The sequence below is a fragment of the Bombina bombina genome, chromosome 12 (assembly GCF_027579735.1).
Source record: "Bombina bombina isolate aBomBom1 chromosome 12, aBomBom1.pri, whole genome shotgun sequence".
In the NCBI taxonomy this organism is placed as follows: Eukaryota; Metazoa; Chordata; class Amphibia; order Anura; family Bombinatoridae; genus Bombina; species Bombina bombina.
The window spans coordinates 41,910,466-42,054,644 of NC_069510.1; the positions used below are offsets into that span (position 1 = coordinate 41,910,466).

General features: G+C 40.9%; 2 protein-coding genes, 1 long non-coding RNA gene and 2 other non-coding genes across 7 annotated transcripts in view; 4 read left to right on the plus strand and 1 right to left on the minus strand.

Moving 5' to 3' along the window:
- Window positions 1-11,240: 11,240 nt before the first annotated feature.
- Window positions 11,241-11,312, plus strand: TRNAE-UUC (transfer RNA glutamic acid (anticodon UUC)). Its single transcript has one exon. It is a non-coding gene; the product is annotated as a tRNA-Glu (tRNA).
- Window positions 11,313-12,526: 1,214 nt separating this feature from the next.
- On the plus strand, window positions 12,527-12,598 carry TRNAE-UUC (transfer RNA glutamic acid (anticodon UUC)). Its single transcript has one exon. It is a non-coding gene; the product is annotated as a tRNA-Glu (tRNA).
- Window positions 12,599-21,772: 9,174 nt separating this feature from the next.
- Window positions 21,773-25,977, minus strand: CCDC115 (coiled-coil domain containing 115). 3 transcript variants are annotated; one of them, XM_053695911.1, is made up of 6 exons: window positions 25,922-25,977; window positions 24,827-25,016; window positions 24,611-24,714; window positions 23,170-23,270; window positions 22,909-23,076; window positions 21,773-22,318 (listed from the first exon to the last, which is right to left on the minus strand). In XM_053695911.1, exons 2-6 carry the CDS (start codon window positions 24,959-24,961, stop codon window positions 22,206-22,208), a joined length of 621 nt encoding a protein of 206 aa, XP_053551886.1. In that variant the 5' UTR covers window positions 24,962-25,016; window positions 25,922-25,977; the 3' UTR covers window positions 21,773-22,205. The 3 variants fall into 3 exon arrangements, with proteins under 3 accessions (XP_053551886.1, XP_053551887.1, XP_053551888.1); XM_053695912.1 differs by having other exon boundaries at window positions 25,848-25,927; XM_053695913.1 differs by lacking the exon at window positions 25,922-25,977 and adding an exon at window positions 25,746-25,767.
- Window positions 25,978-26,050: 73 nt separating this feature from the next.
- On the plus strand, window positions 26,051-77,721 carry IMP4 (IMP U3 small nucleolar ribonucleoprotein 4). The gene is made up of 9 exons (XM_053695359.1): window positions 26,051-26,178; window positions 46,559-46,667; window positions 46,746-46,829; window positions 72,509-72,618; window positions 74,984-75,116; window positions 75,201-75,355; window positions 75,467-75,561; window positions 77,412-77,485; window positions 77,564-77,721. The coding sequence occupies exons 1-9, from the start codon at window positions 26,176-26,178 to the stop codon at window positions 77,674-77,676; spliced, it is 876 nt and encodes a 291-aa protein (XP_053551334.1). The 5' UTR covers window positions 26,051-26,175; the 3' UTR covers window positions 77,677-77,721.
- Window positions 77,722-136,631: 58,910 nt separating this feature from the next.
- The window catches only part of LOC128642819 (uncharacterized), a 9,372-nt gene continuing 1,824 nt past the window's right edge, over window positions 136,632-144,179 (plus strand). Inside the window, exon 1 of the long non-coding RNA XR_008399716.1 lies at window positions 136,632-136,883. This is a non-coding gene — a long non-coding RNA (uncharacterized LOC128642819). The remainder of the gene's footprint in view (window positions 136,884-144,179) is intronic.

The window sequence follows — 144,179 nt, forward strand, 5'->3', positions numbered from 1 at the left end:
TCATCTTTCAGCCTTTCTTACCTTGGCCATGTCTCTGAGTATTGTACACCTTGTGCTTTTGGGCACTCCAGTGATGTTGCAGCTCTGAAATATGGCCAAACTGGTGGCAAGTGGTATCTTGGCAGCTGCACGCTTGACTTTTCTCAGTTCATGGGCAGTTATTTTGCACCTTGGTTTTTCCACACGCTTCTTGCGACCCTGTTGACTATTTTGAATGAAATGCTTGATTGTTCGATGATCACGCTTCAGAAGCTTTGCAATTTTAAGAGTGCTGCATCCCTCTGCAAGATATCTCACTATTTTTGACTTTTCTGAGCCTGTCAAGTCCTTCTTTTGACCCATTTTGCCAAAGGAAAGGAAGTTGCCTAATAATTATGCACACCTGATATAGGGTGTTGATGTCATTAGACCACACCCCTTCTCATTACAGAGATGCACATCACCTAATATGCTTAATTGGTAGTAGGCTTTCAAGCCTATACAGCTTGGAGTAAGACAACATGCATAAAGAGGATGATGTGGTCAAAATACTCATTTGCCTAATAATTCTGCACTCCCTGTATATATATATATATATATAAAACTGTTGGTACCCATATGCGCCTGTGGAAGCGCAAATTTCTTGCAATAACAGTCTCTTTTTGTCGCTGAGTCTTTGAAAAATTAGTTAAAAGAAGAAAGTACTGCATCACATGATGTAAAACCATGTATTATAATGGTGTTCGCCTCAGTCTGTATGGCGAAATATAAAACACACAATTGAAGCTGAAATTTCAGTTCTCTGTCGGCGCAAAGCAATGATGAATTCCAAACAAGTCGTATTTCTATGTCTACATCTAAAATTAGGTCTGTAAGCAATGTGTATTAGCACTGTCGGGAGCTCGCCCGTGCACCAAGGCAAACAGATTTCTTTCAGATTTTCGCAATTAAAGGCGCACAGTAGTTTACTGAATATGGGGATCAGTGCGTATGCGTTATTTTGAGCGTGATTATAGGAGAATGACTTTGATAAATCTAGCCCCAAGTCTTCCAAATCCTTTTATCAGTTACTCCCATATGGTCTAGTGGTTAGGATTCCTGGTTTTCGCCTGGGTTTGACTCCCGGTATGGAAAGCAAGTTTTAATTTTCACTAGTTTTTAGAAGCAACATAAGATCCATTAAGATATTTGCACAATTCATGAACTGAATCCTGGTCTGGGAGATAAAAGCTCACTGGCTAATAAGCAAAAAAAATAAAAATAAAAAATCCCACAGCTGTATTGGTGGACAGGGATAGATCTTACTTGCATAAACAGTGTTTCTTTCATGTAATTAGCAAGAGTCCATGAGCTAGTGACGTATGGGATATAAATTCCTACCAGGAGGGGCAAAGTTTCCCAAACCTCAAAATGCCTATAAATACACCCCTCACCACACCCACAATTCAGTTTTACAAACTTTGCCTCCTATGGAGGTGGTGAAGTAAGTTTGTGCTAGATTCTACGTTGATATGCGCTCCGCAGCAAGTTGGAGCCCGGTTTTCCTCTCAGCATGCAGTGAATGTCAGAGGGATGTGAGGAGAGTATTGCCTATTTGAATTCAATGATCTCCTTCTACGGGGTCTATTTTATAGGTTCTCTGTTATCGGTCGTAGAGATTCATCTCTTACCTCCCTTTTCAGATCGACGATATACTCTTATATATACCATTACCTCTGCTGATTCTCGTTTCAGTACTGGTTTGGCTTTCTACAAACATGTAGATGAGTGTCCTGGGGTAAGTAAAATCTTATTTTCTGTGACACTCTAAGCTATGGTTGGGCACTTTGTTTATAAAGTTCTAAATATATGTATTCAAACATTTATTTGCCTTGACTCAGAATGTTCAACATTCCTTATTTTCAGACAGTCAGTTTCATATTTGGGATAATGCATTTGATTCAATAATTTTTTTTTTCTTACCTTAAAAAATTTGACTCTTTTTTTCCCTGTGGGCTGTTAGGCTCGCGGGGGCTGAAAATGCTTCATTTTATTGCGTCATTCTTGGAGCAGACTTTTTTGGCGCAAAAAAATCTTTTCCGTTTCCGGCGTCATACGTGTCGCCGGAAGTTGCGTCATTTTTTGACGTTCTTTTGCGCCAAAAATGTCGGCGTTACGGATGTGGCGTCATTTTTGGTGCCAAAAGCATTTAGGCGCCAAATAATGTGGGCGTCTTATTTGGCGCTAAAAAATTTGGGCGTCGCTTTTGTCTCCACATTATTTAAGTCTCATTTTTCATTGCTTCTGGTTGCTAGAAGCTTGTTCTTTGGCATTTTTTCCCATTCCTGAAACTGTCATTTAAGGAATTTGATCAATTTTGCTTTATATGTTGTTTTTTCTCTTACATATTGCAAGATGTCTCACGTTGCATCTGAGTCAGAAGATACTTCAGGAAAATCGCTGTCTAGTGCTGGAACTACCAAAGCTAAGTGTATCTGCTGTAAACTTTTGGTAGCTATTCCTCCGGCTGTTGTTTGTATTAATTGTCATGACAAACTTGTTAATGCAGATAATATTTCCTTTAGTAATGTACCATTGCCTGTTGCAGTTCCTTCAACATCTAAGGTGCAGAATGTTCCTGATAACATAAGAGATTTTGTTTCTGAATCCATCAAGAAGGCTATGTCTGTTATTTCTCCTTCTAGTAAACATAAAAAATCTTTTAAAACTTCTCTCCCTACAGATGAATTTTTAAATGAACATCATCATTCTGATTCTGATGACTCTTCTGGTTCAGAGGATTCTGTCTCAGAGATTGATGCTGATAAATCTTCATATTTATTTAAAATGGAATTTATTCGTTCTTTACTTAAAGAAGTACTAATTGCTTTAGAAATAGAGGATTCTGGTCCTCTTGATACTAATTCTAAACGTTTAGATAAGGTATTTAAATCTCCTGTGGTTATTCCAGAAGTTTTTCCTGTTCCTAATGCTATTTCTGAAGTAATTTCCAAAGAATGGGATAAATTGGGTAATTCATTTACTCCTTCTAAACGTTTTAAGCAATTATATCCTGTGCCGTCTGACAGATTAGAATTTTGGGACAAAATCCCTAGAGTTGATGGGGCTATTTCTACCCTTGCTAAACGTACTACTATTCCTACGTCAGATGGTACTTCGTTTAAGGATCCTTTAGATAGGAAAATTGAATCCTTTCTAAGAAAAGCTTATCTGTGTTCAGGTAATCTTCTTAGACCTGCTATATCATTGGCTGATGTTGCTGCAGCTTCAACTTTTTGGTTGGAAACTTTAGCGCAACAAGTAACAGATCATGATTCTCATAATATTATTATTCTTCTTCAGCATGCTAATAATTTTATCTGTGATGCCATTTTTGATATTATCAGAGTTGATGTCAGGTTTATGTCTCTAGCTATTTTAGCTAGAAGAGCTTTATGGCTTAAGACTTGGAATGCTGATATGGCTTCTAAATCAACTCTACTTTCCATTTCTTTCCAGGGTAACAAATTATTTGGTTCTCAGTTGGATTCTATTATCTCAACTGTTACTGGTGGGAAAGGAACTTTTTTACCACAGGATAAAAAATCTAAGGGTAAAAACAGGGCTAATAATCGTTTTCGTTCCTTTCGTTTCAACAAAGAACAAAAGCCTGATCCTTCATCCTCAGGAGCAGTTTCAGTTTGGAAACCATCTCCAGTCTGGAATAAATCCAAGCCTTCTAGAAAGGCAAAGCCTGCTTCTAAGTCCACATGAAGGTGCGGCCCTCATTCCAGCTCAGCTGGTAGGGGGCAGGTTACGTTTTTTCAAAGAAATTTGGATCAATTCTGTTCACAATCTTTGGATTCAGAACATTGATTCAGAAGGGTACAGAATTGGTTTCAAGATGAGACCTCCTGCAAAGAGATTTTTTCTTTCCCGTGTCCCAGTAAATCCAGTGAAAGCTCAAGCATTTCTGAATTGTGTTTCAGATCTAGAATTGGCTGGAGTAATTATGCCAGTTCCAGTTTCGGAACAGGGGATGGGGTTTTATTCCAATCTCTTCATTGTACCAAAGAAGGAGAATTCCTTCAGACCAGTTCTGGATCTAAAAATATTGAATCGTTATGTAAGGATACCAACATTCAAAATGGTAACTATAAGGACTATCCTGCCTTTTGTTCAGCAAGGGCATTATATGTCCACAATAGATTTACAGGATGCATATCTGCATATTCCGATTCATCCAGATCATTATCAGTTCCTGAGATTCTCTTTTCTGGACAAGCATTACCAGTTTGTGGCTCTGCCGTTTGGCCTAGCTACAGCTCCAAGAATTTTTACAAAGGTTCTCGGTGCCCTTCTGTCTGTAATCAGAGAACAGGGTATTGTGGTATTTCCTTATTTGGACGATATCTTGGTACTTGCTCAGTCTTTACATTTAGCAGAATCTCATACGAATCGACTTGTATTGTTTCTTCAAGATCATGGTTGGAGGACCAATTTACCAAAAAGTTCATTGATTCCTCAGACAAGGGTAACCTTTCTGGGTTTCCAGATAGATTCAGTGTCCATGACTCTGTCTTTAACAGACAAGAGACGTCTAAAATTGATTTCAGCTTGTCGAAACCTTCAGTCACAATCATTCCCTTCGGTAGCCTTATGCATGGAAATTCTAGGTCTTATGACTGCTGCATCGGACGCGATCCCCTTTGCTCGTTTTCACATGCGACCTCTTCAGCTCTGTATGCTGAATCAATGGTGCAAGGATTACACAAAGATATCTCAATTAATATCTTTAAAACCGATTGTACGACACTCTCTAACGTGGTGGACAGATCACCATCGTTTAATTCAGGGGGCTTCTTTTGTGCTTCCGACCTGGACTGTAATTTCAACAGATGCAAGTCTCACAGGTTGGGGAGCTGTGTGGGGATCTCTGACGGCACAAGGAGTTTGGGAATCTCAGGAGGTGAGATTACCGATCAATATTTTGGAACTCCGTGCAATTTTCAGAGCTCTTCAGTTTTGGCCTCTTCTGAAGAGAGAATCGTTCATTTGTTTTCAGACAGACAATGTCACAACTGTGGCATACATCAATCATCAAGGAGGGACTCACAGTCCTCTGGCTATGAAAGAAGTATCTTGAATTTTGGTTTGGGCGGAATCCAGCTCCTGTCTAATCTCTGCGGTTCATATCCCAGGTATAGACAATTGGGAAGCGGATTATCTCAGTCGCCAAAAGTTGCATCCGGGCGAATGGTCTCTTCACCCAGAGGTATTTCTTCAGATTGTTCAAATGTGGGAACTTCCAGAAATAGATCTGATGGCGTCTCATCTAAACAAGAAACTTCCCAGGTATCTGTCCAGATCCCGGGATCCTCAGGCAGTGGATGCATTATCACTTCCTTGGAAGTATCATCCTGCCTATATCTTTCCGCCTCTAGTTCTTCTTCCAAGAGTAATCTCCAAGATTCTGAAGGAATGCTCGTTTGTTCTGCTGGTAGCTCCGGCATGGCCTCACAGGTTTTGGTATGCGGATCTTGTCCGGATGGCCTCTTGCCAACCGTGGACTCTTCCGTTAAGACCAGACCTTCTGTCGCAAGGTCCTTTTTTCCATCAGGATCTGAAATCCTTAAATTTAAAGGTATGGAGATTGAACGCTTGATTCTTGGTCAAAGAGGTTTCTCTGACTCTGTGATTAATACTATGTTACAGGCGCGTAAATCTGTATCTAGAGAGATATATTATAGAGTCTGGAAGACTTATATTTCTTGGTGTCTTTCTCATCATTTTTTTTTGGCATTCTTTTAGAATACCGAGAATTTTACAGTTTCTTCAGGATGGTTTAGATAAAGGTTTGTCCGCAAGTTCCTTGAAAGGTCAAATCTCTGCTCTTTCTGTTCTTTTTCACAGAAAGATTGCTATTCTTCCTGATATTCATTGTTTTGTACAAGCTTTGGTTCGTATAAAACCTGTCATTAAGTCAATTTCTCCTCCTTGGAGTTTGAATTTGGTTCTGGGGGCTCTTCAAGCTCCTCCGTTTGAACCTATGCATTCATTGGACATTAAATTACTTTCTTGGAAAGTTTTGTTCCTTTTGGCAATCTCTTCTGCCAGAAGAGTTTCTGAATTATCTGCTCTTTCTTGTGAGTCTCCTTTTCTGATTTTTCATCAGGATAAGGCGGTGTTGCGAACTTCTTTTGAATTTTTACCTAAAGTTGTGAATTCCAACAACATTAGTAGAGAAATTGTGGTTCCTTCATTATGTCCTAATCCTAAGAATTCTAAGGAGAAATCGTTGCATTCTTTGGATGTTGTTAGAGCTTTGAAATATTATGTTGAAGCTACTAAGTCTTTCCGAAAGACTTCTAGTTTATTTGTTATCTTTTCCGGTTCTAGAAAAGGCCAGAAAGCTTCTGCCATTTCTTTGGCATCTTGGTTGAAATCTTTAATTCATCTTGCCTATGTTGAGTCGGGTAAAACTCCGCCTCAGAGGATTACAGCTCATTCTACTAGGTCAGTTTCTACTTCCTGGGCGTTTAGGAATGAAGCTTCGATTGATCAAATTTGCAAAGCAGCAACTTGGTCCTCTTTGCATACTTTTACTAAATTCTACCATTTTGATGTATTTTCTTCTTCTGAAGCAGTTTTTGGTAGAAAAGTACTTCAGGCAGCGGTTTCAGTTTGAATCTTCTGTTTATGTTTTTCATTAAACTTTATTTTGGGTGTGGATTATTTTCAGCAGGAATTGGCTGTCTTTATTTTATCCCTCCCTCTCTAGTGACTCTTGTGTGGAAAGATCCACATCTTGGGTAATCATTATCCCATACGTCACTAGCTCATGGACTCTTGCTAATTACATGAAAGAAAACATAATTTATGTAAGAACTTACCTGATAAATTCATTTCTTTCATATTAGCAAGAGTCCATGAGGCCCGCCCTTTTTTTGTGGTGGTTATGATTTTTGTATAAAGCACAATTATTCCAATTCCTTATTTTGTATGCTTTCGCACTTTTTTATCACCCCACTTCTTGGCTATTCGTTAAACTGAATTGTGGGTGTGGTGAGGGGGTGTATTTATAGGCATTTTGAGGTTTGGGAAACTTTGCCCCTCCTGGTAGGAATGTATATCCCATACGTCACTAGCTCATGGACTCTTGCTAATATGAAAGAAATGAATTTATCAGGTAAGTTCTTACATAAATTATGTTTTTTATTAGTTTTGTTTCTCAGTATAGGTATTTGGCATAATAAATAAATACAGACGTGCTCTTAAGTTCCACAAAGTGGTGCTGTGACATTTTCTCCATGCCAAGTATGGTCTAGCGGTTAGGGTTCCTGGTTTTCACCCAGGCCTCCCTGGTTTGACTCCCGGTATGGGAAGCAAGTTTTAATTTCTTTTTAATGACACGATGAGTCCATGGATCATCTTAATTACTATTGGGGAATACCACTCCTGCCCTGCAGGAGGCGGCAAAGAGCACCACAGCAAAGCTGTTAAATATAATTTCCCTCCCAACCCAGTCATTCTATTGACCTACGTTAAGTGCAAGGAGGTGCTAAATTAGGTGTTTGGAGACTTCCGTTGAGAAGGACCTTCTAATTAAGGGCCTTTCTTTCATCCAATTCTAGTTTCTGTGATGCTGACTGTTTGGAGATTGAACTCTTAATTTTATCCAAGCGGGGCTTTTCAGAATCGGTCATAGAGACCATGATTCAGGCCCGTAAACCTTTAACTAGAAGGATTTACCATAAGATAGGGCGTAAATATCTTTAATGGTGTGAAATCAAGGGCTACTCCTGGAGTAGAGTTAGGATTCCTAGCGTTTTGTCCTTTCTCCAAGAGGATTTGGAGAAAGGATTATCGACAAGTTCCCTAAAGGGTTAAATTTCTGCCTTATCTATTTTGTTACAAAACGTCTGGCAGATGTTCCAGATGTGCAATCCTTTTGTCAGGCCTTGATCAGGATCAGGTCGGTGTCCAAGCCAGTTACTCCTACATGGAGTCTTAATTTGGTTTTCAAAGTTCTTAAGGGGCTCCTTTGGAGCCTAGGCATTCCTTAGATATTAAGTTGTTATCTTGGAAAGTTTTATTTCTTGTTGCTATTTCTTCTGCTTGCAGAGTAGTAGAGCTCTTGGCATTGCAGTGCGATTCCATTACCTTATATTTCATTCAGATAAGGTAGTTTTACGTACAATATTAAGATTTCTTCCTAAAGTTGTTTCTGATCGAGACATTTATTAGGAAATTGTTGTTCCTTCCTTGTGTCTACAATTTGGACGTGGTCCGTGCCTTAATATTTTTTCTGCAGGCGACTTTGTTGTTTTCTCTGGAAAACGTAAGGGACAGAAAGTTACGGCTACTTCCCTTTCTTTTGGCTGAAGAGTATCATACGTTTTGCATATGAGATTGCTGGACAGCAGCCTCCAGACAGAGTTATGGCTCACTCCACGAGGGTTGTTGTTTTCCTCATGGGCATTCAAGAATGAAGCTTCTGTGGAACAGATTTGCAAAGCTGCAACCTGGTCCTCTCTTCACACTTTTTCAAAATCTACAAATTTGACACTTTTGCATCGGCTGAGGCCGCTTTTGGGAGAAAGGTTCTTCAAGCAGTGGTGCCTTCCGTTTAGGTTCCCTGTCTTGTCCCTCCCGCATCATCTGTGTACTCTAGCTTGGGTATTGATTCCCAATAGTAATTAGATGATCTGTGGACTCATCGTGTCATTAAAACGAAAAGAAAATGTATGCTTACCTGATAAATGTATTTCTTTTTTGACACAATGAGTCCACAGCCGCCCTGTTTTTCAAAGACAGGTTGTTGGTTATTATAAACTTCAGACACCTCTGCACCTTGTTACTTCCTTTCTCTCCTTTACTTCAGTCGAATGACTGGGTTGGGAGGAAAGGGAGGTGATATTTAACTGCTTTGCTGTGGTGCTTTTTGCCGCCTCCTGCAGGACAGGAGTGGTATTCCCCAATAGTAATTAAGATGATCCGTGGACTCATTGTGTCAAAAAAGAAATACATTTATCAGGTAAGCATAAATTTTCTTTTTCAATAGTTTCTTGAAGCAACATAAGATCCATTAAAGTGAATGTAAATTTTGATGCTAAAGTGTCCGGTTTTTAAAAATTTGATTAAAAACAGGGGCACTTTAATTCATCAAAATTTACATTTCACTCATCTTGGCAAAAAAAACTTACCTTTTAAACTTGACAGCCGCTCCAGCTTCCTCCGCCCGTCGCAAAGCCTCTTCCTGGGTCTAAAATGAGGAATCCGGCTTCCTCCCATCACGGCGTTGAATCAGACACGTGATTGGAGGATGACCTATCCATCATTTCTGACCTCAGAAATTGCTTGCAACAACCGGGAGGAAGCTGGAGCGGTTGTTAAGTTTTAAAGATAAGTATTTTTTCCCAACACGAGTGAAATGTCAAATTTTTAAAAACCGGACACTTTAGCATCAAAATTTACATTCACTTTAATTGATATTTGCACAATCCATTAACTGAATCCTGATCTGTGAGATAGAAGCTCACTGGTTGGTGAGCAAAGGTGGGGCTGTGACAATTTCATCACACCAAGGGCTCTATTTATCAAGCTAGGGCAGACAGGGGCGTACATATGGTGCAACAGTATTGTAAAGTGTATGCAACATTATTAAGGTTTAAAGCCTGAAACGTCGTCATTTGTTTTATTTGGAGGTGATGTTTTAATAAACAGAAGTAATTTTGAGATACTGGAGTGCTGCCATTCTTTTACTGGTTGGATTATCTGCATGGACTTTTGTGTGAGGTCCTGAATGGCGTTTGCACTCGCTGGATGCACAAGTGCTGCATACACTTTACCTTAAAAGGTAAGCAATCCGCTGTCGGAATTCAGCATTAAACACGAGCGCTATTTTGCGCTCACGTGCAATGCCGCCCTCTGCCCACAAATCACCCACAAGCAGGAGCTGTCAATCTTTCCAGATGGACGAGGCCAGGGAGATTGAAATTCTCCACCTAAGAGGTGGAGAAGCGATTGGGAAGGTCTGATAACCGCTGCTTAAAACAATACTGACTGCAGGTTCTCTTGTGAGAACCTGAAGTTGTAGTAAGGCGAACGGCTTGATAAATCGAGCCCCAAGTCTTCCAAATCCTTTTATCAGTTACTCCCATATGGTCTAGCGCAGTGATGGTGAACCGTGGCACTTCAGATGTTCCAGAACTACATTTCCCATGATGCTCAACTGGAGTTCAGAGTGCCTAAGCATCTTGGAAAATGTACTGTAGTTTTAAAACATCTGGAGTGCCAAGGTTCGTCATCACTGGTCTAGCGGTTAGGATTCCTGGTTTTCGCCCGGGTTCGACTCCCGGTATGTGAAGCAAATTTAAATTTTCAATAATTTCTAGAAGCAACATGAGATCCATTAAGACTGATGACCGCTGCTTGATAAATACTGACTGCAGGTTCTCTTGTAAGAACCTGCAGTCATAGGGGGCGAGCGGCCTAATAAATCGAGCCCCAAGTCTTCCAAATCTTTTATCAGTTACTTCCATATGGTCTAGTGGTTAGGATTACTGTTTTTTATCCAGGCGGCCCGGGTTCAACTCCCAGTATGGGAAGCAAATTTTAATTTTCAATAATTTTTAGAAGCAACATGAGATCAATTAAGATATTTGCGCAATTCATGAACTGAATCCTGGTCTGTGAAATAGAAGCTCACTGGCTGATAAGCAAAATAAATAAATAAATCCCACAGCTGTATTGGTGGACAGGGATACATCTAACTTGCATAAATAGTGTTTTTATTAGTTTTGTTTCTCAGTATAGGGATAAACATTTGACGAAATAAATAATAGATGAAGATAGACGTGCTCTTAAGTTCCACAAGGTGGGGCTGTCACAATTTCTCCACACCAAGGGCTCAATTTATCAAGCTAGGGCAGACAAGGGCGTACATATGATGCCCCAGCTCGCCTCTGGAGGTCAGTAATCTGCTACTGAAATTCAGCATTGGACACAAGTGCTATTTTTCGCTCGTGCGCAATGCTGCCCCCTGCCCGCAGACAGAAAATCACACGCAGGAAAGAACTGTCAATCTTTCCGGTCGGACGAGACCGGGAAGATTTAAATTCTCCACCTAAGAGATGGAGAAGAGATTAGGAAGCAGCCGTCTGATGACTGCTGCTTTATAAATACTGACTGCAGGTTCTCTTGTGAGAACCTGTAGTTGTTGCAAGGTGAACGGCTTGGTATATCGAGCCCCAATTCTTCCAAATGCTTTTTTTAGTTACTCCCATATGGTCTAGCGGTTAGGATTCCTGGTTTTCACCCAGGCGGCCCGGGTTCGACTCCCGGTATGGGAAGCAAGTTTTTATTTTCAATAGTTTCTTGAAGAAACATAAAATCCATTAAGATATTTGCACAATTCATGAACTGAATCCTGGTGAATAAATTCAACAGCTGTATTGGTGGACAGGGATACATCTTACTTGCATAAACAGTGTTTTTATTAGATTTGTTTCTTAGTAAAAGGAAAGGTATTTGGTGAAATAAATAATAAATGAAGGCAGACATACTCTGGGCAGGAGCTGTCAATCTCCCTGGACGGACAAGACCGGGAGGATTGAAATTCTCCACCTAAGAGGTGGAGAAGAGATTAGGAAGGTCTGATGACCGCTGCTTGATAAATACTGACTGCAGGTTCTCTTGTAAGAACCTGCAGTCGTAGGGGGCGAACGACTTGATAAATCGAGACCCAAGTCTTCCAAATCTTTTATCAGTTACTCCCATATGGTCTAAGAAGTGGAGAAGCGATTGGGAAGGTCTGATAACCGCTGCTTAAAACAATACTGACTGCAGGTTCTCTTGTGAGAACCTGTAGTTGTAGCAAGGCAAACGACTTGATAAATGGAGCCCCCAAGTCTTCCAAATCCTTTTATCAGTTACTCCCATATGGTCTAGCGCAGTGATGGCGAACCTTGGCACTCCAGATGTTTCAGAACTACATTTCCCATGATGCTCGACTGAAGTTCAGAGTGCCTAAGCATCTTGGGAAATGTAGTTTTAAAACATCTGGAGTGCCAAGGTTTGCCATCACTTGTTTCTCAGTATAGGGATAAACATTTGGCGAAATAAATAGTAAATGAAGACAGACGTGCTCTTAAGTTCCACAAGGTGGGGCTGTCACAATTTCTCCACACCAAGGGCTCAATTTATCAAGCTAGGGCAGACAAGGGCGTACATATGACGCCCCAGCTCGCCTCTGGCGGTCAGTAATCTGCTACTGAAATTCAGCATTGGACACAAGTGCTATTTTTCGCTCGTGCGCAATGCTGCCCCCTGCCCGCAGACAGCAAATCACACGCAGACAAGAACTGTCAATCTTTCCAGTCGGACGAGACCGGGAAGATTTAAATTCTCCACCTAAGAGATGGAGAAGAAATTAGGAAGCAGCCGTCTGATGACCGTTGCTTGATAAATACTGACTGCAGGTTCTCTTGTGAGAACCTGTAGTTGTTGCAAGGTGAACGGCTTAATATAGAGAGCCCCAATTCTTCCAAATGCTTTTGTCAGTTACTCCCATATGGTCTAGCGGTTAGGATTCCTGGTTTTCACCCAGGCGGCCCGGGTTCGACTCCCGGTATGGGAAGCAAGTTTTTATTTTCAATAGTTTCTTGAAGAAACATAAGATCCATTAAGATATTTGCACAATTCATGAACTAAATCCTGGTGAATAAATTCAACAGCTGTATTGGTGGACATGGATACATCTTACTTGCATAAACAGTGTTTTTATTCGATTTGTTTCTTAAAAGGATAGGTATTTGGTGAAATAAATAGTAAATGAAGACAGACATACTCTTAAGTTGTTCCACAAGGTGGTGCTGTGACATTTTCTCCACACCAGGTCTTCCATATTGTTTGTTTAGTTACTCCCATATGGTCTAGCGATTAGGATTCCTGGTTTTCACTCAGGCGGCCCGGGTTTGACTCCAGGTAAAGGAAGCAAATTTTGATTTTCAATCGTTTCTTGAAACAACATAAGATCCATTAAGATATTTGCACAATCCTTGTCTGTGAGATAGAAACTCACTGGCTGATGAGCAAAGGTGGGGCTGTGACAAATTCTCTACACCAAGGGCTCGATTTATCAAGTTAGGATGGACAGGGGCATACATATGCCGCCCCAGCTCACCTCTGGCGGTCAGCAATCCGCTGCCGGAATTCAGCATTGGACACGAGCACTATTTTGCGCTCTTGTGCAATGCCACTCCCTGCTCGCACACAGCAAATTACACGCGGGCAGGAGTGGTCAATCTCCCTGGACTGCCAAGACCGGGAAGATTTAAATTCTCCACCTAAGAGGTGGAGAAGAGATTAGGAAGGTCTGATGACCGCTGCTTGATAAATACTGACTGCAGGTTCTCTTGTAAGAACCTGCAGTCATAGGGGGGCGAGCGGCCTGATAAATCGAGGCCCAAGTCTTCCAAAATCTTTTATCAGTTACTTCCATATGGTCTAGTGGTTAGGATAACTGTTTTTTATCCAGGCGGCCAGGGTTCAACTCCCAGTATGGGAAGCAAATTTTAATTTCTCCAACATAGGTGTGTCCGGTCCACGGCGTCATCCTTACTTGTGGGATATTCTCTTCCCCAACAGGAAATGGCAAAGAGCCCAGCAAAGCTGGTCACATGATCCCTCCTAGGCTCCGCCTTCCCCAGTCATTCTCTTTGCCGTTGTACAGGCAACATCTCCACGGAGATGGCTTAGAGTTTTTTGGTGTTTAACTGTAGTTTTTATTATTCAATCAAGAGTTTGTTATTTTAAAATAGTGCTGGTATGTACTATTTACTCTGAAACAGAAAGGTGATGAAGATTTCTGTTTGTGAGAGGAAAATGATTTTAGCAACCGTTACTAAAATCGATGGCTGTTTCCACACAGGACTGTTGAGAGGAATTAACTTCAGTTGGGGGAAACAGTGAGCAGACTTTTGCTGCTTGAGGTATGACACATTTCTAACAAGACGATGCAATGCTGGAAGCTGTCATTTTCCCTATGGGATCCGGTAAGCCATTTTTATTACATAAGAAAAAAAGGGCTTCACAAGGGCTTTTAAGACTGTAGACATTTTCTGGGCTAAAACGATTGATATATAAACATATTTTATACTTCATAGCTTTGAGGAATTATTTTATTCTTGGGAATTATGTAAAATAACCGGCAGGCACTGTATTGGACACCTTATCCTCTAGGGGCTTTCCCTAATCATAGGCAGAGCCTCATTTTCGCGCCTCTATTGCGCACTTGTTTTTAGGAAGCATGACATGCAGATGCATGTGTGAGGAGCTCTGATACACAGAAAAGACTTTCTGAAGGCGTCATTTGGTATCGTATTCCCCTTTGGGCTTGGTTGGGTCTCAGCAAAGCAGATACCAGGGACTGTAAAGGGGTTAAATATAAAAACGGCTCCGGTTCCGTTATTTTAAGAGTTAAAGCTTTCAAATTTAGTGTGCAATACTTTTAAGGCTTTAAGACACTGTGGTGAAATTTTGGTGAATTTTGAACAATTCCTTCATACTTTTTCACATTTGCAGTAATAAAGTGTGTTCAGTTTAAAATTTAAAGTGACAGTAACGGTTTTATTTTAAAACGTTTTTTGTACTTTGTTATCAAGTTTATGCCTGTTTAACATGTCTGAACTACCAGATAGACTGTGTTCTGTATGTGGGGAAGCCAAGGTTCCTTCTCATTTAAATAGATGTGATTTATGTGACACAAAATTTAGAGAAAATGATGCCCAAGATGATTCCTCAAGTGAGGGGAGTAAGCATGGTACTGCATCATCCCCTCCTTCGTCTACACCAGTCTTGCCCACACAGGAGGCCCCTAGTACATCTAGTGCGCCAATACTCCTTACTATGCAACAATTAACGGCTGTAATGGATAATTCTATCAAAAACATTTTAGCCAAAATGCCCACTTATCAGCGAAAGCGCGACTGCTCTGTTTTAGAAAATACTGAAGAGCATGAGGACGCTGATGATATTGGTTCTGAAGTGCCCCTACACCAGTCTGAGGGGGCCAGGGAGGTTTTGTCTGAGGGAGAAATTTCAGATTCAGGGAAAATTTCTCAACAAGCTGAACCTGATGTGATTACATTTAAATTTAAATTGGAACATCTCCGCGCCCTGCTTAAGGAGGTGTTATCTACTCTGGATGATTGTGAGAATTTGGTCATTCCAGAGAAATTATGTAGAATGGACAAGTTCCTAGAGGTCCCGGGGCCCCCCGAAGCTTTTCCTATACCCAAGCGGGTGGCGGACATTGTAAATAAAGAATGGGAAAGGCCCGGCATACCTTTCGTCCCTCCCCCTATATTTAAGAAATTGTTTCCTATGGTCGACCCCAGAAAGGACTTATGGCAGACAGTCCCCAAGGTCGAGGGGGCGGTTTCTACTCTAAACAAACGCACCACTATACCCATAGAAGATAGTTGTGCTTTCAAAGATCCTATGGATAAAAAATTAGAGGGTTTGCTTAAAAAGATGTTTGTTCAGCAAGGTTACCTTCTACAACCAATTTCATGCATTGTTCCTGTCACTACAGCAGCGTGTTTCTGGTTCGATGAACTAGAAAAGGCGCTCAATAAAGATTCTTCTTATGAGGAGATTTTGGACAGAATTCATGCTCTCAAATTGGCTAACTCTTTCACCCTAGACGCCACTTTGCAATTGGCTAGATTAGCGGCGAAAAATTCTGGGTTTGCTATTGTGGCGCGCAGAGCACTTTGGCTAAAATCTTGGTCAGCGAATGCGTCTTCCAAGAACAAATTGCTTAACATTCCTTTCAAGGGGAAAACGCTGTTTGGCCCTGACTTGAAAGAGATTATTTCTGATATCACTGGGGGCAAGGGCCACGCCCTTCCTCAGGATAGGTCTTTCAAGGCCAAAAATAAACCTAATTTTCGTCTCTTTCGCAGAAACGGACCAGCCCCAAGTGCTACGTCCTCTAAGCAAGAGGGTAATACTTCTCAAGCCAAGCCAGCCTGGAGGCCAATGCAAGGCTGGAACAAAGGAAAGCAGGCCAAGAAACCTGCCACTGCTACCAAGACAGCATGAGATGTTGGCCCCCGATCCGGGACCGGATCTGGTGGGGGGCAGACTCTCTCTCTTCACTCAGGCTTGGGCAAGAGATGTTCTGGATCCTTGGGCGCTAGAAATAGTCTCCCAAGGTTATCTTCTGGAATTCAAGGGGCTTCCCCCAAGGGGGAGGTTCCACAGGTCTCAATTGTCTTCAGACCACATAAAAAAACAGGCATTCTTACATTGTGTAGAAGACCTGTTAAAAATGGGAGTGATTCATCCTGTTCCATTAGGAGAACAAGGGATGGGGTTCTACTCCAATCTGTTCGTAGTTCCCAAAAAAGAGGGAACATTCAGACCAATCTTAGATCTCAAGATCCTAAACAAGTTTCTCAAGGTTCCATCGTTCAAAATGGAAACCATTCGAACAATTCTTCCTTCCATCCAGGAAGGTCAATTCATGACCACGGTGGATTTAAAGGATGCGTATCTACATATTCCTATCCACAAGGAACATCATCGGTTCCTAAGGTTCGCATTCCTGGACAAGCATTACCAGTTTGTGGCACTTCCGTTCGGATTAGCCACTGCTCCAAGAATTTTCACAAAGGTACTAGGGTCCCTTCTAGCGGTGCTAAGACCAAGGGGCATTGCAGTAGTACCTTACTTGGACGACATTCTGATTCAAGCGTCGTCCCTTCCACAAGCAAAGGCTCACACGGACATTGTCCTGGCCTTTCTCAGATCTCACGGGTGGAAAGTGAACGTAGAAAAAAGTTCTCTATCTCCGTCAACAAGGGTTCCCTTCTTGGGAACAATAATAGACTCCTTAGAAATGAGGATTTTTCTGACAGAGGCCAGAAAATCAAAACTTCTAAACTCTTGTCAAGTACTTCATTCTGTTCCTCTTCCTTCCATAGCGCAGTGCATGGAAGTAATAGGTTTGATGGTAGCGGCAATGGACATAGTTCCTTTTGCGCGAATTCATCTAAGACCATTACAAGTGGAATGGGGATTATACAGACTTGTCTCCGACGATACAAGTAGATCAGAGGACCAGAGATTCACTCCGTTGGGGGCTGTCCCTGGACAACCTGTCACAGGGGATGAGCTTCCGCAGACCAGAGTGGGTCATTGTCACGACCGACGCCAGTCTGGTGGGCTGGGGGCGCGGTCTGGGACCCCTGAAAGCTCAGGGTCTTTGGTCTCGGGAAGAATCTCTTCTCCCGATAAATATTCTGGAACTGAGAGCGATATTCAATGCTCTCAAGGCTTGGCCTCAGCTAGCAAAGGCCAAATTCATACGGTTTCAATCAGACAACATGACGACTGTTGCGTACATCAACCATCAGGGGGGAACAAGGAGTTCCCTGGCGATGGAAGAAGTGACCAAAATCATTCAATGGGCGGAGACTCACTCCTGCCACTTGTCTGCAATCCACATCCCAGGAGTGGAAAATTGGGAAGCGGATTTTCTGAGTCGTCAGACATTTCATCCGGGGGAGTGGGAACTCCATCCGGAAATCTTTGCCCAAATTACTCAGTTGTGGGGCATTCCAGACATGGATCTGATGGCCTCTCGTCAGAACTTCAAGGTTCCTTGCTACGGGTCCAGATCCAGGGATCCCAAGGCGACTCTAGTAGATGCACTAGTAGCACCTTGGACCTTCAAACTAGCTTATGTATTCCCGCCGTTTCCTCTCATCCCCAGGCTGGTAGCCAGGATCAATCAGGAGAGGGCATCGGTGATCTTGATAGCTCCTGCGTGGCCACGCAGGACTTGGTATGCAGACCTGGTGAATATGTCATCGGCTCCACCATGGAAGCTACCTTTGAGACGGGACCTTCTTGTTCAAGGTCCGTTCGAACATCCGAATCTGGTCTCACTCCAACTGACTGCCTGGAGATTGAACGCTTGATCTTATCAAAGCGAGGGTTCTCAGATTCTGTCATTGATACTCTTGTTCAGGCCAGAAAGCCTGTAACTAGAAAAATCTACCACAAAATATGGAAAAAATATATCTGTTGGTGTGAATCTAAAGGATTCCCTTGGGACAAGATAAAAATTCCTAAGATTCTATCCTTTCTTCAAGAAGGTTTGGAGAAAGGATTATCTGCAAGTTCTTTGAAGGGACAGATTTCTGCCTTATCTGTGTTACTTCACAAAAAGCTGGCAGCTGTGCCAGATGTTCAAGCCTTTGTTCAGGCTCTGGTTAGAATCAAGCCTGTTTACAAACCTTTGACTCCTCCTTGGAGTCTCAATTTAGTTCTTTCAGTTCTTCAGGGGGTTCCGTTTGAACCCTTACATTCCGTTGATATTAAGTTATTATCTTGGAAAGTTTTGTTTTTGGTTGCAATTTCTTCTGCTAGAAGAGTTTCAGAATTATCTGCTCTGCAGTGTTCTCCTCCTTATCTGGTGTTCCATGCAGATAAGGTGGTTTTGCGTACTAAACCTGTTTTTCTTCCGAAAGTTGTTTCTAACAAAAACATTAACCAGGAGATAGTCGTGCCTTCTTTGTGTCCGAATCCAGTTTCAAAGAAGGAACGTTTGTTGCACAATTTGGATGTAGTTCGTGCTTTAAAATTCTATTTAGATGCTACAAAGGATTTTAGACAAACATCTTCCTTGTTTGTTGTTTATTCTGGTAAAAGGAGAGGTCAAAAAGCAACTTCTACCTCTCTCTCCTTTTGGCTTAAAAGCATCATCAGATTGGCTTACGAGACTGCCGGACGGCAGCCTCCTGAAAGAATCACAGCTCATTCCACTAGGGCTGTGGCTTCCACATGGGCCTTCAAGAACGAGGCTTCTGTTGATCAGATATGTAAGGCAGCGACTTGGTCTTCACTGCACACTTTTACTAAATTTTACAAATTTGATACTTTTGCTTCTTCTGAGGCTATTTTTGGGAGAAAGGTTTTGCAAGCCGTGGTGCCTTCCATCTAGGTGACCTGATTTGCTCCCTCCCTTCATCCGTGTCCTAAAGCTTTGGTATTGGTTCCCACAAGTAAGGATGACGCCGTGGACCGGACACACCTATGTTGGAGAAAACAGAATTTATGTTTACCTGATAAATTACTTTCTCCAACGGTGTGTCCGGTCCACGGCCCGCCCTGGTTTTTTAATCAGGTCTGATAATTTATTTTCTTTAACTACAGTCACCACGGTATCATATGATTTCTCCTATGCAAATATTCCTCCTTTACGTCGGTCGAATGACTGGGGAAGGCGGAGCCTAGGAGGGATCATGTGACCAGCTTTGCTGGGCTCTTTGCCATTTCCTGTTGGGGAAGAGAATATCCCACAAGTAAGGATGACGCCGTGGACCGGACACACCGTTGGAGAAAGTAATTTATCAGGTAAACATAAATTCTGTTTTTCATTAATTTTCAATAATTTTTAGAAGCAACATGAGATCAATTAAGATATTTGCGCAATTCATGAACTGAATCCTGTTCTGTGAGATAGAAGCTCACTGGCTGATAAGCAAAATAAATAAATAAATAAATCCCACAGCTGTAATGGTGGACAGGGATACATCTTACTTGCATAAATAGTGTTTATTTTCTTCTGTGGACTCACCATATCCGGAAAGAAATACATTTATCAGGTAAGCATAAATTATGTTTTTCACTTATGTTTAGACTGTTATTTATTGTTAACTTGACATAACCCCTCTTTTAACTCAGAGCGACTCTTGTCCGCTGATTACCCCACCTACAACCACTACTAAGGTCCAAAAGTGGCCATACAAATGCCAATTTCCCTCGCCATTTCTCATTAGACTTCTGAGGTCTAAAAGTGACCCCCCCAAGTAAAGTAGGGAATCTTTACTAGTATATGAAAAAAGAGGTTTCGTTTCTAGATACTTGTATTATATAACCATTATCATATACTACCACTTATATGTAACACTAGTTCATGATATATAATGTTTTCTAAGTCCAAAAGTGACTAAAAAGAAGCTCAAATTCATTATGTTCAGTATACCTACTATTGTTCTGACTATTGCTTTCTTGTGCAGTAATTATTTACATGTAACACTCATATGTGGTAGCTCTGCTCACAGTGTTGCATTTAATCGCAATATCATATGTGTACATTGATGGTTGTTAAGTATTTGCTGTTATTGTTTCCAATAACCTCAATAAAAGAAAGAAAGATGGTACCATATATACTACATTCCTCATCATGCAGTAAAGAGTTTATTTTCATCTTCTTTTTTCTAAATGAAAGAAGCACGTTAATTGCATATAATTGATATCAATGGATCATCTATCTATGTTTTATGTGTTTATTATTCTCTGTTTGTAAGATTGCCAACTATTACATTCCAGAACACATAAAAGAAATATCTGATTCCTTTTTTTTATATTCACTTCATTAATATATCTGATACAAGCTTGTGAAATCAAGTGAAACACATGATTTCTATCTTTGCTCATGTAAAAGATTAATAATATGTGTGCTACAGTTGGGATACATAGGAAACAACTCCATGCCTCCTGGGGTACTTGCTACAAAAAGGTTGAGAAACACTCTATCTGAACCATGAAAGAAAAACAATTGGTTTAAGTATGCCTTTAAGGGTTGATTGTAACTTTGTAAGGCCAGACATTTTTTTTTCTGGAGCCTGATGTTGAGCAATTAAACAATTTTTGAGGCTGGAACGAACCTTTTTCTTTCTTCAGTAACATTTAAAGTGGCTTATCCAAGATTTCTTGCCATTGATACCATAAATGTGAACTGTTTTCCAACACCGAATGATGATAAATATAAGTGCCGCACTTATGAATAGAACAGTCTCTTTGCCAAAGGCAATTCAAATTCCTTTACAGGTGAGTAAAATGTTAAAGCTGCCAACCCAACTGGCCACCTATTTTTTCATCTTAACACATTTAGTGACAGGTAGTTTTGGAAAAAAATTAGTACATTAAAATAAAATATATTTGCTCGATTGTCCGGTAGATATTTTGCCAGAGATTTATTTCTAATGAAATGCTACATTGGTAAGTTACTGACAATGCTTCTGTTTTGTTAGTGGATGTTTAGATTTAATTTCAACTGAGCGCTGAATATTGTGTTGCAATATCTTAATGTCAAGTGAACCCTTGAAACAAAAAGATGAAAATAGATGACACAGAAAAGAAAGAAATGGACAGACAAGATGAAAAAGAAAAAGGTGCGAGATACAGTTAAAGGAACAGTCTTCACTAAAATTGTTATTGTCTAAAATGATAGACAACGCCTTTACTGCCCATTCCCCAGTTTTGCACAACCAACATTGTTAGATTAATATACTTTATAACATTTAAACCTCTAAATTTCTGTCTGTTTATAAGCCACTACAGACAGCGTCTTATTACATGCTTTTTTTATTAGCTTTTCACAACAGGAGACTGCTAGTTCGTGTGGGCCATATAGATACCATTGTGCTCTCTCCCGGAGTTGTGCAGGACACAGCACTAATTGGCTAAAATGTAAGTCAATAGATAATAAATAGCCATGTGATAAGGGGGCAGTCTGCAGAGACTTAGATACAAGGTAATCATAGAGGTCAAAAGTATATTAATAGAACCGTCTTGGTTGTGCAAAACTGGGGGATGGGTAATAAAGGGATTGTCTTTATTTTTAAAAGAGAGCTGGATGAAAAGAAAGGTTGTTTGATGTATGACAGCTCAAAAACATGTTATGCTGTGTATTGTATACCAGGGCTTTTACAAAGAAATGTAATGTTGCAAGTTTTTACTTTCCTTTTTTTATTTAATGCACAAACACATACACACCACAAGCTTGTAATTTTATGCTGTAACTCGCCCAGCAGATTTCATTGTTTTGTATTATACATGCCCTGTATTTGATTCCCAGATGTTGTTGCTGATGGGAATACTACAACTATTCAGTGAGAATGATTTGATTCAAATTTCAGTTTATATTTTGAAATAACCCGTGTTCTCTTCTCCAGCTTGGTTCCTTCTCCACCAACAACAGGAGTTGTCCATATCAGCCAATGAACATCAGTAGGCAGTGCACCACGAATACGGATGTATTCATTTCAATATTAAACATCCTTGTCGTTACATTATTTCTGGCAAAGAATATACATATTTCTTATAACATGGAAAATGATTTAGTATAATGTCCATTTAACACTTCCTGAGCATTTTGCAGGTAGTCAACTCTTCAAGGCTGAAAGCTGATGCTTCTCAGAGAGTAAAGAGCGGTATTTACGCTGTGTCTCCTCAATATTGCTTTGTAAGGAAGCCAATTCAGCTGCTAACAAGATACCTGGGAGAAAGGAAATACAGATGGTAAATCAAAGGGAAAGTCTACACCAGATTTTTTTTTATTGTTTAAAAAGATAGATAATCCCTGTATTACCCATTCTCCAGTTTTGCATAACCAACACAGTTATATTAATATATGTTTTACCTCTGTGATTACCTTGTATCTAAGCCTCTGCAGACTGCCCCTTATTTAAGTTCTTTTGACAGACTTGCATTATAGCCAATCAGTGCTGACCCCTAGCTAACCTTACATGGGTGAGCACAATGTTACCGATATGGCACACATGAACTAACACCCTCTAGCTGTGACAAACTGTAAAATGCCCTGAGCTAAGAGGCGGCCTTCAAGGGCTTAGAAATTAGCATATGAGCCTACCTAGGTTTAGCTTTCAACAAAGAATACCAAGAGAACAAAGCAAATTTGATGATAAAAGTAAATTGGAAAGTTGTTTAAAATGACATGACCTATCTGAATAATTAAAGTTTAATTTTGACTTTAGTGTCCCTTTAATGATATCACATTTGTTTGCACACTGCTATAGAGGAGGATAACTGCTGTCTACGGCATGAGAGTGACATATGCAGTTTTACCTTCAGAGAAGCTGGTCTGTGCCTGTCGTAAGCTTTGTGGCACCAATATTCCAAACCAATGCAGTGGGTTTTCGGATGGAGTTGAACCCTGACGCTCACTTTCACAGTCTTTTTCACCAGTTTCGGGGAGTTTTGGAGTCTCGGTGGCACCTTTCCTGCGCCTCAGCCCTGACAAGATTACAAAAAAAAAGTGCACAATATAGACAAGATGGAAATGTAATTGGTAATATAAATTAATAGAGACATATTCATGTAACACACCCTGTTCTGCAGCTCCTATCTCCTCCACTTCCGGAGGGCTGTCTTTCTTTTTTAGGTCCATACGAGTCACATCAAATCTAGTGTTCCCGTCCTCAGAAGTGCTAGCTCCCAAAGAACACAAGAGTGGTTAGCACCCAGTGTAACAGCAGCAAGACAACTAAACAACAGGTTAAAGGGACAGTCTACAATAGAATTTTTATGGTTTTAAAATTTAGATAATCCCTTTATTACCCTTTCTAAAGTTTTGCATAACCAACACGGTTATATTAATTTACTTTTTACCTCTGTGATTACCTTGTATCTAAGCCTCTGCAGACAGCCCCCTGATCACATGACTATTTATTATCTATTGACTTGCATTTAGTGCTGTGTTGTGCTTAATCTTAAATAACTTCTCGGGCATGAACAAAATGGTATCTGTATGGCTCACAAACTATCAGTCTCCTGTTGTGAAAAGCAAATACAAAAGCATGTGATTAAGAGGCTGTCAATAGAGCCTTTGAAACAGGCAGAAATGTTATAAAGTATATTAATTTAACAATGTTGGTTGTGCAAAGCTAGGGAATAGGTAGTAAAGGCGTTATCTATCTTTTTAAACAATAACAATTTTATTGTAGACTGTCCCTTTAAACTAACAATGTTATCCAAAGCTCACTATTTAGGCTTTATTTGTATTTGCAGAATTAAGTTAGAAAACACAAAAAGCAAGATATGAACAACATATGATTTGCAAATGGCATTAACAATTAAATTAAAGCATTTAAGTATTACTCATTTATCTCCCTTAAAAGAACAAACAAATATATTTATAAATATATACGAAAATATTTTTTGCCTAATATATTTCAACACAGTTATACTACGCAATTTAATAAAATGTTAAACTCATTTTTAAATATTTTTTATACTGTGAGAAACAGTATTGGTGCTTCAGAGATGAATTACGTCATATTCATTCATTCTTTGTTCCCTTGGTATCCTTTGTCGAAAAGCATACCTAGGTAGGTTCAGGAGCAGAAATGCACAACTGGGAGCAAGCTGATGATTGGTGGCAGCACATATATGCCTCTTGTCTTTGGGTCACCTGATGTGATCATCTACCTCCCAGTAGATCATTACTGCTCTTTTAATAAAGGATACCAAGAGAATGAAGCAATGTTCACAACAGAAATAGAAAAGTTGTTTAAAACTAAATGTTCTCTCTGAATCTAGAATGGAAAATGTTGGGTTTCATGTCCCTTTACTCCCACAAATAGATAAACACAAAGTAATATAAAGATTTCCTGTTCTGACAAATCACAGCATTTTATTTCTGATTTAGAATGTCCCTTTAATAATAATATTTATTATAAGACATAATGAGCTCTATCAACAAAATAAACCGATATGAGTCTAAAGAAATTAACATCGCCGTTGGCAGAGCGAGCAACATAGAACATACCTGTCCTGGATAAAAACAGATGGCGTCATGTCTGGTTTATATTGCAGAGGAGACACAAACTTAGTCCCCATGGAATAGCGAGACTGGATAAGAGAGAACCATCCCTAGAGGGAACATAGATGGAAAACGTTTGGCAAATAGATTTTACCTCTGGAATAACAGTTAAACCAAGTTTCTGCAAATTAAAAGGGTTTTTCCCCCTGTCTGAAAACTAACCTTCTCAATCAGCTTGTTCAGGGTATTCCGCTTGTCATCAAGGATCTCCAAATCTGTCATAAGTTGCAGAATAAGCTCATCCAGGTTCTCACAAACTTCAGTGAGTTTTTCCCCCGGATCGGTTGACTGTGCCATTGTGTAGTCAGCTGGTTAACCTCCGCAGAGAAGCCAAGTGTTCTGTTTGATATGACTGAAATAGAAAAGGATTCTTTTAATTGCTGTTGTACTGGACACATTATTATATGTTATTTCTAAACAGCACTTCTCTCCCTAAATCATTATGTCGTTCTTATTATCCTTCTTTACCACTTGCCTTGCTTAGGTACCTCAATTCATTTTCTTGTCTCTCTCCCTTTCCAATTTACTTCTATTATCTAATTTGCTTCATTCTCTTGATATCATGTTGAAAATCATATTTAAATAGGCTCAGTATCTGCTGATAGGTGTCTGCAGGCAGATGCCTTGTGTGATTGGCTCACCCATGTGCATTTCTATTTCTTCAACAAAGGATAACTAAAAAATGAAGCAAATTGAATAATAGTAACTTGGAATGTTGTTTAAAAATGTCATTCTATCTGAATAATGAAAAAAAAAATGTTTCTTTTTGTTAAGTGTGTTCCTGTCTTTTAATATATCTCTGTCATGCTAGTTTCTGCTGTACCCCTCTCTGTTCCTCTGGGCATTCTCCTCCTGTCTCTCCATAGCCCTATTATGTTCTTCTGTCTCTCAGATCATCCTCCTATATCTAACTTGTTATTTTCCTTCTGGTCGTTACCCTGTCTCTTTATCTCTTTGGTCGTTTTTTCTCTTGTATCTGATCTATGTTGTTATATTATTATACTCCTATATATATCTGCCTGCCCCTTTTCTCAGGTCCTTCTCCTCTTGTCTCTAATCTAATTCCCTATGGTCATTTTACCCAATACTTTCTCTTTTTATTTTCCATTCTGCTTTTGTTATTTTCTTCTTATCTTTCTCATTGCCACTCTGGTCATTCTCTTTTCTTTAGATGTCCCCCTACCAATATGCCTCTCTCTGTCTCTAGTTACACCCCAGCATGACAGCTATCATCGGCCTCTGACATTTCTTATTCACCTTTCAGTATTGATTCTATTCTTCCTTAGCAGTCATATGACCTCTGCAACCCGGAAGTCTTAGTTTTAATAACACTAGCACTTCCGGGTGTTTGGTGACGTATCCGAGTCCACATTGGTTAGTCTGTTGCAGCCAATCACAGAAGCCGCGTTTGGAAAGTCAGAGGACTCCACGTGAGTTGTCAGGAAAAGAGCGAGAACGATTTAAGCGGATCAGTGAAACATACCGAGCGTGGGAAAGTACCTGCCGCTGCTATGGTGAGAATAATACACACGGGGAGATGAGAGCTTCAGTGCCATGAGCATAGAGAGAGTTATAGGAGAGCCTCAGTGCTCTGAGCATAGAGAGAGTTATAGGAGAGTATCTGTAAACATAGGGATACAGGAGAGCCTCAGTGCCCTGAGCCTATAGAGAGATACAGGAGAGCATCAGTGCCCTGAGCCTATAGAGAGATACAGGAGAGCCTCAGTGCCCTGAGCCTATAGAGAGATACAGGAGAGCCTCAGTGCCCTGAGCCTATAGCGAGATACAGGAGAGCCTCAGTGCCCTGAGCCTATAGCGAGATACAGGAGAGCCTCAGTGCCCTGAGCCTATAGCGAGATACAGGAGAGCCTCAGTGCCCTGAGCCTATAGCGAGATACAGGAGAGCCTCAGTGCCCTGAGCCTATAGCGAGATACAGGAGAGCCTCAGTGCCCTGAGCCTATAGCGAGATACAGGAGAGCCTCAGTGCCCTGATCCTATAGAGAGATGCAGGAGAGCCTCAGTGCCCTGAGCCTATAGCGAGATGCAGGAGAGCCTCAGTGCCCTGAGCCTATAGAGAGATACAGGAGAGCATCAGTGCCCTGAGCCTATAGCGAGATACAGGAGAGCATCAGTGCCCTGAGCCTATAGAGAGATACAGGAGAGCATCAGTGCCCTGAGCCTATAGCGAGATGCAGGAGAGCCTCAGTGCCCTGAGCCTATAGAGAGATACAGGAGAGCATCAGTGCCCTGAGCCTATAGCGAGATACAGGAGAGCATCAGTGCCCTGAGCCTATAGAGAGATACAGGAGAGCATCAGTGCCCTGAGCCTATAGAGAGATACAGGAGCGCATCAGTGCCCTGAGCCTATAGAGAGATACAGGAGAGCCTCAGTGCCCTGAGCCTATAGAGAGATACAGGAGAGCCTCAGTTCCCTGAGCCTATAGAGAGATACAGGAGAGCCTCAGTGCCCTGAGCCTATAGAGAGATACAGGAGAGCCTCAGTGCCCTGAGCCTATAGCGAGATACAGGAGAGCCTCAGTGCCCTGAGCCTATAGCGAGATACAGGAGAGCATCAGTGCCCTGAGCCTATAGAGAGATACAGGAGCGCATCAGTGCCCTGAGCCTATAGAGAGATACAGGAGAGCATCAGTGCCCTGAGCCTATAGAGAGATACAGGAGAGCATCAGTGCCCTGAGCCTATAGCGAGATACAGGAGAGCATCAGTGCCCTGAGCCTATAGCGAGATACAGGAGCGCATCAGTGCCCTGAGCCTATAGAGAGATACAGGAGAGCCTCAGTGCCCTGAGCCTATAGAGAGATACAGGAGAGCATCAGTGCCCTGAGCCTATAGCGAGATACAGGAGAGCATCAGTGCCCTGAGCCTATAGAGAGATACAGGAGAGCATCAGTGCCCTGAGCCTATAGCGAGATACAGGAGACCATCAGTGCCCTGAGCCTAGAGAGAGATACAGGAGAGCCTCAGTACCCTAAGCCTATAGAGAGATACAGGAGAGCCTCAGTACCCTAAGCCTAAAGAGAGATACAGGAGAGCCTCAGTACCCTAAGCCTAAAGAGAGATACAGGAGAGCCTCAGTACCCTAAGCCTAGAGAGAGGTACAGGAGAGCATCAGTACCCTAAGCCTAGAGAGAGGTACAGGAGAGCCTCAGTAGCCTAAGCCTAGAGAGAGGTACAGGAGAGCCTCAGTACCCTAAGCCTAGAGAGAGGTACAGGAGAGCATCAGTACCCTAAGCCTAGAGAGAGGTACAGGAGAGCCTCAGTAGCCTAAGCCTAGAGAGAGATAATAATATAATAAATAGTATTTATATAGCGCCTTTCTCCCAGTGGGACTCAAAGCGCTTTTTCAGCGCTCGCTCTCGGAATTCACCAAATCGGCAGCGGTTGTTATACAGGATAGCCCCAGTGCCCTAAGCCTAGAGAGAGATACAGGAGAGCCCCAGTGCCCTAAACCTAGACAGAGATACAGGAGAGCCTCAGTGCCCTGAGCCTAGAGAGAGATACAGGAGAGCCTCAGTGCCCTGAGCCTAGAGAGAGAGATACAGGAGAGCCTCAGTGCCCTAAGCCTAGAGAGAGAGATACAGGAGAGCCTCAGTGCCCTAAGCCTAGAGAGAGAGATACAGGAGAGCCTCAGTGCCCTAAGCCTAGAGAGAGAGATACAGGAGAGCCTCAGTGCCCTAAGCCTAAAGAGAGATACAGGAGAGCCTCAGTGCTCTAAGCCTAGAGAGATACAGGAGAGCCTCAGTGCCCTAAGCCTATAGAGAGATACAGGAGAGCCTCAGTACCCTAAGCCTAAAGAGAGATACAGGAGAGCTTCAGTGCCCTAAGCCTAGAGAGAGATACAGGTGAGCATCAGTGCCCTGAGCTTAGAGAGAGATACAGTAGAGCCTCAGTACCCTAAGCCTAGAGAGAGATCCAGGAGAGCCTCAGTACCCTAAGCCCAGAGAGAGATACCGGAGAGCTTCAGTGCCCTAAGCCTAGAGAGATACAGGAGAGCTTCAGTGCCATGAGCATAGAGAGAGATACAGGAGAGCAGCAGTGCCCTGAGCTTAGAGAGAGATACAGGAGAGCCTCAGTACCCTAAGCCTAAAGAGAGATACAGGAGAGCCTCAGTATCCTAAGCCTAGAGAGAGATACAGGAGAGCTTCAGTGCCCTGAGCCTAGAGTGAGATACAGGAGAGCCTTAGCCTAGAGAAAGATATAGGAGAGCCTCAGTACCCTAAGCCTAAAGAGAGATACAGGAGAGCCTCACTGCCCTTAGCCTAGAGAGAGATACAGACATGTAGGAGAGTCACTACTGTAATTGTATAGAATGAGATACAGGAGAGCCTCTGTGCCGTGAGATACAGGAGAGCCTCTGTGCCGTGAGATACAGGAGAGCCTCTGTGCCGTGAGATACAGGAGAGCCTCTGTGCCGTGAGATACAGGAGAGCCTCTGTGCCGTGAGATACAGGAGAGCCTCTGTGCCGTGAGATACAGGAGAGCCTCTGTGCCGTGAGATACAGGAGAGCCTCTGTGCCGTGAGATACAGGAGAGCCTCTGTGCCGTGAGATACAGGAGAGCCTCTGTGCCGTGAGATACAGGAGAGCCTCTGTGCCGTGAGATACAGGAGAGCCTCTGTGCCGTGAGATACAGGAGAGCCTCTGTGCCGTGAGATACAGGAGAGCCTCGTTGCCGTGAGATACAGTCTGTATGAGGAAAGAGATACAAATCTCACTGTCTATCCATTCACACCATAAAATAGGGCTCAGCAGATACTGGGCTCAAAAATATTCAAACCACTGTCCCTGGCACCCAACAAATGCCCCTAAAGCTTTTTCCTGGATGAGAGAAGTGGCAGTCAAGCAAGGTGCCAATTCCCTTACATTTGTGCTGTGAGCTACACCTATCAGTTGTCAGGTGCTGTGTATGTGCACAAAGCTCATTGGGTTCCCCTTCCTGCCCTCCCGTTCTGTTCCTCACAGGCAGGCAGTGCATGCACACTGGTGACAGGCTAGGGCTCTGGATGCCGGTAGTGGAAAACTAAGGGTTTAACCACAGTTTTAGTAACAACAAAGGGATACGGAGGTCAAAATTTAAATGTGCATGGATGCATTTTAATTAGAATCAATTTTACAATATTTTTCCATTGGCAAAAAATGCATCTAGTAAAAGTTATTAGTTTGTTTTTTTTGTGGCATACACATATATGCTGGGAGGGCCCATGCATCAGTTTTCAAGCTCAGGGAGCTTATGGGGGTGTGTTGTATCTGTGAAGGCTTAAAGGGACAGTATACACTCATTTTCATATAACTGCATGTAATAGACACTACTATAAAGAATAATATTCACTGATACTCATATAAAAATCCAGTATAAAACAGTTTAAAAACTTACTTAGAAGCTCCCAGTTTAGCTCTGTTAAAAATGTAGCTAGAACATCAACTTTAAAGGGACATGAAACCCACATTTTTTTTCTTTCATGATTCAGATAGATCATGCAATTTTAAACAACTTTCTAATTTACTTCTATTATCTATTTTGCTTCATTCTCTTGATATCCTTTGCTGAAAAGCATATCTAGATAGACTCATTAGCTGCTGATTGGTGGTTTCACATAGATACCGAGTGTGATTGGCTCACCCATGTTAATTGCTATTTTTTCTGCAAAGGATATCTAAAGAATGAAGCAAATTAGATAATAGAATTAAATTGGAATGTTTAAAATTGTATTCTCTACTTGAGTCGTGAAAGAAAAAATTTGGGTTTAGTGTCCCTTTACGTGGGAGATAACAAACTCCCCCCTCCCCCTTCTTTTGCATATGAAAAGACCCTTTACACAAACAGGAGCAAGCTGGAGTAGGTATACATCAGTATTCTCCTAAAACTTTGGGGCTTGGTTAGAAGTCTTAAAATCAGAGCAATGTTATTTAAAAATAAGCAAAACTATACTTTTTTTTTTTTAAACCTGTATGGGCTATATAAATGGCTTATCTACAAAACATTTATGCAAAGAAAAATAGAGTATCTAATGTCCCTTTAATTTGTGTCTTACAACCAACCAACCACTCACTCTCTGAGAAGGTGAGGTGTTTGAATGCTGGTGCACAGGCCCTCACAGCATATGTGCGTATACACCTGCAAAACAGCAATAACTTTTACTAGTAGCATTATTGCTAATGTTATTGGTTATTTGTAGAGCGCCAACAGATTCCGCAGCTCTATAAACAAATGCGGATTACAATAAAACACTTATAGGGATCAAATGGGTAGAGGGCCCTTCCAAGAGTTGCACTGTTGTAGTCAGCTCTTAAGAAGGTGATCAACAAACAGCTGGACTCTTAGGCTTACATGCTAGGGGGGTTCAGGGGATAGCGATGGAGGAGAGGAACTGGTATAAAGAACGGTTAGCGTAGGTTGTATGCGTCCCTGAACAGTAGAGTCTTTAGGGAGCGCTTGAAGCTTTTAAAACTAGAAGAGAGTCTTGTGGAGCGAGGCAGAGAGTTCCACAAGATGGGAGCCAGTCTGGAGAAGTCCTGTAAACGGGAGTGTGAAGAGGAGAGATAATATAAGTATATTGCACATTTCAATTTTGTCCTTTCTATCCCTTTTTAAAGGGACATGAAACCCAGAATTATTCTTTCATGATTCAGACAGAACATTGTTTTTTTTATTGAAGTTCACAGATTTGTACAAGGCAAATAAATACCAATATAGAGAATTTACAACTGGTGTACTTGATATTTTGAGCATTACAGAGGCAGTAAACCTATTAACATGCGAACACCAGGATGAAAACAAAATCTTGACAATTATGTTTAACAGCAAAGAAAAAAAAGAACTAAACCTGTTTCCCTCTTTTTTTCAGAACATTGTTTTAAACAACTTTTCAATTCACTTCTATTTTCACATTTGCTTCATTCATTGGTTATCTTTTGTTGAAGGAGCAGGAATGCGCTACTGGACGCTGAACACATTGGGTGAACCAATCACAAGAGATCTATATGTGCAGCCACTATTCAACAGCTAGCTCCCAGTATTTCACTCATGCTCCTAAGCTTATCTTAGGTATGCTTTCCAACAAAGGATACCAAGAGAGAGAATCAAATTTGATAGTAGAAGTAAATTGGAAAGCTATTTAAAATCACATGCTCTGTCTATCTGAACCATAAAAGTTTAATTTTAAAGTTACTGTCCCTTTAAATCACAGTTGTTATGCTTGTTTTGTGTGTGTACTTTCATCCACACAACCACCATCTGAGATAGACACATCTCTACCTAAGGAGAGGTAAATGAGACTCATAGGCAGATGTGCATAATAAAAAGACAATGCAATAGCACTTACACTCAATTTTAAATGAGCAGTAGATTTTTATTTTCTAACAAATTTCAAATTTTTTCTTTATAATGCCCTTCCCCCTTTATCATGTGACATCCATCAACCAATCACAGACTTGTATACGTATACACTGAACTCTTGCACATGCTCAGTAGTACCTGGTGCCTAAGTAAATGTGGATATTAAAAGACAGTAGAATTTGATAATGGAAGTAAATTTTAAAGTCTTTTAAAATGTGTGTGCTCCTTTAGGAATGATGAAAGTTTCATTTTGACTTTAGTGTCCCTTTTAATATGGTCTAAGGCTGCAACTAACGATTATTTTCATAATCGATTAATCGGACGATTATTTTTTTCGATTAATCGGATACGAAAAGAATAAATAATTGTTTCCTATATTTTAAATAAAATCCACATACTGATTGTTACAAATATATCCAAAATGTACAAAAGATAGGGAAAAAAGCGCCCAAAAGTCCAGTATAAAAGAAACAATTTATCGGGACAAAAGGTAAAAACAAATAATGTGTCCTAGAAAGAACAACATTAAAATTTCCATGTTGTGTTGCAGGTGCACACAGCAGACATGTTTCGTGCTGCAAACAGCACTTGTTGACTGCTCACCTGTGCACGTGCAAAGCCCTGCCTTATAATCACTAACTCCCTTAAAGGACCAGTCAACACATTAGATTTGCATAATCAACAAATGCAAGATAACAAGACAATACAATAGCACTTAGTCTGAACTTCAAATGAGTAGTAGATTTTTTTATAACAAATTTCAAAATTATGTATATTTCCACTTAGGGATGCACCGAAATTTCGGCCACCGAAATTTTCGGCCGAAAATGGGCCTATCCCATTTCGGCCGAAAGAGGGGAAAATCGGCCGAAAATTGCATCTTCTATGTAAAAGTAAATTAACCCTTATGCCCCACGAAATCATCCCCTGGCAGACAGATATTTATCCCCCAAAGTGTCCTCCCCCGTGCCTCACCGACCGCTATAACCAGTTGCAAGCTGATCCTAAATTTAGCCCCGTGTGGCTGGGTTATTTCCAGGCCATATTCAAATGAACTACATGCCCCAGAATGCCTCGCGGTTAGAGGGGGTGCGGCACTGTGGGCTGGGCTGTTCACTCCCTGTCTTGAAGCAGAGCAGAGCGGCATGAGAAGGAACTTGCAGTGTCAGGTGACTTTTATGATACTTGCCTGTAGAGCCGTATAGTTACTTGTGGATCCTCCGGTCAGTGAGTGTGTGAAAGGCTAATACGTATATTTACCCGTATCTGGCTCCCTGTCTAACTGTGATTTTATTTGAAAAAGCAGCTCATTGAGTCCTGCAGGATGAGCTGCTTTTTCAAATAAAGTCACGATTAGACAGGGAGCCAGATAAGGGTAAATATATGTATGAGCCTTTCACACATTCACTGACAGGACGATCCGTTACAAGTAACTATATGGCTCTGCAGGCAAGTGTCATAAATTTCACCTGACACGGCAAGATTAGGAGACTTCTGTGTAAACAGAGCGGGCTGCAGCGTGGTGTCATTACAAGCAGCTGTCCCCTCCTCCTCCTTAGAACTGCATAACGAGCTGTTTGCCAGATAAGAGTGAATATAAACATGTAGGAGCCGTTTGCACACTGACAGAACTGTAATTGTTTGGGCTACAATCCACAAGCAGTACACTTGTAATACCATCTCCTGCATTCCTCTGTGTGCCTCAGTCCCATGTCTTAATTCTTAACCCCATGCTGCCTGCTGATTTAGGATTGTGTCAAAATGTTCAAAAGTATGTGTATAATATATATATATATATATATATATATATATATATATATACTGTGTGTATATATATATATACTGTGTGTGTGTGTATATATATATATATATATATATATATATATTATATATATATATATATAATATATATATATTATATATATATATATATATATATATATATTATATATATATATTATATATATATATAATAAAAAGTCTTATATTAATAATAACATTATAGAAAAAAAACTTTTAAAATAATTTGGTGGAAAAAGTCATTTTCGGTTTCGGTTTCGGTTTTCGGCCAAGGGCATCCTGCATTTTCGGTTTCGGTTTCGGTCTAGAATTTTCATTTCGGTGCATCCCTATTTCCACTCCCCTTGTACCATGTGATAGCAATCAGCCAATCACAAATGCATATACGTATAGTCTGTGAATTCTTGCACATGCTCAGTAGGATCTGGTGACTCAAAAATTGTAAATATAAAAGACTGCACATTTTTTTTAATGGAAGTAAATTGGAAAGTTGGTTAAAATTACATGCTGTATCTGAATCATGAAAATTTAATTTAACCTGAGTGTCCCTTTAAAGGGATATATACATTTTACAACAATGGATTATTTAAGTCTACTCTATGTTTAAACAAAATCAATAGAAAAGCATTAGGAATGTCATTGTAAACCTAGCAAATGAATTAAACTCTATAGGAATATGTTATATTTAATGTATCAATAAAAATAATAAATAGTGGATTTGATTGACTTGCATGATTGCTGATTAGACTATATTATAAATAGAAATAACTATTAAACATTCAATAATAGTAGAATGATGCACTTAATTAATAGAAAGCTAGGTTCAAGATTTCTTAAAGTTATTTTTAGATTTTTATAATCCTTATAGTGTTTGATATAAAGGAGTATACAAAGAATTTATTGAGAGATGCCCTAAAAGAACTATATACTATCAGACAAATAAGTCAAGATCTCGCCTTTTGTTAATTCCTAGGGCAGGGGTGTCAAACTCAAATTCATCGTGGGCCGCATCAGCAGTTTGGTCACCCTCAAAGGGCCGGTTGTATCTGTAGGACTATGTGTCCACTCTTTATTATCATAAATTGTCACTGCATTCAATTATTACTGTTTTTTGTAATAATGTAAGTAATAACTAGCTCTGAAAGCAGAAACATAGTCAGAATAATGGCAAGTAGATATTCAAATGTACAATTATTGTACAATTTATTGAAAAATGATTTTTGGTAACAGACAGTAATTTTTTTTTTTTTTAAACATACAAATATTGCCAAACACTGTTTATTACACATATGGCAAACACAAGGCATTAACTTTTTTTTAACTTTTCTGACTAGATGGCTGACATCGTTTTCCTGTAGTTTCATTGTAGTTTATGGTCCCTATACCACTGTAAAGTGACACGGAAGTGGTCAGTATATCCAAAGTTTACCGCTCAGACTTTTAAGCAGAATAATAAGCAGACCCCCCATCCCCCTCCACATACATCATATGTACTTACAGTACAGGAGAGAAGGGTTCAGGCAGCCGTTGGATCTGTCACATCACAGGATGGCATGCGCTCAATATAAAAACAAGTGGAGGTTTCCTGAATGCATGTAAAGTGGAGGTTTCCTGTGTAGAACGTCCGGCGCCGCTAGAGGGCTGGCTTGTAGGCTGCCGCGCATGCGCTGAAGAGGCGGCTTTCTTGTGTCAAAAAAAAAAAAAAAGCGATAATAAAAGGTGAAGGCTGGCAGCCGGCGGCGGCTACATGGGCCACATGACGAGGTCTGGTGGGCCGGATTCGGCCCGCGGGCCTTGTGTTTGACACCCGTGTCCTAGGGGATAACAGGTTTGTAGGGTAAAAATCCAAAAGACTTCTCTTTTGTCTAAATGGATTTCTCTATTTCCTCCTCTATTTGATAAAGGAATGAAATCAATGCCTTGAACCGTAAGCGCATTGATATATCTGAATTATGAAGCTCTCTAAAATGCCTAGCTATAGGCGTATCTGATTCCTCGTCTTCAATACTTCTAAAATGTTCTAAGAATCTTTCTTTTAGAGGCCTTTTGGTTTTACCTGTATATTGTTTTAAGCACAATTTGCATGTAAGAAGATATACAACGTGTGTGGTGGCACAATTGATGTTAAAATTGATTTTATATTGATTATTAGTTATGGATGAAGTTATAGTATCCCCTTCAGTGACAAAATTGCATGTCCTGCAAATTGGTCTTCTACATTTGAAAAAAGCCTTTTTTTCTTTTTTGTTGTAGCCAGTTTTTACTATTTTTTGACTTGATATCCGAAGGAGATAAGTAATTTGAAAGGGTCTTACCTTTTTTGGATATGAAATTACAGCCCTCTTTCATAATATCCTTTAGTACAGGATCTGAATACAGTATTGGAATAGATTCCCTCACTATATTACAAATTTTGTTGTACTCTAGGCTATAATTGGTAATGAATTTCGGTCTCTTGTCTGCTGTTTTTTGGCCATTTACAGTTTTGTTATACAGTAGTAGTTTGTCCCTGGGGATACCATCCACAGTGCGTTTCGCTTTAAGAAGTACCTCTTCTGTGTAGCCTCTATCTTTTAATCTTTGTAATACTAAATTAGCTTCTTGTTGGTAATCTCTCTCTCTGGAGCAGTTCCTCTTTATTCTTATTAATTCCCCTTTGGGAATAGCCTTAACCACGTGTCTTGGATGACAAGAGTCATATTTTAAAATGGTGTTGCCTGCTGTAGGCTTCCTAAATAGAGTTGTATAATTAGTATTCTGCTCTTCATCTACAAAAATTGTAAGGTCAAGAAAGTTAATACTAATTGGACTATGCTCACTGGTAAAAATGATACCACACTTGTTAGTATTTAGATAGTCAACAAATTTGTCTGCTTGTATTGAGTCTCCTTCAAAGATAAACAGAAGATCATTAATGTAGCGAAAAAAGGCAATAATTTGTTGTTTGAAGGGATTAACATCTCCAAAGACGTGGGACAACTCCCACCAACCCATGAATAGGTTGGCATAGGAGGGGGCAAACATAGCCCCCATAGCTGTCCCACGCCTTTGGAGAAAAAAATCCCCTCCAAACTTGAAAAAATTGTGAGTTAACAAATATTCTATAGCATATGTCAAAAAGTAGTTGGTAGCTGAATCATAATTGCTGTAGTTTTCAAGGAAAAATTCAATAGCTGTTATACCTAGCCCATGTTGTATAGAGGTATATAGGGATGATACATCCACAGAAATTAATCTATAAGTAGATTTCCATTGAATATTAAGTTTTCTTAGCAATGCAGAGGTGTCCTTCCTGTATGTAACTAGGTACATTTTTGACTATAGGCTGTAGGAAGGAATCAATGAGTTCAGAAAGTGGTTCATTGAGAGAATTGATGCCCGCTATTATCTGCCTTCCGGGAGGAGATTTTAGGCTTTTATGGACTTAATAGTGAAATATGGGCACAACAGGAAAGGTAACCGTCAGTGCTTCTTGTACAGTATCATTGATAATATTGTTGTATCTAGCATATTTCACTATTTCCACAAGTTCCCTGTTGAATTTATTAGTTGGATTCTCTTTCAATTTTGTATACACCTCAGTGTCATTTAATTGCCTCATGGCTTCACTGATGTAGTCTTTTCTATCTATATTTATACAAATATAAACTTCAGACTAAAACTGTACATTAACACAACTGTTTGTTCAATTTTTAAGCAGCAGAACACAGTTTAATTAAGCAAAACAAAACCGCAAACTGTTTGAAAAGAGGTAGAACTAGAAAGAGGTAGACTATCACTGTTTATAACATTCTGTTAATCTAGAGGTTACATCTGGTACATAATTCTCACAATTTATTAAATATAAAAAACATTTTTTTTAACAGCGCTAAGGACTTTATGTCAATAGCAGGACAAAGCCTTACACATGTATCTATACAGTACATATAATCAGCAAATACCAAGCAATCCGCTAATAATTGTACCAACAGATAATGGTGCACATCAATTCAAAGCCCATCAATCTAGGGCTAGGTGTAAATAACAAGCTTGGCACATAAGATGCAAAGCATAGTCCCAAATCACCTGATTTAAAGGGACATTATACACTAGATTTTTCTTTGCATAAATGTGTTGTAGATGATACATTTATATAGCCCATCTGGGTGTGTTTTTGAAAAAAATTATAATTTTGTTTATTTTTAAATAACATTGTGCTGATTTTCAGACTCCTAACCAAGCCCCAAAGGTTTAGATGTATACTGATGTATACAGACTTCAGACTGATTCTGTTTGTAAAATGGGTCTTTTCATATGTAGGGGACGGGGAGGTTCTGCTATCAGCCCCTTTCAGGGGGTGTCCCAGGCTAATCTCATTAAGTGTTTAATTGGGAGCTTCTAAGTAAGTTTTTAAAAGGTTTTACACTGGATTTTTATATCCGTATCTGTGCATATTATTCTTTATAGTAGTGTCTATTACATGCAGTTAAATTAAAATTGGTGTATATTGCCCCTTTAATATAAACAATCCAAATGATGACTCCTATTATTTCTGGGTTGCACATAAGCCAGGAGTAGTTGTAAACGTATACTTACCTGAAAAAGGGATAAGTAAATGTCTGTAGACGTCCCTTATGCTAAGGGCATAACCATAAAACACAATATCTTATTGTAATGAATAGGGCTGCAACTAACGATTATTTTCATAATCGATTAATCGGCTGATTAATTTTTCAATTAATCAGATAAAAAGAGAATCAATAATAGTTTTCTATGTTTTAAATAAAATCCACATAATGAGTGTTACAAATATAAACTTCAGACTAAAACTTTACATTAACACAACTGTTTCTTCAATTTTTAAGCAGCAGAGCACAGTTTTATAATTAAACAAAACCACAAACTGTTTGAAAAGAGGTAGAACTAGAAAGAGTTAGACTATCACTGTTTATTACATTCTGTTATTCACTCTTTCAGAAACTTTGCATTGAAAAGCAAAAATCTCAACATGTCCCCATGCTTCTGGCTAAGGCTGGTTCTCTGTTTGCAGCTATATTTCTTGCAGCAGAGAAAAGGCTGTTGAGGTGTATAAGTAGGGTTTTGCCAATTTCACCAAAGTGGGATATTTATCTTTGTTAGCTCTTGACCAATGCTAAGTGTTTTCTACCTTGGTAAGGGGCCTCTCAATAAAGTAACCCTTGACTTCATTCTAACATAAAAATATCTTGAATTTCTATTTGCCAATAAATAACCAGCTATAAGGTTAGGGGAAATATCTAGTCCGCTCTAAAAATAACAAATATATACTTATAAAGGTTGAAAAACCAACTAATCGATTGAGATTCGTTGACAACTATTTTCATAATTGATTATTATCGATTATGACGATTAGTTGTTGCAGCTATAGTAATGAAGCAACTGGTGCTGTGCACAGACCAAATAATTGCAAACCAACTAATCGATTATGATATTCGTTGACAACTCTTTTCATAATCGATTATAACGAATAGTTGTTGCAGCTCTAATATGGTTCTGCAACCTAGGGAGTCATAGGTCATACACCTGAGAGTGAGGAGATTCTTCCTCCCGCTTTATCTCCTCTAGAAATAGAAGTTAATTTTCCCAATACAGATGGAAGAGTTTTTAAAGGAATATGAATCTGAAATATATTTTTCTCCAACATAGGTGTGTCCGGTCCACGGCGTCATCCTTACTTGTGGGATATTCTCTTCCCCAACAGGAAATGGCAAAGAGCCCAGCAAAGCTGGTCACATGATCCCTCCTAGGCTCCGCCTTCCCCAGTCATTATCTTTGCCGTTGCACAGGCAACATCTCCACGGAGATGGCTTAGAGTTTTTTGGTGTTTAAATGTAGTTTTATTCTTCAATCAAGAGTTTGTTATTTTAAAATAGTGCTGGTATGTACTATTTACTCTGAAACAGAAAAGAGATGAAGATTTCTGTTTGTAAGAGGAAGATGATTTTAGCAACCGTTACTAAAATCCATGGCTGTTCCACACAGGACTGTTGAGATGAAGTAACTTCAGTTGGGGGAAACAGTGGGCAGACTTTGCTGCTTGAGGTATGACACATTTCTAACAAGACTTGGTAATGCTGGAAGCTGTCATTTTCCCTATGGGATCCGGTAAGCCATTTTCTTAGTTTTAAATATAAGAATAAAGGGCTTCACAAGGGCTTTAAAGACTGGTAGACATTTTTCTGGGCTAAAACGATTACTTTATAAGCATATTTAATGGTTTATAACTTTGAAGAGTTATTTTAATCTTGGGAATTGTGTTAAAAAAACCGCAGGCACTGTATTGGACACCTTTTTCACTGGGGGCCTTTTCTAGTCATAGGCAGAGCCTCATTTTCGCGCCACTAATGCGCAGTTGTTTTTGAGAAGCAAGGCATGCAGATGCATGTGTGAGGAGCTCAGATCCACTGAAAAAGCTTATTGAAGGCGTCATTTGGTATCGTATTCCCCTCTGGGCTTGGTTGGGTCTCAGCAAAGCAGATACCAGGGACTGTATAGGGGTTAAATGTAAAAACGGCTCAGGTTCCGTTATTTTAAGAGTTAAAGCTTTCAAATTTGGTGTGCAATACTTTTAAGGCTTTAAGACACTGTGGTGAAATTTTGGTGAATTTTGAACAATTCCTTCATACTTTTTCACATATTCAGTAATAAAGTGTGTTCAGTTTAAAATTTAAAGTGACAGTAACGGTTTTATTTTAAAACGTTTTTTGTGCTTTGTTATCAAGTTTATGCCTATTAACATGTCTGAACCATCAGATAGACGATGTTCTGTATGTTCGGAAGCCAAGGTTCCTCTCCATTTAAATATATGTGATGAATGTGACAAACAAAGTAGGGACAATGATGCCACTGATAATAATGTTGCCCAAAATGATTCCTTAGGTGAGGGGAGTAAGCATGGTACTGCATCATCTCCTTCTATGTCTACACCAGTCTTGCCCACTCAGGAGGTCCCTAGTTCATCTAGTGCGCCAATCCTCCTTACTATGCAACAATTAACGGCTGTAATGGATAATTCTATTAAAAACATTTTAGCCAAAATGCCCACTTATCAGCGAAAGCGCGACTGCTCTGTTTTAGATACTGAAGAGCATGAGGACGCTGATGATAATGGTTCTGACATGCCCTTACACCAGTCTGAAGGGGCCAGGGAGGTTTTGTCTGAGGGAGAAATTTCAGATTCAGGAAAAATTTCTCAACAAGCTGAACCTGACGTTATTACATTCAAATTTAAATTGGAACATCTCCGCGCTCTGCTTAAGGAGGTATTATCTACTCTGGATGATTGTGACAATTTGGTCATTCCAGAGAAATTATGTAAGATGGACAAGTTCCTAGAGGTCCCGGTGCCCCCCGAAGCTTTTCCTATACCCAAGCGGGTGGCGGACATTGTAAATAAAGAATGGGAAAGGCCCGGCATACCTTTTGTCCCTCCCCCTATATTTAAGAAATTATTTCCTATGGTCGACCCCAGGAAGGACTTATGGCAGACAGTCCCCAAGGTCGAGGGGGCGGTTTCTACTCTAAACAAACGCACTACTATCCCTATAGAAGATAGTTGTGCTTTCAAAGATCCTATGGATAAAAAGATGTTTGTTCAGCAAGGTTACCTTCTACAACCAATTTCATGCATTGTTCCTGTCACTACAGCAGCGTGTTTCTGGTTCGAAGAACTAGAAAAGTCGCTCAATAAAGAATCTTCTTATGAGGAGGTTATGGACAGAGTTCAAGCACTTAAATTGGCTAACTCTTTTACCTTAGACGCCACTTTGCAATTAGCTAGATTAGCGGCGAAAAATTCAGGTTTTGCTATTGTGGCGCGCAGAGCGCTTTGGCTAAAGTCTTGGTCAGCGGATGTGTCCTCCAAGAACAAATTGCTTAACATCCCTTTCAAGGGGAAAACGCTGTTTGGCCCTGACTTGAAAGAGATTATTTCAGACATCACTGGGGGAAAGGGCCACGCCCTTCCTCAGGATAGGTCTTTTAAGGCTAAAAATAAACCAAATTTTCGTCCCTTTCGCAGAAACGGACCAGCCTCAAATTCTACATCCTCTAAGCAAGAGGGTAATTCTTCTCAAACCAAGCCAGCCTGGAGACCGATGCAAGGCTGGAACAAATGTAAGCAGGCCAAGAAGCCTGCTACCGCTACTAAGACAGCATGAGATGTTGGCCCCCGATCCGGGACCGGATCTGGTGGGGGGCAGACTCTCTCTCTTCGCTCAGGCTTGGGCAAGAGATGTTCAGGATCCTTGGGCGCTAGAAATAGTTTCTCAAGGTTATCTCCTGGAATTCAAGGAACTACCCCCAAGGGGAAGGTTCCACAGGTCTCAATTGTCTTCAGACCAAATAAAAAGACAGGCATTCTTACATTGTGTAGAAGACCTGTTAAAAATGGGAGTGATTCATCCTGTTCCATTAGGAGAACAAGGGATGGGGTTTTACTCCAATCTGTTCATAGTTCCCAAAAAAGGAGGGAACATTCAGGCCAATTTTGGATCTCAAGATCCTAAACAAATTTCTCAGGGTTCCATCGTTCAAAATGGAAACCATTCGGACAATTCTTCCTACCATCCAGGAAGGTCAATTCATGACCACGGTGGATTTAAAGGATGCGTATCTACATATTCCTATCCACAAGGAACATCATCGGTTCCTAAGGTTCGCCTTTCTGGACAAGCATTACCAGTTTGTGGCACTTCCATTCGGATTAGCCACTGCTCCAAGAATTTTCACAAAGGTACTAGGGTCCCTTCTAGCAGTGCTAAGGCCAAGGGGCATTGCAGTAGTACCTTACTTGGACGACATACTGATTCAAGCGTCGTCTCTGCCACAAGCAAAGGCTCATACGGACATTGTCCTAGCCTTTCTCAGATCTCACGGGTGGAAAGTGAACGTAGAAAAAAGTTCTCTATTCCCGTCAACAAGAGTTCCCTTCTTGGGAACAATAATAGACTCCTTAGAAATGAAGATTTTTCTGACAGAGGCCAGAAAATCAAAACTTCTAAGCTCTTGTCAAGTACTTCATTCTGTTCTTCCTTCCATAGCGCAGTGCATGGAAGTAATAGGTTTGATGGTTGCGGCAATGGACATAGTTCCTTTTGCGCGAATTCATCTAAGACCATTACAACTGTGCATGCTCAGACAGTGGAATGGGGATTATACAGACTTGTCTCCGACGATCCAAGTAGATCAGAGGACCAGAGATTCACTCCGTTGGTGGCTGACCCTGAACAACCTGTCACAAGGGATGAGCTTCCGCAGACCAGAGTGGGTCATTGTCACGACCGACGCCAGTCTGGTGGGCTGGGGCGCGGTCTGGGAACCCCTGAAAGCTCAGGGTCTATGGTCTCGGGAAGAATCTCTTCTCCCGATAAACATTCTGGAACTGAGAGCGATATTCAATGCTCTCAAGGCTTGGCCTCAACTAGCAAAGGCCAAATTCATAAGGTTTCAATCAGACAACATGACGACTGTTGCATATATCAACCATCAGGGGGGAACAAGGAGTTTCCTGGCGATGGAAGAAGTGACCAAAATAATTCAATGGGCGGAGATTCACTCCTGCCACTTGTCTGCAATCCACATCCCAGGAGTGGAAAATTGGGAAGCGGATTTTCTGAGTCGTCAGACATTTCATCCGGGGGAGTGGGAACTCCATCCGGAAATCTTTGCCCAAATAACTCAATTATGGGGCATTCCAGACATGGATCTGATGGCGTCTCGTCAGAACTTCAAGGTTCCTTGCTACGGGTCCAGATCCAGGGATCCCAAGGCGACTCTAGTAGATGCACTAGTAGCGCCCTGGACCTTCAACCTAGCTTATGTATTCCCACCGTTTCCTCTCATTCCCAGGCTGGTAGCCAGGATCAATCAGGAGAGGGCTTCGGTGATCTTGATAGCTCCTGCGTGGCCACGCAGAACTTGGTATGCAGACCTGGTGAATATGTCATCGGCTCTACCATGGAAGCTACCTTTGAGACGGGACCTTCTTGTTCAAGGTCCGTTCGAACATCCGAATCTGGCCTCACTCCAACTGACTGCTTGGAGATTGAACGCTTGATTTTATCAAAGCGTGGGTTCTCAGATTCTGTCATTGATACTCTTATTCAGGCTAGAAAGCCTGTAACTAGAAAAATTTACCATAAAATATGGAAAAAATATATCTGTTGGTGCGAATCTAAAGGATTCCCATGGAACAAGATACAAATTCCTAAGATTCTATCCTTTCTACAAGAGGGTTTGGAGAAAGGATTATCTGCAAGTTCTTTGAAGGGACAGATTTCTGCTTTATCTGTTTTACTTCACAAAAAGCTGGCGGCTGTGCCAGATGTTCAAGCTTTTGTTCAGGCTCTGGTTAGAATCAAGCCTGTTTACAAACCTTTGACTCCTCCTTGGAGTCTCAATTTAGTTCTTTCAGTTCTTCAAGGGGTTCCGTTTGAACCCTTACATTCCGTAGATATTAAGTTATTATCTTAGAAAGTTTTGTTTTTGGTTGCAATTTCTTCTGCTAGAAGAGTTTCAGAGTTATCTGCTCTGCTGTGTTCTCCTCCTTATCTGGTGTTCCATGCAGATAAGGTGGTTTTGCGTACTAAACCTGGTTTTCTTCCGAAAGTTGTTTCTAACAAAAATATTAACCAGGAGATAGTTGTGCCTTCTTTGTGTCCGAATCCAGTTTCAAAGAAGGAACGTTTGTTGCACAATTTGGATGTAGTTTGTGCTCTAAAATTCTATTTAGAGGCTACAAAGGATTTCAGACAAACATCTTCCTTGTGTGTTGTTTATTCTGGTAAAAGGAGAGGTCAAAAAGCAACTTCTACCTCTCTCTCTTTTTGGCTTAAAAGCATCATCCGATTGGCTTATGAGACTGCCGGACGGCAGCCTCCTGAAAGAATCACAGCTCACTCCACTAGGGCTGTGGCTTCCACATGGGCCTTCAAGAACGAGGCTTCTGTTGATCAGATATGTAAGGCAGCGACTTGGTCTTCACTGCACACTTTTACCAAATTTTACAAATTTGATACTTTTGCTTCTTCGGAGGCTATTTTTGGGAGAAAGGTTTTGCAAGCCGTGGTGCCTTCCATCTAGGTGACCTGATTTGCTCCCTCCCATCATCCGTGTCCTAAAGCTTTGGTATTGGTTCCCACAAGTAAGGATGACGCCGTGGACCGGACACACCTATGTTGGAGAAAACAGAATTTATACTTACCTGATAAATTACTTTCTCCAACGGTGTGTCCGGTCCACGGCCCGCCCTGGTTTTTTAATCAGGTCTGATGAATTATTTTCTCTAACTACAGTCACCACGGTATCATATGATTTCTCCTATGCATATTCCTCCTTTACGTCGGTCAAATGACTGGGGAAGGCGGAGCCTAGGAGGGATCATGTGACCAGCTTTGCTGGGCTCTTTGCCATTTCCTGTTGGGGAAGAGAATATCCCACAAGTAAGGATGACGCCGTGGACCGGACACACCGTTGGAGAAAGTAATTTATCAGGTAAGTATAAATTCTGTTTTTTTTATTGAGAAAAAGGCACAATATGCAAAAGCAATAAAAGAAGAAAATCCATGCAACTGATTACAATACATTAGCATAATGCATAAATCATTTCACAAATAAACTGTGCAACAAGCACAAAGACAAAACCCTCCAATTGCATCCAATACTGACTTAAAGGGACAGTCAAGTCCAAAAAAAAACTTTCAAGTTTCAAATACGGCATGTAATTTTAAGCAAATTTCCAATTTACTTTTATCACCAATTTTGCTTTGTTCTCTTGGTATTCTTAGTTGAATGCTTAACCTAGGAAGGCACATATAATTTCTAAGCCCTTGAAGGCCACCTCTTATCACATGCTTTTTTATTTGCTTTTCACAACAGGGGAGAGCTAGTTCATGTCAGCCATATAGCTAACATTGTGATAACGCCAATGAGTTGTGGCAGACACTGCACTAATTGGCTAACATGAAAGTCAATAGATAATAAATAAAAAGTCATGTGATCAGCGGGCTGTCAGAAGATGCTTAAATACAAGGTAATCACAGAGGTAAAAAGTACATTAATATAACTGTGTTGGTTATGCAAAACTGGGGAATGGGTAATAAAGGTATTATCTATCTTTTTAAAGAACAAACATTCTGGTGCTGTCCCTTTAAAGTGACAGTCTAGTCAAAATTAAACTTTCATCATTCAGATAGGACATGTCATTTTAAACAATTTTTAAATTTACTTTTATCAAATTTGCTTTGCTCTCCTGGTATTCTTTGTGGAAAGCTAAACTTAGGTAGGCTCATATGCTAATTTTTAAGAGTTTGCACTGCCTCTCAGGGCATTTTGACAGTTCGACACTGCTAGTTAATGTGTGTCTCATACACAACATTGTCCTCACTCCCTTGGAGTTATTTAAGAGTTAGCACTGATTGGTTAAACTGCATATCTGTCAAAAGAACTGAAATAAGGGGCCAATCTGCAGAGGCTTAGATACAATTTAATCACAGAGGTAAAAAGTGTGTTAATATAACAGTGTTGGTTATGAAATTTGGGAATGTGTAGTAAAGGGAATATCATTTTGGAGTAGTTTATCTAAACTTGTCCAAACGGACAGAGAGAAAAAAATAAATCTTTATTAAATCCCCTTTTAATGAGGGCACTTTCAGTGTAATTGACAGGCTCTGTACAGAGCTAGTTACCTGTATTGATACGACCTTCGCCTTTTTTCGTCTAGCTGCGCAGAGAGGCCCGTCTCCGGCGGGAGTATTTGTACAAGAAGGCAAAGGAGGCGAAGTTGCACAGCATCGAGGATAAAAAGCAGCGGCTAAAGAAAGCATTAGAAGGTATTGCGTAAATACCACAGACGTATACAGTGCGCCATTGGTCATGCAAACTCATCTTTTCTTCTCTCTATCCAAAAGAAAACCGACTTATTCCCACCGAGATCCGAAAAGAAGCGTTGACCTTGCAGAAGCAGATTGAGTTTGATGACGAAGGAGGTGAAGGTAAGAATCCGTTCATGCATAGTAATATGATGCACTGTTTTATCTATCCTGTTATCCGGTACAGCCTCGCATGTAGTACGGTATACCTGGTTCCTCTGCAACATCTTGCTTGAATCCCACAATTTTTCTTTCATTATTGACAGAATTTAACAGCTTTCCATTTTTCTTCTGCTATCTAATTTGCTTCCTTCTCTTGGTATCCTTGTGGAAAAGCATACATACGTAGACTCGGAAACAGGATTGCATTACTGGGAGCTAGCTGCTGTTTGGTGGTTGCATATATATGGATCTTGCCATTGTCTCACCTGATATGTTCAGCTAGCTCACAGAAGTGCATTTTTTTGCTCCTTCATTAAAGGATAACTAGAGAATGAATCAAAATTGATCATAGAAGTAAATTTGAAAGTTGTTTAACATTCTGTGCTGTATCTGAATCATGGAAGGAAAAAAAAGAGGGTTCATGTCCCTTTCAGGCCCCATACTTCTAACTAAAAACTATTTAAACATGTTAAAATATATTTTTTATGCGATTTAAAGCTGTTTATAGTGATTTTTAAACTAACTGGAACTGCATGTTTGTGCATCTCTTCCCAGGGCTAGAATAGTATTCAATAAGGGCAGCTCTAAAGCGGAACTGTGACACATCCCACATACATATAAACAAAAGTGTTATTTTTTTCTAGAACAAGCTTCTAGAATGTAATGTATTTAATTTACAAAGATGTTATATGTTGGTTTTGTAGGAAAATATTGAAAATGTGCTACACTTGTAATAGAATGATCATTGTTTTCACTGCCATGTGGTTAATAATGTTTCTTGTAATACAATTTATTTATCTAATCGTTGATTAAATTGTAGTTTGCACAACCTAATAATATTCAAAGGGCACACATTATAACAGGAAACTGCAGGTAGTAATTATACCCTTACTCCGAAAAGTTACATGCAAATTTAGAGAAGATAAACTTAACTTTTACTATATAGATTAAAATCTATAAATCAAAGTAATCATCTCTTTTAAGTATAAGTATACAAGCCCCAGAAGGCATTATATATTGCTTATAAAAACAAACAAAAATCCTTCAAGTGGCAAAAAGGCAGGTTTTTTGTTTTTTTTTGGAAGGGAAGGATAGACAAAATATTAACAGAAAAATAATCACTGAAAGAGTCCACAAAGGATGCCCAGGTTTTTACTGTCCGATAGCAGGAAACCGTGCAGTGATAAAATATCCTTATATAAATAAAAAGGAAAATAACTATCAATAGTAAGTGAAATATTAATATAATAAAAAATATTAGCACATCCAGTATTAAAACTTTCAGCACATTTATTTCAGATATGGAATTCTCAAAATTACTGAATCCAAACTTTTTTCTTTCTTGATTCAGATAGAGCATGCAATTTTAAGCAACTTTCTAATGTTACTCCTATTATCAAATTTTCTTCATTCTCTTGGTATCTTTATTTGAAAAGCAAGAATGTAAGTTTAGATGCCGGCCCATTTTTGTTCTTGCTGATTGGTGGATAAATTCAGCTACCAATAAAAAAGTGCTGTCCAGGGTCTGAACCAAAAACTCTCTGGCTCCTTAGCTTAGATGCCTTCTTTTTCAAATAAAGATAGCAAGAGAACGAAGAATTTGTTTATAATAGGAGTAAATTAGAAAGTTGCTTAAAATTGCATGCTCTATCTGAATCATGAAAGAAAAAATTTGGGTTCAGTGTCCCTTTAGAGTGATTGTAAAGTTTAATGAATAAGTGCCCGGTATCTAAAAATAATCTTAAAAAAAGGAGCACTTTCATTCATTAAACGTTTTAAAAAAAATACCTTTGCTTTATGGTAATCCATAACGCCGATCATCCTCCCGCAGCTCCTGCTTTCATTAGCAGATCGATAACAAATCCGGCTTTCTCCAATAGTCCGAGGAAGCGGATTCATCATCGATCTGCTAATGAATGCAGGAGCTGCAGACGGAGGATCGGCATTATGTTTACCATAAAGCAAAGTTAAAGGGACATTATACACTCAATTTTTCTTCGCATAAATGTTTTGTAGATGATCTATTTATATAGCCCATAAAGTTGTTTGTTTTTTTTTGTTTGTTTTTTAAATGTATAATTTTGCTTATTTTTAAATAACATTGCTCTGATTTTCAGACTCCTAACCAAGCCCCAAAGTTTTATGAGAATACCGACGTATACCTACTCAAGCTTGCTCCTGTTTGTGTAAAGGGTCTTTTTATATGCAAAGGAAGGGGGAGGGGGGGAGTGTCTTATTTGCCACTTGCAGTCGGCTTTTCAACAGAGCTGAACTGAGAGCTTCTAAGTTTTTTAACAGTTTTATACTGGATTTTTATATCAGTATCTGTGCATCTTATTCTTTATAGTTGTCTATTACATGCAGTTATATGAAAATGAGTGTATACTGTCCCTTTAAGTATTTTTAAAATGTTTAATGAATGAAAGTGCCCCTGTTTTTAAGATTATTTTTAGATACCGGGCACTTATTCATTATAACTTTAAAATCACTTTAACTAACATGCTAAAAATATTGTTATAAATGACATCAAGTGTTAAATACAGTATCAATATATTAATGATCCTCTTAAAGTGAATGCAAAATTGAGCATAGTTGCTCGTCGTCGGAAAGAATTTTAAAAATGAATGAGCCTTTTATTCATCAAATGTGTAGTATATACTTATCTTCCGTGATTTTTACCCTGTAATGATAGGATAAGCGCCATTCCTCCACCTGCCATATTCATCAATTGATTGACTGATGACCAATCTGCAATCAACTAATCGTTGTTTCTTCCCAGGGGCGTTCAGCCCCTCTGCACAAACGTCACGGCCCGGGGGGAAAACGATTGGTGGATCATCTGTCAATCAATTGATGAATATGGCCGGCAGAGGAACGGCGCTTATCCTTATTATTACAAGGTAAAAATTGTGGAAGATAAGTATATACTACACATTTGATGAATAAAAGTCTCATTCATGAGGGGGCGGAGTTAGCGTGTGAACAGAGCAGAAGCAAAGTGACAGAGCTCCTACATAATTCTAATACATTTAGGATTTTAAAAGCCTTTTTTTAAATTTATTTTACTATTTTTTAAGTCACTTCAGTTAATGAAGTGTGTGAAGTCCCATCTTAACTCTGAAGCGGTGATTCACTGCTCATATCCACTGTTTGGGACCACATTGCAAGCGGAGCTGGGACAGAACACCGTATAGAGCTGACCCCACAGACTGCACTGTCTACTTCCCAGGCTGGCTATGGACTGATCGGCTGCCTGAGGGAGTATATATAAGTTGACAGAGAGAAGTATATCGGCATTTCAAGTACTTGAGCGGTTTTCCCGATTGTGTGACCTACAAACAGAAAGGCGCGAACGAGCGCCATTACAGGCTGACGTCACCAAGCAGTAGTGAAAGAGAAGGCTCCGCTATACCCTACAAGAAAAAGTGCTACAGAGATCTGCGATCCGACACAGAAGTGAAACCGGTAAAGACACTCTTAATGTGCGGACAACCTTTTGCAAACTAAAAATAACATATAAGGAGTAGTGAGCTAACCGAGCGCCACAAAACAGCGCCGAGAGCTTGAGCCGCATCCACCTCTAACCACCGCTCACCAGAACAGGCCTCCTACCTACTACAGCCTCCGGCTACATTTTTCACATCCCGGAGCAACTTTTACCTTACTCCACGCTCCCTTGTATAGCTGTACTGTGCGGCAGCGCTGACCTCCTTCTTGCCGCACGGCCCGAGAGGGTTCCGCCTTGCTGCAGATAGGCCTGTAGACCTCCCGCAGGAGGTGTAATTGACATCGAGCCCTCATTGAACAATCCGGCTCTTTGGTCTTGGGCCCCTTAGCCTTGGAGACCCCAGCATCCTTCTAACACACGCAGGTACCTTTTTAAACTCATTACTGTGAGGGCCCCCAATAGAGACTTATATACTAATATCTCCCTGATCCACACCCACGTGGCAATCCGAGAAGGCCTCATTAGAGATCACAGTATTGAGGGGACTAGAGTTATAACAGGTTATAACAGGAGATAATAATATTAACACTTTGAGCCTCCTGCAATCTCCTCACTTTTATTTCTACAGTGCTTTTAAAGGTATCCTCTGGGACTGTGTGTGTTAGGTGATTTACAGGAAAAAACAGAGTGCGCTGCAAACAGCTCTACCTATTCTCTATTTGGTAATAAATTATAAATACAATTTTACCATATATTAAAACATAACTACTACACAAATTAAATAAATTCAATGTATACTTTATTTTCACAATATATATTAAAACACTTTAAAATATTATAAGGTGCACCTTATAGTTAATAATATCTCAATAAGCTGCTATCCTAAATATAGAAAATGGATACGAAAAACATTTGCTCTCTAAACATTTTAAAGAAGAACATAATCAGAACCCAAAAGGCATGAAATACTGGGGCTTGAGAAAGATTAAACAAGACTGGCATGGGGGAGATATTAATAAGAAACTTTTAAGATCAGAAGCAGAGCTAATTTTTAATTTTAAAACCCTTACTCCCTTAGGCCTTAATGCAGAGCTAGATCTCAATCCTTTTATATAATGCATTTCCAAATAATATATTTTAAAATGATGTAGATGACATGATTTTATTAATTATAGGAATATATATATATTTTTTAAGAACAATTTTAAAGTACATGACAGTTTTAATATATTATATAATTTTAAAATTCAGTTTGTATCTATATTTAATAATAGGAAAGGAATACTCAATAACTAACTAAATTATTATCATATTATTTTTGGTATAGATTCATTTAGATTAACATGATAATTGTTTAAAAGAAGGTAGTCATGAGTTTTGAAGTTGGGTTATTAATAATTTATTATCATTACTATGTTTTGAATATTTTATTGGATTTAATTTATTAAGTAAGGGAATAAATGCGATTAAATTAATTATTGTGTATAATAAAATTTCTATTGTCACAAAATGCCCTTTGGATTAAATACATTTTACTATGTTTTTAATTAAATGTTCCATTCTCAAAAGAATAAGTTGAGAAAATTGAAGAAGTAACTAAGAGAGAAGTTGTCCCTTTAAGAAAAGATATATCCCTTTAAAGAAACCCACATAAGAAGGCTGCTGTACAGGAATAGACTCATCTTGAAAAAAGCATTAAGCTGAAACGCGTAGATGAGTGAGGATCGTGTCCGTTCAGCTGGCCAGCTTTGATAACGGAATTGTTATCCCTACACACAGCAGCCCAATCGTGCAAGTATTTTGGGTGATTAAGGAAGCAAGAAAAACCTTTAGAGATCTTACTACAGAACAACCTTGAAAGATATGGACACCTTTGAGAAATTATACTACAAATTTTGAAAAAACCGCCACCGGTAACCCGACCGGGCTATTGGAGCAGCAGAGTAATCACGTGAGAAAACACACGTCACAGCCAAAGTAACGGCTAATCCGGAGACACCAACAGTGCTGCAATAGAAGGAATAGCAGAGTCGGGGAAAGGTAAAACAAATACTAAACCTTTCGGATTCTGGTGAGTGACTATCAGCTTTTATATTCTGGGACATTTTAACCCACGCATACAGAGGATACAAGGGATTGTTTATTATGAATACTGTTTCAACCAACGATTACTAATCACCCAAAGTATAAAATATACAGTAATAAGAAAGATCCTAGTGGGGACATAAAAGACTAACAAATAGCAATATAAAGAGGACAAACTTATTCAATTGGTTAACATATGGTTACAAGAAGAAAAAGTTGTATTGAGTACATAAAAGGAACATTGTTGCCAGATCAACTTACGGTCTAATAGAACCGTGTGTATGCTTGCCCCTAAACATTTGGGATATTAAGTTGTGTGAAACAAAAAGCAGCTTATTGAGATATTATTAACTATAAGGTGCACCTTATAATATTTTAAAGTGTTTTAATATATATTGTGAAAATAAAGTATACATTGAATTTATTTAATTTGTGTAGTAGTTATGTTTTAATATATGGTAAAATTGTATTTATAATTTATTACCAAATAGAGAATAGGTAGAGCTGTTTGCAGCGCACTCTGTTTTTTCCTGTATTTCATTTAGATTTGGTGTGGGTTTTTAGGGAAACCACACAAATAGAGTTGCTTTATTCTACCACCAAGGGTTTACCTTTCCTGTTGTGTTAGGTGATTAACAGAGACGCTCTGCAGCTTAACTGGCAGCATTAATTTTACATAGCTGCAGCTTCAACGTCAACAATTTTGCTCCCTGATTAATGTCTACAGTTCCAACCTGCCTACACTATATCCTATAAACAGCTGAACCACACGTGGGGAACCCTTTGTCCTGTAACTTTATATTACCAACTTAGGTTAAGGAGACCTATCAGATATCTCTACTGGCAGCTTTTAAAGAGATATATACCTGAACGACGACTCTCTACTCCCATAATTATAAGACTAAGGAACCACATACTCTAAGCCCTCTTTTTGGGAGCCACTCTTTTCCCTTACATTTCTACACCTACAACTTTATTGTTGTGTAACACCCCAGGAAGATAGTTAAGGTGCAGATTCTGTCTTTTAACCACAGCTCCCTCACCGGTCTCTCCCCTCCCTTTCCCGCCGGCCCTGATTGCCTGCGGGTCATACCCCCATACCTTACCCCACATCGTCCTAAGGGGACAACCCCCCAGGGGAGAGATTAGACTATACACCTCAGTGAAAACTATTTCTGCTCTCAGATCTTAAGGCACAGTTCTTAGCTAACTCAGTCACAATTCATAGGAGATGCCAGAAATCCTGAAGACAATGTAATAGCTCTACGCACCGATGCCATAGCCCCAGTCGGTCCTATAACAGATATCTTTATAGTGCAAAACAGTCTTTACTCTTTCCCACTATTTGTCCTCTATATCTCATGCCACTACAATTGCAAAAGCACAAGATGCCGCAAGCCTTTAAAAGAAAACAAAATTCCCACAAACCTCCGAAGAGAACAGTTGCCGACCACTTTAGCCAACATACACCTAGACAGCAATCTGGCTCGGAGGAGGATGCCTCGGGCACAAGCAGCCTTAACGATGTTCGCATCAGAACAACACTAACCCAGGCCACAGGCCGTCTTCAACACCAAGATGCTGACACCGATAACAACATTATGGACTCTATCAGGTCGCTTCTGGCCTCGCATCACGACTCCCTCTCTAAGAAGTTTGATAAGGGCCATGCTGATCTGAAAAGAGACATAGCCCTTATAGGGGAAAGAACTGATGCGCTGGAGCGCAAGCAGGAAGACCTCAGAGTAGATCATGGCAACCTTTTAGATTACTCGCAGAGTCTTGCAGAACAGATTACTGACCTGGAGCTCAAACTTGCAGACCTCGAAGACAGGACTCGTCGCAACAATATTAGGGTGAAGGGTATCCCTGAATCTGTGCCCCCACAGGAGCTTGAAAAATTCCTGCAAGATTTTTTTGTCGCAGTCCTTGGTCCGGAGATTGAGAAAGAGATGCTCCTTGACAGAGCCCATAGAGCCCTGAGGCCGAGGACGGCCGAAGGCGATAAGCCAAGAGATGTGGTTGCCCGTCTACACTATTATACTTTTCGAGAGAAACTCCTGAGAACCCTGGCAGGTGACAAGTCACTCCCGGAGCAGTATGCTGACATCCAGGTATTCCAAGATCTCTCTCCCCACACCCTCCAGATAAGAAGACACTATCAACCCTACACTAAAATCTTGAGGGACAAAGGCATTAAATACAGGTGGGGCTTCCCTGTTAAGCTCTACATCAATAAAGATGGTCAGCAATATGCGGCATCCTCACCTCAACAGGCAAGGGAGTTACTCCAAAGATGGGATCTACTACCACAGGACCTACCGGTACCTCGCCAAGCAATTGTACCAGGTAGAGGCCTGAGAGCATCTGCCCCTGAGTGGGGCTCCCTTCCGCAGAGACCCAGCAGTGACCGGAGGAATACCTCAATATCAAAAACTAGAGACACTCCCACATGAGACATTCCATCCTGGTCATTGCTCTGATGTGCTGATAGTTATCTCTCCAACTGGGGACTTATAATTGAGAGACTCTTTACTACTACAGAGACTGACTCGTGTGTACCGAGAGTACACGAAGATTGGTGAGACTGCTAAGACATAATGGATGTTTTCTACATTAATGTTCTCTGGCTGTCTCTCCCCCTTGTTTTCCCTCCACTCCCCTCCTGTTTCTCTCCTCTTTCTTCTTTACACTTTTCTACACTACTCTTCTTCCCTCCTCCCTCTTTCCCCCCCTTTCCTACTCTACCTCCTTGTGCCTATAATTATTTGTAATTGTACTTATCTAACTCATCAAGGACAGTTAAGTGATGTTACAGCTTGTGGCTTGTTATGTTTTAGCGCTTTCCCTAGATGACCACTGCCTAGAGGGGCGCATGCCCTGGCTGCACTAAAAAGATATCCCACGGTAGAAGAGTGCATTAATAACAGCTCTGCACTCCTACTCTAGATTGCCTACTTCTTTTAGACTCACGAGTGCTGCGAAAAAGAGTAAATCTCTACCCCTCTTTGCCCCAATGCTTAGATGGGCACTATCCAGTGCTGCGCTTGCTTTAATCTTCAATTAAGAGAAATAACTAAGAAGTAATGTGTGCCGTAAATAGCTTTCCACCCTTGCTTTAGATTACATACCCCTTAGAATTAAAAAAATGCTACACATATTTGAAAACCTATATCCCTCTAAGCTACAATCACTGAAGCAGCCATCTTTCTCCCTATTGGGATAGGTAGGAGTTGGGTCACTTGAACATCGATTTGGCATTCATCTCCCATGAAATAGCAGCCTTGAGGTCCCAGAATTATACAATCCCCAAGTTTCTCCTTTTGGGCTGATGGTCATCATTATGTGTTGTTATTCTTATTCATGTTGTTACTGTTTACTTTGTTGCAGTTCTCACTGATATTTATGTATATACCTCAGGGTACATAAGATGTACAGGAACCAATATCTGGCAAGAAACGCTATCGCCTGTGGTTTACAATGTTTTCGCCCAAAGTTTAGATGGCTATCATCAGGAGTTGCACACACTTCAACCCCCACTTGTGACCAATATCCCTAATGTTAAGTACACCATTTATAGCTACTCATTATCGTCTTGAATATATGCCCCCTTGATTGAGACGATCTTATGCCACTTATATTAACAGCCACTCCCACTTATACCTGATCAATCAGGAATTAGATTAGTTCTCAACCTGGCGGCCATCAGGTTTCCATGAGAAAATAGCCCTAAGGTTCAAGGTCGACACCCCTCCCAAGTTTAGCCCTTGCGAACTGATGATAGCCATCATATATTGTCTGTATATAAGGATGTTGCTGTTGTTTATGGTTGTTTTTCTTTTTTATTGCTTTGGGCTGTCCATTCTAATATCTCTGTCCATAATAGCAGGAATTTGGGGCCTGGAATACCTTGCCCCACAAGAGCACCTTGTATGCACACAACCTCCCTCAGGGGGATACTACAGACATAGAACTTTGAATACAGACTAACACACGAGTCTCTCACTTTCTCCCCCAACCTTCATTCTAGTAGAGCCGAGATTAGACTTTCCTAACCCCAATTTTTGTCTTAGCCTTATACCAGAGATAACAATATGAGTCCATTACAGTAATATAATATAAGACTCTCGCTTACAGCGAGATAATTAAAATAAAGACTGGGGATGGGAGAGAGGGGGGGGAGAGAGTTTTCTTTTTCTCTCTTTTTCCCTCTCTCTCTCTCTTCTTATTTTTGCACGTTTTAAACTAACTGACTGGGGCTCGGCTATTTCTGCTGGCCTCTCCCCCCCACACATTTATAGTTGTGCTCTCCGACTGTTAGTTGCGAGATCACTCATTGTGATAGTGTATATATACACATCGACATACGCTAGTAACGTCTGAAGCTCAAGACATCCTGTTCGTGGCCTGAAGTGCTCCCAACACCCGCCTCCCTCCTTTCCCCACCCATATCCCCTTACCCCCACTTACCTGCACCACCCACCTTAAAACCTATCCCCTTGCCCGCAACTGAGGTCCTCACCTGTTACCTAGGAGACATCCGCTCACAACATGGCTCCCGTTTCGGCTGCCACCTTGAACGTCCAGGGACTTAACACGCCTACTAAAAGGAGTCTTCTGTATAACTACCTATTCACCCACAAAATACACTTAATGTTTCTGCAGGAGACCCACTGGGAAAGGGGCTCTAAACAGCCCAGGCGTTCCCCTTTGTACCCGATCTGTGAAACTGCCTCCTATACGAAAAAGAAAAGAGGAGTAGCCATAGTGATCCACCGAGATGTCAGTTGTAGGATAGACCATATTGAACGAGACCCTGAGGGTAGATTCCTTATCCTAGTATGTGCCCTAAATGGGGCCCTCTACACGTTGGCATCCATTTATGCCCCGAATAAGGGACAGATCCCCTTTCTCCGAAAATTTTTAAACAAGTTAGATCTCATCAAGAGAGGACATCTCTTGGTGGGGGGCGATCTGAATCTGGTCTGGGACCCAGTGCTTGACAAGAAAAAAAACACAAGCCACCCAACTGACCGTAACCTAATTTCACTGTCATTGGCCTTCCGTAGGCTAATGTATCAATTTGGACTGTTTGATGTCTGGAGATGCTTAGCTCCGACCGAACTAGACTACACACACCACTCGGTACCTCATAATTCATACTCCCGGTTGGATTATCTGCTCTGCGACTCATGGACACTAGACAAATTTACTATGTCAAAGATCAAGCCCTGTCCGTGGTCAGTCCACGATATGGTTAGTGCCCAACTCTCAACCCTACAGTCCCCTGACTGTAGGCCGTCCTGGAAACTCCCAGACCAGTGTCTCGCGGAAACAGAGATTCCGCACCTAAATGAAATCATCCTAGACTTTTTGGCACATAACGACACTGGAGATACGAGTCTCGAAATAGTTTGGGCCACCCTCAAAGCGTACCTGAGAGGTCATTTCATAAAGAAAAAGGCCCAATGGAAAGCGGCTCATAAGATTCCCTTATCGAAACTGTACGCCGAACTGAGACCCCTAGAGATGGCCAACAAAAAAGCCCCGGACCCCGCTCTTGCCACCCAGGTGGGTGTAATAAGGTCTGAGATCAACAAACGAGAGCTTTTAAAAGTACAAACCAACCTATTCAAATTAAAACAAATATACTATAGCAAAGGGAACAAAGCCGATAGGCTTTTGGCCCGCAAACTTCGTAATAGGGCGGTTGCCAGTAGGATCCCGACCATCAACTCTGTCCGTGGCATGGTCCACTCTCCTAGGGAGATCGGTCAAGCCTTCTCAGACTATTATGCTGCCCTTTATGATCTAGACAGCGGTTCTAACGATCCACCGACGAGAGGTGAGGAGTTGGGGCAGTTCTTAACCAAGTTGCGTTTACCAAAGCTGAGCAAGGAGTCTGCTGAAGAACTTGACAGACCATTTACCTTGGAAGAAGTGAAGGCGGCCATCCTGTCCCTTAAGCCTCACAAGGCCCCTGGTCCGGATGGCTTCTCCTCTCTCTTTTACAGAACCTTTGCCTCTCTCCTTTCTCCTCTTCTACTCCGACTGTTTAAGGATGTGGCTAAAGTAGGCAAGATGTTAAGGGAATTTTTGAAGGCCAACATTATGACCATCCCTAAAGAAGGGAAGGACCCCAAGGAATGCGGGAGCTATAGACCTATTTCCCTTATCAATGTGGACATCAAGATATACTCTAAAGTTCTTGCGACAAGACTAGGGAAGCACCTCCCTTCTATAATCCACCTAGACCAAGTTGGGTTTGTCCAAGGCAGACAGGGCACTGACAATACCCGTAGACTGTTGAACATCTTCGCTGAATCACACGATATGGGCTTGCCCCTTCTCACCCTGTCATTAGATGCCGAAAAGGCGTTCGACAGGGTGAGATGGGAATATATGTTTGAAACTCTGAGAACGTTTGGGATCCCGCACTCATTCTGTAAGGCAGTTGAGGCCCTATATACCCTTCCCACAGCAGTGGTCAAGGGGCTAGGTTTTTGCTCCCCTAGGATACACATACGGAATGGAACGAGGCAGGGATGTCCCCTGTCGCCGCTCCTCTTTGCGATGGTTATGGAGCCATTAGCGGAAGCCATTAGGCAGGACACCCGAATCCAGGGTCTGTTGCTACACGATTCAGTGCAAAAGGTGGCATTATTCGCTGATGACCTTACACTTTTCATTGTTGAGCCGACCCTATCGCTCCCACCGTTGATGGCTCTCATTGAAAGATTCGGTGTACTCTCTAATTACAAAATAAATGTAGCCAAGACGGAGGCGTTCACGATCCATCTTGACCATCAAGAACAGAGAGCTTTGCGACAGCAATACTCCTTCAAATGGTCTACTAGAGGTATCCGGCACCTTGGGGTCTTCTTGTCTCATGACAAGGAGATGGTCCTCCAGGAGAACTACCACACCTTGCTGAAGGCAGTTGACAAACACCTGAGAGCCAAGAAATACGACGAACTCTCCTGGATGGGTAGAATTGCAGCCCTGAAGATGATGCTACTACCCAAGCTAACGTACATTATGCGATGTATTCCCCTCCCAGTTCCAGAAAAGCTCCTGAAAAACTTTCAGACCCTTTTCAATAGATATGTCTGGAACAACAAGAGACCTAGAGTCGCGGCCTCAATCTTACAGTCCCCCCTGGATCAGGGAGGGCTAGGCTTGCCAAGCGTGAGGATGTACTATGAAGCGGCAATGATCTCTCATGTCTCGGCTTGGGGACGAGACCTCCCTCCCACAAGATGGAGGGAACTGGAACAGGCATCACTACCTGCTTATATAGATCTATCTGATTTGCTGTGGTTCCCCCCGCATCTTGCCACCGTACACACCATCTCTAACTCAATTGTGAGAGGATGCCAAATGCTATGGTATAAATTGCGACACCACACCCAGATCGCCCCACATCCTTCTCCTATCCAGCCTGTACTCCCCATACTTCAGACCCTCCCTAACATGAGACTGAACTGGTGGAGGCAGGTCGAGATTTTGACAGTAGGTGACTTTTACGTAGAAGGTCGTCTTCTAACGCAAGACGAGATGGTGGCAAACTTTGAGGTCCCGCGGCATTTGGAGTTCGAACTCCTAAGATTAAGATCTCTACTAAAAGCGTGGGGGTTCCTGAGAGATGCCCCACGGCCTCTTACGGCTTGGGAATCTAGATGGAAAACGGGCCTCCAGACCTATAAACCCCTCACGGCACACTATCGATGCCTACTGGTTCCCCCTACAATTCCAAAGACGAGACACATGCTCTCCTGGGAGGCGGATCTAAAAACGATATACTCCCCTAAGAAATGGACATTGGCCATCGCCAAGACCAAGGCTGCTTTACATTGCACTACGATGTACGAGCTCTACTTTAAAATGATCACCAGGTGGCACCTGGTCCCGACCAGACTGCAGACCCTCTATCCTAATCACTCCCCCTCCTGTTGGAGAAACTGTGGTGGCATTGGCGCCCCACTACACACCTGGTGGACGTGTCCCAACCTAAAGTCACTCTGGAGTAAGACCAGTAGGGTCTGTAGCTTGATGGGCCTTCCAGAGATAAAGGATCCTGGAATGGCTCTCCTGCACTTGGGTTTGGAGAAAGTGCCCCCGCACAAGAGAACCCTTCTTATATACATACTCACCTCAGTTAAAATGGCAATTGCCAGGAACTGGAAAAAAGTGCACCCTCCGAAATGACAGAGTGTAATGGAATACCTAAATTATGTCAAGTCCATGGAAGACTTTGTCTACAGAGTCCGGCGCAAGTCGGAAATTTTCTGTCTTGTTTGGGAGCCCTGGGAAGCCTACCTACAGAGCCTCAGAACTAAACGTTAGGATCTTCTGCCCCTCAGTGTCACTGGCCCCTGATACGGGACCAGGACGGTCTGTGCATTCCCCCCCACCCCCCCTCCCCCTCCACTCAATGAGCCCTTTCCCTCCCCTTCCCCCCCCCATCTAATACCTCCTTCCCCCCCAGAGGGGGTACTTTAGCCCGCGACAGTGCAAAGATGACTGAGCCTAGATTTCACTCCTTTGGAGCGGTGGCCCTTGTCGGCCCCGCGCTTCCGCTCAGCTGCTTCTGCAGGCAATACCCACATAATAACTGACTACTAGCGTAATTTCGCTTTTAAAAAGCAGAACAAAAGGCGGAAAACGCCATAACCTTAACCTACCAACTGACAACGACTCTCCCAACCTGTGAACACTCCTGCTCACTCCTCATTTCGCCTCTCACTCAGGTATAGTTTGACCTTTAGAAATGTTAGGAATGGAGGTGAAAGCCTGGTTATGTTTTGCAATATCCATGTCATTTCAATATAATGCGAGATGTAACTCCTGTAATTTTTGTGTTTACTTCATATCTGTAATGTTCGAAAGAGTTGTGATAACTTATGCTTATAATAAAAATGTTCAATAAAAAAAAAAAAAAAAGTCTCATTCATTTTTAAAATTCTTTCCTATGACTTCAGTGACTGCTCAAGTTTACATTCACTTAAATGATTGCAACATAAATTGTATTTTTAGAAACATAACCACAATTAAAAGCTATTTATATAACAACAAATATCTTTTCATTCTGTTCTAAGTTTAAATCATTGTGTTATTTCTTCTATAAGATACGACAAGTCCACGGATTCATCCTTTACTTGTGGGATATTATCCTCCTGCTAACAGGAAGTGGCAAAGAGCACCACAGCAGAGCTGTCTATATAGCTCCTCCCTTGACTCCACCCCCCAGTCATTCTCTTTGCCTTCTCTAAGTAATAGGAAGGGTAAAGTGAAAGAGGTGATAAAATGTTAGTTTTTATTTCTTCAAGCAAGAGTTTTTTATTTTAAATGGTACCGGTGTGTACTACTTTCCCTCAGGCAGCAGATGGATGAAGACTTCTGCCTGGAGACTGATGATCTTAGCAGTTGTTACTGAGATCCAGAGCACTTCCCACAGAATGGCTGAGGAGTACTTAAGAAACTTCAGTGTGAGGAACGTTTTTCATGCTATAAGCAGTGAGGTATGTTCAGTCATTTTTTTCTGGAGAGACTGTGTTATTTCACAATTGGCTGACAGTATCCCCATGAGGGAGAGGGTAAGCAGTAATCCTAAAGTATATAAAGAGGTGTATTACTGGACTTGCATTTATGGGCTATACAAAAATGGTTGACACTGATGTTTGAATGTTTGTGGGCAAATGTTTATATGTTGGGAGTGCAGTTAACGTTTTTAAAAGAGACGTTTTTATGCTTTATTAAGAGGGTACACATGGCTTCATTTCTGGGTTTCTGAACCCACATGGCTAGGTTTTAGACCGCTCTGGTGCGGTCAATTTGGGCTGTAAGACATCAAGTGAGATGGGCGGGGCCTATTTTTGCGCCTCAGTTGCGCAGTTGTTTTTATCAAGCAAGCAGCAAGCTCCTGATCCAGTGGGCCTTTGTGAGCTGTATTGGGCCAAAACGAAGGTTTATCCTGGTTTTACAGACCCCTGAGGGCAGGTAGGCGCCACAGCAGGGCTGTGGCGAGGTGCAGGGGGTGCTTTTTGTTGAAATAAACGTGTTTGTAATTTTCCGTTTTTTCCTGTAAGGGTCAAGTATTCCTTTCCTTGTGGGGCAAACTTAGCTGTAGTATTGGGATGCTTTTACCATAAAATTGGGACAATTTTATTGTTTTTAAGCAGTTTTGGAAAAATTGTATGCTTTTTCTCTTAACCCCTTAATGACCACAGCACTTTTCCATTTTCTGTCCGTTTGGGACCAAGGCTATTTTTACATTTTTGCGGTGTTTGTGTTTAGCTGTAATTTTCCTCTTGCTCATTTACTGTACCCACACATATTATATACCGTTTTTCTCGCCATTAAATGGACTTTCCAAAGATACCATTATTTTCATCATATCTTATAATTTATTATAAAAAAAATTATAAAATATGAGAAAAAAATGGAAAAAACACACTTTTTCTAACTTTGACCCCCAAAATCTGTTACACATCCACAACCACCAAAAAACACCCATGCTAAATATTTTCTAAATTTTGTCCTGAGTTTAGAAATACCCAATGTTTACATGTTCTTTGCTTTTTTTTGCAAGTTATAGGGCCATAAATACAAGTAGCACTTTGCTATTTCCAAACCATTTTATTCAAGATTAGCGCTAGTTACATTGGGACACTGATATCTTTCAGGAATCCCTGAATATGCCTTGACATGTATATATTTTTTTTAGAAGACATCCCAAAGTATTGATCTAGGCCAATTTTGATATATTTCATGCCACCATTTCACCGCCAAATGCGATCAAATACAAAAAATCGTTCACTTTTTCACAAACTTTCAGTTTCTCACTGAAATTATTTACAAACAGCTTGTGCAATTATGGCATAAATTGTTGAAAATTTTTCTCTGGGATCCCCTTTGTTCAGAAATAGCAGACATATATGGCTTTGGCATTGCTTTTTGGTAATTAGAAGGCCGCTAAATGCCGCTGCGCACCACACGTGTATTATGCCCAGCAGTGCAGGGGTTAATTAGGGAGCTTGTAGGGAGCTTGTAGGGTTAATTTTAGCTTTAGTCTAGTGTAGCAGACAACCCAAAGTATTGATCTAGGCCCATTTTGGTATATTTCATGCCATCATTTCACCGCCAAATGCGATCAAATAAAAAAAAAAGTTCCCTTTTTCACAAACTTTTTGTTTCTCACTGAAATTATTTACAAACAGCTTGTGCAATTATGGCATAAATGGTTGTAAATTTTTCTCTGTGATCCCCTTTGTTCAGAAATAGCAGACACATATGGCTTTGGCGTTGCTTTTTGGTACTTAGGCCGCTAAATGCGCATCACACGTATTATGGCTAGCAGTGAAGGGGTTAATTAGGTAGCTTGTAGGGAGCTTGCAGGGTTAATTTTAGCTTTAGTGTAGAGCTTAGCCTCCCACCTGAAACATCAGACCCCCTGATCCCTCCCAAACAGCTCTCTTCCCTCCCCCACCCCACAATTGTCCCCGCCATCTTAAGTACTGGCAGAAACTGCCAGTACTAAAATAAAAGCTATATTTGGGCTTTTTTAAAAAAAAAAAAAAAGAAAAGGCATATTTACATATGCTGCTCTGTAGGACCCCCCTTTAGCCCCCAACCTGACTGATCCCCCACCAAACAGCTCTCTAACTCTCCCCCTCTGTCTTAATGGCCGCCATCTTGGGTACTGGCAGCTGTCTGCCAGTACCCAGTTTAGAATAAAATTGCAGATTTTTTTAATTTTTCCCCTTTTCTGTAGTGTAGCTCCCTGCCCCACCAAAGACCAACCCCCCACCCCCTCCTAGATACCTTTGATTTATATTTTCTTGAAATTAAATACCCCTTTCTCAAACTTTTATACATAGTTATATTTTCTGTAGTGTAGCATTCCCACCCGCTCCCGCCCCGTGCACGCGCCCGCCAGCTGCCCCCGTGCACGCGCGCGCCCCCATCGGACCTGCCCCCGATCCCGCCCCCCTCTACATTACCCGGCCCATCGATCGCCGCCCACCCGCCTCCCAAGTCGGCTCCCACCCACCAACGATACCGGCCATCGATGTCCGGTGCAGAGAGGGCCACAGAGTGGCTCTCTCTGCATCGGATGGCCATCTAGAGTTATTGCAGGATGCCTCCATATCGAGGCATCACTGCAATAACCGGAAAGCAGCTGGAAGCGAGCAGGATCGCTTCCAGCTGCTTTCCACACCGAGGACGTGCAGGGTACGTCCTCAGGCTTTTACTGCCTTTTTTTTGAGGACGTACCCTGCACGTCCTCGGTCGTTAAGGGGTTAAAGGCGCAGTACCGTTTTTTAAGATTGTTATTTTTTCACTAAATAAAGTGTTTTCATGCCTGTTTGTGGTCATTACTAGCCTGTTGAACATGTCTGACATTGAGGAAAGCCAATGTTCCATGTGTTTAGAAGCCATTGTTGAACCCCCCACTTAAAATGTGTCCCTCATGTACTGAAAGGGGCTTACATTGCAAAGAACATATTTTAGCTGATAAAAGTATGTTGCAGGATGATTCTCAGTCAGAAGAGAATCAGGTTTTGCCATCTACTTCTCCCCAAGTGTCACAACCTTTAACGCCCACACAAGCGACGCCAAGTACCTCTAGTGCGTCTAATTCTTTCACCCTGCAAGATATGGCCGCAGTTATATCTACTACCCTCACAGAGGTATTATCTAAACTGCCTGGTTTGCAGGGGAAGCGCAGTAGGTCTGGTATGAGAGTAAATGCTGAGCCCTCTGATGCTTTATTAGCCATCTCCGATGTACCCTCACAATGCTCTGAATTGGGGGTAAGGGAATTGCTGTCTGAGGGAGAGCTTTCCGATTCAGGAAAGATGTTCCCTCAAACAGACTCAGATATGACGTCTTTTAAGTTTAAGCTTGAACACCTCCGCTTGTTGCTCAGGGAGGTTTTAGCGACTCTGGAGGACTGTGACCCTATTGAGATTCCTCCAGAGAAATTGTGTAAAATGGATAGATATCTAGAGGTTCCTTCTTACACTAATGTTTTTCCGGTCCCTAAGAGGATTTCGAACATTGTTACTAAGGAGTGCGATAGACCAGGTATTCCGTTCTCCCCCCCTCCTACTTTTAAGAAAGTGTTTCCCATATCTGACACCATTCGGGATTCGTGGCAGACGGTCCCTAAGGTGGAGGGAGCTATTTCTACCCTGGCTAAGCATACAACTATACCTATTGAGGACAGTTGTACTTTCAATGATCCTATGGATAAAAAATTAGAGGGTCTTCTAAAGAAAATATTCATCAGGGTTTTCTTCTGCAACCTATAGCGTGCATTGTTCCTGTAACTACTGCAGCTGCTTTTTGGTTCAAGGCTCTAGAGGAGGCTCTTAAGGTTGAGACCCCATTAGAGGATATTTTGGATAGAATTAGGGCTCTCAAGCTAGCTAATTCTTTTATTACAGATGCCGCTTTTCAACTGGCTAAATTAGCGGCAAAAAATTCTGGTTTTGACATTTTAGCACGTAGAGCGTTATGGCTTAAGTCCTGGTCTGTGTCATGTGTCATCAAAATCTAAGCTTTTAGCTATTCCTTTCAAGGGTAAGACCCTATTCGGGCCTGAACTGAAAGAGATAATTTCCGACATCACTGGAGGAAAAGGCCATGCCCTTCCTCAGGACAAGACAAATAAGATGAGGACCAAACAAAATAATTTTCGTTCCTTTCGAAACTTCAAAGGTGATCCTCCTACCTCCTCCCCTGCCACAAAGCAGGAGGGGAATTTTGCTCAATCCAAGTCTGTCTGGAGACCGAACCAGACCTGGAATAAAGGTAAACAGGCCAAGAAGCCCGCTGCTGTTATCAAGACAGCATGAAGGGGCAGCCCCGATCCAGGACCGGATCTAGTAGGGGGCAGGCTTTCTCTCTTCGCTCAGGCTTGGGCAAGAGACGTTCAAGATTCCTGGGCATTAGAAATTGTGACCCAGGGGTATCTTCTAGAATTCAAAGATTCTCCTCCAAGGGGGGAGATTTCATCTTTCACGATTGTCTGTAAACCAGACAAAAAGAGAGGCGTTCTTACGCTGTGTAGAAGACCTATATACTATGGGTGTAACCGCCCAGTTCCAAAAGCAGAACAGGGGCAGGGGTTTTACTCCAATCTGTTCGTGGTTCCCAAAAAAGAGGGAACCTTCAGACCGATTTTAGATCTCAAGATCCTAAACAAATTTCTCAGAGTCCCATCCTTCAAGATGGAGACCATTCGGACTATTTTACCAATGATCCAGGAGGGTCAATATATGACCACCGTGGATTTGAAGGATGCGTATCTTCACATTCCTATCCACAAAGATCATCACCAGTTCCTCAGGTTCGCCTTCCTGGACAAACATTACCAGTTTGTGGCTCTTCCCTTCGGGTTGGCCACAGCTCCCAGAATTTTCACAAAAGTGCTAGAGTCCCTTCTGGCGGTTCTAAGGCCGCGGGGCATAGCAGTGGCGCCTTATCTGGACGATATCTTAATTCAGGTGTCAACTTACCAACTAGCAAAATCTCACACGGACATCGTGTTGGCTTTTCTAAGATCTCACGGGTGGAAGGTGAACGTACAGAAGAGTTCACTTATCCCTCTCACAAGAGTTCCATTCCTGGGAACTCTGATAGATTTGTCAAACATGAAAATTTTTCTGACGAAGGTCAGAAAATCAAAGATTTTAAACACCTGCCGAGCACTTCATTCCATTCCTCGGCCGTCAGTGGTTCAGTGTTTGGAGGTAATTGGACTAATGGTAGCGGCAATGGACATAGTTCCGTTTGCTCGCTGGCATCTCAGACCACTGCAACTATGCATGCTCAAACCGTGGAATGGGGATTATGCAAATTTATCTCCTCCGATAAATCTGGATCAAGAGACCAGAGACTCTCTTCTTTGGTGGTTGTCACAGGATCATCTGTCCCAGGGAATGTGTTTCCGCAGGCCAGCTTGGGTCATAGTGACGACGGACGCCAGCCTATTGGGCTGGGGTGCAGTCTGGAATTCCCTGAAAGCACAGGGTGTGTGGACTCAGGAGGAGGCTCTCCTTCCAATAAATATTCTAGAACTGAGAGCGATATTCAACGCGCTTCAGGCGTGGCCTCAGCTGGCTTTGGCCAGATTCATAAGATTCCAGTCGGACAATATCACGACTGTAGCATATATCAATCATCAAGGGGGAACAAAGAGTTCTCTAGCGATGATAGAGGTTTCCAAAATAACTCGATGGGCAGAGACTCACTCTTGCCATCTATCAGCGAATGCCAAACTTCCTTTTTACGGGTCCAGATCAAGGTATCCCCAAGCAGTACTGATAGATGCTCTAGCAGTACCTTGGTCATTCAACCTGGCTTATGTGTTTCCACCATTTCCTCTCCTTTCTCGTCTGATTGCCAGAATCAAACAGGAGAGGGCTTTGGTGATTTTTTTTTTTTTTTGAAAAACTATTAAAAACAGGGGCACTTCCATCCATGAACGTCCACATTGCACCGGACTCTACAAACACCCACCGTCCCGTCCCGAAACGCCAGACCACCGACCCCCCCCCCCGCCCGCAGGTCCTCCGCACTTCATCAGCAACGACCAAACCGGCTTCCTCCAATCACGCCCCCCCCCCCCCAGGAGCATCCATCTGGTGAGGCCACGCCGTGACTGGAGGAAGCCGGTCCCGCCACCGCCGCGTAAGCACAGCAGAAAAAAGCAGGCGGGGGGGACCGCCGATCCGGCTTCCCAGGAGAAGAAGGCAAGGACCCGCAAAATCCGGTGCAATGCAAACTCCCACCTACGAAAGTGCCCCTGCTTTTTATTAAATAATATTTTTATTGAGGTTCCAAAAATAAAATATACAGACAAGCCTTGGCATTGTAAAACAGAAATACAAAGAAACAAAAGTGTAGCATTGTGTATAGGCACATATCATCTGCTCAATTGACATCTTCTATAAGACTTACAGAAATAACACCTCAATTTAACGGGTAAGGGGGTGTAACAATAAGATACTAGTCATAGGCACACGGAAACAGGATTAGGGAGTTCATATGGGATCTGTGTCCCTAAGTTTAACCAGTAAGCTATATTATTAGGGGGGGGGGCAAACTATTATATAGAGATCCAAGCTAGGTTATAGGAAGTGATGCTGAGTATAATCATCTAGCTAGATACAATTCAAGACCCCATCTTGGTAAAATATGAGCTATAAATTCTATCATCCCCTATCATATACTAGGTAATTTTAAAACATCTAGATCTAATAACCCATAACTTGCAACTAGCACAAATCTTAAACGTCAGGCTTATATATTCCACTGTAAAGATCACTATGAATATAGCAACTAGGATCGCATGTAACATTGGGTATAATATAACATTGACCAGGGGCATGGGCCCTGTGGCCCTAGGTCAAGAATAAAATGAGCAGCTCTCCAGTAAAGAGAGTAAAAATATAAGTAAGTTAAGAAAGAAAAGGGGCTGACTCATAGGAATAAAAAATGGAACAGTGCAATAGGTTTACAACTCTATACTGTCTCATCACACATCCCCCAGAACATAGTACTGTTTGTAGATAATATGGGACAAGCTGCTACCTATTCTATGCTCCCTGGTCTAAAAAACACACGTTAACTGAATCAGGTAGTAAAATAAAAATTAAACCACAATGCGCAATGCACAGAGATAAGGAGATCCATGAAATATATTCAGGCTATCAATAAATCCAGTCTAGGGAGCCTAGAATATAATATAGAATAACAGTGGACTCTGGCAATGAGATAGCTGTACCCAAACTTAGTTAACTTCCAGGGGTCTAAAAAACAATTACTAAACAGGTTTTACAAGTCACATGCAAGTATTTAAACTAAACTTCGAGGGTCAGACTGGAGATCTTCATGCAAAAGTCTAGAAAAGGACTGTATCACCCACAGCAAAGCAAGTCATGTATGCAGGTTGTGGTCGCTGTCAACCCACTCCAACTCTTCTGCAAGGCAAACAGTCCCACATTTTTGTCAGGTGTGGTGTGAGATGAACACCCGGCCCCGACAGACAGGCTGTCAGGCTCCAATACAGGTAAAATGAGGGCCCATGTCTAGCAGACTGCGTACTAGCGGTGTTGGCAACATCGGTGAGAGCTTGGGCTGGGACGGTATTCTTGCTCGTTGTCACTAGTACTAGACTAGCCTCCTCTTTCATTACGGACCGCTCTTGATCCGTATGCGGACTCAGGGTACACACCGAGGTCTCTCTGGACACCGGGTCTCCCCGACTGCGGTCTGTCATCGGCGGCTGGAAACTAACCACATGGGCATCTGCTGGGCCGTGTGCTGCTACAGGTACATACTGTTCCACGGGTCTTACGGCTATAAGGAGACCGTAAAGCTCAATTTGTATGGCCTGGTAGTGAAGCTCCGTAAGTTATAGCATGTTGCGCTCCCAATTGTCTATGGCCTCCATCTTGTGTTTTAACTCTCCTGTGCAAACTATTAATTCCTTACTGGTTACCTTCAGTCCCAGTTAAGCGGGTAGGGATTGGGAAATGATCAGCGTATACCGCTGCTGGTCCTGTATCTGCAGGATATTAGGGAGGGTGAGATGCAGGCTGAGGTCGTTAGAAGGCCTCCGCTACGCACCACATCTATTAGGTCTTCCGGGCTGAAATCTAGTTGAATAAAGATATCTTGCTATTCAGTAGCTTCTGGACTGTAAAATAATGCTGAAGAATAGTTCAGATTTTAAAATTTCAGAGCAGTAAATAGCGGTTTTATCTGCTCCGGTAATCAGCCTTAAAGAAAAGCAGCCATCTTGGTTGCTGTTTCGACACGCCCCCAGGCTTTGGTGATTTTGATAGCACCTGCGTGGCCACGCAGGACTTGGTATGCAGACCTGGTGGGAATGTCATCTCTGCCACCATGGACACTGCCACTGAGATAGGACCTTCTCATTCAAGGTCCGTTCCAGCATTCAAATCTAGTTTCTCTGCGGCTGACTGCCTGCCTGGAGATTGAACGCTTGATTTTATCTAAGCGGGGATTCTCTGATTCGGTCATAGATACCTTGATTCAGGTTCGAAAGCCTGTTACTAGGAAAATTTACCATAAGATATGGCGTAAATATCTTTATTGGTGCAAATCCAAAGGCTACTCATGGAGTAAGATCAGGATTCCTAGGATTTTGTCCTTTCTCCAAGAAGGATTGGAGAAGGGGCTATCAGCTAGTTCCTTAAATGGACAGATATCTGCTTTATCAATTTTACTGCACAAGCGTCTGGCAGATGTTCAGTCGTTTTGTCAGGCTTTGGTTAGAATTAAGCCTGTGTTTAAACCTATTGCTCTGCCATGGAGTTTGAATTTAGTTCTTAAAGTTCTTCAAGGGGTTCCGTTTGAACCTATGCATTCCATAGATATTAAGCTTTTACCTTGGAAAGTTCTGTTTTTAGTTGCTATCTCTTCGGCTCGAAGAGTATCTGAACTATCTGCATTGCAATGCGACTCGCCTTATTTTGCTTTCCATTCTGATAAGGTGGTTTTGCGTACCAAACCTGGATTCCTTCCTAAGGTTGTTACTAATAAGAATATTAATCAGGAAATTGTTGTTCCTTCTCTGTGACCTAATCCTTCCTCTAAGAAGGAGTGTCTGTTACACAACTTGGACGTGGTTCGTGCTTTGAAGTTTTACTTGCAAGCGACCAAAGATTTCCGTCAAACATCTTCTCTGTTTGTTGTCTATTCTGGAAGACGTCGAGGTCTAAAAGCTACGGCTACCTCTCTTTCTTTTTGGCTGAAAAGCATCATCCGTTTGGCATACGAGACTGCTGGACTGCAGCCTCCTGAAAGGATTACAGCTCACTCTACTAGAGCGGTGGCTTCCACATGGGCTTTTAAAAATGATGCTTCTGTTGAACAGATTTTTAAGGCTGCGACTTGGTATTCACTTCATACCTTTTCCAAATTTTACAAATTTGATACTTTTGCTTCTTCGGAGGCTATTTTTGGGAGAAAAGTTCCTCAAGCAGTGGTGCCTTCTGTTTAGGCATCTGTCTTGTCTCTCCCGTTCATCCGTGTCCTGTAGCTTTGGTATTGTATCCCACAAGTAAAGGATGAATCCGTGGACTCGTCGTATCTTATAGAAGAAAAGTAAATTTATGCTTACCTGATAAATTGATTTCTTCTATGATACGACGAGTCCACGGCCCGCCCTGTCAATTTAAGACAAATTATATTTTTTTATTTAAAACTTCAGTCACCTCTGCATCTTTTAGTTTCTCCTTTTTCTTCCTATACCTTCGGTCGAATGACTGGGGGGTTGAGTCAAGGGAGGAGCTATATAGACAGCTCTGCTGTGGTGCTCTTTGCCACTTCCTGTTAGCAGGAGGATAATATCCCACAAGTAAAGGATGAATCCGTGGACTCGTCGTATCATAGAAGATATCAATTTATCAGGTAAGCATAAATTTACTTTTTCCTACAAAACCAACATATTTATAACATCCTTATAAATTTGATTACTGCATACAATATTGGTATACTGATAATCCTCATGACTGATTGCAACATTAATAAATCGTATCACAAGAAACACTTATAACCACATTGATAATATAAACAATCATCATCCATTCAAAAGCTGTTTAAACAATAACGTATATCTTGGATGTGTCAGATGGGATCATAAGAACACGTGACTTCATAATATATATATGTATCATAGGCATAGATTGACAGATAAGATTATCCAATAGCATGGAGTCACGTGATTGGAATTTAACCAATAAGGTACAAGAGGAGGGATTTCTCTAAGCATAAATACGCAACAAGAAGCAGTTGTGCACCCCCTTTCTGAAGACGCTTTTGGTGAAACGAGCGTTGGGGTGATATAGGAGCATTGTCTCCATTTTTTCTTAAAGTTTAACTTGCTTAGTGGAATCGGACTAATACCTATATCAATATAATAAAATGTTTGTTTAATGCATTTTAACCTTATGAAAAGATTAACACTATCAAGCATAACATTATTTTGCTTTCTAAAGACTAATATGGATAAGGGTTTCCAATGGTATGTCTGGGTAACTGATTTAGTTATGTTTTTGTATATTTATAGGTGTCTCCTCCTATGTGGATGATGAATACAGGTGGGCAGGTGTAGAAGATCCGAAAATAATGATAACAACATCAAGGGACCCCAGCTCACGTCTTAAAATGTTTGCCAAGGTACATGGTCACTTTCTCTGTATTATAAACACAAACTATAGAAAGAACAGCACTACAAAAATAAGATGTACCATATATTAAAAAAATGTTAGAATACAAACAGCAAATGTAGGTGCCTTTGTGGCTGCCTACATTTGTTGTTTGTATTCTCACATGCTCTGTATTGCAGAGAAATAAGCTGCAATATAAAAATGATCTAATTCTTGCATGTAACTACTGCTTGCCTGCACCCATATAGCTACTGCTTGCCTGCACCCATATAAGTGCTGCTTGCCTGCACCCATATAAGTGCTGCTTGCCTGCACCCATATAAGTGCTGCTTGCCTGCACCCATATAAGTGCTGCTTGTCTGCACCCATATAAGTGCTGCTTGCCTATACCCATTTAACCAATGCCTTTTGCTTGCCTATACCCATTTAACCAATGCCTGTTGCTTGCCTATACCCGTTTAACCAATGCTTGTTGCTTGCCTATACCCATTTAACCAATGCCTGTTGCTTGCATGCATTCAAGTTGTGTTCAGCTCAAGATCTGCAGTTTATTGCTGTTTAGGATCTTCCTTTGCTGGGGTGTAATATATAAGTGTATGTATATATATATATGTGTGTGTGTGTATGTATATATATATATATATATATATATATATATATATATATATATCGCCCAGCAATAGTGAGTAAATAAAATGGTCTAAAGCATTAGCACATTTTCTATTTCATCTTTGTGTCCCTTTCATCTGCTATACAGCCCAAGAAAGAGATGGCCTAAAGGGACAGTCTACAATAGAGTTTTTATTGTTATAAGATAGATAATCCTTTTATTACCCATTCCAACAGTTTTATATTAATATACTTTTTTACCTCTGTGATTACCTTTTAATTTAAGCCTCTTCTGATAGCCCCCTGATCACATGACTTTTTTTTAATTATCTATTGACTTGCAGTTAGTATTGTGTTGTGCTTACTCTTAAATAACTCCTTGGGCATGAGCACAATATTATCTATATGGCACACATGAACTAGCAGTCTCCTGTTTTGAAAATCTAATAAAAAAGCATGTGATTAAGAGGCTGTCTGTAGTGGCTTAGAAACAGACAGACATTTAGAGGTTTAAATGTTATAAAGTACATTAATATAACAATGTTAGTTGGGCAAAGCTGGCGAATGGGTAGTAAAGGAGTTATCTATCTTTTTATACAATAACAATTGTAGTGTAGACTGTCCCTATAAAGTACCATTATAGTGTTAATACCTTAGAGTATGTTGTTTTAATACTAGCAACCCTGTAATGCTGTGTGTTTAACCCTCGCAGAAGGGCAGATCTCACAGCTAAAGGCCCAGCAGCAGTTTTCACTCAGGACCAGTAGTGCTCTGTGGGTTAAACACATACCATTAGTGTCGCAAAAAGATTAGAGCAAGTAAGGTGGGATATCCGTTTAAAATCTTGCTTGTTAATGGTGGTAAAGGGCTGGAGTTGAGAAACACTACATTATTCTTAAACGGACAGTCTACACTAAAATAGTTATTGTTTGAAAAGATAGAGAACGCCTTTTTAGAACTAACTTGAAATAAGTTTTTTTTTTCAGTGCTGTAAGCAATCACTGCATAGTATGTGGCTGATTCAGGTAATTTGCCGTATTATGCAGCATACATAAATTACAGAGTTTGACTTTTGTCATTTTTACTCAAAACCATTTTCTTTTCAGCAAAAGCAATAAAATAAATCCTTTAAAGTGACGGTAAACTTATAATTTCACAAAAATATTTTTAAACTGTGTCATTTAATATAGTTATGTGTGTAACTTTCAATGAATGTATAATATTAGCTGGAAGAGTTAAAATCTTTCCGATCTGTAATTTATTTTAACCCTTTCCGCCTGCCCCTCTCTAAGTGCTATTTTATTCTTGCGGTGATGATTTTACTGATCAGCTGATCTTATTAGCCATACGGCTCGCATACATTTATGGCCTTCCTGCTCATGTGCTTTGGTCACCTTAGATTATTATGAAGCGGGCCGTTCCTTGTGCGCGTGCGTATGTCACACATGCGAGATATCGCCCAATGTAGATTTGCATATTTTGCTTACTCTCGTTAGATAGGGGAATCACGCTCTCTGTACACTGCTGTTCAGCTTCTACTTTTTAACTCTCCAAGTAAACCATGAATCTCGTGATTAAAAACAGTGGCTTGTGAGGATGCGTGCATGAGTATTAGGTACAGAATCGGGAGTGCGCATTGAAGTCTACGTATAGAACAGGTGGGACTGCTCTCTGTCGCTTGCAGTTTGACATAGCTACTGTTTGTAGACTTAGAATATTATCATTCTTTTTGATTCTCTCATATTCTTACTCCCCCCGCCCCCCAGGAAATGAAGCTGGTGTTCCCTAACGGTCAGCGCATGAACAGAGGAAAGCATGAGGTCGGTGCGCTAGTGCAGGCGTGCAAGGCAAATGATGTCACAGATCTCATCATTGTGCATGAACATAGAGGCATGCCAGGTCAGTCACAAGAGCAATATGGGCCTCGCTAATCGGAGGTGTAAGGATGACTGTTTTATAACCAAACCTTTCTCTCTCTCGTAGATGGGCTAATTGTGTGTCACCTTCCGTTTGGACCTACCGCATATTTTACACTTTGCAATGTTGTTATGCGACACGACATCCCCGATTTGGGCACTATGTCTGAAGCTTATCCACATCTCATCTTTCACAATTTCTCTTCACGGCTAGGCCAGAGGGTAAGTAAAATGCGGGGCACTATATTGTGCATTAATAGAGGAGCTGTAGGAGGAAAGGGGCGACACAAAAAGCGGACAAGCGTTGCTAACATTTTTAAAACTTCTCCCTAGGTCTCAAATATTATGAAATATTTGTTCCCAGTACCCAAAGACGAGAGCAGACGGGTGATCACATTTGCTAATCAGGATGACTATATCTCCTTCAGGTACACATTTATGATAATTGAAGTTGGATGTCATGTACAAAGCTTAATAGACTGATTAATCAGCACCAGGAAAGCCATCTTGCTGTGTATTGTCAAACAGGAGCTGTTTCTAGCCAGTCTGATGGAAATTTAATTTCTTTGTTTTAAAGGGACCACTAAACAAATTACTACATGATTATGAACCTTCATATATAAGAATATTTTGCAATGACAACTGCAGTTTTGTTTTGTCAAATGAGTATATTGTTTTATGTTTATTCATTTCACTGATTTCCCTGTCCCCCAGAACAAAAGAACACCTGCTAACCAATCACAAATTAGTATTCAGATAAAGCACAAACTCTGTTTTGCACATGTGCGGTTAAGAGAGACTGGGGAAGCCTGCCCTTAGGTGGTTTAGCACTGATTCAACTTGGTTACTATTGCAAATCATAATTTTCCTATCATGATTGTGGATGTAAAACTGTTAATCTACATTTTTAAAAACATGTGACACCACAGAAGTTTAGGGATGGAGGGAAAAGTAAACAAAAGCTAACATAAATTGCCTAAACTGTTAACCCAAACCTCCGTTTGCAATGAGGATCTTTAAAAAGATAGATCACAGAATAGTGTATGATCTAACGTTTTTATTAAAGAGTAGTTATATCTGGGTGATATTTGTTACTATGAAGATACAATAAACTTCTTTTTGGGTCTTATTTCCCTGTGAGTATTTTCCATTAGGTGGGAATCATAATAATCTGCTAATCTGTGATCCATCTTCTCCCTGAACCTTCCTCTTTTTCCCCATAAAAAAGGTTATTTTGGAAGCATTGTTCTCCTTAAAGGGACAAACACTAAACACATTTTAAAAACCTAAGATTGAGGTTATTCCTCGCCTCCCTCTAGCCATGGGTGCAGCCATTTTGAAATCTAGCTTTCACTACATTACAGTGCTGAGGTGTCTGCACATGTGCAGTATCTTTCCATCAGATACCTGCAGTGTAACCTAGGTTCCAAAATGGCGGCACCAATAATAGATAGAGGTGTTTGAAATGTATTTACTGTTTAGCATCCCTTTTAATGTAATAATTTATTTTCTCCTAGTAATCCCATATTTTCTACCTTGCATTGACTGGCGCTTTGTTAGACTTGGGGAACCTGCTTTTGCTCTGGAACCTTCTTTTTATTTACTCCTTATGTCTATTAGCAAAAAAACAAGGCATGGCTGTACTCCTCAAGAGGTGATGAAAAGTTTATTGAAGAGCAACGCTTCGGGGCTCCTGCCCCTTTCTCAAGCTTAAACAATGTGAATACCACATACACACACCCTAACCAATAAAAAGAGCAGGTGATTCTCTTTTTACAATGAGGGGTATTTGAGATTTGTAGCTGCTACAGGAGCTGAGATCGAGAGGTTTAAGGTACATCCCCACCCCATCCAGCTCTGTTGCAGCTTCCAGCTCCTTACTGTTTCAGCCTCTTTGTGACGTCACCACACACTCCCATGAATCCTGGGAGTGCCGCCCACTGATTAGGCCACCAATATCCCCACGGCCTGCAGTGAGGGGGATTGCTGAAAACAGTGTTTGATCAGCGATCCCCCTGCATGATATGACGGGCTTGTCATGCGCTTACAGGTAGCAATGTGCATGACCAGAACACCTCTTCATGCGCATCCAAGGGGTTAAAAAGGATCACTGGAAACAAATTAAAAGGAATAAAAATGTACAATACAATGTCTGTTTAAAACACAACTGGAGAAAGACAAAACCTGACAAAGATGTAATTCTTGATTTATATGCTGTCAATCCTGAATGTGAATTAAAAAGATTTAATGGTAACGTAATCACATTTTGGTTTCCCAGGCACCATGTTTACAAAAAGACAGATCACCGAAATATCGAGCTGTCTGAAGTAGGACCCCGTTTTGAAATGAAATGTAAGTATTTATGTATTTGAACCTTCCGTCTATGAACGTCTGGCTCTCTGAATTCTAAGTCACATGTTTCGTTTACAGTGTACATGATAAAGCTGGGCACGCTGGAGAACGAGAATACAGCAGAGGTAGAATGGCGCTGGCATCCGTATACTAACACGGCAAAGAAGAGGAAATTTCTCAGTGTTGAATAATGTTTTTTTTGTAATGTGTAAATAAAGTTTTCTTTTCTAAACTAACCTGAGAATTTGTTTTTGTAACCCTTCCTCACCAGCATACAACCATTGAAAGGACATTAAAATGAATTCTCCATAAAATGGTTAAACTTTTAGTGTTTATTTTGCCTGCCTGCTTTTTCTGCAATTTACCTTGGAATTTTGTATATGATTCCCTGTCCCCATAGACCCTTCAGTGTATTTTGCAGACTTAATGCAACTGATTCTGCAACAATATTACACAACAATTTGCAGTGCGAAGCTAATTTATATCTGTTCCTAACTGGCCAGAGTAAATGAGATTTTATAAAGGTACAATGTATTTTGTGTAAAAGTTGTACTTTGTCCTCAGACACCATAAAGCAAAATGTGTAACCTAGGTTTTCAAAATGCTGCAAACGGCCTAAACCAGCTATTTGATTTGCAGCATTTGCAAGTTAGAGTTAGTTTATTGGCCTCTGTGTGGGAAATGCATTAGTTTTACACAAATCTAATATGCGTTTAATATTCTTTTTAAAAGCTTTTTAAAAATGAGTGTTCATGGGCAGCAAAGCAATGTAAATCTGATTAACAAAGTTACCATTTTGTTTTTTTGTAAAAAAACTGATCATTTGTAATGCAGCGTTTAGCTACTGATATATACTGTGCGTATATAGAAAATTACTTTGAGTCTAAAGCACTATAACAATCACAAAGATCTATTTATATGAACTAATATATCATGTATGACTTCACTATATTATAGAGCAAGTTTTAAAGGGGAATTCTAAGGTCAATATACTGTAGCAAAGGCAGTTTGTAAAATACATGCTAAGAAAAGGCAGCTTTTATGTGTGTTTTATGCTGGCAAAGTGTGCATGCACCAGGCGCCTATTTCTGAGCGTAGAAAGCCATTTTCCTATATACTGAGCACATGCTTGCCTTCCAGTTGAGCATGTGCACTGTGCAGATACTTCAATCAGAGGCTGCATATTTTATTGTGATGCAAAGTTTTTTTTAAAGGGACATGAAACTCATAAATGTTTCTAATGTACTTCTATTCTCAAATTTTCTTCTCCATCTTTTGTTGAAAAGCAGGGAGGTAACCTCAGGAGCGTGCACGTGTCTAGAACACTATATGGCAGCAGTTTTGCAAGAATGTTATCCATTTGCAAGAGCACTAGATGGCAGCACTGTTTCCTGCCATTTAGTGCTCCAGACAGCTACCTAGGTATCTTCGCCAAAGAATACCATGAGAATGAAGCACATTTGATGGTAGAAGCAAATTAGAAACATTTATAAATGTATGCTCTGTCTGAATCACAAAAGAACATTTTTTTTTTCATATCGCTTTAATACTATGTTGGGGCTCATTCTCCCTTCTTAAACTATATAAACTATGTATATCAGCATATCAGTCAAGTGTAAACATTTTCAAACCAAAATAACACCCACAGTGCAATTGTTTTCTTTTTAATAGTAGTGAGATTCTAAGACTCCTTACACTTGGGATTAAATCACCTGTCCACCAGGAGGAGGCAAAGACACCCTACCAGAGCTCTAAATATCCCTCCCACTTCCCTCTGGGAGCTAGTTGCTGATTGAAGGCTGCACAGAAATTCCTCTTTCTTTTTAATGACACGATGAGTCCACGGATCATCTTAATTACTAATGGGATATTCACCTCCTGGTCAGCAGGAGGCGACAAAGAGCACCACAGCAAAGCTGCTAAATAGCTCCTCCCTTCCCTCCCACCCCAGTCATTCTCTTTGCCTATGTTAGTGATAGGAAGTGGAAAATAATTCTGTGAGCAGAGGCCTATCTGGGAGGAGGAATTCCTGAGCAGGCAGATCTTCATCTGGAGGAGTGGGAACTCCATCAGGAAGTGTTTCCAGTCTGATTCTGAAAGGGTGTCAAGCGGATTTAGACCTCATGTCATCTTGACAGAATGCCAAGTTCCCAAGATATGGATCAAGGGCTAGGGACCACAAGGCAGAAATGATGGATGCCTTGGTGGTCCATTGGATCTTCAACCTAACATACCTATTTCCTCCGTTTACCTTTTTTTTCTCGGGTAATTGTGCAAATCAAACAGGAGAGGGCATCAGTGATCCTCACTGCTCCAGCTTGGCCTTGCTGGATTTTGTATGCCGATCTGGTGGAGAGGTCGTCTCTGCAACCTTGCAGACTTCCGTTGAGAAGGGACCTTCTAGTTCAAGGGCCTTTTCTTCTCTTTCATCTAGTTTCCCTGAAGTTGTCTGCTTGGCGATTAAAGGCTTGATTTTATCCAAGCAAGGTTTTTCTGATTTGGTCATTGTGACCATGATTCAGGTTTGTAAACTAGTAAGATTTACCTTAGTATATGGCGTACATATCATCTGTCTTGGTGTGAGTCCAGGGGCTACTCATGGAGTAGAGTTTGGATTTCTAGAATTGTATCTTTTCTCCAAGAGGGTTTGGAGTAAGGATATTCTTAAGTTCCCTAAGGGGGCAAATATCTGTCTTATCTATTTTGTTTCTCAAACGTCTCGCGGATGTTTCAGATGTTCAATCATTTTATCAGGCTGTGATCAGGATCAGAGCTGTATTTAAGCCAGTTTCTCCTTCGTGGAGTTTTAACCTTAATTCTTAAGGTTTTCGAGGGGCTCCGTTTGAGCCTCTGCATTCCTTGGATATTAAAGGGACAGTCTAGGCCAAAATAAACTTTCATGATTCAGATAGAGCATGTCATTTTAAACAATTTTCCAATTTACTTTTATCACCAATTTTGCTTTGTTCTCTTGGTATTCTTAGTTGAAAGCTTAACCTAGGAGGTTCATATGCTAATTTCTTAGACCTTGAAGCCCACCTCTTTCAGATTGCATTTTAACAGTTTTTCACCACTAGAGGGTGTTAGTTCACGTATTTCATATAGATAACACTGTGCTCGTGCACGAGAAGTTATCTGGGAGCAGGCACTGATTGGCTAGACTGCATGTCTGTCAAAAGAACTGAAAAAAGGGGCAGTTTGCAGAGGCTTAGATACAAGATAATCACAGAGGTTAAAAGTATATTATTATAAATGTGTTAGTTATGCAAAACTGGGAAATGGGTAATAAAGGGATTATCTATCTTTTAAAACAATAACAATTCTGGTGTAGACTGTCCCTTTAAGTCGTTATCTTGGAAAGTTTTTCTTGCTGCTTGATATTTCTTCTACTCTCAGAGTATCAGAGTTCTCAGCATTTCAGTATGAGTTCCCTTACCTTATTTTTCGGTCTGATAAGGTAGTTTTTTTGTACTAAGCTAGGATTCTTCTTAAAGATAGTTTTCTGACCGGAACATTAATCAGGAGATTATTGTTCCTTCCTTGTGTTCTAATCCTAATTTTTAGAAGGAACGTATCTTGCACAACTTATGTGGTTGGTGCCTTATAGTTTTCCTTCCGGCGACTAAGGATTTTTGTCAGTCTTTTGCATTGTTTGTATCTTCATCTGGAAATCGCAAGGGACAGAAAGCTACGGCTGCTTCTCTTTCTTTTTGTCTGAGGAGTATTATTCGTTTTGCATACGAGACTGCTAGACAACAGTTTCCAGAGAGAGTTACGGCTCATTCCACGAGGACTGTTGCTTCCTCATGGGCATTCAAAAGTGAAGCTTCTGTGGAACAGATTTGCAAGACTGCAACTTGGTCCTCTCTTCACACTTTTTTAAAATTCTACAATTTTGACATTTTTGCCTCGGCTGAGGATGCTTTTGGGAGAAAGGTTCTTCAAGCAGTGGTGCCTTCCGTTTAGGTTCCCTGTCTTGTCCCTCCCGTATCATCTGTGTACTCTAGCTTTGGTATTGGATCCCATTAGTAATTAAGATGATCCGTGGACTCATTGTGTCATTAAAAAGAAAATAAAATTTATGCTTACCTGATAAATTTATATCTTTTTTGACACAATGAGTCCATGGCCCACCCTGTTCTTGTGAGACAGGGTTTTGGGTTATTGTAAACTTCAGACACCTCTGCACCTTTTGGCTTTTCCTTTCTTTCCTTAACTTCGGTCGAATGACTGGAGTGGGAGGGAAGGGAGGAGCTGTTTATCAGCTTTGCTGTGGTGCTCTTTGCCGCCTCCTGCTGACCAGGAGGTGAATATCCCATTAGTCATTAAGATGATCCGTGGACTCATCGTGTCAAAAAATAAATAAATTTATCAGGTAAGCATACATTTTGTTTTTCATTGGTTCACCAGATGTCTTCAGATACTGTAGCTCCCAGTACTGCATAGCTGCTTCTTGAAAAAAGAACACCAAGAGAATGAAGCAAATTGGATAAAAGAAGTAAATTGGAAAGTTGTTTAAAATCACATGCTCTATTTGAATTGTGAAAAAGAAAATGTTGGGTTTCATGTCTCTTTATATTCTCACTGGCTCCAGTATCTCTGCGCTCTGGTCACATGGTTCACAAGAGGGTGTTTTTATTCTGACAGTGGACTCTACGATGGGAGGTTTTTTTTTTTTTTGTTTTTTTCCCCCTGCCACAGGAAATGTAGTGGAGCACATCCACTACATGTCCTGTGGCGGGAAAAAAACTTAACTCCCACATGCTCACAGAGAACCACACTGTTCCTTAGACCTTCAGAGTGGGTAAGGTACTTTACCGGAGCACTATGGGGACATATTAAGTTTGCAGCCTGCACAGAGCTGGCTGTATTATGGCTCTGAATTTTTGGGGCATCGTTGAGATTAATATATCGACGGCCTGCACTTTATATTTTCTGCATAGGATTTTCTCTCACGATCGTTGGTGCTCTATGCCTTAGTTTCACAGCTGTGGCCACAGGTTTATTCTCAGCTGTATGAAGTTGAAACATTTTAAAAAATATAACTTTGTGGGGAACTTGTTTTCCTTTTTTCTTTCTGATCATGGAGCTAACTGGGCCTGCTGAAACTTGCACTGTATCATCTGAGGATACTCCCTTAAATATTCTCTCAACCAATAAATGTCTGCTATGTAAAACTGTAATTATTTGTCCACCAGCTCAGCTTTGTGCAATTGTCTAGCATCTGTTCTGCAGCCGCATTCTCAAGCCCATAGTTCTCCTGTAACACAGTCTGGGTTATCGGTTAATCAAGGGGAGCGAGTTTGCACCTGGATTTAAGACTCCTTTGCAATCAGCAGTTTCTGAGACCCTTGAGGCTTTACCGCCTCCGAGTAAGCACAAACAAAAGTACTGCTCTCCAGACTCTAAGGGTAAGGTTATTTCTAGCACTGTGCTTATCAAACAATCTCAGGTTTCAGATTTAGACCATTCATCTTCCACTTCTGAGGGGATGATTCTTCCTCAGAGTGTAATAGAAAATGTGAGGACGTTAACTTTTTAATAGGGAATGTAATTTCAAACAACTTTCCAATTTACTTTTATCACCAATACTGCTTTGTTCTCTTGGTATTCTTAGTTGAAAGCTAAACCTAGGAGGTTCATATGCTAATTTCTTAGACTTTGAAGGCCGCCTCTAATCTGAAACGATTTTGGCAGTTTTTCACCACTAGAGGGCATTAGTTTATGTGCTTCATATAGATAACATTGAGCTCATGCACGTGAATTTACCTAGGAGTGAGCACTGATTGGCTAAAATGCAAGTCTGTCAAAATAACTGAAATAAGGGGGCAGCTTGCAAAGGCTTAGATACAAGGTAATTACAGAGATAAAATGTGTATTATTATAACTGTGTTGGTTATGCAAAACTGGGGAATGGGTAATAAAGTAGTTATGCATCTCTTTAAACAACAATAATTTTGGTGTTGACTGTCCCTTTAATTGAAATGGAGCACCTACGCCACTTGCTTAAGGAGGTTCTTATAACTCTAGGAGGTCAGGAATCTAAACCATCTAAGGACTAAGATTTAATATTCAGGTCCTGAGCACCTGAAACTTTTCCTGTACCCTCTTTAGTAACTGAAATCATTTCTAAAGAATGGGAGAAGCTGGTTTGGGTGTAGCATTCACGCCATCTCCAACATTTAAAAAAAACTTTTCCCTGTAGCTGTTCAAATTTGGAACTCTGGGGTCCTATCCCTATGGCAGATAGAACTATTTCTACTCTAGCCAAGAGAACTACCATTCCTTTGGAGGATAGTACGTCTCCTAAGGATCCTATGGATAGTAAACTTGAGGATTTCCTCAGGAAGGCTTTTTTGCAGGGAGGTTTGCTTTTCCAACCCACAGTCAGTATTGCGGCTATCGCAGGAGCAGCAGCATTTTGGTAGCAGTGTTTTGCAACATTGTACAAATAATGCTGTAAAACACTGCTGCCATAGAGTACTAAAGACACATGCACACTCCTGGGCTCTTATGAGCCTACCTAGTTTACTCTTCAAGATTTCAAAAGGACGAACTAAATTTGACAACATAAGTAAATTGGAACATGGTTTAAAATTGGACTTAATTATGCCATGCAATAATGTCTGTCCAGTAAATGGCCCTAGGGTTGTGATGTGACTGGAGAAACACTGTCCCAGCATCTATGACAAGACCCAGGAGTGGCCAAACAAATTATTGTTCAGTGAGCCAACTAGAAGGGTTGGCAACAGGCAGACAGCTCAGGCACACAATCGAAATACAAGATCAGGCTAAGGATCAGCAACTAGATGGCAAGGGCAGTACATAATCACAATCAAGAGACAATGTCAAGTTCAGACTCGGTTTGTCAAACTGGGAAGCAAACTCATAGTCAAATGTTTAACAGGAAAATCCATAACAATAGCAACCCTTGAATACACATTCTAGTACGTAGGAGTTAATGGTTGCAACCAATGTCCTTAAATAGAGGCAACTGCTGGAGAATAGCACAGCAAGGGAAGGCATAAGCGTTCTGCCATGTTAGCACAGGCCACAAGGCAGAACAGAAATGTGATCTAAATAAAAGCAACACATCTCTATGCAACACCGTGACACATGCATGTGTGATACCTTAGTTGTTTTTCAAAGATTTGTCAATGATTTCTTCAGAGACTTCTTAAATTGGTTTGTAATAATCTATTTGGCTATATTTTAGTGATTTGAGTTTGCAAATTTTGCAGATTTCCATTCCTTCAGCATCCCAATCCAGCTTTTCAGTTCTTTTCGGAGCTTGATGCATTTAAAGGGACACTGAACCCAATTTTTTTTCTTTTGTGATTCAGATAGAGCATGCAATTTTAAGCAACTTTCTAATTTACTCCTAATAGCAAATGTTCTTCATGCTCTTGGTATCTTTATTTGAAAAGCAAGAATGTAAGCTTAGATGCCGGCCCATTTTTTGGTGAACAACCTGGGTTGTTCTTGCTAATTGGTGGATAAATTCATGCACCAATAAACACATGCTGTCCAGGGTTCTGGACTTTCTTTTTCAAATAAAGATAGCAAGAGAATGAAGAAAAATTTGATAATAGGAGTAAATTAGAACGTTGCTTAAAATTGCATGCTCTATCTGAATCACGAAAGAAAAAAATGGGTTTAGTATCCCTTTAAGGTTGGAGCAGAATCTATTCTGTCTTAGACAACTCCATCTTTAGGCAAGATCCATCCACTCAGATTTTTGTTTAAAGAAAAAAAAAAAAGGCAGAAAATAACTGGTAACTTTCAAGATGGCTTTAACTCAGTAGTTAGTTGGCCAGAGATGAAGAAAGATGCAATAGATTATGTAACCGACTACAAGACAATGATACAGTGTCCAGTAAACGTCCAGCTAGTCTATTACAACCTTTTCCTATTACAAATCATTCTTTAACCGATTTGTCAATGAGATTCCCAACTTGAAAAAGAATATACTAATATGGGTAGTAACAGGACGCTTTTTATAGATGGCCTATTCTGTTCCACTAGCCAGATTACTATCTGCCAAAGAACGGTCAGTCCTCTGCGTTAATCACATCATCCACGTGCATGGACATCCGCTAAACGTATCTGACAAAGCATCACAATTTGTTTCTTCTGGACAGCTGTTTGTCATTGGGATTGGGATCACAATTTCCCTTTCTTAATCCTATCATCCTCAATCCAATGCCCAGGCTAAGAGTCTGTAAACTTATTTAGCTACTCATCTGCATTTCAGAAGTTTGTCTAACATCTTATCACTGGCCCAGTGTGCCCACAACTGTAGGCTTCACACCACTTGACATCATCCTATTTTTTTGCTGCCGGCTTCAATGAAAATACATCCAGTATTCCATATATCTCTCCTCATGCTACATATATTGTCACATTTTTGGTGATTGTCCCCCTGAGTGAAATTTCATAAATACTGGACTTAAATGTCAAGGTTAGGGGTCTTTCCTTTCTTGTCAATTGGAAAGTCTGTTCTATTACCAAGCAGTTTCAGTCACCACTAGAGACTTACCTGCTCCGGACTTTGTTGCAACCCTTTATTGGACCCCTCCAAAAAAAGCCATGTAAGTCCCCCACAAGGGGTTCTTTTTTGGGGGTGCTCTGTCATGTTTGATGACTTTCTTAGCAATGTGCTGTGTGTTTACACTTTCGGTGCTATGGTCACACTGCTTAGCTCTCTGTTCATTTGGCTGTGAAAGTTTCCAATGGCAGTTTGACAAATTTGGCAGCCATCTTTGCCTGTGGATTGGAGTGATTTACCGGTTGTGCTGCAAGCTTTGTTGTTCTAATTATTTGCTGACTTAGCTTTGATCTTGACTGCTCTTCTGTCTGACCTCTGTTAGTGATTTTTTTTTACTAGTGCTGACTTAGAATGTCTTCTGATTTGGTACTAAATGTGATAATTTAGGGCTAGGTTATTAGTGGAGTGCTGTTTAACGCTCCCACTCCAGCGTTAACTGCGCTATAAGTATGCTTTATACGTGCATTGAGTTGTGCTCGTATTAGGAGTTCAAAGTAAATTGTTTTCTCTTGCGTGCTAACCCCGATGCACGGAAAAACAAAGCTGAACATAGGATATTCCCCCATAAAAGTCAATGAAGTGGAAAAAAAAACTAACAACCTACTTGTGCCCGATCCCAAATTCTCAAGTGCGTTAACCCAACATGAAAACATGAATATTTAACATTCCAATGTTCCTCACATTGAAGAGTATACATAATTCTACATATATCTGATGTTTTTTGTTAAAAATAATATATATTTATACCTAATTTAAAACAAATAAGTTTGTGCTAGTTGTTAATTTTTTACGGCTTCCAGGTAATGTTCATTGGTTGATATGTGCTTCCTGCAAATGATTACTGAGAATTGGAAGTAGCTATAAGCCAGTTAGTGTTAGTAGAAAGTGCAAAACGGATAACTGGTATATTAATTTAAACAGCTTTTATTTTGTAATTTTTAAGGCACAAAAAGCCAACTGATAAAGGCTTTGAGTTTCTATTTTACCCTTATATGAGTAGAACGTCACATTGACGAATGCTGAATATACATATTTAGTTATGCACAAATATAGATAAATATGTATAATTCTCTCTTACATCCTTTCTGACAAAAAAGATATGGTGATGTTGAATCCTAATCCAAATTAAAACAAAAAGCAAGAATAGGGGTTGACAAGTAATTATGACACTACCACTTTAAAACTCCTCCCAATGCAAACATATGAATGGTGACATACTGATGAAACTTGGCAAAATTGTCCACCACCACCACCACAACTGTTTCCCATAAACCACGTACCATGAGATGTTTAACCTTTTAAAGCCGTTATGCCGTTCCATTCCGTCATAATTAGACTGGGCTTTAAAGCCGTTATGACGGAATGGAACGTCATAACTAACGGCTGTCCTGAAGCCTTCTGTGCTTCAGGGATTTAATCGCGGTCTGGAGGGCGTTCCTAGGATTGTAGGGACGCCCCCCAGATGCGATCCAATAATTGAAATCTCGCGATCGTATGCACGATCGCGTAGTTTCAATTTGTCTACATCGGAACAGTTGTTCTGATGTAGGCACTTTAACCCTGTCACAAAAGGGTTAAAGTTCAGAGAGATCATCCGTTTTACATACATCCTCCAGACCAGGACCAGACTGGGAACAAAAATAGGCCCGAGCATTTAAAGGCAGAGCAGCCCACATCAGTAAGATTTCTGTCAGCTAGGAAGCCATAATAGACCAAAACTCTCATTCTGCAGCATCTCTGCTTAACATCAAGACAGAAAATGTACTTTCTACTTTACTAAATAGGCAGACTTTAAAAGCTTTCCTATTGCTACCCATATTAAGAGAGGGTGGGGCCTTTATATAGCAGCAAGGCCCATATAAGAGCCAAGCCCACCAGGCATTTGCCCTGTATGCCCTTTGGCCAGTCCGGGCTGGCTCCAGACCTATTTCTGGGCACAAGGAAATGAACCACATTAAACCTTCTATATAAGGTCCTTTGCTGGCTGATAAAATGTGGATAGAATTGAGATCCTTGCATAACACACCTATAGTAACGCTAAGTACTTGAAAAGTTCCCAAGGGCCCAACAAACAAAGTAACAGAAGTTAGAAGCTTGCCTCTAGGCCCAATTTTTATTTTATTTTTTCATAGCAAACTACAAAAAAAACTTTCAGTTTTTCTTTTTTCAGTGATCAAATTTGTTTAATTCTCGTGTTATCCTTTATTGAAGAAGCAGCAATGCATTACTGGCAGCTAGTAAACACATTGTGTGAGCCAATAAGATGAGGCATACATGTGCATCCACCAATTAGCAGCTCCTGAGCCTACCTAGGTATCCTATTCAACAAATTATATTAAGAGATGAAACACAAATTAGATAATAGAAGTAAATTGGAAAGTTGCTCAATCTGAATCATGAAAGATCATGTCAATGAGGCCTATTTATTAAAGGTCTTGCGGACCTGATCCGACAGTGCGGATCAGGTCCGCAAGACCTCGCTAAATGCGGAGAGCAATACACTCTCTGCATTTAACATTGCACCAGCAGCTCACAAGAGCTGCTGGTGCAACGCCGCCCCCTGCTGACTCGCGGCCAATGGGCCGCCAGCAGGGAGGTGTCAATCAACCCGATCGTACTCGATCGGGTTGAATTGTTGCGATTCCTGTCCGCCTGCTCAGAGCAGGCGGACATGGTTATGGAGCGGCGGTCTTTAGACCGCTGCTTCATAACTTGTGTTTCTGGCGAGCCTGAAGACTCGCCAGAAACACGGGCCCACAAGCTCCTTACGGAGCTTGATAAATGGGCCCCTCTGAGTATATGTATTGAGCAAAGGTCTCAAGTTATTCAACTTGAGACCTTTGCTTAATTCATATACTCAGAGACATGAAACCCATATTTGTGACCCCATAATGTGTTATTATACTGATACCTTTTATAAGCTGTGATTCAGTTTTGCATGCAGCTTAAAACATAACATAAACAATAATATTAAATAAGGCGTGGGTTATTTGTAGTTTTTTGCATTGAAACAGTTAAAGAGATACTAAACCCACAATTTTTCTTTTATGATTCAGATAGAGCATGCAATTTTTCTTGAAAAAGAAGGCATCTTAGCTAAGGAGCCAGCCAGTGATTGTTTATTGGAGGGTGCCTTTAACCACCAATCAGCAAGCACAACCCAGGTTGTGGTCCAAAAATGGGCTGGCTTCTTAACATACATTCTTGCTTTTCAAATAAAGATAGCAAGAGAATGAAGAAAAATTGATAATAGGAGTAAATTAGAAAGTTGCTTAAAATTGCATGCTCTATCTGAATCAAGACAGAAAAAAAATGTGTTCAGTGTCCCTTATAAATAATTTTTTTCTTTGACATATATTTTTTATTTGAAATTTTCTTAGAACAAGTGTTAACATCTGAATAACAAGACAAACATTTTTATATTCAAAATTAACCCCTTAATGACCACAGCACTTTTCTGTCCGTTTGGGACCAAGGCTATTTTTCCGTTTTTGCAGTGTTTGTGTTTAGCTGTAATTTTCCTCTTACTCATTTACTGTACCCACATATATTATAAACCGTTTTTCTCGCCATTAAATGGACTTTCAAAAGATACCATTATTTTCATCATATCTTATAATTTACTATAAAAAAATGTATAAAATATCAGGAAAACATGGAAAAAAAACACACTTTTTCTAACTTTGACCCCCAAAATCTGTTACACATCTACAACCACAAAAAAACACCGTGCTAAATAGTTTCTAAATTTTGTCCTGAGTTTAGAAATACCCAGTGTTTACATGTTCTTTGCTTTTTTTGCAAGTTATAGGGCAATAAATACAAGTAGCACTTTGCTATTTCCAAACCACTTTTTTTCAAAATTAGTGCTAGTTACATTAGAACACTGATATCTTTCAGGAATCCCTGAATATCCCTTGACATGTATATATTTTTTTTTAGAAGACATCCCAAAGTATTGATCTAGGCCCATTTTGGTATATTTTATGCCACCATTTCACCGCCAAATGCGATCAAATTAAAAAAAACTTACATTTTTTCACAATTTTAGGTTTCTCACTGAAGTTATTTACAAACAGCTTGTGCAATTATGGCACAAATGGTTGTAAATGCTTCTCTGGGATCCCCTTTGTTCAGAAATAGCAAACATATATGACTTTGGCGTTGCTTTTTGGTAATTAGAAGGCCGCTAAATGCTGCTGCGCATCACACATGTATTATGGCTAGCAGTGAAGGGGTTAATTAGGTAGTTTGTAGGGAGCTTGCAGGGTTAATTTTAGCTTTAGTGTACAGATCAGCCTCCCACCTGACACATCAGACCCCCTGATCCCTCCCAAACAGCTCCCTTCCCTCCCCCACCCCACAATTGTCCCCGCCATCTTAAGTACTGGCAGAAAGTCTGCCAGTACTAAAATAAAAGGTATCTTTTTGTTTTTTGTTGTTTTTTTTTGGCATATTTACATATGCTGCTTTGTAGAATCCCCCCATAGCCCCCAACCTCCCTGATCCCCCCCCCAAACAGCTCTCTAACCCTCCCCCTCTGCCTTATTGGGGCCTTCTTGGGTACTGGCAGCTGTCTGCCAGTACCCAGTTTGAAGAAAAAAATGTTTTGGGGTTTTTTTCTCCCGTTTTTTTTTCTGTAGTGTAGCTTCCCTCCCTCCACAGAGCACCCAACATTCGCTGATGACCCTTTTTTTTTTTTTTTTTTTTTACATTTTTCTTCTATTCTTTTCTGTAGTGTAGCGGTTCCCACCCGCTCCCTCCCCGTGCATGCGCCCGCACCCCGCCTCCCGTGGGCATCCCCACCCACGATCCCGCCCCCCTCCACATCACCTGGGCCATCGATGGCCGCCACCCGCCTCCCACACACGCTCCCACCCACCAACGATTAAAGCCATAGATGTCCGGCGCAGAGAGGGCCACAGAGTGGCTCTCTCTGCATCGGATGGCTACTAAGGGTTATTGCAGGATGCCTCGATATCGAGGCATCACTGCAATAACCGGAAAGCAGCTGGAAGCGAGCAGGATCGCTTCCAGCTGCTTTCCAGACCGAGGACGTGCAGGGTACGTCCTTGTTCGTTAAGGGTATTTTTTTAGAGGACGTACCCTGCACGTCCTCGGTCGTTAAGGGGTTAAAGGGATAGTAAAGTCCAAATTAAACTTTCATGATTCAGATAGGACATGTAATTTTAAACAACTTTCTAATTTACTTTTATCATTAATTTTGCTTTGTTCTCTTGGTATTCCAGTTGAAAGCTAAACCTAAGTTGGCTCATATGCTAATTTCTAAGCCCTTAAAAGCTGCCTCTCACCTGAATGCATTTGACAGTTTTTCACAGCTAGGGGGCGTTAGTTCATGTGTTTCATATAGATAACATTGTGCTCATGCACGTGAAGTTATTTAAGATTCAGCACTAATTGCCTGAAATGCAAGTCTGTCAAAAGATCTGAGATAAATAGGCAGTCAGTAGAAGCTTAGATACAAGGTAATTACAGAGGTAAAAAGTATATTAATATAACAGTGGTGGTTATGTAAAACTGGGGAATGGGTAATAAAGGGATTATCTATATTTTTAAACAATAATATTTTTGGTATTTACTATCACTTTAAACAACTTTTAATATTCATATTAATTAGATTACTTGCTTTCTAGTTTTGGAGGATATTGAGGACAATTTTAGTTTTTTAATAACTTTATATTTACACGCACCCACTCATACCTTTTTGTTCTATTGCAGATTAAAATGTGTTTCACCAGGACCAACACTATAAATTATGGCGCCCCTTACTAAACCAGTTGTCAAGGACCCTATTAGGTACCACCAGTGCTTTTTGAGCCTTCATTTATTTTTCATGTTTTTTTCCAGTGGTGGGCATAATCATGGGCACTTTATGTTGATTTCACTTGTATGCTTGTGTCTGCAATGGTCACTTTCTATTGGTCCTCACTATCAGTATTACACAGAATGACGCACGTGTGTACATTTTTGGTGTCATGGGTCACATATAGGCATGCGCACATATAGATACTATTTATGCACACAAAGGGGACATTTTCTTATGTGTATATTACCACTACTGAGCAAGCAGAAGTCCTGGTTTTTCTTAAACAGTCCTTCCTGTAAATCATACTCTAAAACCCTTTCAGGGGCTGTAAAACTTCACATATGAATGGAAGAGTCCAGAAGTAGAGGTGTGCCTTAACAATTCGGTAAGTTACTTTTTTATGGGGCATGTTATATAGATATTAAGGCTGTATTATTTATTTCTATTTCTTTCATATAGACGGTGAGAGTCCACGTTCCATTACTCCTGGGAATGACTCTTCTCTACCAATAGGAGGAGGCAAAGATTCTCAAACCCCAAGAGCTCTGTAAAACCACTCCCACCTCACAGGTACTTCAGTCTTGACTCTGCGCTTCGGATTTTGCTCCAGGTGTGAAAGATCTCATCAAATCTACCATTTCTGAAATGTTGACATTTCTCCCACCGTCAAGTAAGGTTAAAAGTTCATTTCAGAATTAACGTTCTACTATTTCTATGCCTGCTGAGGCTAGGGATAATCTTGCTGTGTCTTCAGAAGGAGAAGTTTTCTTCTGGTGATAAGAACCTTCTTCTGATGTTGAACCTGAATCATCCTCTTTTTATTTAAAGTTGAACATATTTGTTTCCTTTTAAAAGAGGTTTTATTCTTAAATGGAAAGAGTCCACAGCTGGCATTCATTACGTTTGAGAATTAAGAACCTGGCCACCAGGAGGAGGCAAAGACACCCCAGCCAAAGGCTTAAATACTCCTCCCACTCCCCTCATCCCCCAGTTATTCTTTGCCTTTCGTCCCAGGAGGTTGGCAGAGAAGTGTCTGAATTTTACATTTTTGTTTTTTGTCTCTTATGGAGGGTAGTACTCTTCGGCATGGGACAGGAGTTTTAAGTAGTCCTGTCAGTCTCTCAGTGAGAGCTTGGATGACAGAGTCCAGAGATGCAGGGAGAGTCTTTCTGCGAAACCATCCCGACTCATATTAACAGCTCCTCAAGCAATCGGCTTTGTCGAACTTTGCTCCGCTGCCTGCTTTCTTCTCTCAAGTCCATGGTGGAGGCGATGCCACTATTCGTCACACTTGAAAGGCGGTGTTCCTGTTCCACGGCGTAGATTCCGCTAAGATCGTTTCACTTTACTTTATCGTCAATGTACTGTAATGTGAATGTTTTCTCAAGAGGTTACACACCTTTGCGGGTCTAACTATATGACATAAGGGTCTCAGTGAGTCTCTGTTAGTATCTTGGAATCTCCTGAGGGGGGTTATTGAACAGGGGGTTATAATCAAGTTTATGTGATTCAACTTGCTTATGTGTGATGTTTATGGGCTTGTGGTTGGAACTTTGAGGCCTTTGGAAGTGACGCGGCCTTTTGGTTGGGCGTTCTTTTTTGGACTATTCGGTTCACTGTGTGTTCAGGCGTGGTTACGCTCCGTTCCGCATTCCTGACCGTGTGGCGAAGGAGATATTTCTAGTCCACAGGGGTCTGGTCATAGGAGCTGGTGAGTGCCCCAGCCATTGTGGGTGTCAGGTGCCATTTTTTTGTTTTCATACTTTAGTCCATATTGATATTTCCTCTATCCAGTTATGTAGGATTCTGATGCTGAGACTGTACTTGTTTCAGATTCAGTTACGGAGGATTCTGATACCGAGACTATTTATTTTGATTTCAGATTCTGTGTCCGGTGACGAATCCGGATTGGTCTCGTTGATACATGTCAACCAGTTTTGTTCCATATGCCATTTCAGAGCGCCTTGTTCCTCAGGCTCGGGGAATCAAGGGACAGCTGAGCCATCCACCTCTTGGGGTCCTGTCCTCCGAGAGGCGAGTTCCCTACCAATTCATACTTCTACACATGCGGGTAATGCAGTTTCTGATTCCTCCGTGCAGGGTGGCGTGTTCCCCCCCGGAGGTTGCAGCACATTTTCGCTTCCACATAATGTTGGCGATTGTTCGTCTGCAGAGTTCAGACGTTTCTTTGAGAATGTGCTTGTGCCCTATTGTTTCCGGGCCTTCCACCTTGGGGAGGGCCTCTACAGTTCCCCACGGGTGTAACTGTCCCTGAGTGTTGTGCCTTTCGTTACCGGATTGCACGCCTTTGCGTATTGCTCAGACATGTTTTTCAGTTATTAAATGATCCTATCGTTACCAGATACGCAAATTTTCAGTCTGCTAATTCAAATGGTGCACCTCATTAGACATGTGGGGATGAAGTAATCTCCTGATTGTCATTTGTTTGAGATCTTTCCCAGTTTTTGAAAGATAGGGCTCCGTTTGGCTGGTCCTGCGGGTAAGCCTGTGTCTTTTTGGGCGTTAACCTCCAGGTTGCCTTATATTTTATTTATATCTGATGGGGGATGTCTTTTATTTGTTTTTGTTTCCTTCGGGAACCTTCTGGGATTGATACTCTTTATTCCTTTTCGGAAGTTGTTTTAGACATGTTAGTCCTATGTTAAAAATGTCTGTTTTCCATTTTTTCCCCTATGAGGGAGAATTTATGCAGCTTGCCGTTTAGGACCCTGGGTGCAGGCTGGTCCTGTCGTGTTCGTTCGTTCTTGCGGCTGTTCAGACGCGTGGCGCTGTTCTGCTCTGTTGTTTTGGTAAAAGCGCTGAGTGCTCAGGTTATCATTGTTTTTCATGTTCAACTAAGCATTCAAGAGGACCTGTGGTTCCTTGAGGCGGGAAGGATTGTTTCAGTCCTTATAGCCTTCAGTCATAGATGGCCGGGCAGGGGAGTTTTCCGCTGCGTCACTCTATCTGATTTCATCAGAACTTAGAGTTTCCTCCCCCATGTGGTGGAGGGTTAGAGGGCTTTATTCCCCTTACAGCAGTTGAGCGGTTTGGCCTTCATTTTTAGGCCTCTGGATTTGTCCTTTTAGGCTTGGTCCATAAGTTTGTACAGGATAGCTGTCTAGCATGCGGTAGGTTTGAAGTTTGAAACCTGTTGCAGCTCTTGACACCTTGTAGGTGTATGCGTAAGCTGTTTATAGTGTATCTAGATACAGCTCTTACTCTTTGACGTGCACTGTCTGTCTGAGTTATAAGAGACCTTTGGGTCTTCTTAGTGAAAAGTAATATCAATAATTAAACGTGACTAAAAAACTAAATTGACTATATACCAAGTGTGTTACTTCATATATCAAGTGTATAACTGTGAGGATATCCTAAGCCACTGCGTACATATATAAATATAAATTAGGAAATAAAGACTGAGCAGTAAAATAATATATAAATATGTAAATATGGCTATGCCAAATTTATTAAAATACTAACACAGTAAAAAACGGACGTCTCCGTTAAAAAATAATAGGTTGCCACCATATATAAAAAATGCAGTAGAAAAATAAAATAAGGCCTTGATATAGAACAAATTAGAACTTGAATCAGTCCAAGATAAGCATCCAAGGTGAAAGTTCCAAAGTGTAGTATTAAGTATAGAATTGCAGGTAACCGCAAGCTTACCTCCAGCCTGTGTGTACTATCAGTCTCTGCAAGTGAAGTTACCGCCGTAGCGGGATGACGTCACCTTTATGGGCGCTGTCCTGGATCAACCGCCTGATTGGTCCTTTAGCGTAGCGGCTCCAAATGTGAATTTAAACTTCCAGCAGCAAAGTATCTGCTCTTAAGTGCTTGTCGGCACGCAAGATACCTTATAGAGGATGGTGTGTGGAAGAAAACAGATTGTTAGCTTTCGGTCTTCTCAGTCTTGCTGTCTTCTCTAAAAACAAGGAACACTTCCCAAAGGAAGGAGGCCCTCAGACCCTCAGCATCCATATATCAGAATCCAACAAAGAGCAGGAGCCCCATAGGGATCAAATCCTCAGCTTCCCGTTGCAGGAATGGAGGAACCTGCAAATCCCCTTCCAGGATTCTGGAATGCAAGACACCAGGACCCATAGGTCGATCCAAATACTAAGGTAACTCCGAACCCGGAGCACTCTACCCCTGCTCTAGAAGAGATGGGGATAAACGACGGAAAACTACCATAGGGGTGATACCCCTCGGCCATATCGCCCACCCAGGTGAAGATACCTGGAGTTTACAGGGACAGCGTCAATGCGCCAGAAGACCAGTAGGGAACCGTCCGAAGGACCTAAAGCCTAAGCCACAAAACGAGGCATCTCTCACAGAGCTCCAGCCTCTACGGAGAGAGGCCCGCGGGACCACAAACATCTAGTGGGAGGTCGAACTGTATGCCCATGCATCCAGATCATGTGACCCACCCAAGGCGGGAAGGAAGGAAAAATGCTTAATAGACAAAAGAGTCAGCATCCGGAAAAACCTTGAGTTAAAATGCAAATTATTAATCTGCAAAAACAGATCCATATCCCAGGCAAGAAGCCCGAACAACCAACCTAGATTGGTACTCATAACCCTCCGTTCGGAGGGGTTATATTTAAACAACAGGCCTCATACTTCGGTAGGATCTGAGCCCGGAGTCCATAGAATAGGCCAAGAGAGATTCAGAATCCAGCCGTATTAACCACGAGGGTGACATGAACCCTGGTAACAGCCGTAAAGGTATCCAACCAGTACCTGCCTGGTATAAGGACACTCTAGAACTACCCAAGGTCCAAGAAAATTCGTCCCGAAAGATCGATAAATGAACTATAAAACATAATTCTATTATTCAACAAGTGCGTACTTCCGAAGAAGTGCCCACGCGACCTAAATTGCAAGTATCGGTTCCAGAGAAGAACGTTCATAAAAACGAAAAACAGACATGAGCTTAAGAAAAAACAAATTAAACACATTCATCCGGATCAAAAAATAAAATGAAGGCAGCACCCATCGGGTGAACGCCCAAGGTGAATATGGACAACAACGGAACCAGCCGATTAAAAACCCCATTCACCCAAGCTCAGAACTGGAACCGAAACCCATAAAGAAAAGAAAAACTGCAACGTTAAGGAGATTGGCTTCATCCCCAAACGTCATATCCATTTTGCCATCCAGCTTCTAAGGGCCTGTGCATATTTTTCTAAGTCTCTCGGGGGTACATCCTCTGGGATCCACCAGATGCGGACATTGTTCCTGTGGGAACGGTCCTCTAGATCCGCTATCTTGGCCTCCAGAGATGAAACCTGATCCACTAGCGTTTTAGTATAACTGACCCAATATATTTTCTTTATTTATTATCACCCCTTTTTGTGTAATTTACCTGTCATAGTTTTTTACTTGTGGAGATTACACCCCAATAAAGAGACTTTTTGCTTTTTAGTTGTGCTGATAATGTGCAAATATTAGTTTCTTGATTCACCACTCCCAGGGAAGTTTGGGTTAAATGGACATTAAACACCTTGAGATTTGTATATAAGGGGTTAAAGGGACATGAAACCCAATTATTTTCTTTCATGATTCAGACAGAGCATGTGATTTTTTTCATACAAATGATGAGAGTCCACTATCCATTTCTCCTGGGAATTACTCTTCTCTAACACTAGGAGGAGGCAAAGGTTACCTAACCCCACCTCACCAGTACACCTCAGTCTTGTCTTTGCCTCCGCTGAAGGTAGTTGAAGAATAAATATGTGCATTTGATTATTCAGAGAGAGGACTTCTCAGGTCGAGTTGAGGCCCATTTTGCCTCTGCCTGTTGTTTTGTCAATATACTTTTATTCCAGCTCCTCTGCTGTTATGTTTCAGCACTTGTCTTGGCTGGCTTCCTGCTGGTGGTTTCCTCCAGAAGCAGAGTGCCTTTGGGTAAGTACCCAATATATATATATATATATGTATATATATATATATATATATATTGTTATATATGTTCATAGCTTTGGGACAGTTCTATGTGTTGTTTGATATTTCCCCTTTTAAAGTGTTAATGTTTATATTTAATCACTTAATTTTTTTAATTCACATACTTTTTTGACGCTTTTGCGTTTTTACTCTCATATTTTGACGCACGCTAGTTTTCCAGAGCGTATACTTTTTTTATGCATGCCAGCCTTTGGATCAGCGTGCATTGGCGTGCCAATGTGCGTACTTTTTTGGCGCCTTTTTCTATTATAAACGGCATAAGTTTGACGTGCGCCTCCCTTTACAGGTGTGCAGTCTGGATGCAAGATTTACTTGTCTTGTATTAGTGTTTTTTTAAATTGCAAGTTTTTAAGAGTTTTTTTCATAAGGGGTAAGTGTCTCCCTTTATGTAAGAGCTCTTTTAATTGTGATATTATCATTTATGTTTTCTGCATTTACCTTTATTATTAGTTTTTTTGCAGTTATGGAGCCATGTAAATCAGTCCCTACATCTGCCTTTGAAGCTGGGTCATTTGAACATTTTACTACCAGTATTAAATGTTTATATTATTATATGCTAAGGTATTAATTTCAGCAATTTTTTGCATTAAATGTATGTATGTTTTAATGCATTCTGACCATTACTACTACTTGCTTCAAAGAGCATTATTGCTTCTTCTGTTTGTTCCTTACAGGAAGAATATACTACTTTTTTCTCCTGGAATTATAAACTTAATTCGAATAACAGTGCTGAAATTATGGTGACCATGCTTCTTTCAACTAAGCATAAAAGATCAGTTCAGAATTTTCCTCCTTCTAGTTCTTATCCTGCTAAGGTTAATGTTTCTAGTTATGAGGCAACTGTGTCCTCAGAGGTGGTAGTTTTTCTTTGTTGATCAAGAGCCTTACTCTGAACTTTTTACTGACATCCTTTATTTCTTTTTATTTAAAGAATATTAATTCTCCTTTTAAGGGAATGTTTGTTTTCTTACTTACTTTAGAGGTTAATAATAGGAGAGGAGTAAGAGTACTGGCACTAGTTAAGTATATGCAGGAATATAAGGAACTAGTAAATGTTCCGGTGCTTACCACCAAAAAATATATATATATAGGGAGGGAAGAGGTAAGAGAACCTCAGTTAAAGCTGGTGGTTAAAGTTAGCACTCATTCCTGTCAAACGTAAGTTAAATGTAAGTTAAAAAGCGAAACTTTAATAGGTAAATTTAAAATACCGGCCTAAATACCACAGTGTACCATCATTTAAAACTAAGTCTCAATTGTCCCCCTGTTTCATGGCCGATAGCAGCTCCCTCGGCTTCAGGTGACAGGGACAAATAGACTAGAAAGTTAAAAAACAACAACCACAAACATGCAACTAAGTGCACATTAAATGAGCAGCAAACTAGTTTCGGCTGTGCTATCAGCCTTTCTCAATGCTATGGACAAACCGAGGCCCGGGTGCCACCCCTTTAAATAGCACTCAATTTAATCTTTAAGCCAATCAGCGATCTATGTGGGAACACTCCTACTTCTAATCCAATCCCTGTCAATTACGGGATTGTGACATACACTTGCATAACATTGTTCATATAAACATGTATTTGGGTTAATATTAATGCAGTCTTAAGTACCGAGTGTTATTAGGTCAGTTCCTTCACTTTCCCTATTAATACCTTTAATCAATTCCTTTCCTTATCCTACTAATGTTCTGTATAACTTACATATAATTTTCTTTGGTTTGAGTATAGTAAAGTGTATGGTATGAGAACATACTAGCCTAATACTACATGATACTAATATGTATTTTCACACTAAGACAGTATTAAAAACGTAGTTAAGGGCAATGTATTGTTAGGAATACTAAGCATTTTATTTGCAAAGTTATATTTCACATTAGAAGTATAGTCTGTATTCATTACCTACATCTGAGATACTTACGCCAGCACAGATACTGAATCAATATGAGACAGTTTAACAATGTAGAAATGAGTGGTATTTCTTTCTAATCCTAAGAGACCATTATCCCTAGACAGAAACTGTTTACTTAGAATCTGATAATATCGAAATATAAGTTTTAAGAAATTGTTATAAAAAAAAGTGTAATATATGAATCGTAATATCACTAGGGTAACTTATTCCCCATGTACATATAATAAACATTGTGCTCGGATTGTACTAACAGTAGTCCCCAATCATGAGTGACGACAATTCCATATAAACTTATATTAATCCAAACATAAGTTCTTTTTGTATAGGAGTAACACTCAGTTACAACACTTATGATTGTTACGGAATACAATGATTCAAAGTAGACCGACTAAGGTATCCAAAGGTTTTGACATATACAACGGGACATTACGTGATATTTACACATAAAGACGATTGTCTGATTGGACTGCGCCTAATATGTGGGTGTGTTACAAGGGACCAATAGAAATTGCCCATTTCCGTGTTCATAACTGAACCGACGAAACTATTCACTTAGAAGATTAGAAAATAAAAGGTATCAATGCCCCACATTATAATCACATCTTATGTAAGAGATAAGATCTACATTTTACAAGGTAAATCAGATGTACAGCATTAAAACTTATAGAAATTATATGTTAAATAAACCAATACATATATGTATGCTGAAACTATTGACGGATAATAGGGAAAGTGAAGGAACTGACCTAATAACACTCAGTACTTAAGACTGCATTAATATTAACCCAAATACATGTTTATATGAACGATGTTATGCAAGTGTATGTCACAATCCCGTAATTGACAGGGATTGGATTAGAAGTAGGAGTGTTCCCACATAGATCGCTGATTGGCTTAAAGATTAAATTGAGTGCTATTTAAAGGGGTGGCACCCGGGCCTCGGTTTGTCCATAGCATTGAGAAAGGCTGATAGCACAGCCGAAACTAGTTTGCTGCTCATTTAATGTGCACTTAGTTGCATGTTTGTGGTTGTGGTTGTTGTTTTTTAACTTTCTAGTCTATTTGTCCCTGTCACCTGAAGCCGAGGGAGCTGCTATCGGCCATGAAACAGGGGGACAATTGAGACTTAGTTTTAAATGATGGTACACTGTGGTATTTAGGCCGGTATTTTAAATTTACCTATTAAAGTTTCGCTTTTTAACTTACATTTAACTTACGTTTGACAGGAATGAGTGCTAACTTTAACCACCAGCTTTAACTGAGGTTCTCTTACCTCTTCCCTCCCTATATATTACTTTAGAGGTTACATGTTCCTAAAGTTGATGGGGATATACCAGTTGAAAAGTTGTATACTGTTTAATCCCTTGGTGTGTTTCTTGTCTCTGTTGTAGTTTCTGAGATTATATCCAGAAATTGCAGTATTTCTTTTATTTCTTCTCTAGGTTTCTATTATTGAGTTAGGTTGGGGCCATTTTTACTCTTGCTATATGCGTTAGCATTACTTTGGAAGAACGTTCTTCTCTTATAGTCCCTTTAGTTAGGAAGTTTATTTCCTTCCTTAGAGGGCGTATTTGGAAGCAAGTTATATTTACAGTTCATTGATATCTATTGCTAATGTGGCTGTTGCTTGATCTTTGTCTTTCTGGGCAGTTTTTTTTGTATTCAGTCAGTGAATTTTTTTAAAACCTCTTATGTTGTTTAAATGTGCAAAATCTTTCTTTTGTTTTTATTCATTAATGCTAGAGTATGTCTAGCATTTAGCTGGTCTTCCTAAAAGCACATTATAATTAGAATCTTGTCTGCTGACATGATTTCTAATTCTAGACTTTTATCCTTTTCTTTACTGAGAAATTTTTGTAAAGTTAGATACCAGGCTATTTTTTTTCTCTGGGGAATGCTGACAGGGTCAGTGCCCATCAATTATTATTATTATTATTATTCTTTATTTATAAAGCGCCAACAGATTCCGCAGCGCTGTCCATGGGTACAAGGATTAAAAGTACAATGAAGAAACAATACAATAAGACAGCATTTTACAGACAAATACAGGGGGAATTGAGGGCCCTATTCCTGTGGGAACTTACAATCTAGATGGGTGGGAGGATGGGAAACAGGAGGTGGGAACTGCAAAGGTAAGAATGATATTAGTGAGGAGATAGATGAGGGCAACTGTTAGGTAAGTGAAGTTAATTTGTTAATGAGTCGGGTGATAAGCTTCCCTGAACAAAAAGGTCTTTAGGGAACGTTTAAAGGAGGAGAGGTTAGGGGAAAGTCTGACAGCACGAGGATGTGCGTTCCAGAGGGAAGTCCTGTAGTCTAGCATGAGAGGAGGTGATGGTAGAGGACGCAAGGAGCAGGTCATTGTTGGATTTTAGGGGGCGGGCTGGAGTATATTTGTTGATGAGTGAGGACAGGTAGGGTGGGGCAGCATTGGTAAGGGCTTTGTAGGTCAGGGTGAATATTTTGAATTTAACTCTGTTGTGAATGGGGAGTCAGTGAAGGGACTTGCAGAGAGGTGCATCAGAAACAGAACGGCGAGAGAGGTGGATTAGCCTTGCAGATGCATTTAGGATGGATTGAAGGGGAGAGAGGCGGGAGAGAGGGAGGCCAGATAGTAAGTTATTACAGTAGTCAAGTCTGGAAATTACCAGGGAGTGGATTAGCTGTTAAGTAGTTTCAGCACTCAGAAACAGACACATTTTGGAGATATTGCGTAGATGGTTGTGGCAGGATGAAGAGAGCAATTGGATGTGGGGAATGAAGGACAGATTTGAGTCAAGTTTGACTCAGAGGCAGCGGACTTCGGGTGATGTGGCGATAGTGGTTCCGTCAACAGTGATGGAAAAATTAGAAACTGGAGTACAGTTAGAGGGGGGGGGGATTAGAAGTAGTTCGGTCTTGGACATGTTTATTTTTAGGTGGTGAGAGGCTATCCAGGAGGAAATGCCAGATAAGCAGTCGCTGATGTGAGAATTGACAGAAGGAGAGAGTGCAGGGGTGGAAATCAGCATAGAGGTGATAGTTGAAGCAATAGCGGTTGATGAGTTTACCCAGTGAAGAAGTGTAAATAGAGAAGAGTAGAGGACTCAGGACAGAGCCTTGAGGTACTCCAACAGACAGAGGCAATGGAGAGGAGGAGTCACCAGCAAAAGAGACGGAGAAGGATCTGTTAGAGAGATAAGAGTGAATCCAGGAGAGGGCTGTGTCACAGAGCACAAGATAGCTGAGAGTCCGTAGGAGAAGGGGATGGTCAACAGTGTCAAAGGCAGCAGAGAGGTCAAGTAAGATGAGTATAGGGTAGTAGCCTTTGTTTTTAGCAGAAAGGAGGTCGTTAGTAACTATTGCGACGGCAGTCTCAGTTGAGTGTTGGGGACGGAAGCCAGATTGCAGATTGAGCAATGAGTTGGAGGACAGGAAAGGGGTTAGGCGATCAAAAGCTAGTTTGTTAAGGATTTTTTAAGCTAGCGGGAGCAATGATATGGGGCGGTAGTTTGTAGGAGAGTTAGTGTCAAGGGAGGGTTTTTTGAGGATGGGGATGACTTTTGCATGTTTGAAGGAGGCAGGGAATGAGCCGGTAGAAAGAGATAGGTTGAATATATGAGTAAGAGCCGGAGTGAGGGTGGGAGACAGAGAAGGTATTAGATGTGAAGGAATAGGGTCAAGTGGGCAGGTAGTGATGTGTGAGGAAGACAATAGGGAAGCCACTTCACTCTCAGTGGATGGGAGGAGGGTGCAGAGAGTGGCAGAGGGGGTGACTGGGAGCGAAGTTGGGAGATTGCAGGCTGGTGTTGGAATGTTTCTTCGGATGGTAAGTGTTTTATTTAAAAAGTAGTCAGCCAGGTCTTGAGCACTGAATGCATATGAGGGGGGGGTGCAGGTGGGTAGAGGAGAGATTTAAAAATGGAGAAGAGTCTTTTAGAGTTTGAGGAGTGAGTGGATATAAGAGAAGATAGTAGGTTTGCTTAGCTAGGTGAAGGGCAGAGGTGTAAGAGTGAAGAATGAACTTATAGAGCATGAAATCAGGTTTATAGGGCTGGAGCTGACGACATGGGGCTTTGCGAAGTTGGAGCGGAGCGAGAGTGTCAAGTGCAGAGGAGAGGGTATTGTTATAGTGGGTTATAGCAAGGTCAGGGCAGGATATCGTGGAAGTGTGGGGGAGGTGTATTTGAATAAAGTTGGAGAGTTGGGGAGGGTCTACTGTGTGCAGATTTATACAGGTGCGAGGGCGAGGGGAAGAAGTAGGTGTAGCCTCTATATTAAAATTAAAGGTGAGCAGATGGTGGTCTGAGATGGTAAATGGGCGACAGGCAACATCAGAGACAGAGCAGAGATAGGAGAATACCAGATCAATAGAGTGTCCATCACGGTGGGTAGGGAATAGAGTGGATTGTGAGAGGCTGAAGGAGTTAGTGTGTGAGAGACGTTTGGAGGTAGCAGTGGCAGATGGGTTGTCAATGGGGATGTTGAAGTCCCCCAGAATTAGAGTAGGTGTATTTGTAGAGAAAGTAAGGAAGCCAGGCAGCGAAGTTGTCAAGGAATTGGGAGGTTGGTCCAGGGGGGCGATAGATAACTGCCACTCTGAGAGAGAGGGTGGAGAACAGGCGAATGCAGTGGATTTCAAAGAAAGAAAAGGAGAGAGATAGGAGCAGGAGGGGGAGAGTAAGATGCCAACACTGCCACCATGTCTCTCACCTGGCCTAGGTGAGTGGCTAAAGTGGAAACCACCGTGTGTAAGACTAGCAATGGAAGACAGAGCGAGAAGTCCAGAGGGCACAAGAGAAGGGAGGGAATAGGCGCTGTGGGTTAATGGAGATGAGATTGTTAGTATTGCGTGACCTAGAGTTTTTGCAGTGGGAGACAGAGCGAGAGTGTAAAAGTGTGGAGATTGCTGCAGGGCCAGGGTTAGGAGAGACATCACCAGCAGCAAGCAGTAGTAGCAGTGAGAGTGACAGAAGGTGAGAGTGACATTTGTAGGAGCGCGTATGACTAGACACAGGAGCGTTTGAGGAGGAAGTGTTTATAAGGAAACAGAGTAGTTCATGAGAGGACAGCAAAGGGGATGAGAGAAGGGAGGGTGAGATATGGATAGTGTGGGGATTGTTATAGGGACATAGGGTGAGTTTTAGAAGAAGGGCAGACAGAGTGAGCAGAAAAGACATAGAGAGCATTGTTTAGATGTATAGTTATTACCTGTTAGTGGGACTGCAGTTTCTTACACCAGTGAGTAACTCTGCCACTTTTAACAGAGCCACTTAGAATCAGAGAGCCACGGCTCAAATGAGCCTTAGACCTGCTGTATGTAGCAGTAAGAGTAATGAACTGATTCTAGGCAGCTGTTACAAGCAGTCTAGCTAGCCAGGAGTTACACACTTGCAAAGTAGATGGGGGGGGGCAGGATGGATGAAAGTTAGACAGTAGCTGATAAAATGATTACAGGTAGACAAATGAAGACAGAGGAAATGGTTACCAGAGGAATCTAGCAGAAAATAAAGGGGCGTTTAAAAGCAGTCAGGGAGGCAGAAGCAGGATGACATACCTGTAGAGAGATGAGACGAAGTAGGATTAGAAGAATTGTTGATAATGACCCAGTGAGTAACTCTGCCACTTTTAACAGAGTCACTTAGAATCAGAGAGCCACGGCTCAAATGAGCCGAATTGTAACAGGCCTAAGCAGTTTATGATCATATCCCCATCCAAGTTTGCATGTAGGTGCAGCCCTCGATCGAGAGGCTTTGGTTACTCCTTTTTCAGAAAGCTTGGATTTAGTTTGTTCAGGTTCCTTGAATTCTTATTATAGTCTCAAGGATATTGAATATGTTTCACATCAACTCTGTAGGCTCAAGTAGATGGGATCTCCAACCTATTCATTGTTTCATAAGTAGGGAGGAACTTTCATATCTATTCTAATCTATAAACTTTAATCCAAGTTTCTTAAGTTCCTATTTTCGATGTCCGTTTATGTCCTCAATAGATTTTAAGGTGGCTTACTTTTATGTTCTTATTTCTAGGAACATCATCGGTTTTTGAGATTAGCTTTTCTTTCATGTAATTAGCAAGAGTCCATGAGCTAGTGACGTATGGGATATACATTCCTACCAGGAGGGGCAAAGTTTCCCAAACCTCAAAATGCCTATAAATACACCCCTCACCACACCCACAATTCAGTTTTACAAACTTTGCCTCCGATGGAGGTGGTGAAGTAAGTTTGTGCTAGATTCTACGTTGATATGCGCTCCGCAGCAAGTTGGAGCCCGGTTTTCCTCTCAGCGTGCAGTGAATGTCAGAGGGATGTGAAGAGAGTATTGCCTATTTGAATGCAGTGATCTCCTTCTACGGGGTCTATTTCATAGGTTCTCTGTTATCGGTCGTAGAGATTCATCTCTTACCTCCCTTTTCAGATCGACGATATACTCTTATATATACCATTACCTCTGCTGATTCTCGTTTCAGTACTGGTTTGGCTTTCTACAAACATGTAGATGAGTGTCCTGGGGTAAGTAAATCTTATTTTCTGTGACACTCTAAGCTATGGTTGGGCACTTTGTTATAAAGTTCTAAATATATGTATTCAAACATTTATTTGCCTTGACTCAGAATGTTCAACTTTCCTTATTTTTCAGACAGTCAGTTTCATATTTGGGATAATGCATTTGAATTAATCATTTTTTTTTCTTACCTTCAAAAATTTGACACTTTTTTCCCTGTGGGCTGTTAGGCTCGCGGGGGCTGAAAATGCTTCATTTTATTGCGTCATTCTTGGCGCTGACTTTTTGGCGCAAAAAATTATTTTCCGTTTCCGGCGTCATACGTGTCGCCGGAAGTTGCGTCATTTTTTTGACGTTATTTTGCGCCAAAGATGTCGGCGTTCCGGATGTGGCGTCATTTTGGCGCCAAAAGCATTTAGGCGCCAAATAATGTGGGCGTCTGATTTGGCGCTAAAAAATATGGGCGTCGCTTTTATCTCCACATTATTTAAGTCTCATTTTTTATTGCTTCTGGTTGCTAGAAGCTTGTTCTTGGCATTCTTTCCCATTCCTGAAACTGTCATTTAAGGAATTTGTTCAATTTTGCTTTATATGTTGTTTTTTCTCTTACATATTGCAAGATGTCTCACGTTGCATCTGAGTCAGAAGATACTGCAGGAAAATCGCTGTCTAGTGCTGGATCTACCAAAGCTAAGTGTATCTGCTGTAAATTTTTGGTAGCTATTCCTCCGGCTGTTGTTTGTATTGATTGTCATGACAAACTTGTTAATGCAGATAATATTTCCTTTAGTAAAGTACCATTGCCTGTTGCAGTTCCTTCAACATCTAAGGTGCAGAATGTTCTGATAACATAAGAGATTTTGTTTCTGAATCCATAAAGAAGGCTATGTCTGTTATTTCTCCTTCTAGTAAACGTAAAAAATCTTTTAAAACTTCTCTCCCTACAGATGAATTTTTAAATGAACATCATCATTCTGATTCTGATGACTCTTCTGGTTCAGAGGATTCTGTCTCAGAGGTTGATGCTGATAAATCTTCATATTTATTTAAAATGGAATTTATTCGTTCTTTACTTAAAGAAGTACTAATTGCTTTAGAAATAGAGGATTCTGGTCCTCTTGATACTAATTCTAAACGTTTGGATAAGGTATTTAAAGCTCCTGTGGTTATTCCAGAAGTTTTTCCTGTTCCTAATGCTATTTCTGCAGTAATTTCCAAAGAATGGGATAAATTGGGTAATTCATTTACTCCTTCTAAACGTTTTAAGCAATTATATCCTGTGCCGTCTGACAGATTAGAATTTTGGGACAAAATCCCTAAAGTTGATGGGGCTATTTCTACCCTTGCTAAACGTACTACTATTCCTACGTCAGATGGTACTTCGTTTAAGGATCCTTTAGATAGGAAAATTGAATCCTTTCTAAGAAAAGCTTATCTGTGTTCAGGTAATCTTCTTAGACCTGCTATATCTTTGGCTGATGTTGCTGCAGCTTCAACTTTTTGGTTGGAAACTTTAGCGCAACAAGTAACACATCATGATTCTCATGATATTATTATTCTTCTTCAGCATGCTAATAATTTTATCTGTGATGCCATTTTTGATATTATCAGAGTTGATGTCAGGTTTATGTCTCTAGCTATTTTAGCTAGAAGAGCTTTATGGCTTAAAACTTGGAATGCTGATATGGCTTCTAAATCAACTCTACTTTCTATTTCTTTCCAGGGTAACAAATTATTTGGTTCTCAGTTGGATTCTATTATTTCAACTGTTACTGGTGGGAAAGGAACTTTTTTACCACAGGATAAAAAATCTAAAGGTAAAAACAGGGCTAATAATCGTTTTCGTTCCTTTCGTTTCAACAAAGAACAAAAGCCTGATCCTTCATCCTCAGGAGCAGTTTCAGTTTGGAAACCATCTCCAGTCTGGAATAAATCCAAGCCAGCTAGAAAGGCAAAGCCTGCTTCTAAGTCCACATGAAGGTGCGGCCCTCATTCCAGCTCAGCTGGTAGGGGGCAGGTTACGTTTTTTCAAGGAAATTTGGATCAATTCTGTTCACAATCCTTGGATTCAGAACATTGTTTCAGAAGGGTACAGAATTGGTTTCAAGATGAGACCTCCTGCAAAGAGATTTTTTCTTTCCCGTGTCCCAGTAAATCCAGTAAAAGCTCAAGCATTTCTGAATTGTGTTTCAGATCTAGAGTTGACTGGAGTAATTATGCCAGTTCCAGTTCCGGAACAGGGGATGGGGTTTTATTCAAATCTCTTCATTGTACCAAAGAAGGAGAATTCCTTCAGACCAGTTCTGGATCTAAAAATATTAAATCGTTATGTAAGGATACCAACGTTCAAGATGGTAACTGTAAGGACTATCTTGCCTTTTGTTCAGCAAGGGAATTATATGTCCACAATAGATTTACAGGATGCATATCTGCATATTCCGATTCATCCAGATCATTATCAGTTCCTGAGATTCTCTTTTCTGGACAAGCATTACCAGTTTGTGGCTCTGCCGTTTGGCCTAGCTACAGCTCCAAGAATTTTTACAAAGGTTCTCGGTGCCCTTCTGTCTGTAATCAGAGAACAGGGTATTGTGGTATTTCCTTATTTGGACGATATCTTGGTACTTGCTCAGTCTTTACATTTAGCAGAATCTCATACAAATCGACTTGTGTGGTTTCTTCAAGATCATGGTTGGAGGATCAATTTACCAAAAAGTTCATTGATTCCTCAGACAAGGGTAACCTTTCTGGGTTTCCAGATGGATTCAGTGTCCATGACTCTGTCTTTAACAGACAAGAGACGTCTAAAATTAATTTCAGCTTGTCGAAACCTTCAGTCACAATCATTCCCTTCGGTAGCCTTATGCATGGAAATTCTAGGTCTTATGACTGCTGCATCGGACGCGATCCCCTTTGCTCGTTTTCACATGCGACCTCTTCAGCTCTGTATGCTGAACCAGTGGTGCAAGGATTACACAAAGATATCTCAATTAATATCTTTAAAACCGATTGTTCGACACTCTCTAACGTGGTGGACAGATCACCATCGTTTAATTCAGGGGGCTTCTTTTGTGCTTCCGACCTGGACTGTAATTTCAACAGATGCAAGTCTCACAGGTTGGGGAGCTGTGTGGGGATCTCTGATGGCACAAGGAGTTTGGGAATCTCAGGAGGTGAGATTACCGATCAATATTTTGGAACTCCGTGCAATTTTCAGAGCTCTTCAGTTTTGGCCTCTTCTGAAGAGAGAATCGTTCATTTGTTTTCAGACAGACAATGTCACAACTGTGGCATACATCAATCATCAAGGAGGGACTCACAGTCCTCTAGCTATGAAAGAAGTATCTCGAATTTTGGTTTGGGCGGAATCCAGCTCCTGTCTAATCTCTGCGGTTCATATCCCAGGTATAGACAATTGGGAAGCGGATTATCTCAGTCGCCAAACGTTGCATCCGGGCAAATGGTCTCTTCACCCAGAGGTATTTCTTCAGATTGTTCAAATGTGGGAACTTCCAGAAATAGATCTGATGGCGTCTCATCTAAACAAGAAACTTCCCAGGTATCTGTCCAGATCCCGGGATCCTCAGGCGGAGGCAGTGGATGCATTATCACTTCCTTGGAAGTATCATCCTGCCTATATCTTTCCACCTCTAGTTCTTCTTCCAAGAGTAATCTCCAAGATTCTGAAGGAATGTTCGTTTGTTCTGCTGGTAGCTCCAGCATGGCCTCACAGGTTTTGGTATGCGGATCTTGTCCGGATGGCCTCTTGCCAACCGTGGACTCTTCCGTTAAGACCAGACCTTCTGTCTCAAGGTCCTTTTTTCCATCAGGATCTGAAATCCTTAAATTTAAAGGTATGGAGATTGAACGCTTGATTCTTGGTCACAGAGGTTTCTCTGACTCTGTGATTAATACTATGTTACAGGCTCGTAAATCTGTATCTAGAGAGATATATTATAGAGTCTGGAAGACTTATATTTCTTGGTGTCTTTCTCATCATTTTTCTTGGCATTCTTTTAGAATACCGAGAGTATTACAGTTTCTTCAGGATGGTTTAGATAAGGGTTTGTCTGCAAGTTCCTTGAAAGGACAAATCTCTGCTCTTTCTGTTCTTTTTCACAGAAAGATTGCTATTCTTCCTGATATTCATTGTTTTGTACAAGCTTTGGTTCGTATAAAGCCTGTCATTAAGTCAATTTCTCCTCCTTGGAGTTTGAATTTGGTTCTGGGGGCGCTTCAAGCTCCTCCATTTGAACCTATGCATTCATTGGACATTAAATTACTTTCTTGGAAAGTTTTGTTCCTTTTGGCCATCTCTTCTGCCAGAAGAGTTTCTGAATTATCTGCTCTTTCTTGTGAGTCTCCTTTTCTGGTTTTTCATCAGGATAAGGCAGTGTTGCGAACTTCTTTTGAATTTTTACCTAAAGTTGTGAATTCCAACAACATTAGTAGAGAAATTGTGGTTCCTTCATTATGTCCTAATCCTAAGAATTCTAAGGAGAAATCGTTGCATTCTTTGGATGTTGTTAGAGCTTTGAAATATTATGTTGAAGCTACTAAATCTTTCCGAAAGACTTCTAGTCTATTTGTTATCTTTTCCGGTTCTAGAAAAGGCCAGAAAGCTTCTGCCATTTCTTTGGCATCTTGGTTGAAATCTTTAATTCATCTTGCCTATGTTGAGTCGGGTAAAACTCCGCCTCAGAAAATTACAGCTCATTCTACTAGGTCAGTTTCTACTTCCTGGGCGTTTAGGAATGAAGCTTCGGTTGATCAGATTTGCAAAGCAGCAACTTGGTCCTCTTTGCATACTTTTACTAAATTCTACCATTTTGATGTATTTTCTTCTTCTGAAGCAGTTTTTGGTAGAAAAGTACTTCAGGCAGCGGTTTCAGTTTGAATCTTCTGCTTATGTTTTTCATTAAACTTTATTTTGGGTGTGGATTATTTTCAGCAGGAATTGGCTGTCTTTATTTTGTCCCTCCCTCTCTAGTGACTCTTGTGTGGAAAGATCCACATCTTGGGTAGTCATTATCCCATACGTCACTAGCTCATGGACTCTTGCTAATTACATGAAAGAAAACATAATTTATGTAAGAAATTACCTGATAAATTCATTTCTTTCATATTAGCAAGAGTCCATGAGGCCCGCCCTTTTTTTTGTGGTGGTTATGATTTTGTATAAAGCACAATTATTCCAATTCCTTATTTTATATGCTTTCGCACTTTTTTATCACCCCACTTCTTGGCTATTCGTTAAACTGAATTGTGGGTGTGGTGAGGGGTGTATTTATAGGCATTTTGAGGTTTGGGAAACTTTACCCCTCCTGGTAGGAATGTATATCCCATACGTCACTAGCTCATGGACTCTTGCTAATATGAAAGAAATGAATTTATCAGGTAAGTTCTTACATAAATTATGTTTTTTGGACAAGCTTTTTCAGTTTTTTGCTCTTCTGTTTGGTCTGGCAACAGCTCTTAGAATATTCTCTAAGGTTATGGAAACCCTCATATCTGTAATCAGTTCTCAGGGTATTGCATTGTTTCCTGGCCTGGATGAAATCTTGGTTCAAGTTCAATCTTTTCATTTGTCAATATTTTTCTCCTGCAGACTGTTGTTGTTTCTTCAACAACTTTGTTAGAAAGACTTTTTTTTTCTTCTTAAATGGAAAGAGTCCACAGCTGAATTCATTACTTTTGGGAAATAAGAACCTGGCCACCAGGAGGAGGCAAAGACAACCCAGCCAAAGGCTTAAATACTCCTCCCACTCCCCTCATCCCCCAGTCATTCTTTGCCTTTCGTCCCAGGAGGTTGGCAGAGAAATGTCAGAATTTAACATTTTTGCTTTTTTGTCTCTTATGGAGGGTAGTACTCTTCGGCATGGGACAGGAATTTTAAGTAGTCCTGTCAGTCTCTCAGTGAGGGTTTGGATGAAAGTAAAAGTCCAGAGATGCAGGGAGAGTCTTTCTGCAAAACCATCCCGACTCATGTTAACAGCTCCTCAAGCAATCGGCATTGTCGAACTTCGCTCCGCTGCCTGCTTTCTTTTCTTAAGTCCATGGCGGAGGCGATGCTACTATCCGTCACACTTGAAAGGCTGTGTTTCTTTTCCACGGCATAGATTCCGGTAAGATCGTTTCATTTTACTTTATTTCTGAATGTACTGTAATGTGAATGTTTTCTCTTGCGGGTCTAACTTAACATAATCAGTGAGTATTTTTAGTATCTTGGAATCGAGGGTTAATATCTCTTAAGGGGGGTTATTGAACAGGGGGGGTTTATAATCATGTTTGTTATGTGATTCAACCTGCTTATGTGTGATGTTTATGGGCTCGTGGTTTGGAACATTGAGGCCTTTGAAAGTGACACGGCCTTTTGGTTGGGTGCGCTTTTTTGGACTGTACGGTTCACCTTGTGTTCGGGCGTGGTTACATTCCATTTTCCATTTCCGCATTCCCGACCGCGTATTCTAGTCTGCAGGGGTCTAGTCATAGGAGGTGGTGAGTGCCCCAGCAATTGTGGGTGTCAGGTGCCGTTTTTGTTTTATTACTTTAGTCCATATTTATATATCCTCTATCCAGTTATGGAGGATTCTGATGCTGAGACTGTGCTAATTTCAGGTTCAGTTACGGAGGAATCTGATACTGAGACTATTTTAATTTCATATTCAGATTCTGTGTCCGGTGACGAATCCGGATTGGCCTCGTTGACACATGTCAACCAGTTTTGTTCTGTATGCCATATGAGAGCGCCTTGTTCCTCAGGCTCGGGGAATCAAGGGACAGCTGAGCCATCCACCTCTTGGGGTCCTGTCCTCCGAGAGGCGAGTTCCCTACCAATTCATACTTCTACACATGCGAGTAACCCGGTTTATGATTCCTCCATGCAGGGTGGCATGTTCTCCCCGGAAGTTGCAGCACATTTTTGCTTCCACATAATGTTGGCGATTGTTCGTCTGCAGTGTCCAGATGTTTATTTGAGAATGTGCTCATGCCCTATTGTCTCGAGCCTTCCGCCTTGGGGAGGGCCTCTACAGTTCCCTGCGTGTGTAACTGTTCCTGAGTGTTGTGCCTTTCGTTACAGGATTGCGCACCTTCGCGTATTGCTCAGACATGTTTTTCAGTTATTGAATGACCCTATTGTTACCAGATATGGGGATTTTCAGTCTGCTAATTCGAATGGTGCACCTCATTAGACATGTCGGGATGAGGTAATCTCCTGATTGTCATTTGAATGAGATCTTTCCCAGTTTTTGAGAGATAGGTCTCTGTTGGCTGGTCCTGCGGGTAGGCCTGTGTCTTTTGGGGCGTTAACCTCCGGGTTGCCTTATATTTTATTTGTATATGATGGGATGTCTTTTATTTGTTTTTTGTTTCCTTCGGGAACCTTCTGGGATTGATACTCTTTATTACTTCTTCGGGAGTTGTTTTGGACACATTAGTCCTATGTTAAAAATGTCTGTTTTCTTTTTTTTTTCCCCTATGAGGGAGAATTTATGCAGCTTACCGATAGGACCCTTAGTGCAGGCTGGTCCTGTCAGGTTCGTTCGGTCTAGCGGCTGTTCAGACACGTGGCGCTATTCTGCTTGGCTGGATCGGTAGAAGCGCAGAGTGCTCAGATTATCATTGGTTTTCATGTTCAACTAAGCATTCGAGAGGACCTGTGGGTCCGTGAGGCAGGAAGAATTGTTTCAGTCCTTATAGCCTTCTGTCATAGATGACCGGGCAGCTTTTCTGCTGCGTCATTCTATCTGACATCTGATATCATCAGAACCTAGAGTTTTTCCCCCCATGCGGTGGAGTGTTGCAGGGCTTAGCACCCCTTTACCGCAGTTTGTGTGGTTTAGCCTTCACTTTTAGGACTCTGGATTTGTCCTTTTGGGCTTGATCCAACAGCTTGTATAGGATAGCTGTCTAGCAGGCAGAAGGGTTACAGTTTAAAGCCTGTTGCAGCTCTTGACACCTTGCAGGTGTACGCGTAAGCTGTTTATAATGTATCTAGAGGCAGCTCTTACTCTTTTAAAAGAGGTCTTAATTACTTTAGGGGTTAAAGATCCTAAAGTCTCTGATAAGGCTTGTAATCGTTTAAATTCAGTTTTTACGACTGTTGTTAATCTCCCTGAGGTTTTCCCTATATCTGATGCTGTCTCTGACATGATTTCTAGGGAATGGTCTAAGCCAGGTAATTATTTTACTCCTTCAGTGAGTTTTAAAAAGTTATATCCTTTAACTGCTGTTAATTTAGATTTATAGGAAACAGTTCCCAAGGAGGATTGCTAAACGTACTACTATTCCTTTGGAAGACAGTACTTCTTTTAAAAACCCTTTAGACGGAAAATCTTCTTTTCATAGAAGAGCCTTTTTACATGCAGGTTATATTATAAGGTATTTCTATTGCAGATGTAGCTGCTGCTTCTACTTACTGATTATCTAGTCTTTCAGAGCAATATTCTGATGACTCTGCTAGTGCAAATCTTCTGGATTTTGCTGAAAAGTGCCAATTCTTTTATTTGTGTTGCTGTCTTTGATATTATGAAAATGAATGTCAAAAGCATGTCTTTAGCAGTCCTTGCAGGAGAGCCTTATGGCTTGAGTCCTGGGCCTCTATTTAACAAAGGTCTTGTGGACCTGATCCGACAGTGCGGATCAGGTCCGCAAGACCTCGCTAAATGCATCCGGAGCTTGATAGATAGGCCCCATGGTCTGCTAACATGGTGTATAAATCTAGACTATGATCTCTTTCCTTATAGAAAAAAGTTATTTGCTTCTCATTTAGATTCTGTTGTTAGAGGTCCCTCTCCTAGGCTGGGTACACCTTGGCACTAATCAGCACTTCACCTGGAACTGAGTGTTTCAACCATGCATCTTGGAGAACAAGAATCAAATACAAACCGCAAGTAAAGTCTAAAACATTTTATTTTTATTATTAGCCAGTGCTGAGCTTATAAAGTATACAATACATGCGTGATACATTGACAAGAGACTTCATACCCACCCCATTGCAACAGAAATAAGTGGAAAGTTACTAGCTCTGAGAAATGATACTGTCTATCAAAACTTTAAGCAACTGTGAAGCATCAACCTTGGTACAAGATAAGATAGGTATGTAGTGGGAGCATGCTATGGAATAATGCTTAGCTACACATAGTTACAGGATAAAGGGGTTTCTCTAGTTCAGTATTAGGTCAGAATGGCTGAGCAGATACAAAATGGAGGGACAGATACAAGATAAAGGCAGTTTGGTTAAATATATTCTTTAATTGCCCCGTTTTTTTCTAACAGAATAACATAAAATAAAAAAGGAAATTTATGCTTACCTGATAAATTTATTTCTTTTACGATATGAAGAGTCCAGGGATTTCATCCTTACTTATGGGATATCGCCTCCTGGTCAGCAGGAGGAGGCAAAGAGCTCCACAGCAGAGCTGCATAAATAGCTCCTCCCTTTCCTCCCCCTCCAGTCATTCGACCGAAGCTAGGGAGAGAAAGGAAAAGCCAAGGAAGGATTTCCCTTGAGGCAAAACAATCTTATCATAACCATACCCCAAATACATCCGTATGACAAGCTCTGTACTCTGAGGGGAACCAGGAATCAACATAGACTGAAAACCCCTCTCTGAAGAACACATGCACATCTTCATTCTACAGCCACCTCTTGCGGAGACAATGTAAGGACTAAGATATGTGTGAGGGGTTTAATAGAGCTCTTGGAGATTGGGATATATTTACCTCCTAGTGGTAGAGAAAGGAAATTTATGCTTACCTGATAAATTTATTTTACGATACGAGTCCACGGATTTCATCCTTACTTGTGGGATATCGCCTCCTGGTCAGCAGGAGGAGGCAAAGAGCTCCACAGCAGAGCTGCATAAATAGCTCCTCCCTTTCCTCCCCCTCCAGTCATTCGACCGAAGCTAGGAAGAGAAAGGAAAAGCCAAGGAAGGATTTCCCTTGAGGCAAAACAATCTTATCATAACCATACCCCAAATACATCCGTATGACAAGCACTGTACTCTGAGGGGAACCAGGAATCAACATAGACTGAAACCCCCTCTCTGAAGAACACATGCACATCTTCATTCTACAGCCACCTCTTGCGGAGACAATGTAAGGACTAAGATATGTGTGAGGGGTTTAATAGAGCTCTTGGAGATTGGGATATAGTTACCTCCTCCTAGTGGTAGAGAAAGGAAATTTATGCTTACCTGATAAATTTATTTTACGATACGAGTCCACGGATTTCATCCTTACTTGTGGGATATCGCCTCCTGGTCAGCAGGAGGAGGCAAAGAGCTCCACAGCAGAGCTGCATAAATAGCTCCTCCCTTTCCTCCCCCTCCAGTCATTCGACCGAAGCTAGGAAGAGAAAGGAAAAGCCAAGGAGCAGAGGTGACTGAAGTTTAACAAAAATAAAAATCTGTCTTAGAAAAAAGACAGGGAGGGCCGTGGACTCGTCATATCGTAAAAGAAATACATTTATCAGGTAAGCATAAATTTCCTTTTCTTTTACAAGATATGACGAGTCCACAGATTTCATCCTTACTTATGTGTTACAATACCAAAGCTATAGGACACGGATGAAAGGGCGAGACAAGACAGGAACCTAAACGGAAGGCACCACTGCTTGAAGAACCTTTCTCCCAAAAGCAGCCTTAGACAAGGCAAAAGTATCAAATTTGTAAAATTTAGAAAAAGTGTGAAGAGACGACCAAGTTGCAGCCTTGCAAATCTGTTCAACAGAAGCATCATTTGAGAAAGCCACAGCTCTAGTAGAATGGGCCGTAATTCGTTCTGGAGGCTGTTGTCCAGCAGACTCATATGCAACACGGATGATACTCCTCAGCCAAAGAGAAAGGTAGGTAGCCGTAGCTTTCTGACCCCTACGTTTCCCAGCAAAAACAACAAATAATGAAGATGTTTGAAGAAAATCCTTAGTCGCCTGCAAGTAGAACTTCAAGGCATGGACTACGTCCAAATTATGTAACAGACGCTCCTTCTTAGAAGAAGGGTTAGGACACAAGGAAGGAACAACAATTTCCTGATTAATATTCTTGTTAGAAACAACCTTAGGAAGAAAACCAGGTTTGGTACGTAACACCACCTTATCAGAATGGAAAATAAGATAAGGAGAATCACATTGCAATGCCGAAAGCTCAGAAACTCTGCGAGCAGAAGAAATAGCAACCAAAAATAAAACTTTCCAAGATAATAACTTAATGTCTATAGAATGCATAGGTTCAAACGGAACCCCTTGAAGAACTTTAAGAACTAAATTCAAACTCCAAGGAGGAGCAATTGGTCTAAACACAGGCTGGATTCTAGTCAAAGCCTGACAAAAAGATTGGACATCTGGAATATCTGCCAGACGCTTGTGTAGCAAAATAGACAAAGCAGAAATCTGTCCCATTAAGGAACTTGCTGACAACCCTTTCTCCAATCCTTCTTAGAGAAAAGACAAAATCCTGGGAATCCGAACCTAGGCTACTCCATGAGTAGCCCTTGGATTCACACCAATAAAGATATTTAACCATAAGACTCTGCGCGCTAAAATGGCAAATCCTGCATTTTTTGGCCGCCAATTTGGCGATCTGAAAGGCGGCATCCGTAACAAAAGAATTTGCCATCATAAGGGCCTTAATTCTGTCCAATATTTCCTATAAAGAAGTCTGTCTTAAGAGACTCTTCTAAGGCGTCAAACCAAAAGGCAGCTGCAGTTGTGATTGGAACAATGCAGGCCGTCGGTTGTAATAGAAACCCTTGATGAACAAATAGCTTCTTTAGAAGACCGTCCAACTTCTTATCCATAGGGTCTTAGAAAGCACAACTGTCCTCAATAAGGATAGTTGTACGCTTAGCCAGGGTAGAGATAGCTCCCTCCACCTTAGGGATCATCTGCCAAGAGTCCGAACGGTGTCAGCTATAGGGTACATTTTCTTAAAAATAGGGGAAGGGGAAAACAGGATACTCCGTCTTTCCCATTCCCTAGTAATAATTTCCGAAATCCTCTTAGGAACTGGAAAAACGTCAGAATAAGCAGGAATTTCCAAATACCTGTCCATCTTACACAATTTCTCTGGAGGGACCACAATAGAGTCACAGTCGTCCAGAGTCATCAAAACCTCTCGCAGTAACAGGCAAAGGTGTTCAAGCTTTAATCTGAAGGACATCACGTCAGACTCTGTCTGAGGTAAGGCACTACCTGAGTCAGACAGTTCCCCTTCAGACAGAGCCTCCCTACCCCCCCTTCAGAGACCTGGGAGGGGACATCGGAAATTGCCATCAAAGAATCAGAAGTTGCATGGACCACCTGGGTCTCCCTTCTACTACGTTTGCCCTGTAACCCTGGCAACTTAGATAAAACCTCTGTAAGAGTGGATGACATAACTGCAGCCATATCCTGCAAAGTAAATGACGCAGACGCTGTTGAAGAACATGGCGTCACCTGCGCGGGCATTAAAGGCTGAGGCGCTTGGGGAGAAATATTTTGCATATCCTGAGTCTCATCAGTTTGTTCATTAGGCATATCATTATTAAACAAAACATTTTCTTTACACTGTAATGCCCTATTAATACATAAGGGACAAAGTGTAACAGGGGGTTCCACAATGGCAACTAAACACATAAGGCATGTGCTTCTTTCAAGGTCGTTCATGTTAACAGAATGAACAAGGCAAACCTGGACGAATCATAAATCAATAGCAAGATAGTACTATAATGAAGTTTATATAGAAAGAAAAATTCAAATTATATATTAATAATTTGAAAAAGCAAGGGATTCAAATGAGCACACAGAGCGACCTTTTTAAAAAATATATTCCAATTTATTATTTCCCATACACATTCAGTGAATTACTGAATTTGGCCAAGTCAGACAACAGTAACCCAGGTTTAAAAAGAGACAAATCAAGGTTAGAGAGAAATAAGGAGTAGACTGCCTAAGCATACGTATGCTAATATCTATCTATAGCAATATAAACACAGGATCAATAATATGTAAATACAGCTCAACTAGTGTACATATCCAGACACTGTAAACACAAGATAGATAAATATACCTCATATAAAGATGCTGAGCAATTAATATACATTTACAGGCACTAAGATAATAAACTTCAAAGCCATTTATCCTATAAATGAAAAACAGATCAAGTGCTTGCATAGATAGTCCGTATTTTAGAATACGTTACACAAGTTCAAATTGTGGCAATGTGTCAGAGATATTTATCCACAACAAACAGGCAGACAAGACTTAGCTTTTGTGTCCAGCAAACTCGTAGCGGGTGCACCGCTCACACGAAGCCTGTCTATTGGCGTCTGACGTCACAGGAGAGGAGTTTCCCAGATGTCACAGGCATCCAATCCGCTTCTGATTCGCAAAAGGGGTGTGTATGTTGACTCGGCAAACAGCTAAGGAGGAAAAGAACCAGGCTTCTCCCAAGTTGTGCAGCAAATGCCGTCTGTACCAGGATGTACCAATAAAAGACACACTTTCCACCGCTTGCCTTTACTTGTACTTATGATAGCAGATAGATGGGCTGACTCTGTATCCGGCTAGGAAGGGAAGAAACCAGGTCTCCCCCAAATAGTACTGTTGCAGTTTATGTGACAGGTTAATACAATGAGAGAAAACTTTATCTACGTCTCTTGTGATTATAGACGTTATAACAAGTGCACTGGCCAGAAAAAAAAAAACTAACAGTCACCCAGCCGCAGCTCTGCTGCGGCTCCTACCTGTCCCCATGTGACTTGAAACTGACCCTCTCATGCGGCGCACTTAAGATTGTTGCTTGTTGTTTGGTGTAATAGTAAGCGAACTTAGTGACCGTGAAGGAATTGCTATTTCCGGAGACCCACGGAGGATGTACTGCGCAGAAAGCGTGCGAAGATCAAGCCTGTCTTCGTGGGCATAAACATAACCCCACAGTTCCGTTTGTAATCACCACAATCAACCGTTATTCAAAGTCTACTCTCAAAACACAATCCCCAGCGTCAGCCATCTCTTATGCGATAATTATCACAATCGTAACAGATTTGCCCGATATGATTAAAGACATTGTATACATGGTATAACACCACACATCCCCAGCGCTTCTAGCACATCGTATCCTCACTAGAATGTCTGTCGGATCGAATAATATGTCGGTTCTCTTCTGATAAGCCCTAAGAGAATCTGCATATTAACAAAGGGTAACTATAGGGAACATTTTCCTTAGTCATATAAACCCCAGATAGAGAGAAAAGGTAGAGCACAGTCAGATCTGAGAGAAGCTGCAGAGCCCCAGAATAATAGACTGCACTTACCTCTATGCTGAGGAACAGCATAATAACTCACAGTGTCAAGAGGTCCCCTCTTCCTCCTGAGGTCCTGTGAAGAAATAGGGGTCTTAGTTAAGTCTCTCTAAGACCATCACTTAAGAGCAGCATTCATAATGGGAGGCGCGGCGGGGTTAACAACCTCACAAGTTCCCATAGCCAACCGGCAATCACTGCAAAAGCTGCTCTCTAATAAAATAGTACACTTTGGCACCATTTGAAAATAAAAAACTCTTGATTGAAGAATCTAAACTAACACCTCACTTTACCTGTTCCTATTACTTACACAGGCAAAGAGAATGACTGGGTTGGGGGGGAAGGGAGGAGCTATTTATGCAGCTCTGCTGTGGAGCTCTTTGCCTCCTCCTGCTGACCAGGAGGCGATATCCCATAAGTAAGGATGAAATCCGTGGACTCGTCATATCTTGTAAAAGAAAGGAAAGGGGAAAGGATCATTGTAATAGGTGACTAATTGAACAATAGCTAAATATTGAACATGGTGATGTCTGTGACCTCATACCCATAAGTTGACTACTTGGCCAACCGTAAGACGCCGTGCAACTTGGAAAAGGGAGGGTCATTGGATATAAACAATGTCATTTTCATTTTCTTATAGGTTGTATTGTGAAAGAAAGAAAGAAAGAAAGAAAGAATGGTTAGGAGAAGTACGAGTGGCAGTGATTTTATTAATAAAGCACATAGTGAGCTTATACACCAAATATAATGCAAGAATAAGAAAAATAATAAATGCTATACCCATTAATATCTTCATACCTAGGGATCCTAGCCAAGTCTTCGTCGTAATAGGGATACCAATATAAGGATATCCCCATTTTTCCCCATGGGGCACATAGCCACAAACCCAACAGGAGTCAGTCTTGTTAGCCACCTTATATAAATTTATTGCAGTTTTAATTAAAGCATTGTCATTTTCCCAGGAAGACACATGCAAATCTTGTGCTTCACGGGAAAGGCGCATGGAGAGAGGACCGGTGACATTAGCAATTACATTCTTATTTTTGTGCCAGGGCGCACCAGGACTTGGGGATGGTTTTGGCCTGTGCAGGGGCGCACCTGGAATGAGAGTCAGGAAAAGGAATGATGGCAGTGGACACAATGAACACCACTGGCAAGAGATACCACACTCATGTGAGGACGTATAACTGCGTGTCGAACAGCCAGTGTCGATGCCTTCTGGGGCTTTCTTTATCCGGCTTGCATGGATCCATACTGGGGCTTCTTCTGTTAGGAAAGTGGTTCTTTTTACAGCAATCAATGTGGTTGGTAAGCCAAAAGGAGTATCCAGCAACTTGTTCTTGTGAAGCTGTTTCATCATGACTTTATCTACGGGATGTGTCGGGGTACCTGTGGATTGTTGGAGGGTAGAAGAAACATCACCATAGATGCCATTCAATGTTTCAATCAGTTTTGTCACATATATTTCTCTTAGAACATTTATGTCTCCCCTTACCACAATAGCGCATTTTAGTTTAGACCACAAGTAGTTGTAAAATTTCAAAGGGCAAATTACCAGTAGTTGCACTAGGGGTCATTTTAATTTCTGCCAATACTGCAGGTAAATGTTCAAGCCAATTAGTAAATGCGCCACCAGTTCCCTTCCTAAACATCTCTTTAATGGCTCTGTTCACTCTTTCTACCTGTCCTAAAGACTGCCGTGGATAAGGAATGTGAAATTTACAGTCAATGGATAACATAGTGCACACCATTAAGGTGACCTGTGAGGTGAAAGGATTTCCTTTATCACTATTTATCTATATGAGACACCCAAAACGAGGAATGATCTCTTTGCTTAGCTACAGTGCGAGCATTATCTTTAGTAGTAAGAAACGATTCAACCAACTGAATTGGTCCACAATAACTAATAGATACTTGTATCCTTCCTTAGCAGTTGGCATGTTTGTGGATTCAATCTGCAATACCTGCTATGGGGGTGGCAAGTGCTCATGTTTACCATGTACAAGGCCTCCAGGATTGTTCCTGGCACAAGCTAGACATCTATCCAGTTGTCTATCAATTATTTGTGAATGGTCTTTAATTACATATTTAGATGATATTAAATTCTTTATCTGCTGTTTATTTATGTGACCAAAACCATGAAAATTGTTCATGAACAGTGGTGCATCTATTTGAAGTATCCCTACTTTCCCCTCCTTGTCTGACCATAGGTCCTCGGAACACTTGGTCAAACCTGCAGCTATCCATGTCTGTATATCAGCATCAGTTGCACCTAATTGTAATTGTAATAGTATTTGCAAATCAACATCAGTGGCTATTGCAGGAATCATTACCATATGTAACTGTTCATGTGTGGTAGTATTTAGGTAATCTGTGTATGGTGGTCCATTAAATGCAGCTTCTTTAGCTATTGCATCTGCCAAGTTATTACCTAAGCAGACATCAGTGGAGTCAGTGCTGTGGACTTTACACTTTACAATTTACAATGGCTAGCTTATGTGGTAACTTAATTGTATCTAGAAGTTCCATCTTATCATCAGCAGCCACAAAACCTCTGTTCTTCCAAATGACTCCATTAGGTAAGCCTAATGCGGGTGCGGAACAATCTGCCTGCCTGAGAGTGCGGTAGGCCTCATTGAGAGCCTCTGTCCTGTGTATATGTACCTGTAACTGAGTGCAAAATATGATCATGATATGAACAGTCGGGTATCCACTGCCTGAAATAAGTGATCGTACCCAGAAAAGATAACATTGTGCTTTTTTTTTGTTTAGGGAGAGCCATTAGAGCCTTAACTCTTTCAGGGGACAACAGTCTTTTGCCTGCTGAGAGAACAAAACCCAGGTAAGTTACTTGTGGTAGAGAAAATTACATTTTCTCAAAGTCCCTTTATGCCCTGCATCTGCTAGGTGCTGGAGCAGATGGAGAGAGTCAGTTTTGCAAGTCTGTTAATCAATGCTGCACAACAAAAATCATCCACCTCCTGGAGACTTCCAGGACTCTAGGGTCTTACAGACCACAGCTGAGTACAAGGCCAGGGTATCTATAAAGCCCATTAAAAAGCGGTTCCATGTATACTGTTTCCCTAAGTATGTGAAACCAAACAACATTTTAGTGTTAGGATGTACCTTGGTGCTAAATGATGCACTGCAGAGATCAATGGCTATAAAGCAAGTTGCATTACTTGTGATGGCTGTTAAAATGGCATTGACATCTGTTACTATAGGGTCATGCGGTTATACTAAGTCATTAACTGCTAATCTGTTTTCTTTCCCTCCTGCTTTAGAAACAGAACTAGGAGTTCCTGAATTACAGGCGCTATTCCCTGTTCCTTCTCTTTTGACAAAGGGTATTGTTTGATATACACCGGCTTTAAGCCTCTCTTGAGTGTAGCCTGATATGGTGTGCATGAAATAAAACCTGGATCGTTAGATGGCCCATAGAGTGTGTGGTAACTGACTAAGTGCGTCTGGAATGTTTTTGGTGACGTTTGAGGCAATAGAAAAAGCATCAGGCTCTAGCTGGACAGATACGATCTTTGTTCATAACACCTGTGCCATATTTCCAAACTCATAAATGTTTGTGTGTCTGCAAGTATGCTGTATCTGGTGTAAACAGCTTCAACTGTCACTGGACACATTTCACTTTTAAAGTCATCAGTGATCCATTGTAAATGTGTTACAATTTTGTGGGGGTGAGAAGAATATTCAAAAACGTTTTCAATAGCGGGCAAGCTATCAGGGTCAAGATACAATTGCTTTCTAGGGACATGCCCAGATTCCGCTGAATACATCGACTGAAAGGTGTCCCAGGGAATGTCACGTGAAGTTCGCCTTTAGAATCTATAGCAACAGACATTTGCATTTTATCCATTAGATCCCTTCCCTAAAGGTTAACCAGACTATTGGATATTATGCAGAACACATAAGTAAATCTGGTTAAAGGGCTGTCACTCGTTTAAACATCCAAGGATGGCATTCTAGGATACAGAATTGGGACTCCCCCTATGCCGACAGATTTTTCACATGTTTTGGTTACCAGCCCATGGTGATTTCTGGCAGTTATGCTAGACTTTGTTGCTCTGGTGTCTACTAAAAAGTCCTGTCAAACACCTTCTACATCCACACACATTAATGGTAAATCTTGCCAATGATAAGACAACTGAGCCGTATAACATGAGGAGTCCCATCTGCTGGCACTCCTAGCGGGTACTATTCTTGCTGGGATTCTGGGGGGGGGGTATTATTTCCTCCAGTCTGATCATTTCTAGGGTACTGGCATTCTCGTTGCCAATGATCAGTAGCCCGACAATTCCAGCAAGGTCTGTCTGTTCTTTTAAAAGAGGTCTGTTTAAAGATCCTAAAGTTTCTCTTGATAAGCCTTGTAATCATTTAAATTCAGTTTTTAAGAATGTTAAACTTCCTGAGGTTTTCCCTTTTCCTGATGCTGTCTCTGACATGATTTCTAGGGAATGGTCTAAGCTAGGTAATTCATTTAATCATTCTGCAAGGTTTAAAAATCCCTTTGGAGTCTTTTCATAGAAGGGCCTTTTACAAGCAGGATATTTACTTAGGCCAGCCATTTCTATAGCTGATGTGGCTGCTGCTTATACTCACTAGTTATCCAGTATTTCAGAAAAGTGTTAGTTGTTTGTGTCTGTATCTATTGTAAAGTGGCGCTGTCTTTCAATATACAATATTACTGAACATATACTAACATGCTGATTTTGATCTTGGATCCTGGAAAGTGATCATAAAAGTTGCCTATATTATACTGCACTTCAGTAACACTTTAATAATATATATGATATATGGGTATAAAGCTATATAGTTGTAAACCTTCCTTCTTGCTAGCATTATTAAATCCTACCCCTTACTATCTCCTCTCTTATTTGTCTCAGTTGTCCTGCGGTCAGTGGCCGGGACTCTGGGTCACTTTTGTCTGTAAGTTCTATTAAAGGGAAATAAAACCCAAAACTTTTCTTACATGATTCAGATAGAAGTAAATCGGAACATTGTTTAAAATTGTATTTTCTATTATTAAATTTGCTTAGTTTTCTTGTTATCATTTGTTGAAAAGCAGGAAGGTAAGCTCAGGAGCATGTCTGCACCACTATATGGCAGCAGTTTTGCAACAATGTTATACATTAGCAAGAGCACTAGATGGCAGCAGTTATAGAACAATGTTATACATTAGCAAGAGCACTATATGGCAGCAGTTATAGAACAATGTTATACATTAGCAAGAGCACTATATGGCAGCAGTTATAGAACAATGTTATACATTAGCAAGAGCACTAGATGGCAGCAGTTATAGAACAATGTTATACATTAGCAAGAGCACTAGATGGCAGCAGTTATAAAACAATGTTATGCATTAGCAAGAGCACTAGATGGCAGCAGTTATAGAACAATGTTATACATTAGCAAGAGCACTAGATGGCAGCAGTTATAGAACAATGTTATACATTAGCAAGAGCACTAGATGGCAGCAGTTATAAAACAATGTTATGCATTAGCAAGAGCACTAGATGGCAGCAGTTATAGAACAATGTTATACATTAGCAAGAGCACTAGAGGGCAGCGGTTATAGAACAATGTTATACATTAGCAAGAGCACTAGAGGGCAGCACTATTTCCTGTCATGTAGTGCTCCAGACACGTGCAAACTACCTATCTAGATATCTTTTCAACACAGAATAACATGAAAACAAAGCAAATTTGCTAATAGGAGTAATTGGAAACTTTTTTTAAATTGTATTCTCTATCTGACTCATGAAAGAAAAAATGTGTGTTTCATGTCCCTTTAAGTTAGTCTACGACTAAACCTAATGGGGCCGATTTATCATGGCCTGAATGGGGCCAAATACCCGTTTCCACGCAAGCCTTTAGAATCTCTGGAAACAGGAGTTAAAAAGCAGCAATCTTAAGACCGCTGCTCCTTAACTCATCCACTGCCTCTGAGGCTACGGACATCAATCTGCCCAATCGCATACAATTGGGTTGATTGACACCCCTGCTAGCGGCTGATTGGCCGCAAATCTGTAGGGGGCGGCACAAGCAGTCGGTATTCAGTGATGTCTGGCGGACATGATACGTTACAGCATGTCATGTCCTCCAAACATTGATAAATCAGCCCCCATGTTTCTAGTACTTGTGTTATTTATATTTGATATTGATATTTCTAGAACAGACGCCCTCATGAGATCCAAGAGTGGTCTCTTTATTTGCAAAGTGCGTTCTACTGTTGTGTATTTCTCCATATTAGTTTTCAGGTCCAAGGGTGGCCCCTTGTTTATGACAAATGGTTTTAGTATTCTTTTATTCAACATAATAAGGTTTGTGATGTTTATATATATTTGATTGTTAAAGACTGTGATATTTTTATTTATTTATTTTTTGCATTATTTTTTCTTCTTTCTTGAGGTTTTGATGTATCATAATGTCTGTACATATATATTTTAATCTCAATAAATAATGAGAAGGGTAGCATGATTAACAGTAACCAGAGGAAGACTATGGTACTAAACCATTTCTTTTCTTCAGTATACACAAGAGATGAACCACTAGGAGAGACACTGAAACAAACTAAAGCATACAAGCCCATACCAATAACAGGGTTTTATCTCTCTAGATATCAGGAAAAAAATGGATTATAATAAGGTAAATAAAACTCCAGGTACAGATCGTATACACCCAAAGGTTCTAATCGAAAATAGAACAGTTATAGTTAAATATCTACTCTTACGGCTAGATTTAGAGTTTTGTCGGTAACGACCCGCGTAGCTAACGCATGCTTTTTTTCCCCCGCACCTTTTAAATACCACTGGTATTTAGAGTTCACAGAATGGCTGCGTTTTCAGTGCATTAGGCTCCAAAAAGGGAGCGTAGAGCATAATTTACCGCCACTGCAACTCTCAATACCAGCGGTGCTTACGGACGCGGCCAGCTTCAAAAACGTGCTTGTGCACGATTCCCCCATAGGAAACAATGGGACAGTTTAAGCTGAAAAAAAACCTAACACCTGCAAAAAAGCAGCGTTCAGCTCCTAACGCAGCCCCATTGTTTCCTATGGGGAAACACTTCCTAAGTCTGCATCTAACACCCTAACATGTACCCCGAGTCTAAACACCCCTAACCTTACACTTATTAACCCCTAATCTGCCGCCCCCGCTATCGCTGACCCCTGCATATTATTTTTAACCCCTAATCTGCCGCTCCGTACACCGCCACAACCTACATTATAGTTATGTACCCCTAATCTGCTGCCCCTAACACCGCCGACCCCTATATTATATTTATTAACCCCTAATCTGCCCCCCACAACGTCGCCGCCAGCTACCTACAATTATTAACCCCTAATCTGCCGATCGGACCTCGCTGCTACTCTAATAAATGTATTAACCCCTAAAGCTAAGTCTAACCATAACCCTAACACCCCCCTAAGTTAAATATAATTTTATTCTAACGAAATAAATTAACTCTTATTAAATAAATTATTCCTATTTAAAGCTAAATACTTACCTGTAAAATAAATCCTAATATAGCTACAATATAAATTATAATTATATTGTAGCTATTTTAGGATTTATATTTATTTTACAGGCAACTTTGTATTTATTTTAACCAGGTACAATAGCTATTAAATAGTTAATAACTATTTAATAGCTACCTAGTTAAAATAATTACAAAATTACCTGTAAAATAAATCCTAACCTAAGTTACAATTAAACCTAACACTACACTAGCAATAAATTAATTAAATAAAATACCTACAATTAAATTCAATTAAACCTAACACTACACTATCAATAAATTAATTAAATACAATACCTACAAATAAAAACAATTAAATAAACTAACTAAAGTACAAAAAATAAAAAAGAACTAAGTTACAAAAAATAAAAAAATATTTACAAACATTAGAAAAATATTACAACAATTTTAAACTAATTACACCTACTCTAAGCCCCCTAATAAAATAACAAAGCCCCCCAAAATAAAAAAATGCCCTACCCTATTCTAAAATTAAAATAGAAAAGCTCTTTTACCTTACCACCCCTTAAAAGGGCCATTTGCGGGGCATGACCCAAAGAATTCAGCTCTTTTGCCTGTAAAAAAAAACATACAATACCCCCCCCAACATTACAACCCACCACCCACATACCCCTAATCTAACCCAAACCCCCCTTAAATAAACTTAACACTAAGCCCCTGAAGATCTCCCTACCTTGTCTTCACCACACCGGGTCCCGATCTGTCCAGAAGAGCCTCCGATGTCTTGATCCAAGCCCAAGCGGGGGGCTGAAGACATCCATCCTCCGGCTGAAGTCTTGATCCAAGCGGGCAGAAGAGGACATCCGGACCGGCAAACATCTTCATCCAAGCCGCATCTTCTATGTTCTTCCATCCGATGACGACCGGCTGATCTTCAAGACCTCCAGTGCGGATCCATCCTCTTCTTCCGACGACTAGACGACGAATGAAGGTTCCTTTAAGGGACGTCATCCAAGATGGCGTCCCTCGAATTCCGATTGGCTGATAGGATTCTATCAGCCAATCGGAATTAAGGTAGGAAAATTCTGATTGGCTGATTGAATCAGCCAATCAGATTCAAGTTCAATCCGAGTGGCTATTTGGATCAGCCAATCAGATTGAGCTCACATTCTATTGGCTGATCGGAACAGCCAATAGAATGCAAGCTCAATCTGATTGGCTGATTGGATCAGCCAATCGGATTGAACTTGAATCTGATTGGCTGATTCCATCAGCCAATCAGAATTTTCCTACCTTAATTCCGATTGGCTGATAGAATCCTATCAGCCAATCGGAATTCGAGGGACGCCATCTTGGATGACGTCCCTTAAAGGAACCTTCATTCGTCGTCTAGTCGTCGGGAGAAGAGGATGGATCCGCGCTGGAGGTCTTGAAGATCAGCCGCTCGTCATCGGATGGAAGAACATAGAAGATGCGGCTTGGATGAAGATGTTTGCCGGTCCAGATGTCCTCTTCTGCCCGCTTGGATCAAAACTTCAGCCGGAGGATGGATGTCTTCAGCCCCCCGCTTGGGCTTGGATCAAGACATCGGAGGCTAGAGCTTTTCTATTTTAATTTTAGAATAGGTAGGGCATTTTTTTATTTTGGGGGTCTTTGTTATTTTATTAGGGGGCTTAGAGTAGGTGTAATTAGTTTAAAATTGTTGTAATATTTTTCTAATGTTTGTAAATATTTTTTTATTTTTTGTAACTTAGTTCTTTTTTATTTTTTGTACTTTAGTTAGTTTATTTAATTGTATTTGTTTGTAGGTATTGTATTTAATTAATTTATTGATAGTGTAGTGTTAGGTTTAATTGTAGATAATTGTAGGTATTTTATTTAATTAATTTATTGCTAGTGTAGTGTTAGGTTTAATTGTAACTTAGGTTAGGATTTATTTTACAGGTAATTTTGTAATTATTTTAACTAGGTAGCTATTAAATAGTTCTTAACTATTTAATAGCTATTGTACCTGGTTAAAATAATTACAAAGTTGCCTGTAAAATAAATATTAATCCTAAAATAGCTACAATATAATTATAATTTATATTGTAGCTATATTAGGGTTTATTTTACAGGTAAGTATTTAGCTTTAAATAGGAATAAGTTATTTAATAAGAGTTAATTTATTTCGTTAGATTTAAATTATATTTAACTTAGGGGGGTGTTAGGGTTAGGGTTAGACTTAGCTTTAGGGGTTAATACATTTATTAGAGAAGCGGTGAGGTCCGGTCGGCAGATTAGGGGTTAATACTTGAAATTAGGTGTCGGCGATGTTAGGGAGGGCAGATTAGGGGTTAATACTATTTATTATAGGGTTATTGAGGCGGGAGTGAGGCGGATTATGGGTTAATAACTTTATTATAGTACCGGTGAGGTCCGGGCGGCAGATTAGGGGTTAATAAATATAATATAGGGGTCGGCGGTGTTAGGGGCAGCAGATTAGGGGTACATAGGGATAACGTAGGTGGCGGCGGTGTGCGGTCGGCAGATTAGGGGTTAAAAATTTTTAATATAGTGGCGGCGATGTGGGGGGGCCTCGGTTTAGGGGTACATAGGTAGTTTATGGGTGTTAGTGTACTTTAGAGCACAGTAGTTAAGAGCTTTATGAACCGGCGTTAGCCCAGAAAGCTCTTAACTCCTGACTTTTTTCTGCGGCTGGAGTTTTGTCGTTAGATTTCTAACGCTCACTTCAGCCACGACTCTAAATACCAGCGTTAGAAAGATCCCTTTGAAAAGATAGGATACGCAAATGGCGTAGGGGGATCTGCGGTATGGAAAAGTCGCGGCTGGAAAGTGAGCGTTAGACCCTTTCCTGACTGACTCTAAATACCAGCGGGCGGTAAAAACCAGCGTTAGGAGCCTCTAACGCTGGTTTTGACGGCTAACGCCAAACTCTAAATCTAGGCGTTCATTTTTCAAGACTCATCCTCAGGCATAGTACCCCAGGACTGGTGTAAGGCTGATGTGGTGCCACTTTTTAAAAAGGGAAGCAGGGCTGATCCAGGAAGCTATAGACCAGTTAGTCTGACATCAATTGTGGGGAAGAGACTATAAGGGATTTTAATGGATTATATTGATGAGTATATTTGTGGAAACAATATTATGAGTTCAAATCAGCAAGGTTTTATGAGTATTAGATCATGTCAAACAAATCAAACTAACGCCTAGATTACGAGTCTTGCGTTAGCCTTAAAAAGCAGCGTTGAGAGGTCCCAACACTGCTTTTTAACGCCCGCTGGTATTACGAGTCTGGCAGGTACAGGTGTACCGCTCACTTTTTTTCCGCGACTCGAGCATACCGCAAATCCCCTTACGTCAATTGCGTATCCGATCTTTTTTATGGGATTTGCCTAACGCTGGTATTACGAGTCTTGGAGAAAGTGAGCGGTACACCCTCTCCTGTCAAGACTGGTACCACATTTAAAAGTCAGTAGTTAAAAGTTTTATGGGCTAACGCCGTAATATAAAACTCTTAACTAAAGTGCTAAAAAGTACACTAACACCCATAAACTACCTATTAACCCCTAAACCGAGGCCCCCCCCACATCGCAAACAGTTAACTAAAGTTTTTAACCCCTAATCTGCCGACCGGACATCGGTCCCTAAACCGTCGCACTCCCGCATCGCAAACACTAGTTACATTTTATTAACCCCTAATCTGTCGTCCCTAACATCGCCGACACCTACCTACATTTATTAACCCCTAATCTGCCGCCCCCAACATCGCCGCCACTATATTAAATGTATTAACCCCTAAACCTAAGTCTAACCCTAACCCCCCCTAACTTAAATATAATTTAAATAAAACAAAATAAAATTACTACAATTAACTAAATTATTCCTATTTAAAACAAATTACTTACCTATAAAATAAACCCTAAGCTAGCTACAATATAACTAATAGTTACATTGTAGCTAGCTTAGGGTTTATTTTTATTTAACAGGCAAGTTTGTATTTATTTTAACTAGGTAGAATAGTTACTAAATAGTTATTAACTATTTAATAACTACCTAGCTAAAATAAATACAAAAGTACCTGTAAAATAAAACCTAACCTAAATTACAATTACACCTAACACTACACTAAAATTAAAAAAAATCCCTAAATTAACTATTAATTACAATTAAATTAAATTATATAAACTAAAGTACGAAAAAACCAAACACTAAATTGCAGAAAAAAATAAAATAATTACAAGAATTTTAAACTAATTACACCTAATCTAATCCCCCTAATAAAATAAAAAAAGCCCCCCAAAATAATAAAAATCCCTACCCTATACTAAATTACAAATAGCCCTTAAAAGGGCTTTTTGCGGGGCATTGCCCCAAAGTAATCAGCTCTTTTACCTGTAAAAAAAAAAAATACAATACCCCCCCGACATTAAAACCCACCACCCACACACCCAACCCTACTCTAAAACCCACCCAATCTCCCCTTAATAAAACCTAACACTAACCCCTTGAAGATCACCCTACCTTGAGACGTCTTCACCCAACCGGGCACAAGTGGTCCTCCAGCCGACGCGGAGCATCCTCTTCTTCCGACGACTCCCGACAAATGAAGGTTCCTTTAAATGACGTCATCCAAGATGGAGTCCCTTGAATTCCTATTGGCTGATGCAATCAGCCAATAGAATTGAGCTCGCATTCTATTGGCTGATTGGAACAGCCAATAGAATGCGAGCTCAATCCTATTGGCTGATTGGACCAGCCAATAGGATTTTTCCTACCTTAATTCCGATTCGCTGATAGAATCCTATCAGCCAATCGGAATTCAAGGGACGCCATCTTGGATGACATCATTTAAAGAAACCTTCATTCGTCGGGAGTCGTCAGAAGAAGAGGATGCTCCACGTCGGCTGGCTTGAAGATGGACCCGCTCCGGATGGATGAGGATAGAAGATGCCGCCTGTATGAAGACTTCTGCCCGTCTGGAGGTCCTCTTCTGCCCAGATCGGATGAAGACCTCTGCACCTCTGGAGGACCACTTGTGCCCGGCTGGGTGAAGACGTCTCAAGGTAGGGTGATCTTCAAGGGGTTAGTGTTAGGTTTTATTAAGGGGGGATTGGGTGGTTTTTACAGGTAAAAGAGCTGATTACTTTGGGGCAATGCCCCGCAAAAAGCCCTTTTAAGGGCTATTTGTAATTTAGTATATGGTAGGGATTTTTATTATTTTGGGGGGCTTTTTTATTTTATTAGGGGGATTAGATTAGGTGTAATTAGTTTAAAATTCTTGTAATTATTTTATTTGTAAATAGTTATATTGTAATTATTAGTTATATTGTAGCTAGCTTAGGGTTTATTTTAAAGGTAAGTATTTAGTTTTAAATAGGAATAATTTATTTAATTGTAGTTATTTTATTTAGATTTATTGTAATTATATTTAAGTTAGGGGTTGTTAGGGTTAGACTTAGGTTTAGTGGCGGCGACAATGGCGGCGGCAGATTAGGGGTTAATACATTTAATATAGTTGCGGCGACGTTAGGGGCGGCAGATTAGGGGTTAATAACTATAATGTAGGTGTCGGCGATGTTGGGGGCAGCAGATTAGGGGTTCATAAGTATAATGTAGGTGGCGGCGGTGTCCAGAGCGGCAGATTAGGGGTTAATAATATGCAGGTGTCGGCGATGTCGGGGGTGGCAGATTAGGGGTTAATAAGTGTAAGATTAGAGGTGTTTAGACTCTGGGTTCATGTTAGGGTGTTAGGTGTAGACATAAATTTTATTTCCCCATAGGAATCAATGGGGCTGCGTTAGGAGCTGAACGCTGCTTTTTTGCAGGTGTAAGGTTTTTTTTTCAGCCGATTCTGCCCCATTGATTCCTATGGGGAAATCGTGCATGAGGACGTTTTACCAGCTCACCGCTACCGTAAGCAACGCTGGTATTGAGGTGAGATGTGGAGCTAAATTTTGCTCTAAATTCACTTTTTTGTGGCTAACGCCGGGTTTAAAAAAACCTGTAATACCAGCGTTGTCTTAAGTGAGCGGTGAGAAAAAAATGCTCGTTAACACCGCAAGCCTTACCGACAAAAACTTGTAATCTAGCATTAAGAATGCGCAATGCAGGGCAGTGGCAATTTGATATCCAGAAAACGCTTTTTCATTCTAAGTGCAATCAAATTGTGGAACTTATTGCCTATGGTGCTATTGAATGCCAAAGCCTTGGGTACATTTAAAAATGTCTTAGATACGTTTCTGGCTAGAAACATAATTCAGGTATTTGATTGTTTGTGTTAAATGGGTCACCTTTTTAAATTTTATTAATTTAAGCTCAATTGGAGCTTCATTATTATAAATCAAGTAGGATCGGTATAGTTTTAACTCAGTAGACTCCAGTCTTCTTTTAACCTCATCTACTATGTTACCGAATGTGGTTGGATGTTACTTTGCAAAGCTTTTGCTATTCCCAGCTTAGTGAAAGAAAAAATATATGCAAATTAGGTTTTGGGGGGGATTTAGGCAATTTCCTACTCCCAAGTTAAGACCTAACGCTAGTTTTCATGGCACATTCATGCCCAATGAATAACAAAGTTCTCCAGATATCAATCTTGGTATCTCCTCAACAAAAATACAATGGGAACTAAACAAATTTGATAATAGAAGTAAGTTAGAAATATGTTTTAAATTGTTTGCTCTGTTTGGGTATAATATCCCTTTAAGGAGTGAGCTATGCAACGGTCTTAGGCTCATACCTTGCCTTAGCAAGGGCCTCTTTAAGCGTAAGCATGACAGGGAAGTCCAGGGTTGCACTGTGAGTCTGGGGCTGTGCTGAAGCAAGGAGGCTTTGTGTTAAGGATAGTGCAGGGTCACTATGTATATGTTGGTGCCTGAAGATGTTTTGAATGGGTGCGCTGGACTTAGTGCATAAAAGATGCAGGTTTCTTTTGTTTATTGCATTGATTTTGATACCTGCAGAGGTTTTAGCACCAGGACCTATGGCTGATAAAAGGTCTCCTCTGACACCAGTCTGATGATTGGTTATTCTAATGGAAATTCTGGCATTTTTGATAGTGCTCTGTGTTCCTGCTTGAATCCTAGGTTTTGTTCTAAGCCTTACCTTGTTTAGCAGACTGACTGGTTGCTGGCCCCAGGGACTGTACATTTGGAAATCCTTCTTCCTGTTCCTCTTGATGTGATAACCAGTTCCTGAGGGATATCCTGATACTGAACTTTGAGCTGATTAGTGAACTGAATACTCTTTGTGTTTATCATCGGTCTCAGTCTTCTTGGCGATAACCACGGCATGTTCCTGACTATCAAGCATTTATAATCTCCTGCAGACTTGGTTCCAGTTTCCCAATAAGGTAAATCCTTTATAGCCTTATAAGACCACATAATAAGAGACTGCATCCATAAGGGGCAATTAAGAAACCTCATTTTGAGGCACTGCACCTTTAAGAGACTGCAACACCCTTGAAGGTACAGTGACAGTTGAGAAGTCACATGGACAGATTCCAACCAGATTTCCTTTGAGGATTTAGGTACTGAGAGCTCTGCCTGCATCTTGTAAAGCAGGGATGGGGAACTTTGGCCCTCCAGATGTTTCAGAACTACATTTCCCATGATGCTCAACTGGACTTCAGAGTGCCTAAGCATCATGGGTAATGTAGTTCTGAAACATCAGGAGTCCAAGGTTCCCCATCCCTGTTGTAAAGGGACCCAACATGCACCACCAATATAGACACTGAGTAGGAGCACTGCTGTAGCATTTGGGAGTACTGTGTTGCTTCTGTTACACCATTGCAATTGCTTGAGAGGAAAGGGCTATCGTTATACTGTGTAGATAGTCAGGCACATTATTACTGTTTGCTGTATTATATTGCACTATTTGCATTTAAAGCTGTATGCAGTTCATTTACTATTGTTAATTATCTGTTTATAATAAAGCTATAAGATAGTATATTGTCCCTTTAAATGGTATCTGGTTTATCAATGTGCTTGCTGTAGGTTCCCTGATCATTATCATCACTGAATGCTAAAGGACCATTAAACACAGTAGAATTGCCTAATCCAACAAACTCACAATAACAAGACAATGCAATTCTGAATTTCAAATGATTTCCTACACCCCTGTATCATGTGACAGCTATCAGCCAATCACAAAAGGCATTTACTGTGAGCTCTTGCACATGCTCAGTAGGAGCTGGTGCCTCAGGCAGTGTGCATATAAAAAGACTGTGCACAATTTTTTAATGGAAGTAAACTGGAAAGTTGCTTAAAATGGCTGCTCTATCTGATGAATGAAAGTTTAATTTTGACTTTGGTGTTCCTTTAATGGGTCATAAAAGTTCTAAAAGAAAATGCTCTGCAAAGGGGTAAAACATAGAGAGCAGCCATGCACTACTGGGAGCTAGCTGAACATATCTTATGAGCCAATGACAAGCATATTTGTGTAGCCACCAATCACCCGCTAGCTTCCAGTAGAGCATTGCTTTTTCTAAGCCTACCTAAGTATGACTTTCTACAAAAGAGTCCAAAAGAATTGCATGCTCTCTGATCTTTTTTTATCTTTATGTCTCTTCAAGTTTGTTCAGTATGTCCCATTGTCCCTGCTCTCAGTGAGTGCCACCTTCTCCCAAGATGGTGCAGAAAAGGGTATCAAATGTCACCCACATATCTTTAAAAAATATTTATTCTGTTTCAAAATGTAGTATGTTTTTTATTTGCTATGATTATAGTCCTGTTTTATTTTTACCTTTAGATATGCAATTTTATAAGAAGAATATCGTCCCATGTTTAGGAACAATGGTTGCTTAGCAACTTTGGATATCCCAGAAGACTAGATGATACTTAACTGCATCTCCATGACTGTGTTAAACATAGTCCTGCATATAAAGTAAGTGTTTTATACATCTACAAGATTAAGTGATACAGTATTTGATAGAATTGGGGGGGTTTTTTTTTTGTTTTTTTTTTTTGCCTTATTGCGTTTTCTTTCATACAGGTACTGAGAGTCCATGATCCTTATTCTTGGGAATTAACCTTCTCAACATTAGGAGGGGGAAAAGATTCCCAAACCCCAAGAGCTCTATAAAACCCATCCCACCTCACACATACATCAGTCTTTACTTTGCCTCCGGTGGAGGTGGTTGAAGTATGAAGATGTGCATATGATTCTTCAAAGAGAGGGGTTTCAGTCTTTATTGAGAACCGATTTCCCCTCAGAGTACAGTGCTTGATAAAGGGATGTATTTGGACTATGGTTTATGATTCTTTGTTTCACCTCATGGGAAATTTTTCCTAAACCCACTATAATCAGTCGCAGGAACTTGTCTTCTGCCTCCCTTTATGGATCTACAACATACTCCTATTCCATATGGTATGTTTAACAGGACAATATCTACATTAACCCTCTCTGTCTTTCTTGCATCAAACAATATAGCTGCCTTTCCTCTGTTTTCTACAAATCTTACACTTAGGTATATTTTTACTACCTTGAAAACTTTCCTTTCTTTGTCTTCCACTTTAATAAGAAAAGTGTCATCTGCATTGGGTCTTGTTGAATCCTGCTATAATTTATGACCTTTGTTAATTAGGAGCATGTGACTGTTATTACCTTTAAATTGAATACCCCCAGCTTGTTTGATCAAGCCTGCTTGTAAGACCATTGCAGCATGTGTGTAGTTCTCTAAATGTGTTAGTTCATAAGTGTAGAGAGTTATAACAGTTAGACAAAGGAGCAGACAGCACAAAAACAAGTTGTAACGGTACCAACCGGATACCAAGGGTTAACACCAGGGAACAATGTCCTGCATAGGGAATCAGCAGTTCACAACCCAGCCAGTTTTCAGGTTTTAAACAGAATAACACCTTATTTGAAGGCAGCATACAGATTTATACAGGTTTTTGACCCCCCCCCCCCCCCCAGATGGGGGTGGAAAGAATGTTGTACATTAGATAAAAGGGAGAAGCGCCCTTGACATGATACAATAGGATTATATTACTTAAACACTTCAACCACAGGACACTCTTGACTCTCCTTATCACTTAGGCGTTTCTCTCTGGGGGTGATCAAACAATAGAATGCTAAGCATTAATTAGATTGTAGCTGGAGCCAGCCACTTGTGGTTAGAAAATAAAGTTAACACTTTCAGTCCTGACCGAAGGGTCTGTCACAGACAACCTTTCTTACGTTATAGTCCAGAAGTGGCTAGGTTTGCCACAATGCTCCCCCAGAACCAAGCCGGCATACACAGTCTGATCCCAACGGATCGGCTTGGGGATGTCCGGGGCAACAACTTTCGGCTCAAGTAAGCTACGGGGTGTTCTCCGCCATCTGCTCCAACTTGGCTCAGTACTGCCCCCACCCCAAACATGGAAGCGTCTCTTCCCGGAGGGACTGGGCTTGGGTAGTCACAGGGTTAACATTAGCGGGATCCATGGGAGCATAGGCAGAAACAAGGGGGGCCAAGTCATTTCCAAGGAGAACATCAGCAGGTAAGTCCTTCTTGACCCCCACATTCACAAGTCTAGCGCCCACTCCCCAATCCAAATGTACCCTGGCAACAGGTAGGCGGAACACAGTGCCCCCTGCTACCCTCACAGCCACAGTGTCTCCAGTGTGCTGTTTCTCAGGCACCAAGTTCTCTTGAAGCAAGGTCATGGTAGCACCAGTATCCCGTAGACAACTGACCTCCTTCCCATTCACTTTAACCCGTTGCCGGTTATTCCGGTGGGCAGCTTGCACGGGGTCTGCTTCATGTAGGCTGCCCCAGCATTCTGGCGCCTCTACGTAGCGGGCCACAGGCTGAGGATTATGTGGGATTCCGCCAGCGGGTCTTCTCCAGGACTGTGCTTGATTCGCTGCATTTAGGGGACACTCTGGTCTTTTGTGCCCTAGTTGCTTACATCCAAAGCACCGAATAGGTTGTGAGTAGCCCCGCGAATTGAACCGGGCTCTCTGAGGGTAGTTCATGGCCGGAGGCCGTGTGGTATAGCGGTGCGCCGGGGGTTGGTAACTGGCAGCTGCTGGGGTGACTGGGGGTCTGTACTCCACTCTAGCAGTGGGCAATCGGTATACTGCTCCCCCTGCCCCTCGTACTGCCACGGATCCGCCAGTGGGTGCTGTATCCGGCACCAAATGGGGAGCTATCAGGGTTAAAGTAGCTCCCGAATCCCGAAGGCCCTGGACCGACATCACCTCATGCAGAATTCCCAGGGGTTCCTCGGCTTGGGTGCTCAACACCTCATGAGCGGCTGGCTCCGTTTGGTAATGGTGAGCAGCCGCCCTTGGGGCCAGGTTCTTTCTGACCTGGTTCCAAGCTTGTCTGCTCCGATTTTGGGTGCACTCACATGCCATATGTCCCCACTGCTTGCAGGTGTGGCATTGTATATTAGCCCGTCCGTTGTTAGGCTGTAGTCCATGGTGCCTCCTGGCATCAAAATGCTGGTCTGCTAATCTGGCTGCTTCGGTTAAGGTGAGGGGTTTTCGATCTCTCACCCATTCTTGGGCTTCTGGGGACAAGCCGTTAAAGAATTGCTCCAACAGCATCAGTTGTCGCAATTCTTCCATGGTGGTAGCTTGGCTGGCCTGTATCCACCCCTGAGATGCTTGATCCAGCTTGTGGGCCCACTCTGCATGGGAATCTCTTTCTGGCTTGCGCAGGCCTCTAAACTTGCGCCGGTATGCCTCTGAGGTAATGGCATATCTTTCCAAGATCGCTCTCTTCACTTTAGCGTAATCCTTGCTGTCCTCCCTGGGTACAGCGCGATACGCTTCCGCTGCCCTACCGGCTAGCTTGCCTGCTAGCACCGGCACCCATACGGACTGCTCCAAATCATGTAACTCGCACAGTCTCTCAAAATCCTGTAAATACCCATCAATCTCATCCTTCTCCTCACAAAACATTTTAAATGCATGGTATGGGATTTTGGGTCTTACTGGGTTGCTGAGTGCGTCCAAAATGGATTCTGCTCGGGAGGATGCATTCCGCGGACTGTGTGCCATCACGTACTCCTGCACATCTGCCATTACCATGGATAGCATATCCCGTGGTACAGGTTGGGGTAAAAATTCCAGCCTGGTCCTCATTTCCCTCTGGTATAGGGTCTCCTCCATGGCTGCTGGAGGCGTAGCGCTGCGAGCTCTGTCTCCCTCCATCAGCTCAGCAATTAATATAGCCTTGGGTTTGCTGCTGCCTATCTTTCCCCTGGCTTCTAGCAGTTCCTTTTACGTTTGTCTCTTTAGCTTAGAATAATCCATCTCCATTCACTTCGGTCCCTGGTACTCCTTCCATCTTAGTCAGTATTGTAGTAATCCCCCTCTTCCTGAGGTTACTGGCTTGTGTAGTTGCTCTTCTGGGCGATAAGGTTCATTCCGTCGCTTGCCACCAATTGTAACGGTACCAACCGGATACCAAGGGTTAACACCAGGGAACAATGTCCTGCATAGGGAATCAGCAGTTCACAACCCAGCCAGTTTTCAGGTTTTAAACAGAATAACACCTTATTTGAAGGCAGCATACAGATTTATACAGGTTTTTGACCCCCCCCCCCCAGATGGGGGTGGAAAGAATGTTGTACATTAGATAAAAGGGAGAAGCGCCCTTGACATGATACAATAGGATTATATTACTTAAACACTTCAACCACAGGACACTCTTGACTCTCCTTATCACTTAGGCGTTTCTCTCTGGGGGTGATCAAACAATAGAATGCTAAGCATTAATTAGATTGTAGCTGGAGCCAGCCACTTGTGGTTAGAAAATAAAGTTAACACTTTCAGTCCTGACCGAAGGGTCTGTCACAGACAACCTTTCTTACGTTATAGTCCAGAAGTGGCTAGGTTTGCCACACAAGTACTTTCAAATCTCCCTAAATTTATCTGCAAACATGCTACACATTCTAATGTCTGCATTTACCTTCTCATCCCTTCTCCTTAAAGTCACAGCTCTTCCTTTCACAAACAGCACTCAGACCATTCATATTTCTCCTTCTCTTCTACCTTCCCCCCTCTTCAACACACATGAACTCTATTCCTATCTCACATCCCTCAGCCACCCATACTTCACTGATTCTAAACATTATTATGATTTACAAAGTTTGGCTAATATAATGTTATATAATTCTGCACATAGTGCAGAATTATATAACATTATTTTTAAGGTTTACTGACCCTTTCAACAAAAGCATACAGCCGCAAGCTGATAGAAAATGCAGCGGCACCAGGAAGCTGCCTCATGAAAAGAAACCTGAGGGAAATTAAGTGAAATTGGAAGGGACTGAATACAACACGCACGCACGTAATGCTCGTGCATAACAGCATTCATGATCGTATATGAATACAATCAAAGACATTGGCTGAAGCCAAAAAAAAATAGGGCAGTGGAAAGGAAGGAATTATAAAAATTAAATAGTGAAGAAAGTAGAAATAATTTTTAAATAAAATAAATTAGAAAGCATATTTTTTTAAATTAATGATTTGAAAAAAGAAAAAAAAAAAGCCACTGGAATATCCCTTTAACACTCACATAAGACACTCTCATCTTCTTTCTCTCACCATCTTTCTTCTTCTTGCAGCTGGGGATGTCTCACCTAACCCAAGTCCACCCTCAACTTCCTTCAAATCACTACCCCAAAGGACACCTTATACCACTAAGCCCTCGCTTGACCCCTTCTAACTATTGACTGCCCGGTCTCATTACTACTTCCCTTTGCTTCAAAATTATTGGAACAACTGATCCATTATCGGCTAACTGAGGCCTAGATTTGGAGTTCGGCGGTAGCCGTCAAAACCAGCGTTAGAGGCTCCTAACGCTGGTTTTGGCCGCCCGCTGGTATTTGGAGTCAGTGATTAAAGGGTCTAACGCTCACTTTTCAGCCGCGACTTTTCCATACCGCAGATCCCCCTACGCCATTTGCGTAGCCTATATTTTCAATGGGATCTTTCTAACGCTGGTATTTAGAGTCGTTTCTGAAGTGAGCGTTAGAGCTCTAACGACAAAATTCCAGCCGCCTGAAAATAGCAGGAGTTAAGAGCTTTCTGGCTAACGCCGGTTCATAAAGCTCTTAACTACTGTACCCTAAAGTACTCTAACACCCATAAACTACCTATGTACCCCTAAACCGAGCTCCCCCCACATCGCCGCCACTCGATTAAAAATTTTAACCCCTAATCTGCCGACCGCCACCTACGTTATACTTATGTACCCCTAATCTGCTGCCCCTAACCCCGCCGACCCCTGTATTATATTTATTAACCCCTAACCTGCCCCCCACAACATCGCCGCCAGCTACTTAAAATAATTAACCCCTAATCTTCCGACCGCAAAGCGCCGCCACCTACGTTATCCCTATGTACCCCTAATCTGCTACCCCTAACACCGCCGACCCCTATATTATATTTATTAACCCCTAATCTGCCCCCCTCAACGTCGCCGACACCTGCCTACACTTATTAACCCCTAATCTGCCGAGCGGACCTGAGCGCTACTATAATAAAGTTATTAACCCCTAACCCGCCTCACTAACCCTATCATAAATAGTATTAACCCCCTAATCTGCCCTCCCTAAAATCGCCGACACCTAACTTCAATTATTAACCCCTAATCTGACGACCGGAGCTCACCGCTATTCTAATAAATGTATTAACCCCTAAAGCTAAGTCTAACCCTAACACTAACACCCCCCTAACTTAAATATAATTTACATCTAACGAAATAAATTAACTCTTATTAAATAAATTATTCCTATTTAAAGCTAAATACTTACCTGTAAAATAAATCCTAATATAGCTACAATATAAATTATAATTATATTATAGCTATTTTAGGATTAATATTTATTTTACAGGCAACTTTGTAATTATTTTAACCATGTACAATAGCTATTAAATAGTTAAGAACTATTTAATAGTTACCTAGTTAAAATAATAACAAATTTACCTGTAAAATAAATCCTAACCTAAGATATAATTAAACTTAACACTACCCTATCAATAAAATAATTAAATAAACTACCTACAATTACCTACAATTAACCTAACACTACACTATCAATAAATTAATTAAACACAATTGCTACAAATAAATACAATTAAATAAACTATCTAAAGTACAAAAAATAAAAAAGAACTAAGTTACAAAAAATAAAAAAATATTTACAAACATAAGAAAAATATTACAACAATTTTAAACTAATTACACCTACTCTAAGCCCCCTAATAAAATAACAAAGCCCCCCAAAATAAAAAATTCCCTACCCTATTCTAAATTAAAAAAGTTACAAGCTCTTTTACCTTACCAGCCCTGAACAGGGCCCTTTGCGGGGCATGCCCCAAGAATTTCAGCTCTTTTGCCTGTAAAAGAATAAATACAATACCCCCCCCCCCAACATTACAACCCACCACCCACATACCCCTAATCTAACCCAAACCCCCCTTAAATAAACCTAACACTAAGCCCCTGAAGATCTTCCTACCTTGTCTTCACCATCCAGGTATCACCGATCCGTCCTGGCTCCAACATCTTCATCCAACCCAAGCGGGGGTTGGCGATCCATAATCCGGTGCTGAAGAGGTCCAGAAGAGGCTCCAAAGTCTTCCTCCTATCCGGCAAGAAGAGGACATCCGGACCGGCAAACATCTTCTCCAAGCGGCATCTTCGATCTTCTTCCATCCGGAGCGAAGCGGCAGGATCCTGAAGACCTCCAGCGCGGAACATCCATCCGGACCGACGACTGAACGACGAATGACTGTTCCTTTAAGGGACATCATCCAAGATGGCGTCCCTCGAATTCCGATTGGCTGATAGGATTCTATCAGCCAATCGGAATTAAGGTAGGAATTTTCTGATTGGCTGATGGAATCAGCCAATCAGAATCTAGTTCAATCCGATTGGCCGATCCAATCAGCCAATCAGATTGAGCTCGCATTCTATTGGATCCTTAAAAGATGGCTGCAATCTTGGATTTTACAGGTGTTTTACTAGAAACTTTTCTGATATATGTGCTGTGTCTTGGGCTGTGCCTGTTGCAGGCCATTATGCTGAGTTGCTTGGTCTGGATTACCTGGCTGCCCATCCTTTAGAACTGTACTGCTGTACCTGCTACATACTGATCTTCTTGTTTCTGACCTGGAACTGAAACTTGACTATTCTGCATCCTCTTCTACACCTGATTCATGACTTCTTATATC

What these genes read in the sequence shown, in the direction of transcription:
- CCDC115 (XM_053695911.1), bottom strand. Translation starts at nt 24,961, where the DNA reads ATGGCACAGTCAACCGATCCGGGGGAAAAACTCACTGAAGTTTGTGAG. An exon ending in TGAACAAGCTGATTGAGAAG is followed by an intron (nt 24,715 to 24,826) that starts GTTAGTTTTCAG and finishes TGTTCCCTCTAG; the next exon opens with GGATGGTTCTCTCTTATCCA. An exon ending in TCTGTTTTTATCCAGGACAG is followed by an intron (nt 23,271 to 24,610) that starts GTATGTTCTATG and finishes TTTGGGAGCTAG; the next exon opens with CACTTCTGAGGACGGGAACA.
- IMP4 (XM_053695359.1), top strand. An exon ending in TGATGACGAAGGAGGTGAAG is followed by an intron (nt 46,830 to 72,508) that starts GTAAGAATCCGT and finishes GTATATTTATAG; the next exon opens with GTGTCTCCTCCTATGTGGAT. An exon ending in GATGACTATATCTCCTTCAG is followed by an intron (nt 75,562 to 77,411) that starts GTACACATTTAT and finishes TTGGTTTCCCAG; the next exon opens with GCACCATGTTTACAAAAAGA.